The following is a 144179-nucleotide window of genomic DNA, read 5'->3' as shown; positions in this document are numbered from 1 at the left end:
GTGTTTAATTGCCGATGAATCAATTAAGGTCCATTTCCCCTCTCAATGAAACGAAGGAGATCCTCGATAAAACCGCGGCCAATCTGAGATTCAGTTACTGGAGCATTGAGCATTAAAAACCTCAAGAACCTTTTAAGGAAGAAGTGAAACAAAAACAACTTTGTGAAGCGATTATACAGACGAACCACGGAGCAAAAACTAGCTCAATATCGTATTCTTAACATGATTAAATATCAGAATCTGTTTAAAGATTATTGGGGATTCAAAGTGAATCCAATTTAAGGTTGAAAGAGAAATTACAAACACAGATTTAGATTATTTAACTGCATTACTGGATTTCACATTTAAATATCAATACCCTCATTTTCTCATCATGTGGAGGAAGGTTGAGTTCTGCTTCATTAAACATCTGCTGTGATGCAAATATTCCCTTTTTATTAAGGAACTCTTCCTCTTAAAACGGACTAGAACGTCGAATTCAGGGTGAATTAACTGGTAAATGTAAATCAATACAAACACAGGTTGGTTCGTTGAGTTAGACGATTACAGCCTGGTCATGTCTTTTCAATATGTCCAGTTCTAATGGATATGAGGATATTTACATGTGTTGGCTTTCTGCATGGTTACAACAGCTCACTTCTACCTGTTGAGATTTTAAAATGTAAATTTAAATTCATTTTTGATTTAATTATTTATAGCTTGAAATTATGATGCTGCTCATGAATTATTTATCCATGTGTAATCAACTCAGAGAATTTATGTAACAGCATTTACCATAATATTTACACTTCTGTTTTAATTTGTGTTTCATCATCTAAAACTAAGAATTACAGTTTTTCATATTTATGTTTATATAGGGGGGGTCCTCTACAACCCACTGTGATGTCACCCATTGGTTTTCAAGCCTCGAGTTTACCTTTTTTTTTTTTTTTTAAACCAGAAGTAACCATATTTGGATAAGCAGTAGGTGGAGCCTGAGCTTGAGGACACTGCACGCCAACCTGCTCCCATTGGACGGAACTAGCTGTCAATCACATGGTATCCTAGTCTATTCGACTCTAAATAGGACCATAACTAGCTAAATGAACATCATGCTGTGTTGAAGAGGACTTTAAACCTTCTAATCAGGAAAATGTTTACTGACGTTTATAAATCGAGAGAAAGGTTACGACATTTTGTTCACACTTCTATAGAAACTGACTTTTTTTGCAACGTGTGGAGTCGCCCTCTGCTGGTAATTTGAGAGAATACAGCTATCAGGCACGTGAGTAGTGGCTTCACTTTCCGAACCCAGAGTTTACGTCCAGTTTCACATTCATGGTCCCTTTCCATGGAGCCCATTGTGTTTCTACAGTCGCACTGAGTGGACTAACAAAAGCTGGCTCCAGAGGGGGTTGTATTGATACCACATGAAAGTCATTGTACGTTCTCCTGCCTGTTTGGAGAGGGAGAGGTGAGGGAAGGTTGAAGCCACTAAATCTCACCCATTGGTCCTTTAAGAGCACGCCCTTGTATTTTGGTGTTGCTGTATCTATAGGACCCGAATGCACACTTCAGAAAACAGCGAGTATGGGCCTGGAATTGATTCCTTTCTCCACTGCTGTGTACAAAAAAAAAACAGGGCCGTTACATCACACAGCTGTGAGCTTAACATAGCTGATGCATTGTGGGAAATATCCCCAGTTTCTGATACACCTTGGACCTGTGAGATAGGGGTGTCACTTACCGGCAGGCGCACCGCCACCCGTCCCCGGAGGACCAATTATTCTCTGTTTGCCCCAAAGTCTCAGCATGAAACACACGGCGTTTGAATAAAATATCAGGTGAGACAGAAAATATGGTTCTCACCATTGATGGCCGCGCAGTTGCGTCAGCCTGAAGGCCTATTGATTGTGCAACAGCATTGTTTGTTTCTAACACATATACACTGAGGGGAAAATGTGTTTGTAGCTGGTAAACAGATGAAATACAGTCGGTGTAACGGATGAAGCTGATGGTGTTATTTGTTTTTCTTACAGTCAAGAAATCCCACAAAAAGATTTGAATCTTACGATGCAGGAGTCTGTCTCTCAATACTGGGACGTACATTCAGACGATATGAGCCTCGGAAACCACGGGAATCAAAGTACCTTCAGTTTCATAGTGTCGACATAACAAAAGAGTGAAACCAACCTCCGGGTTCTTGGCCCATAAATGCTGAATACATTGTGTTTACTCCACATGGACGAACTCCTAATTTCCTTCAAGCAGGTGTGCACTTGCTCGGGGGGGGTGAAATGCCGTGGAAATCCTCTGGAGTCGAAGCTGTCTGGCACCTGGCAACCTCGCAGGCTTGAAGGTCAGGCCCCTCAAAGGCATCTGATACCCCTGACTGCAGCTCTTTTTGCTCATCATCAATTTTGGCAAATGGCAAAGACCGGGCTGATCAATCAAGTGCCGTCAAAAGGCCAAATGGGGTATAAAAAAAAAAGAGAAAGAAAGAAGGCTAAACCGACGCCCTGATCCTGTGTATCGACTGCTTGGATCATGGAGGATCACCCTCGAGGCTGTGTGTGTGTGTGTGATTTGGCCATAACTCCAATATGATGATACGTGTTAACTCCAGAAATCAAAACACCGTCAGTTCTTTCGCTCTCTGCCAAACTGTCACGTGATCGATAGGATTTCTGCATCTGTTCTGCATTGTATTTGCAGAGAATACTGATGTACACCAGACGTCAATAGGAGAGTGGTCTCAGACTTATATATACTGTATTTTTCAATGATTTCCTCTGGCTCACAGATCCACAGCAGGGGCACATCATGCATTCGATACCGGCCCATCTCCTAGAGCTACAATTTCAAATCAAATCGTGTGCATGTGTCTGTTCGTCCATCGACCCTGTGGAGGCACGAGGATATTGATGCAGTAAACACACCATGTGATTTTCTGATCACAGGATGATGATGAAGCTCAATGAGTCAGTGGCAGCATGGGAATGAAGTGCATTTACTCAAGTTCTGTACTTTTACAGTTATAAAACATTTCTCTCTTACTTTATAAGGTAATTTTAAGGTATTTTTGCTGCACTATATTTATTTCACAGCTTTAGTACACTTACAAATAAACTGGAATTTAGCCTGGGTTGAGACGACGAGGTTCACGTGCTCAGCATTTTATTGGAGCTGAATCCAGTTGTGCATCTTCTCATTGATCTGAATCTCAATAGTATAATTAAGATGATGAGGTAGAAATATTGATATGATATAGATGAGTTCCACCTCTACAGAGAAGTGACCTTCTATTGGTCTTGTGTTTTTTCTGGTTATTCACATTATTTCTGGTTTGCATGAGCACAGTTTCTGGATAATAACAATTTTTGCCGTTACTGAATAAATGTCAACAGCTTATATTATTTGCTGCTGGTCCTGTTTTTCCTTTTCCCATTTTTTTTCCTCTTTGCTAATGAAGAAAAAAGTGAGGAAAGTTAAAAAGTTTGTTAGCATCGGAGGTCACTAGCAGAACCCAAATCCCATTATGTGAGAGCATGTGGGTGATGCACAAAATACACTCATTTCCATTGTAGAGTCCAATAATGCAAATGTGGAGTTCACACAGGCCACAAAACATGAAGAGAAGCTCAGTTTAATACTTTTCCACACAAAAAAAATACTAATATGACAAATAAAGCAGGGAAAGCAAATGATTTGAGGAAAGAAAATGCATTCACTGATCTTAAGGCCTTCGAGGATCAATATAATCCACAGGGAATCTTTAACGCTCCATTTCATCACCATTCCATTATCTATAGTATCATCTAGATAGATAGATAGATACTTTATTGATCCTGAGGGAAATTTAGGACGATAAACAAAGGCTCATATAGATGTGAAGTGGAAATTCACAGCTACGAGAATAGTTACAAGTGCTTTTGATAATCTGGTTATCAAAATAGTTGGAGACGAGTGCAAACAGGATTCCTGCAGCAGTTCCCCCCCCTGTACTCGCACATTTTGCAAATCTCCGAGATCAAACGTGGTGCTGACTCTTCGGAGTGCCAGTCTCCTCTGGACCTTTCAGCCGTGTCGTGTAAGAGCTTTGTGATCAATACAGTCAAGAATTCTCCTTGAAACAGAAAATTCTGTTTTTAGTGAATAGATGTTTCACCAAATTACATCATGGATCAGACGACACACAGAGAGAAACACGTCAAATGTTCTCAGAAAAGTTGCGGCGTTCGTTCTGAAGCCGCTTAATGCAGCTGGTGGATTTTTCCAATTACACCTCAGTGTCAGGCCGCTGAATTGAAAATGCATATAGTTCACCGTCATCCATTTTGTTTCTCCAAGGTTTAATGAAGTAATGAATCAACATAGGACTTCATTATTTCTCTGCCTACAGTAATTCCAGAAAGCAGCACATACTCTGAGCTTTTGGCACGTGCAGGTTTAAATTACTGGAGCTCAGACGCCGTAACTGTTCCTCTGAGGGATGTGACATAAATGAAAACAAATAAATAAAAACGACAAACGCATTTACAGACAGTGGTTTGCGACACGTCAAATAAAAAGTGTTAATGTGCACAGCAACTAGTTAGAAAAGGACATTTAACTAAATAAGAGTAGCTGACAATATTTATATCATGTTTAATGTGTGCAGCTCTTTCTGTTCTGGTATGAGGTGGGTTGCCTTGTCAGCGCCTGGTGACTTCGACTTTCAGTCTCTTTGGGTAACTTAAGCCATGCATGAAATATTGAGTGTTGTACCCAGATATGTACAGTACAAGAAATGCCTAAATGTGCTTCCGCACATGCATGTATTGATGGGAAACATAAAAGCTACATATATAATATGCATGATGCCAAAAAGGCAGTTGCTATAAACATGGTGAGCATGTGTCAAGCCTGTGCTAGTTCTCACATATAGACGTGCATTTCACTAAAAAGTCTGAATCTATCTCTACTCAGCCTATTTTTGAAATATCCCACATTTTGTAAATACATACACACAATTAGATTTGAGCACAAGCCTTGACTCATATGAAAAAGTTAGAGTGCGTCATTATTAATCCAAGTTTAGCCTCGGTGCTTGGATATTTCCTGAGAATGATTCTGTGTTGAAATATCGATCCAAATGTTGGATAACAACTAGAAATTTGTGTAATGAAAAACTCCGTAGTGCCGTAATCACAACTCCATCGGCTGACGTGCCATTTCCCTCCATCACCTGAACAGTGCTCAAACGCACCGACACACTAACCCCCTGCGCAGCTCGGAGAATTCTTGGCATTTGCCGAGCTGCCGCCCCGGCCTCGTCTCAACAAATGCACAATCAATTTCCTCTCCGTGTCTCCTCTTTCTAATCCTCCCCTACTAGCTCAGTTCCTCTGCCTGATACAGTTTGGGTTCGGTACGCTCGCGCTGCTCGATGGGTTCTGCCCTATCAGGTGCTGCGAGGGATCGAATGTCGGCGCTGTCAGGCAGCTCGTCTCACCGCCCGGCGATGAACACCAGACAGTTCCTCCTCCCCCCCCCGTCTCTTATTAGCCCTTCTTTTGTCTCACATGTGGCGATCGCAGTCTTACCTTTAATCTACACTCTGAAATCATGGTTATTACACAAATCTCTTTCCAAAGACTCAATCACGGATAAAAAAAGCCCCTATTACATTAGTTTTTACTTATTATCAGATGAATACAATGGGATATTAGAGGCTTTAGCCCTTTTCATGACTGATCAAAAGCACTTAAGGCTGAACGCTTTACATCTGATACCTTTGAACAAATGTGTCCAATTTCACACAGATTAAAGTTATTAATTTTGATGGCTGCAGAGGAATATCTTACTTAGTTGCTGCTTAGGATTCTGCCACAGTGCCTATTGTCTGCTTTAGCATAGGCTGCGATAAGCTATGATAAAGGGGCCTTTCACAGTGGGGAGTCAGGCTGTGTGGAAGTCATACGCTGCAGTCTGAATAAATAAAGCTTCGTCAATCATCGGCAAGATGACACGTTGTAAAATGCCTCATTAATGGCTTAATGAATCACAAAAGGTGTTGCCACCTCTACCGCCCGGCTATAGCTATATATGTGCATGTCACTTTTATTGATCCGGCCTGCACGTGTTGATATATCGTCTCAATTTAATTGCACTCAGCGAGGGGTTTTTATGGGTGTTTGCCAGGAAGGACATTTATATAGGGTTGCTTGAGCTCACCTCCCGTCATGTGATTTCCGTCATCGGGATTTCCTGGGACAGAGCTGGACGTCTCCCTCACCAGTGATTAAAAATAATCAGTGGTTAGGGAGAAAGTTGGGGAAAAAAATGAAAAGGGCAGTGAATGTTTTATTAATAAATCCTGCAACAATCACTCCACGGCTGCAATAGGTAACGGGGAGTCCACCTGCAGAGCCGGAATACAGATGAGACCATTCAGGAGTATGGGCCGACAAGTCTCAGACGAAAATCACTATGATTAGGAGCATGATAAAAAATCTGTCCTGCTGAAAAAGGCTAATTTGTATTTTTTTTTTTGTTTACCCCGTGAGTTTGGTGTAATGTAGAAGGATCAATACTTCATTCCGCGGGGAGAATAGCAAGAAATTGATGAAACAATGAAAGTGCATGTGGAACAGTCGTCCAGAGCAAACAAGGATGAAAAATAGCATCTGAATAGTGCCGTCGCCAAACGTTACCCTCACAAGGTCGTCCACAGATTCACAGGAAACGTGATATTTGTGGGCTAAATGACGGGAAAGGCTAATTTCTGTACAGCCATCACTCCTCTGTCTGTCAGAATTATAACTGATAACAGCTGTTGAACTACAAGCAACACATGTATTCAATTATTCTTCGGATTACGAGCTACTCATTACGTTCGGTCATCAATAATCTAAAAAACAACGTACGTGTGTGAGACTGTTGAAGCACCGAGATTAGCCCGTAAAACATTATGAACAATTTACCAACTTTCATTGCTTTGTAATTAGTGCAGAGGAGATTCATTTTTTTATGTGTCAGATTTAAAATGATGACAGTCGGGTTTATGTTCATCTTTACTCCACTGGGAGCAAAATAAAAGCTTGACGGATGCAGTAAATTGATTTTGTTATGGAGATTTAACTCTCAGGATTTCATTGTAAAACCAACTAAGCAGGAGTTTCTATAGGTTCAGCATCAGGGGTTTGTTTCCAATTTTCTTTGTATAAAGTTTTCAGGTGGGCACAGATTTTGCATTGAAATTTGGACATGCAGTTTTTCTGAAATGACAAAATCGGAAGATTAAATGTGAAATATCCCAAATTAAAGTTAAGTAACTAAGTTTTACGCTTTAATAAAATAATAATCAAATTATCAAAGGTTTAAGTGCAAAACAGTTATTCTTATTGACACAGTATTGTAATAATCTTCTGAATGTTGCCTCTTTTAGTGATGTCATTGACAGTGAAATACTGAACAACATTGACCGAAGTCTCGCAGCCGGTGATGTTTGATTGATGTTCATGTGAAGAACGATCCATACGACATCTTGGCTTCTCAATTTCAAATGTCTTCTTAAAGAGATTATGTGTTATTCCTTTAATACATTTACTTTTCGGTCTGTCCAAGACTTCAGAACATCTCACCATCTTTACAACATGGAGTTCTTCTTTGTTCTGGCCCTATAAAGAAAAAAGAAGACTCCCACTCAACTCTCGAGTGTTTCAGTGCAGACGTTCGACGTGATGACATGAACATGCAACCGGGTTTCCAAGAATTAGATCCACAAGCGTGTGGGCGTGGATTTTGATTGACAACTTGGCAGGAAGTCATAACGATTGCCAGTCGGCTGTTGTGAGTGATGAGCGGAGAAAGACAACCCAGTGGATTATCAGAGCAGAAACACGGTAACAAATAAACGTATCAATAACTTTATCAAATCAAATGAGACAATACATCTCTGCTTTCTTCAATTCACGTGCATTTTCATCATCTCCGTAACCTGGAAGCATTTTCATCTTTTCCATATTTTTCTGTTATTTTATTTACCCTTGAGGCTACTTCCCATAAAAAAAGGTTGTATATACGACATCAAAGAACATAGAACACGGAAGATGCACACTAGAGACGTACTTTATTTGGGATCGTATCCCTTTCAGAACGTTTTGAATCCTGCTTTGAACTTTACTGTGTTTTTGGAGACATGAATCCAAAATGACAAATCCAACACTGGATGTGTTCTGTGATTATTTACCCATTTCTCTGTGTTTTAGAAAAAAAAGTTACTGTTGTTTTTAGCATGGTGGTTAGCTGCCAACCGGCAATCCCACAATGCCTTGGGTTGAGGCTGTCAACCAATCAGAGGCTGTGTTTCTGACCTGACATGTGTGTGTGTGTGGTTTATTTCAAACACATACTGCTGATTGAATAACATAAGATTGAACCCATCCTCTATGGATTAGTACTACTAGTAGTAGTAGTAGTACTAGTAGTCGTAGTAGTGTGATGTGGAATCATTTTGGAATCATATGTGTTGGTTAGAATGTTAAATATTTTTTCTCCTGATTACCAAGACCTACCAAGGACAGTTTTTTCAAAAAGCCAAAAACCTTGTTCATTATTGTTCTGTGTTGTTTGAGTGAATCTGAATGAGATTAAATGTTCAGTTTTCACTTTTCTTCTGTCCTTATGGTCATATAACTATATATTCATGGGACATCACTGCAGTATACATGTTCTGACAGCCCTGGCTGTCCAAGCTGATTGTGTATTACAAGGTTGAGGTCACACAAGGAGACCAGGCGAAACCAAAAATAGTTAAACGATAAACGGCAGCTTTGTGTTGTGAAGGTTGAATGATGAATGTAAAGACGTAAAGAAAATGATGAAACGTGGTTCTGTTTTTCATTATATCACAACAGGTTGAATCAAATCTGCTTTAAATTAGTCAAATCACTTGAGGATTCACTCAATTTTTCATTTCACATCCATTTTTATAATCAGTTATTTCCAACTCCCTCATATGTGACCAGACAGATCACAATACAGAAAATAACAGTCACTTCATTATAAAACAAAAGGAACCATCTCTCACCTGAGACCAACACTGTGTCTGAGACTCACATTAGTACAGTTACTTGCGGTTTCCCATCTTCTCACTGGTGCCAGTCAACAGGGAGATACTGGCTCTGGTCACATGGAGCTTTGGTTGCTGCCAACCAAAATATCTATCGGCCATTTCACTGACTTGACCTAAAAAAAAAATCAACTTTTTACTAATTTGTGTGCTTTCCCCTCCGTCATGTGGCCAAGATGAAACCGCTGAAGCTGTAGCGATAATTGCATGAATTCACTTATGCACTCAAAGTAGCATGAGTCAGACTTGAACAATGCAAACTGAGACACAGCACGAGATTTAAAAGTGCAGACATTAATATGTAAGTGTGGTTTAAGTGAACTGCTTTTTTTACTTTTATATATATGCATACCCATTATTAGTGTTGAGACTTTACAGAATAATGCCACTTCACTTTTATAAACCCTTTTGCAAACCCGTGCACCATTTGTCAGGCCTGCCTCTGAACCGTCACGCTGAACTAATGTACATTTTAATTGCAGGCAGCTCATCCACTGTTTAACTTCGTGCAGCGGCGTTCAGCTGTGCATGTGTTTGGTTGGCAGCCAAATCACCCAACCACTAACTCCTTCAGTAATCAGGCCTCACTCAAGAAGCGAGGAGGAGATCGCACCATAAGTGGGTTTCTTCCGGTGCTGTACATTCAATCCCTGGTAGCCGATGCACATACGGGACACTTTAAATAGATCACAACATTATATCCAGTTTCAAGCATCCTCTCCTCGTGCCTCGGCCCATCTCCGCTTCCTCCAGGGATGAGTAGGAGGCCGCCTCTGCCCGACACTGAGCCAACACATAAAGCACTCTCCTTAATGTTGGTCCAACATTTCATAACATGTTGTGGAAGTAGATGCTGACAAATACTGACCGGCGATAGGAAAAACAGGCACGAGCTCTGACTCATGCGGCTTCCATCGTACGAGGAAGTGACAACTTTGGCTCCGTGTAGCTGTTTAAATACAACATCCCCTCCTGTGTCGTTGGGTATTAGTGAGTAAACAAAGCCACACTGTTGTATAATTGCACATGAATGGTGGGATACAGTGAGCTTCATTAAAAATGTCCCCGAGCTGTCACTGGTTTAACTGCCGTATCAAAGCAAAAGATCTGTGGCCAACTCCAAAAGTTGTAAACAAATATCGGCAGCTGAATAATGAGCATCTCTTTCCAGCTGTAGAGTGTAAATTAAGATGGACGACATGACAGCTCCCCAAAAGTGAAGCCAGAGTGTATTGATTGCCCCCTGGTGGTTGGCTGCAATATAGGTCATGAATCCATGTTAGTGGAAGAGACCAAACTTAACAAGTCAACATATCTATCTGTCATTTTAGGTTGTTATCACACTAATATATGTGCGTTTGTTTTTTCTGGTAACTTTGATGCCAAGACGGCAGCGTTTGTATCTGGGATATTCTGGGCTTGATTTCTGGATAGTGGGAGGAAGTGTTGACTCGTCATCAGTATAAATATGTACAGTCTCTGCTTCCAACACACAACCAACAAAAGGTTTGTCTGTAGATTGATTTAAACATCTTCATCTAAATCTACAAATATGACTTCATTTATAAAAAATGTATTTAAGCCATATGACTTGTCTTGATACATTGAAGGTAATTACAGGTATTACAGCATTAGTCCAGATGAAGACTAACCTCTAACCGTGTGACTCAAGATGACGCACATGCTAATATCCCTCGTCACCACTGTATCTAAGTGTCTAAGGGCGTTTCACAGCCTTTTTACAACATACATTCATCAGTCTTTGGCAGTAAAAGACTAAAGGTGAGGAGGCTTTTTGCCATCAAGGCTCCTCAGCTTTAAATTCACTGTCCAAGGATCTAATATATATATTTTTTTACCTACACATGTTTGTTTTATCATTTTAACGTTTTATTTCAGTATTATTTTATTCCCTGATCTTATTTCCCTTAGTCCTGAGATGTTTTAACCCAGTTTCAACCATGTTAAACATAACGCAACTATGTTTGGAAAAGTGCTGTAAAAATAAAGTGCATTATCATGTATTATGTATAAGGAGAATTGTTGTTGTGGTTTTTTCTGTCCACAAAGTTCAACTGGTCGACTTTTGAAAAGAATATTAATCTCAGGGAAGGACGAGAGGATTTTCCAGGCCTAACATTTTAAACCTGCTTCATAAATGGAACATGAATCATAAGTTACTGTTTGTTATTACAAACACTTTCTATTGTAAACACATTGCAGCAGTTTTGTTTCAGTGGCTCACAATGGGATCCCATCCCAGCTCTTTTATAACATATGTTTTACGGTAATTCTCTCTCCAGCCTATAAAATATGAAGACTTTTCAAAGGCTCATAAATTGCATGGGACGCACGTAACATCTTGGAGTTGTGTCAAAGATGAGGTCGGCACTCATTGTGCACAAACATAAACATGCCTCACTAATTATATGGCATATGCTTTGTGATTAGAACAGCTGCTTGGCTACAGTCGCAGGTCTGGCATCTACCTTCCCCACTAATTTGATGAAAATTCAATTTTAAAAAAGACGCAGGAGGAGAGGATCCACAGCGGCAGAAACCGGATTCCAGTTCAGCCTCGATTCAATCAGCTTCCAATCAGTGACACTCAAGGTCGTAAATGTTGTAAAAGTGTGCACGTGCGGCCCTGAAATGCTAACAAGGTGCCGGAGCTGTTATTTCTGTCACTGAAATATGCACATGTTGACATTTGATGCACTGAAAGTCAGGTGCGACTTTGCTTTGCATCGTCCAATTAATTTACACAAGAAAACAAAAGGTTCTCCAGTGACACAGGGTTTTAATATCCTCCTGCTTGTGTTCAGGGGTCTGCTCATCAATCACTGCTTTTCAAATAGAGCTATTAGGAAGCACAAGCCCCCCCATCTTAGTTTGAATAGTCTGACAAAACTTTCAAAATAAGTCCCGAACGTGTTCATGCCGAGCTAAATAAAACAGTGCACTTTTCAGAATACTTTTGTCACATCTCTCGAGCGTGTCGGGGGAATGATGTGTGACTCGGGTTGTCACATGTTTTTCAGACTTTATAAGGAGCGCCGACAATGTGACAACACAACTCAATCCCTTGGAGCATATTGAAGACACCCCAAAGTTGAACCTTTAAAATAGAACAAAAGGCGAATGGCACATAGCCTCACAATGAACTGGGAGACGAGTCGCACTTTGCATGATGATGAAGCCAGAGAAGTCGGCCTGGTATCAACGAAATAAAACAGAGGGTCACAATGTTACAGATCAATTAATTGCACTCTTCACTCTTTACTGTGACACATGTGCATCATAATTTGAATGGAGGCCACCTGTGTGCAAGCAGGGAATTGCCTGGGGCCTCGAGCTGAGAGGGGGGGGGCCCTTTCCCAAGAATGTCTAGTTTGTGTTAGTTCATAGCGATGATAATTAAATAAAATGATGTGATGGACTATGCACAGGACACTGCAACAACGCCATGGTTGGACCCCACCAATGAGGCCCCACTGCTGAAGACTAGAACGTCTACGTGTGTGTGTGTATGATGTTTCTTGGGTGGTGAGGGTTTGCACTTAAGCTTTACTACTTTACTTTTATTTTGTGCATGCACATTATCTATAATTTCAATGTGAAAATAATCACAGTGGTGTGGGCCCTTATGCATGGGGCCCCCCAAAAGTCCCGTGCAATGCTCTTGCCTGTAACACCTGCATATGAGAGGTCCAAGTGCTGACTGGTCAATTTCCTGAGATAGAATGAAGGAACTTTCCAGAAAATCCAGTGATAAGGTCGCCAGCAAGTGTTTTTCATAGAACACATTGACACAATCTGAAAATGAAAGATGACTCAACGATTCTCTAGTTTAAAAGGCAGTTTTTTGTCATTTTGGATGCTGCATCCCAACTAGAGAAGAGAGAGAAAGCTCCCCCTTAAATCGCCCTCTGCGTAATCACTTATTATTGTACGAAACAATTAGGTCATGTAGGTAATATTGAAAAACGATGAACAGAATAGCTTTTGCATTATGAAGGTCGATGATGAATACTCGGATATTGTATTTGCTTAAATACCCAAAAGCAAAGTTTATTGAATTTCCTCCAAGTTTCACAAAATTACCATGATGTTATTTTGTGATATTATAAAATAAGATCACCCAAACTACCAACTGGTATATAATTCCAAGTCTGACATATTGCATGATAGACTCCAATCAACACAACGCTGTGGGGAAACTTTTCTGTCGAGGCACCAAGAAGACGGATGAAAAATGACTGCAGCAAACTACAGAACATTCCTGGAGAACAATCTGTTGCTGTCAGCAGGAGGAGTGAGGCTCGGGAGAAGTTTTATTATCCAGCCAGCCAACAACCAGAAACATAACATCAGTGCTTCAAAAAAACAGTGACAGTAATCCAGAAATGTTGGCAGAAGACTTTTTCCACCCATGGCCTCTGGACAACTCAATTGAGAAAATATGATGGGGAGAGAAAAAACCCAGACGATCCAAGTTGCCAAAAGTTCTTGCTGTGAAAATATACTTGAAGAGTGGATACTGAAGGAATCATTTTATACTTGCTATTATGCCTCCTCACTCTCAATTTCAATTTATTTCACTTTGGCATAAACATTATCTTTATCTTTTATCAGTGTGAAAAGCTCCTGATGGAACCTGCTGTGAAATCCATGTTGTTAAAGAATAAACCAGCGGGTCCAGCAGAGATGAGGATTATTTACAGGCACCGCGGACCAATAAACAGAAGCATCACAGTTTTATATGGCGTGTTGAATTTATATGGGATGTAGAATCTGAAGAGTTGTCTTAAGAATGATCGGCTACTGACAGTATGTTGCACATCTGGGTCCATATATTGTTATTTTACGGTGTATTTTTACTGTGGCTAACTGGCCAAGATACAATAATACAATGTTAATGAAGTTTCCCCCCCCCCAAAAAATCAAGACCACTAATATAAATTGCTTCAGTCCCTTTGCAGCCGAGATGTTTCCTGGAAAAACAAACCCAGCCAACACCAACAACAGTTTAAAAACAGATTTTAATCGACTTGGACCTGAAACACTCATTTTATTACTTAGCCACGGAGTTGCAACACATTTGTTTAGATGAAACTGAACAAGAGAACATTCATAAAAACAAGAGATATCAGCAACAGTGAGAAAATAAAAAAAAGTTAGATAATGTGTTATGTGAGACCCCACAAGTCTGTGAAGTTACTGAGATAAAATCATGATTAAAAGTATCAGCTGGAGGACAGACTCCTCCGAGGCCTATCAGGAGGATCTGGGAGCTTCAGACATATTATCCAGGATGAACCTCTCACAGCTCCTCTGGTCCATCTCAAGTTAAATCCAACCTCAGCTAACGACTCATGTGACGTCTACGTGGGATTGAACATTTAGACAGAATAACTTTTGTGTACATGCACGCAATCATGTGAGGACAGGGACTTAAAGAGATTCTTCAGGTGATAGAATAAACTACACAAAGAACAAAGTCTAAATAGCAACCACTTCACGGTCTGAGAGCATTGTCAGGCTCCACTTACAGACCATGTGACTTTAGAGGCTTTAAAAGGCGACTCACAATCAGCATTGACCAATCAGAGGAAAGGAAGTGAGGAGCACATGTGTCTCCAATGAACTCATCAACTACAGGTGAGATAAAAAGGCCCTGAACGACATCTTAGGCTCTTTCACTTTGCACATTAATTAAACACAAGGAGAGTGTTGAGGTTCTTCAAGTCAAAAATGATTTTTAAACTGTACTTGTGCAGTTGTTGTGAGTTTGCAAATGTTGTGTCTCTTTGTGTGAGGGGTGCGAAAACAAACCTTTGAGCTGATTTAACACATGTCTGCAGTTGTGCCTCTGTTCTACGAGACTGATCTTGAATCAGTGTGTGACCAATCTGAAGATGCAGGAAATGACAGGGATCTCTGCCTCTACGTGAAGTCGCCCTTTTGACTTTATTTCTCTAAAATGTGACCACAGGTTTATTAGAACATCAAATAAAAAACCTTTCCAATTTGTTGAACACAGCCCATTTCAAGTCATATTAAATTGGGGAAATTATTCATGGGCATGAAGATGGTGAGCCACAATCTGACAGGGGCAGAGATTGCACATAATTACTATAATGACGCCTCAAGCTGAAGACCATATCATCCTCAATAGATCCACCACTTTAGAGCGAGGACCTGCATGAAGTCCCAATCCACACTGTGCTGTGTAAAACATTGCATTACTAACTGGAAGAATTAAAGTTTCATATACAGAGTACTGTAGTAAAAACACACCCCAAAATAACTTGTTTTATTCATGAAAGTTAAATGTAGCTGAGGAAAAGCCTAAATTGTTTCTTTCTGTTTTTGTACTTTTGGCCTGTTAGTCACCGTGTCTGCTGTCTGGTTCTCATCATGAAGTCTAAAGTGGGTTCATCAAAGGTTTTAGCTTAACAACGCTGGCTGCTGGTTTTATGAAAGAAGAGTTTGGAGGCTTGGAAACCTGAAATGAAAAGATAAAATGAGATCTGCATGTTACTTCCTGTCATTTGAGCCATTTTTAACACAAATATAGTGATTATGCAAGATTGTCAGTATAGGGACTAGGATTCAAAATATAGATTTATGGTCTTAACTTGTTTAAATAAATGGAGACATGTGTTAGGCAAGGTATTGATACAGTACTGATTATGTCAAAATCCTATTAAAAGTCAAAGTTCAGTCAATGTCTGTTTGCAGCTGTGTTTTTGCACTAAACTCCGAATCAATCAATCAATCATCAATCAAATTTTATTTGTATAGCCCATATTCACAAATCACAGTTTGTCTCATAGGGCTTTAACAGGGTGTGACATCCTCTGTTCGTAACCCTCAACAAGAGTAAGGAAAAACTACTTAAAAACCCTTTTAACAGGGTAAAAACGTAGAAACCTCAGAGAGCCACATGTGAGGATCCCTCTCCCAGGACGGACAGAAGTGCAATAGATGTCAAGTGTAAAGGAGAACATCAAGATAAAGGTTTTAGCAGCATTGATAAGGGTTAACATTTTGAAGCATAACTGAAGGTCAGTGAATTGGTGGATTAATGTCATTAATGGTCGAGTATCTGAGGAGAAATACTATATATCAGGCAGTCCTGCTGCAATCATAGTCTATGGTCAGCAGCCACCACGATCAAGAGAACAGAGCAAATGACTCCTCAGTGATGAGCCGGACACAAAACACAGGAGTCAACAGAAAATAATTCCAGGGGCCAGAATGTATATTTACACAACGTCTCAAAAGGAGGAAACAATAGAGTTCAAAAAGAGCATTGAAAACTTCTTCCATCAAAGACCGGTCGAATTCCTCTTCTATAGGATGAAGCGTTTTTCAAAGGCACATAAAAATAGATTGAATAGATAACTTGTAAACTTCTCACGGCCCCCTGACACCATCAACAGTTGCGTGTTGTGGCATAAGAGACTCGACTGTATCGTAAATGAAAGCACTTTGTAATGCTTATCTCTGTTAATTTACAATGACAAAAGGACCTAATTTGCATTAGAAAGGAATTTCAATAACGTGCACTCACTCTCCGGGTGCAGGACAATTTGCTGTGTAGGTATTTATACAGTGTATCTTGCAACAACCTCATTCTGTCACAGGAAACCAATTGGCTGGCTTAAATTTCTTTGCCTCCATCCTCTCTGCTGTGACACTTATTTTTTTTAATTTTTTATGCTGTGCTCCTCATTGCACTTTCCCTCCTTGTAACACGTTGGATTAAAGGCTGCTTTTTCAAATCCTGTGAAACCGCCACTAATATAATGTCAAATTGATCCGTCAGCCAGAGGTCCCCCCCCCCGAATCTGAGACACTTCTCTCAACCCAAAGGCAGGATTAATAATAATAACGCCATCTGTGTAGCACTTTTCAATACAAGTAACATTATTTACAACAAACCTTATGAAAGTAAGAGTAAAAAATATTAAAGATGCAGATAATAAAAGTCAGACATCATGCGATAAAAGCTTTTTTGAATGGAGATAAAACAGAAAACTGATTCTGCTCGTCTAATCTCTTCTGGCGGATTGTTCAACCGAGATTTTGGATTGGCCAGCAACACCTTACCAGAGGACTCGGGCTGGTCCTGGCTCATGGGGGGGGGATAAAGGGTCTGAAATACAGGGAGGGGCCAGCTCATGCCTTAATCTTTAAAGGTTAAGTGTGTAGAATTTAGTGACATCTAGTGGTGAAGTTGCATGTTGAGAACCAGCGAAAACCTTCAGTTGTCATAAAAACTCATAAGGTGTTTAGTTTGTCCAGTTTGGGCTACTGTAAAAAACATGGCGGCCTCCGTAGAGAGGACCCACATCCGATGTAAATAAAAAGTATTTAAATACAAAAGGCCCATTCTAGGATAAAGAAAACAACAATTTGTACAATTTAGATGAAACAAACTAGTGAAAACATCACTAGGATTCATTTATATTCAGCTTCTGCCAATAGATCCCTTTCAGCTAAATCTTACACACTGAACCTTTTTAAACTGGTGGTTTATTAAAAAGAAAATATATATATATATAGATATATATTAAGGTTTTTCTGGCCAACGCTGATCACTGTTCTCAGGCTGTTGTTCTCAACAATCCAACCCCACAGCTGCTTTGGACCCTGAACTCAATGTGACCCTGCTCATCTGGAAACCAGCAGATGAGCTGTAAACCTCCTCCATACTTTTCAGAGTAAGTGCCACCATGCCTTTTTTAAAATGTGTAACTCTGGCAACATCAATGGATTTTAAATCTTTCTTCCCCTGGCTGTAACTGCACAACGTTTATCTTGTGTGAAGTTACCCACAGATGAAGCGTGTTTATCATTTTGATGCGGTTACTTGACAGAGAGAGGTATTGTGGTCTAAAGCGCGTGGCAGGAATCTGACACGCATCCCCCCCGCAAGCACCTGATATGACTGTCAGAGGTAACATAACAATGTTTGTAGGCTCGACAAAGACGTGAATCAACCAGCGCTCTTTGAGTGTATCCCACGAGCTCTCTCATACCCTGTGATGCCAGGTATCTCTCCCCCGTACAAAGGCCAGAGGAAGAGGGAGCGCCACAGAGTTGAGGGGTGATGGATTCGAAAGCATGTCTTGGCACATTTATTCACACGGGGAGAGTCGGCTAATGATCTGTGGCATATGGACAACTTCTCTTACAGCATTGATCATTTCCTAATCAGAATAATGCCCCTTGAGGCTGCCACGCTGGATGGCATTCAACTGCTCGCGGAGATGTCAAGGGTAAGCAGCCCTCATCTGCGAAAAAAAACTCAAGACCGATATGTGAATATGAGTTCTCCAACTCTTCCTCACTTTCTTTTTTGTTGCAGTTTTTATTGACCAATAATTGTCAATGAAAGCCAATTATACTGGAAATGAATGCATGTCTAATTCTAAATTGCACTTGGACCTTCATAATCTCGCCGAGGACAATTTACACTCGGCTATCTGCACGCATCAGCGGTTCCCTTTTACACAAAGCACATGAACACACCTTCCTGTGACATTTCTTGCTGACATTCACATTATATACTGTGTGCACTCAAAGAACTATGGGTAAAAAATGATCAATTAAAAAGGGACAAAACCATCATTTACCTCAATTATTGCAGAACTTTGTCAGTTTTCCTTCAAGGCAAAACACTGTTGCATCATAAATCACAGATACAAAAGATTCCCTTATTCTCACGGGAGAGTTGCACTCTGAGAACAGAAAATGGCTCTTCGGTGATATAAAGACGTGCCTGCGGCAGAGAGTGCACACAGCTACTGTACACCTCTCGTGAAGAAGAAAATGAAAGTTAGATTTTTAGTGATAATATATTTAAGAGCCCCATGTCACTGGAGTGGATTATTTATCAACAAAGAGAGCTCTGCATATTGCTAATGGTACAAATCAGACAATCGTATCAGATGGTCCATAAGACTGGACACTTAGACAATAAGAAATGTATGATACACCCTTTTATTGAAAATGCTCTAATCCCCCTGAGGCTATGGTTGGTTTTAAAGTCCCATTTGTCTCCTAAATGTACGGCCTAATGTTAGCAAGGTAGCCAAGATGCTAAATAAACCATTTCACTGGAGCACAGGTGTTGTACTGAATAACTTATTATATTCATTGAAAAAGAAAATACTGCTGTGAATTACTTTTGTAACTAAACCAAATTAGTTTGTTGTTAAAAGCAGGTTGAAGCCATTAACTGACCATGTGCAGCTAGCTCAATGTTAGCCAGCTAACTGCTTTCCAGGGATCTGCGAAGTTGAGGGGTTCACACATCGTCTGAATAAACAAGGTAACGCCTTATTTGTTCTCAAGTAGTGGAGGATAACCATCTGCAAACCTGCAACACTCAGGTGTGGTGATCGTCCTCTAACCAGGACGGCAGTTAGATCCCAGCCTTCCCCATCTGCATGCCGTAGTGTCCTTGGGCAAGATACTTAGCCCCAAATTGCCCCCCATAGAAAAGGTGCTGCTGTATGAATATGTGTGTAAAGCACCCATTTAAAGACCATTTACTTGCAACAAGCTAGTACAACCTAGCTTGGTGTAAGAGTAGTTAAAAACATTTAAAAACAAAGTGGAACAGCAAACATTTACCGTAACACATACACTCCAACTTTTTTCTAAAATCCCACCAAACTGCAGTTATCAGTTAATAAGGTTATATAATCATCTGAAATCTCATCTTACTTGTCATTGTGGAGCAAAGTATTTCAAATGAAAGTATAAGGAAGTGATATTATCTACAACGATTGTCTCTCACACCCGCACATGTAACGATGACGACGAGATAAACTAAATAAACCACTTTCTGCTTCGTCTTGGCCGGGGGTGACTCCTCTCTTTGGCTAAATCACTTCATTAGCTGGATAGTAAATAAAAGAGAAATCTTACATCCGGTTGCGCTCGGCTCTGTTGCAGATAAAGTAAGCAGCTTATCTGCCTCGGAATTACAGGGATTTAGTTTTTTTTTTGGGCTGCGTCATTAAAAAGAGTTGATTTGCAACTTTGCTGTGCCACTGGAGGAATGATGAACAGACATTTGAAAGTCCTACTGTTGTGGTTGCAAAACAGAAATGACTTTATTAGCGAGACGGCCGTTGTGGTGGTGGTGATAATGGGATCTGATTTCCAAAGGTCTCTTTCGAGTACTTAAGTGGTTTGAATCAACCCGTCTACCGGCTCCCAAACCTCCGTCCCTGCCCTGAATCAATATTAGTCTCATTCAACACGTTAAAGCCCCTGTTAAAGGATTTAGAGTGTCATGAAACAGGTAAGTCCTGGCAGCTCCTTGTGTGTTGGCCTGCGCTATAATGAATCCTGGGAATACAGCAGAAGGGCAAGGTATTTACCCTGGCTGCAAGGCAACGGCCGTCCATCCTGCAAACGGCTTTGCTGCCACACTGAAGCCCCGGTAATGAGCTGACAGGTGCAATGTTTACACGTCGATTGCCACTCAAATGTGAGGGGCTGACGCTCGGTTTACTCTCTCGACGTTAATGATGCCGGCCACAATGGCTCACCTTTCTATAGATTGTCACCGATTCTTGGAAGGAACCTTGCGCTTGTGGACGCTTCTCTGCGCGTTGTGTTTTGATTCTGACAGAAAGAGCATCCCAAATGATGCTTTGTCCTCTGGTTGCGTTTGTATAGAACAAACACATCTGTCCTGTTTGTGTTAATCTCAATGTGTCTGCAACAAACTGAGACTCAGATCTTGTGGGTGTGGAACCATTTATTCTTCTGTGAAGTGGAGAACGATTCTTAAACCTGAATGTTTCAGGGTCTGCTCTTGCCCCACCTCTTTATTCTTTAATCATAAAGTGTTACTTGTACATGCAGTATAAGATCCCTGCCTATAAAAGTAAAAACAACATTTATCAATGATTTCTCTGCTGATGAATGTGGCCAAACGCTTGGTTTTGTCATTGAATACTTTTCTTACATCTAACATTATTTTCAAAAATAGGGGGGTTTTTTTTACGAAGAGAAAAAGACCTTCAGTGGATATTCACATACAGTCAACAGCCACTTAGCAATTTCCACCATGGAGGAGGGAGCCAAACACTTACCTTGAACAGAGTAGACATTAGGCCGAGGAAGATAACTGCCTCCACAAAACCCGTCATTATCCATTTTGTTGCCTGCTCTGAGGTTGGCTCAGCCTATGGTTAACCCACAGGAAGGAAATCACCCGAAAAAGCTGCCTTTCCCCGGCGCTCCTCACCCGCCAGCCACTGCTTGTTTGTGTGCCACAAAATGGTTCTGGGCCTCTCTGTGGCTGGTGAGAGGGCTAATGCTCCTCATTAGCAAGGTGACCTTTCCGGAAATTGCCGTGGTGCACTCCGCCCTCTGATTACCTCCGTTACTGTGGCTAAAATCAAATACCCCGGTCATTCTCACAAGTCAGGGAAACACATTTCGTCAATGCCTTCTCCTGAAAGGATAACTGGAAGGAACAGGGGGACTTGGGAATGGTCTGGGCGCTGTGATTGTGCTTGTGTGTTTTGAAATAAACCCTGGTGATAGTTGGATAGTGTGGGCAGGAGAATAAAGGCCAGTTTGCCAGTATCTCAGGTTTATTCTGACTGTGACAGAAAATAATATCCTGTGTCCTTTTCTCTGCATTTTACAGGTTGTTTACCACCTTGGAAAAAAATTCCGTTCATGATTTGGCACAATATTCAAACAACTTGAAGAATTGACATCAAAGAAATGAATTAATGGAATTTTTGTTTTTGCCACACGAGTCAAAATCATTAACATTTCTGAATATCATTAACATTTCAACTATTTTAACTTCACTCACGAAGTATCCGAAGACTTTCTTTTTATATTTTGATCTGGATCCAGATGAAATTTATTCTCCAAAATTGTGCAGTTATTTAAAAAACATGATTGTGAAACCTTGGTAGAAGTATATCCTCGGTGGTCCTCGGTAAACCTAGGGTTATTTTCATAGTTATTTTTTAATAGGTTCATATCTATGTTTTTAATATGACACATGTGCACCTCACTAAGTCTCTTTCTCTGTACATTTCAATGTGATGAAACTTGCCCGTCCACGGAGGATTCGAATCTATAACGAGGAATCTTCATCGAGTCTTCACCTGCAGCGAATCCGCCTCTTTTCAAACAGCAGACACACACGGACATGACAAATGAGACGTCACTAACATCCACGTTCGGTGTCGTCCTTACAGGAATGTCTAAACTCTCGTGGATTCACTTATCAGTGGCCGGAGCTTCCATCTGGATTGAGATCTTAACTGAGTCTTTGACTGCAGAGAGTAACTGAGGTGAAATGAACTCACGTTATCATTGGCTGGGCGGAAAATGCTCAGGAGCGCAGAGCTGCTGGATTTTCACTGTGTGGCTTTTGAAGACGAGACACTACAGGCGAAGACATTATTCTTTCATGGGCGAGTCAACTTTGAGATTTTGTTGTATCTTGCTTGCATAACATGTCTTGTTTCAGACGGGTGCCTGAAATACACAGATTTTATTTCTTTGACTATTATAAATTTCAATATATATCTTCAAGGCAGTTATCTAATGTTTTTTCAATGAGCCAAATGGCCTCACTTCAGTAGCAAACTTTCCATTTTTATTCATATCTATATTCTGAAGTGTGTTTACAGGATATGTTCATAAGTCATTCATGGTCTAATAACATGGTGGAAACTGACTTCAACGGAATTTCTGACTTTATAATTATTATAAAAGAATAATCGTCTCAACTGGGGAAGTTTACGGATGTGCAGTGTCCAGGAATTTTGGCTTAAAGACGAGGTAACAAGTTTATTCTGCTTCCTCCAACCTTCAGTTGTTTTGAAATTGTCTCTGCTTCACAGATTTGTTCTGTACAGTACTGCTGAATTTCCACTTGACACAGGGGTAGTAGTAGTGATGTTAATGGTATCCTCTCAACTGTGTGATGAATAATATCAAAACATGGATTTGGCTTTAATGTGGTAATCTATCTTTTAAAATGTGGCCAGTGCACTACTTGATTTCCTTATTCATGATTTCAGTGAAAACATTTTATTCCTTGAAAATTAAAAATGTAACTTCATGCATTCTGATTATACAGGATAAAGTAATAACATTTATTCTCTCAACATTACATATGAGCTGCGACATTTCCATTTCCTGATCATACCTAGAGCTGTAAATCGTGGAAAAGTTTCAGCCGTGAACCAGTGAGCTAAAGGAGATGCTGCTGCAGAACAGGATGGAGACACTCCTTTTGAAGCAGCATAAAATAAGGTTTCATAACAATATGCTGAGGGAGATGCTTGCTGCAGTACCTGGCAGCTTCTCACGACTGTTTCCATAATCACACAAGCCTCCCTGTTCCAGGTGGCATTTCTGGCAACTCGCTGTGCATCCCTGGATGAGCCAAAGCAAAATGAGTTTAAGCACAATGTTAATCTTCACATTCTGTACTGAGAACGCTTTTCACCACACAAAACAGTCACAACAGTGCGCGCGTGTAGCATAAAGAAGCGTGAAGCTTTTGTCCCGGAGTAATTTTCCAATGTGATAGCTACCTAATGGCTTTTAACTGCATCGAGGCACAATGAGATATCAGTATTCTGCTTGTCATCACTGGGAGTTTACAGGAGGCGGCGGTCATCAGGTTTTCTTCAAGACGCCATTCGGTGCCATCGGAAAACGCTGCCTGTTATCGTTGTGCATATGACAATACACTCTTGAGTCTTGAGTCTCCACACAACAGAAATCAGGATTCAGATGCTAAATGATTGCAAAGATGGGAGACGTGTGACACGGCGGTTTAAAAGCAGCAGAGATGATGTGATGATGAAACCACATTACGCTGCCACTTTTTTCCATTAAGACGTTGAATCATTTTTATGGAGAAACGTGACATAATTGTTAAATCTTCTGCCGTAAGATTTGTGTTTTGGGATATTTTATAGTCTATCTACTCCTGCAATGTTTTCACCTCTATTAAAGCCATTTGGTGCCTTTCAGCTCCTCATTTTTTTTACATGTTACATGGTTATTGAAGAAAAAAGCTGAATCAATTTAATAATCAATTAATCACCTTTTAATGAAAGAGCGAAATTGAAAATAAACACAAAAACATCAAGGTGAATGTCTCCAATGTCAGATGAGACTGACTCTCGCGCCCCTCAGCTGCTGAAATGATCAGCGTTCTAGATAATGGATGAAAATGAAGGTGAATGTGTTTTCATTTCTAAATATGCTTGTTTGGATGCCAGCACCGTTTGTCCTCTCAGCCTTATGTTCAGAATATTATACTCACTAACAGACTATAGCTGACGTCTAGTGACAAAAAGTAGATTGAGGGTTTTAGGCTGTTGTACTTGTGGTAGTTACAGTAAATCTGGATTTCCTCCCTGGTGTATTTCATTTAAGGAGGTGTGAACGCAGTAATTGTACTTGGGTGCAGACCAAAACTACTGCATCGAGACCTGTAGAGGAGGTGCATGGTCTTGGTTTGTTCCTAAAAGTACTCTGGAGCAGTTGGTCCATGATGGGAACACGATCCGGCCCCACTACCAGTACTATACCAGTATTCTCGACCCTGCACAGCATGGCGGCTGTAGTAGTAGTGGTATTAGTGGAAGTAGCAGTATAGTGGACGGATTCTCTCTGACTATATGAGAAATGAAGCTCCTTCTTCCTCTTGCTCCTGCCCCAGATACTTCGGAAACAAAAGTGCATGTTCGTCATGATGCATTTGAAGTCACTTGGATTTTTATTTTAATGTGAAAAGAACCAAAACCCCAAGTTTACAAACTCATCAGCTGATTCAGGTCAGAGCAGACAAACCAAATGGGAAAACATCCTTATTTGTTAAGATTTCTTTTGTCTCCGTTGGGTCAAACTGTGTCTACATTTGTGCTGACATAAGGGGATTTTTCAGCTTCCAGCTGAAACAGCGAATCTCCTCCCCTGAGTGGCAACTCATCGCTCTTTAATGTGTTCTATACCAGGAAAGGTTCTTAAGGTGAATGCCTCCACGAATGACCTTCCAAGGCTGATGAATTCCTCCTGAAAACCCCCTGTGGTGTTGTGACAGTGCTTGAAGCAATAATATCAAAAACTCATGTTCTGCCAGGTGCAAGTTAAGCTATCATCCATTTGGTTTTCATAAAAAACGCCTCTCTGTCCTCAGTTTAATGGGAACCCGGAGCAATAACACGATGCTTTCTGTCTGAAGTACTGTATTTCCTTCCTGTTCAGTATGAGTGGCATATAAGGGGCCACAGTCATTTAAACTGTGTCAATCATATGCAGTGAGACACAACAAAGGAACAACTTTAACCCAAACTTTACATGAAACTTATGAGATGCAGCAAACACATCAGCTCATCAGGGATATATTTTTTGCACGGATGCAGATGAAAAGGAATTTTCCAGAGTGTGATATAAACACTGTTGGAGGCGTTTGCAGGTAAAGATGCTGCAGCAAGTAATTCACGAGGAAAACTTATCTCATATGGCATGCATGGTGTTGATGCTTTGCATGGATCCACATGGTTTGTTTCCATCAGTGTACTGAGGTGGTAGATGTAGCTTGGCAAAGTGTAATGGAAGTCCCACTGTGCCCCTCATCCCAGGGGTTGAGATCTGTCTGATGCTATTAATAATGACATTTTGTTCTGAAGCCGATTAATCAGCAGCTGCAGAAAATAGATGTACTTCAGTGAAGCAAAGGGAGGAGGAGAGGAATTGCTTGTGTTGCACAACGCACTCATAGATTCGATATAGAACTGGCAGAGGAACTGAATAGAAGAAGAGTCCCACACAACTATTGTAGGAAGTTACAGCCGGAATAAGAAATTGTCTAAGGATAGGAAATGCTCATAAGGTTTGTAGGTGTTATACAGTATTTGACTATTAATACAGAAGCGCAGCAAGTGAGTGATAACGATTCTGTGCTGATTAGCAGCATTCATCAACTCTCTCATACATCCATCACCTTCCTATTGTTTTTTTACTTCTTAATTGCATTTCTCTTTGCCAAAAAAGTCCTAGCATAAGCAGTCATCGTGATTTTACCATGAACAACAGTGTCCCTCGGCCCACTAGCACTATGGATGAGTCGTTTGATAAACGGCCACATGTTGATGTACTCACATTATCCTGTGGATGAGGCAATACAACATCCTCTCAATACTTTTCAGAATATTCCACTGATCTGGTGAACGCACAGCAATGTGCTGGCAGAGGCAGGGAACCAGAGGACAAGCAGACATGGATGAAAACGATGCATTTTTCAAACTAAATCTAAAAGACGTGACACATCATAATCATCATCATAGATCCACACGTTTACTGAGTGACACTGAATCTTTCTTTGTTTTAAAGGTCAAGTGTGTATGATAGATAATCCTATAATATTCATAATGTTTGTATCTCTGTATAATTAATTACCTGGAAGTAAAATCACAGTATTTGTTTTTCCTAAGAATTAGACCTTATACATCGGGTCCTCAGAATCTTCCATGTTGCACAGCCATGTGTCTACAGTAGCCCAGAACAGACAAACCAAACACTTTGCATTTTTGCGGGACACTTAAATCGGCCACTACAGCATCTCCTACTTGGAAGAGGAGGGTGAGGGGAAGGGTCTGTAACTCTGCTTGATGCCACTATATCCTCTTCAGTAGTTTTTTTAAGTAATGCTTCCACAGTTTAGGGACAACTCACGTCACCTCTTTGGAGATCTCATCGTGTAGTGATAAGATTTCTCAACCCACTCATTCCTCTATGGCTGAAACATACTACTGATTTGCATTAGGCAACATAAAACCCACCATTTATGTAGCAGAGTTGGTCACAATGATTAGGTCGCGTCAGACAGTCACGTTTAGGTCTCGATTAAACTCTGCAGCTACTGAAGTTAAAACTTTACGGTTTATAAGTCACAGAATTTCAAATTAATTTACCATCTGCTCACATGTAAAGATGGCTTTCGTTTACATTATCTTTTACCGTGATGCAAAAATAAATTAATATAATCAAAAGTAAAAACAAGATTATTGAGTTGCTCGCCTGCAGCAGCTGTGGCTGCAGCTGTTTCTATGGTTACCACAAGTGGAGCTCTGTGGTTATCTTTTCATGCGATGCAGTGAAAACACTCCTTGGTCAGAATCACAGATGCACAAAGTTTGCTGTAACCACTTTGCAATTTGCTAAGAGATGCACACCTCGCTCAATATCCAAGTTGGGTGATAAGAGAAAGTTCAACTTCTCAAAGTCTTTACTTTTATTTATGGCCCCGACTCTAGATCTTTATTTTGGAACCAAATTAAAAAATTACAACAAACGCGCAATATCAATACGATTTATCTCCTCCCACACACGTCTCTGACAGGGCATCCACCGACCCGGCAAATTATCCACAGTCGTCAGTAATTGCAACAGTGTATTAAAAAAATGTGTGTGTGTGTGTGTGAAAGTATTGGAGTGCAGCAAAATCCCACAGCACGTTTTTATTCCTAATTTTGAAGTCGTTGATATTGATCAACAAACCCATTAACGGAGTCTCCTTCAACATACAGTTAGAGACATATAGCTTTTAAAAAACCTCACTGAGATGATGTTTTTGTTAAAATGAAGACCTCAGATGCAGGTCCAGTCTCAGTGTAAAGTCTGTGTTATAACTAGGACCCTTGTATGTATGTGAACTACCTTAGACGTGTGTGTGTGTGTAGAAAATGTTGTGAACTTTCTGGGTCCACGTCTTCCACACGCTATAATTAAATATGCTTTTTTCCCCCCCTCTGTGAACTTTGAGGTCACAGAGACGAGGACGTCTGTGATATTTTAAACATATTCTTAACATTTTTGAGGATTTCAGTCACATTCTGCTGTCGGCTCATGTCAATAATGTTCATGATGACAGGAAACAAGACAGCCCCTGACAAACTATTCGATCATGCATATTGTTAGACCAGGACTCGAGTATTAACATCATATTTGACATGTTTCTAGTCTTTTTTTTTTCATTCGAAGCAATGTCTCCCAATGCCTACTTCCCTTGCATAAAGAAATCCATTGATCTAACCCTGTTTTCTTTTTTTCCTGCAAAATCCCTCTGATATGAGTCGGGCTTATAGCACCATGGCTGTCTGTGTGTAATAGCTTGGGCTAAAGTAGGGGAAATATATGCATGCCTCTGAAACAATCAGTCTTGTTTATCCAGAGCCCTTGAACCTCCAGGATCAGAAAGTTTTCGCAATGAATTCTGATTTCGCTAAATCCCTGTCCAATAAATTGCCTCGACTCTGCACAAACATCAAAACAAACTCTCTCTCTCTCTCTCCCTTTTTGTGCCACCAGCTGTTAGATCTGGGGCGAGAATAACAGAAGGAACGGTTTGGATGATAGAGACGTGGAGGATTCACAATTTGTTTATTAATGTCTCTTTCCTTCTTCCCCCTGTCTCTGCCTCGCCCACCCTTCGTTTCCCCTCCCCTGGAAAAAGCCCCTCAGCGTCTGCACCCCCAGTGTTTGCTAACTGCGAGGAAACGGTGGAATCTTGATGGAGACCTTGCAGGTGGAAAGTTTTCCTTCCTGCCACACTCGAGTTATATTTTTGGTATTAGTGAAAATCGGTCTTCTATGAAGTTGTTATGAGGGCAAACTATAAGGACACGTTTTTATTTTTAATCTCAGGTGTTTATTGAGGTCCACTCGCTTGGCTGGAGTCACAGCTTTTACACCCGAAGTGTAAAAAATGGCAGTTTATGGTGCATCTGTCTTTTTTAAAGCCCCGATGACAGTGGATGGAAAATGGAATTAAACGAGTCAGATTTAGTGCTCGGGAAATGATTAATTGCTCAAAGCCACAGTTGCTGCTTGGACATCTGCCTACTTGTCATTGTGTCTAATTAAAATGATAAACAATTAGTGATGCAAATCAACTTCCCTTTGGTCTTTTACAGGCAATGAAAAAATATTTTGCTGGACATGGAGCCTGGAGAGTGATCTGCATATAATGTAACCGGAAAAAAAAAAGTATTCCACACACTGGAAATGTTTGTTTGACTCGTTGGAAGAAAAGAAACTTGGGGCTCCATCTAACATCTGGCAGAAAGTTTCTTTGCTAGTTTCAGATGGCGACGGTTTCCATCATGCATCCTGTGTAATTCAATAGCAAATACACTTGTGGCCTATTATCTGGATTGACTGTGCATTTTACTGTTATTTTAAGGGTTTGTTATCAAGATGGTAATATGCAGGTGCACGACATGTTGAGCTTTTTACACAGTGATACTGCATGTGCTCGTGAGTGACGGCGTGAAAGCCTTTTCTCTTGCTATCTGGTAAATCCGCCATTAAATTAGCAATCCACTTGCTCTTTGCAGATGACACAGTGATTGCTCTATTGCAAATTCTGAACCAAACTTCACCCAGGATAGTTAAATAACAGCCTTTTGGCACACAGACCTTTTTTCCCTCACTGTTAAACTGTCACAAATGGATCACCCTCAATGCACTTGGGCCATGAGCATGACACTATGCACTTAACTCGTTGCAGCGCTTACATGATCAGAATAAATCGTCCACTGATACCAAGCAGATGTAGTTGTTTTTTACCACAATCGCCATCTTAATTGAAAGTGTTGGGATGCTAACATTTACTAACTAGCACTACACACAAAGTCAAGCTGACACTGATGCAAATGTCATTACCAGATATTGAATCTTTCCACAGATTCTCTTGCATGTTTGGAAGGGGAGGGTGAGGGGTATTCGGCTACAACATGCAACTTCACCACTAGATGTCAGTCAATTCTATACAGTGTACCTTTAAGGCCTATGGTGGGCTGAGGCAGGCGAGAGTTAAACACCAGGGAGAGCCGTCCAGTGAAGCAAACAAATCCAAAGGGGAGCAGGCAGAAACCCAAACTCCAGAGAGTGCTGTCTGAAAGTCCAAACACAGGTAAGCAAGCAGAGCACAGAGCGTTTAGACAAGAAGCACACAGCAACAAACACAATATTCTGGCAAATAAAAACAGGACAGGCAAAACTACAGATACACAATGGACTAATTGACACAACAACCTGGCTGGAAAACACACAAAGACGCACAGGAACAGAAATAAAACTAGAAACTCACCAAAATTGCCAGCCCTTCAGTCATGTCCCCAGCACGGCTAAAAACAAAACTGAGTGTCCAGTCTTAGGGGGAAGTATTGAAATAAAAATGATAATATTTTGCACACAAGCTGTGATGTAAACTCTATTAATGGTCTCTTTAACTTCCAATAATAGCCCCATCCCAAGAACTGTGTAAAAAACCTTTGGTGTCGGCTTTGATCTTTTGCCAGAACCCCGTGTGTCGGAGGCGTTGGACGGGATTCAACAGCTGTTTGATCTGAAGACGGTATTGGCTCCGTATAGACTGGAAACTTCAAGATTTGCATACAAGTCTCCCTCTCATCACTAATTAATTGTTCTATTTTACCATCCTGAGGCAATTTTGGATCGTTTTCTTTTTCTTTTTCACTTATGCCGTCCAGATACAGCATTTGACACCCGAGAAGATTAAATAGCCCCGAAAAAAAACTGCAGCTCAGAGGAGAATCTCTCGCTGTGAAGTGATACACTTCATATCGGTCTATAAACAAACCTCTCGGATTGCGCTTTTTAATCACATATCCACACCAGCACGGCATTAAAGTGGTGGATCTCATTGCAATGACGAAGCATTAGGACGTCAGTCGTGTGAGATATTCCATCAGTAAATTTTCCCCGTTGCCGTACAGGAGACCTCTTTGGTTTGCCGAGTTTATCGTAACAGCTTGAGAGTAGATGACCCGCCAGATGTTTGTAATCTCACACTGCGAGGCTTGTGACTGGGGTCGCAATCAGATAAGGGAACATGGGAAGGGATTATAAATGGTGACAGTGGGGAAAAGGCTATAGATTCCACCATAATCGCTGATAGATGGCAAATGTCCTCTTTTGGCAAATGTCCCCCCGCCCCTGTCACAGGGCAGTCAGTTTATACACCGACGCAATATCTGATAAATATGCAAGTCTATTTGAAATAAACACCCTGATGTGTTGCTGTAACCGAGTTAGCTCATTCCTTCTTGCTAGTTTGCAAGGCCCCATTGAGAGTGTATGGTTGTGTGGGCAGGTTAATGACATCAGCTGTAGAGTAGTTTTTGATCAGGAACAGACTAATGAGATGAGGTTGAGCTGGAGTTACTCCAGAAAACAACCGGAATGATAAGTTGCTCACTTCCTCCCTCGATTTTTCTATTTTCTCTATTTTTCTTTCTGCTTTCTTCTGTCCAAACCAAAGAATGGAGAGATTTAGGAGAAACCGGAAGAATGAGTGCACAATGGTGCAGATTAAAAGGAATCAGTCATATTTACAGGATTGAACAGCAGGACAGATTCACCCCGTTGCGAGGCGCTGGGAGATTATTGGTAGCGGAGGAGCAAAATTGAAAGCTAGTTCTGTTGATAAATAGAACAAATGAAATACAATTATAAAACATGTCCTGGCTCGTTTTTGACGGACAGAGGTCCTTTTGTTTACGTAGAAAATAAACCAATGCTCGTGATGACGTTAACCGGATTTCACAGAGCAAAAATAAAGTAAATCTGTTCTTTTTAAAAAAGAACATTGTCATTTATTCATAGAATTATTCATCGTTAATCAACAGAAGAAAAATCCATGGATATTTGGACTGTTTTGCTATTCCACAGCCGTGCAGCGCTGCAGGAAATGGAAGCCCCCCCCCCCCCCCCGCTTTTTTTCAACTCCTTAGTACTGAAGCATGTTTCACTCCATTAGAGAGTGAAAATTGGAGCCATGGAAGTGTAAAGAATTGGACATCACTACTCCACAGCCCCTGAGGTACATCAAGAAATGTTGGCGAGCTCTCTCCCCGGTAAAGAGCATGTTCTGCCCGAGAAGATGTCTCCGCTGCAGAGAGTACATTAACATGTTCGCCCTTGCCAACCGAGTCATGTGGTTATACTTCATCCAGTAACTTACAGATTTGAATGATGGCTGGTTTTACTGAAAAGACTCCCCTTTCCAATCCAGCGCTCCTATTTGAAGTGATAATGCGTGACATTTTCAGAGAAGTAACACGTTTCCCTCGCTTTTGGTAGCTGAGATAATGCTCAGTCATACTCAACCAGTCTGCCCTTTATGAATACTGATGCTTGATGGTCAGAAATGCTGATTTTAACGATAAATTGCAACACCATAAATTAATAGAAGTAGATTTTTGGTATAGGCCAACTTCTGAATGAACATGTTAGTCCATTGTCTTTCCACTTGGCCACCCTTAATGCAAAATATACATGGCCCCAATTCTAATCTTTTGACAGTAGCTGAAAAAGGGGTCAAAAAAATCAAATCTAATAGTGGTTCTTAACTGAATAGTTGGAGGACTCCAGCTCTTCTATGGTTTGCTTTTATAATAAATACATTTATTTTCAGTGTAAAAGAGCTGACACAAAATGTCTTTGTGCACACAGCCTTGACCAAATGACTCAAGAGGTCAGGGGACTATAGAGATGGTTTTAAGGAAAATGAACCAATCATTGTGATGAACACTTCACTTTAAAGTTTGATGTGCAATGGAAACACTCAAATATCTTTTATCTTAAGCTTTAAAGTCTTGGGTTCAATCATGAAGTAATAACCTCGATTTTGGGGTCCCAAACCTTTTGAAAACTCTCAAAGGCTTCAAACACATATTTGTAAAGTGTCTTTTTAACATCTTGCTTGAAGTTTGGGTATTATAGCCTCTCTGAACTTTGAAGTCCAGTGTAATTGAATTCTATTTTATTATATAACAGCATGAAATACAAAATGCTGTTCCCAGCAGTTCCCGAAAGGAGCTTGGCCACAGCGGAGATGTTCAAATTCCCCTTTTTAATAGAGACGTCCAGCAGAACTAGACTATCTGCCTTGTGTCCTGTTGGGTTGAAAGGAGAGAACCCAAATAATCAGATGTTCTAAGAAATATACAGCTCGGAGGTGTCCGACAGTAATGGCTCAGGATGTCAGAGGACTCGTTGTGAGGTTGTGGGTAATTTGATCCTCTGTGAATTGAATTGAAGATTTAATGACTCTAAGAAAAGGAGTTTGAGGGTCTCCAGCCAATTGTGTTAGAGGGCTGCTCGGAAATTTCTGACGACGTGGGTTCAATTCTTATGAGGCTCAGAGAATTCTGAAGGACGACACCCATAGTGAATATTGAAAAACGCTCAGAGACGTCTACATTGTGGTCGATAGCATGGAGGGTTTGTTTGTGAAGGCTCCAAGGGTGCAGGTTTCCAGCCTGGGGTATCTGAACCAATCCTACTTAGGCAGAGGTCCCATTCTTGATAAGTGGGGAACTGACAAGTCCTCTCTTGACAGCATTTATGGGAAAATTACAGATGTAGTTTTGCACTTACATTAGGAAATCAGACCTTTTTTGTAGAGCCTTTTATGACTAGTGGTGTACACTCAGTTCAACAGTCCAATGTTGGATCAGTGGGAATCTGTGTGTGTGTGAGAGAGAGAGAGAGGGACACGTGTATATGGATTGCTTTATTCTTTTTAATCATATTAAGTTGGATCATTAGATGGACCCATTTGCACGGCGAGGTGTACGCGACCAAATCCTATTGGATATCGGCCTAATCTACAGCAAAAGCTCTGCAGCTTCCAGTTGCGGCTTTAGTGGGAACTGCGTGTCCCTCTGTGCCGGCCTGGCCGCGGACATACGTGTGGCATTAATTTGGCTGAATTAGGATTGAGAACAAATTGCCACTCTGCATTCCCAAATCCAGGGGTGATTCAGAAATAATGAGCGGCTCAGCTCACATAAATGGTTCACGAGATTATCCCCATCTGAATTAAACAGCTCACCTCTTGGCCAGGACGCGCAGTAGTTTCATAACAAACTTATCGTGGACAAAGCCAGAGTGAGATAGGGGCCGTCCTCATCAGGCAAAGGACGTCACAATGATGTCACCCTAACCCAAAATAAGTCTTGTGGTAGTTTGAGAATGTTTTCCACTTCGATATCCTGCGCATCACACACACTGTAATAACCCTGAAACCTTCCTCATGTCATGAAAAGCCTTTTTTTTTTTTCAGTCCACTTCCATCTAAAATGCTTCAAGATTATCCCTTAGCGGCGTTTCATGCTATGATAGCACTAATGGCAAAAATAGAATCATGATCCTCATCGTTTAAAAGCGGATCAGGCAGGAAGGTCTTGCTGAAATGACCTCTGGATTGGGCTCCAGGGACTAAAACAAATACGGTCACAATTCTTGCGCCAGCTCAGGAGGCCACTGGTATCGATGGAAGTCGTCGAGCCAAATGGGGCAGCAGGCACAGCACCAGGACCTTGAGCAGCTGAAAGGGAAAATTCAGTCAACATCACTTTCTCATTTATACCTGCTTTTTATTTACAGTGACTAGTTTAGCAAAATCCATCAAATCCAATTTTAGAAACGGTTTGATGGCCAAGGTCAATGGAAAGATTCAAATAAAAGATGGAAATTAATTAGTGTTTGCAAACTGTTGAGCGAATAACACTTTATATATGAAACCATTTAAAATGACTTGATAAACAAATTCTAATAATAAAAAGACGAAGTGCATCAAACTTTGACTTTACATGAGATACTCAAAGTTGTATGTGTATAATATATCTCACAAGGTAACGGGACGATTGTGTCACATCCCCTTTACCCCTGGTTGTGCCCGTCTCTGCTATAACTTCCTTGCAAATGATGTATGACGAAGCAAAAACACACCGATAGCCAGTTAGCCGGGTGTTTTTTCCTGATACTGTTTATATGGGTCACTCGTAATGGATGTTTTTGGGCCAACAACCACTCCCATGATCCCACGCTGCTCCACAATGTCCTCAATCTAGGTCTTTTGTTATTGCAAACATTTAGAAACTAAATTTTGAGATTTAATTGTATGTCATAATTATTTGTATAGCCCATATTCACAAATCACAACAAGGGCTTCATTGCACTTTTAAAAGTTTTTTTTTGTTTTTGTCTCCTTGCAATATTTACCAAAGATGTAGATGTTCCACGGTCTGAAAACACATCAAACACTTATTCGAACGGCTGATCCTTTTATTCAAAGAGATTTTCCGAGCGTGAATCATGAATGTGTCGGTGGCAGAAGGTGAGTAAGATGGGGGCCAAGCAGAGATTGACAGAAATAAATACAGAAAGATTGACAGCAGGAGGGGGAGGTGGGGGGGGGGGACTAAAGTGAGATTTGATAGAGAAAGAGTGTGATAGCATTGGAGCGTTTAGTATGCAGAACGTAAGGCAAACACTTTTAGCCCCTCTGTCGAAGTCTGGGACTCCTCTGCAGCGAGCGGTCTAAACTTTCTCTTATAAGCCTTCGCCTCGAGCCATGAACTCAAATATTTTAGTCACATTCGCTGAAGCTAAAAAAAAAAAGGGTGCCTCATTACTTATGATCAAAGGTTGGTGTTTTCTGGAGGAGACACGGAGCGTCTGCTAGAATTTGCATTAAGAGTTGAAGGCGGGTCATTTTTCTATGGAGACACATCCAGAAACGGGCGGAGACTCGTTGTCTGTTTTCCTGCTTTTAAGCTCACTTCCTTTTGAAGAAAGTTTACACGGGTAAACAGAGCTACGTTAAAATCTGAATATCACTGATAAAAGATGATGAGTTAAATGGCTCTCGCACTGTAAAGTCACGTCGCCCAGTAAAAACAAAGTTGACCTTTATTTCATCATGTTTACTGGAAATTCTTAGAAATACAGCGCTCGCGGTGACGTGTCCGACTGCTGCCCTCTGTGCTCGGTCTTTTGCAAGTGTTTCCCTCCAAAAGCATCCAAGCAAATACGAGATGTGTCCTAAATATTTGAGTTTGTTATTTCTGTGACATTTCGGCATTGTCACCAACCTCCACACCCCCACCCCCCCCCCGCCCTGTCAGCAGCCATCAGCAAGTTCACGGTAATAAGAGAAAGGCACATCACTGTCTGTTTGGCTTTCTTGTTTTAATGAAACAATGAATAAATAACATTTCAACTGAGTTTTAATCTTTTATTGAGTCGTTTCGTAATGTATTCATCAATTTATGAATCTATTTCTTTATTAAAATGATTGTTTCATAATGTTTTACGCTTTTAATATTTTATATATTTTGAAATTTCAGCAGCCAGGCTTTTCACACATGGGAAGCAAATTACAGTAGTGAGTGTACAACTTCTCACATACCCTTGACTTTTTTCGTTTTGTATTTCTACTTCGGTAGTGGCAGCTAGTAACACCTGCCTCACCCCTTTCTTAAAAACAGCTTTGGATTTCTATTATTCATAGAAATCTCTCACGGCGAGAGCTGCACCGTGTCTTCAGGTCCATTATTCTTTCCAAACCAATTACAACAATTGCAGTGATGGATGAAAACAAATTTGGTGAGAACTTGAAAATTAGAAACCCACAGATATAAAACTATTCAGAGCTAACCCTGACACCACTGAAGTGCAATGAATCGCAAAAAAAATACAGAACACCAGTGAAATGAAACATGTTTTCATCCTGAATATTTCCTTTTGACCAGAGTTTCTTCCATTTCCTGAGGCCACAAGGCTAATCCATGTTGCCTCCGGACCCTCACTGCAGATGGAGTGTCGATAATTAGCTTAATTTCTCCGCTTCAGTCCAAAAAGAGGTGAAAAATGTGAGACCACCAACAAATACACTGAGTGCCACAGAGTGGTGGGTTTCAGTTGTTGCTCCATCTGAGGGGAAAGTTGTTTGACGTCCAGCGGGGGCCCTCAGGCTCGGGTCATCATGTTTTCTGGGCACTGCTAAATGGAGCCGTGGCCCCTGCATGGCTCTGCTGTCAGACCTCGCAGCCTTGGTCTCTAACTTAAAGGGCTTGTAAAGAGGCCAGGGCTGATGGGTTTCCAGTCTCCTTGGGCGGCGAGCCTGGAGGAAATTGGAATGATCCTGTGCTGTGTTGTGTGTTTCTGTGTGCATGGGGACTATACGTGGTTTAAAAGTATTTGTGAAAGCAAGACACACTCACCGACTCTGAAGGTCAGGAAATAAAGACGTGTTTATACCTCTGATAACTCCTTCTGGTTTATTTGAGCGATCCGGCTAACGACGTGTTAACCGGTGGCTCCAGATGGTCGGTTGAGGGGAGAGAGATCTGGGCTAGAATAGTAGAAACCTCCTTTTTCAGTTAGTGTTGGTAGATGCTCCAGGTTATGGGGAGAAGATGAAATACAATTTACGGAGTCCGATTTAAGTTACAATTTTCAGTTTACAGGTTTACAACACAGAACATCTGTGGTGATTGAATAGTTATCAAAGCCCAAATCATTGTATCCTCCATCTTGTCAAGTAAACTGTAAAATAACCTTGTCATGGCAAGACAGTATTCTCAGTGTTAAGTCTGAAAACAACCTTACTGATAGTTTATGGCTAACAGGTCCACTGTGGAAACCTGCTCCTGATAGGTCTTTACAGGGATCAGATACAACTTTTGAAAGGATATTCAGGTTTGGGTCGGGTCGTCGTTTGTCTGTTGTCCACGAAAACAAGCAATAACCATTTAACACAAGCTCCGTGCAGCTTATATTAACTGCGGATCGGGTCAGGGTCGTCCATAAAAAGAGAGAACGGCTGTCTGGTTCGGGGTCGTGCTCGGATGGGTTCAGACAGACAAATGTGGCCCAAGCTGTCCACGCGTATCACGGTCATCTACAAACCTGACGGGCTGCGTATCCTCCAAAAGGGGACACGAACAGAGACAATGAATCTGCATGTTTCACTCACACAGCATCTGGTGTCTGCGTAGGCGGACGTGTTCACACACATTTGTCAACGGTTTGAGGAAATTTCAAACGACTGAGTGGGTTGAGTTAATAAGGGAGTTTAGTAGAGTTGGCAGGGGTGAGGAGTAAAAGGGGGACTCACCATCCGGTTTAAGTAGAAAAGAGGAAAACAGGAGATCAGTTTTATCGGAACAATGCACAACAATGACTCCTTTTGAAATTCAAAATGTCAATTAACGTTATGTCTTAATTTGAGGGCATCCCGAGCGCTAAAATATCTATTATCTCTATGCCTGTTAGTATCTACTTCTGTATATTTGGGACATACACATTCATACATGTACATATATTACCCACAGCCATGATTTGCACATTTGATTCAGACCTCGACCTCACAAAGCCACGTTTCTGGGGTATTACCAAAAATATAAAGTACTGTTAAAAGCAATCACACAGGAATATCCGCAGAGAGCTGCCCCTTGAAAACCAGGAATCTGCCGAGAGTAAAGAGATAAGAGGACACTGGAGAGGGACCATGAAATCAAATTATCATGTGCGAATGTAGCGGGAAAGTATGTACTCCAACGTGTGAATGAGTTGTGATGTACTCGTGAAGGTGGATCCCTGTTTCTTTGCCAAATGCTCCAACTTGTATTTATGCTAGGAGGAACTGCAGCTTCCTCTCAGCGTGCAGTCTCTTCTTCAAAGTCTCAGCTCCGCCGGCCTTGTGTTTTGCCACCGTGGAAGTGCTAAATATGATCAAGCTAATTTAAAAGTGTGCTCCTCGTGAAGTCAAGACACTTCATAATATTTTCATCGGGGGAGATGCCTTTTAAGTAGAAATCCAGGATAACGACTTTTATCACACAGCAAAATGGTGAATCCTTCCCGTGCACTCGATTGGGTTTTATGTTTTTTGCAGCAGCTATAAACTGTGATTTCCATTCAAACACAGCCGCAGTGATTCCTTCAAAATAAAGAGAAACGTACATGGCAAGGAAACATGACACATGGCACGACAAAATGTGTGCGTTGTTGTCCGAGGCCACAACCTTCCACCGATACATATTTTTATATTTAGAGCTGACCTGGGAAACAAAGCAAACTGAACTCTAAAGCAGCAATTATGACCACAACCATTATTTTCCTACATTCCCCTATTAATACAATTTTAATAAAGCTGCATGTCTTGAGAATAAAAGGCTCACTCAAGGTTCCATTACAAGCCTTTTTTGGTGTTTTAACTTTTAAAGGCATAATGGATATCTCATGTGGGACATTTCAGTCCCGCTTTCATTTATTGTTTTATAATTTATGGCTTTTTATCATTTACAATTGTTTTATTTATTATCATATATTATTATTCATATTATGGATTTATTATATTATCTTATTATTTAGTATGTCTTGTTTTACTTTTTAATTACATACTTTGTAATATATTATAACGTATTAGTGCATTTGTTTCTGAACGCTGATTGATAAAAAAAATGGGGTCAAGGAGTAGCATGGTAATAGAAAACTAACTAAATAAAAACGTGTGATGGTAGTAATGATTGTAATCTTTCTGCAACTCTGTATAAATAAATGTGTATTAAATAAAAATGATTAACGGATTTGTAATAAAGCTATTTTTATCTAAATTTAAACAGATGTGCTGGATTCTCTTACACATCACAGGCCCTTATCCACATTGTTTTAACATCTGCATGGGACTGTGCTATCTCATGATGCCAAGGTGGTTCTACTGAAGAGGCTTTTCTGAATCAAACACGTTCACTGGCTTCCTCTCAGCTCGCAGTGGCTTGTGGTAACAGGACTCGGTTGTGTGTGTGTGTGTGTGTGTGTGGGGGGGGGGGGTTGTTGATTCCTAACCAAGATCGATATCTCCTCAGGTCCCTTTTTGTCCTCTTACTTTCCAGGGTTAATCGATGACGATGCAAAGCTCCGAGGATTTGGAGACCCCGACTTCTAATCCTTTCACTTTGTGCAAGATAAACTGAGCGGCTGCTGACAAGATCTTGACTTAATTTGCCGCAGAATATTATTATTATCCCGGCCCGTGGACACGGCGCTGCATGGACCTAACTCAGACATCTCTCCCCGTGACAAGGTGACATTTTGAGGCTCCAATTATTTTAAATCCAAGTGGTTTAAACTGCATTTTTCATCCGGAGAAAGCAAAACAGTGCTTAATATGATGCCTTGAGGGTCTTTTAGAGCTCTCAATGTCAAGGTTGTGATGCGAGGAGTCAGTTTTTTTAATATTCCCCCAGCATTTTCATACATTGTTTAATAATTCACTCAAATATTATGAGGGCGTGTGGCAGTGTTTGTAATATACATAACTAGGCCTAATGGTATGCTGAATGTTGTGAAGCTGCCTGGGGCATTTCATTCAACGTCATTGTGCCGCCTGCGCAACAGTCGCTTAAGTATGAAAAAATAAATATAAACTGCCTGGCTGGGTGTTGATATTGACCTTGTTTTAAATTGCATATTATCACATACTCATTGATTTTGTTTGATCCTTCACAAAGCCTGAGGAGGTTGTACAGAGAAAAGAGGCTGTAACTGCTGAAGATAAAACAGAGGCCCGGTTAATTTAATTCCCACGTGAGTTCTACTTAAACCCGACGGTTTCCCGACCAATTTAACATCAAAGTCAGAACAGGTGGCGGCAACTGTTGAAAAGTCGGAGGTGAGAAGTTTAAAAATGTGTATCGATGAAAGGTTAATTTTCTTTCTGCTCTTTCTTTCACTCCCTCTGAGCTCACGCAGGTTTTCTCTGCAGCGTCTCGAGCTTTGCGATGCCAACGTCCTGAAGAGGCTGCGGAGAAAACAAACGAAACCTGAAAGCCTGAGGTTTGGACGGAGGCCAGATTTGACAAAACAGTCGGTCATCCCTCTCCCAACAATCCCGAAAAAAACAATGAGCACGCCACAGTGGGTCCACCATCTGCTTAGGAGGAGGAATGTTATTTGGCTCTTTATGTGGTGAGAGGGACACAACATAATTAAATTCAGGTGCATGTTGGTAATTATTTAGAGCAATTTCGCAGTTTTAAAATTAAAAGTCTCCCTGAAATGCAGTTTTTCCTCACCTCATTAAAAACAGTACACGAGCAAAGGATGGATCCTGATGAGCTGCAAATATTAGTAGAACTAACTCAAAGGTGTAGTTTTCTTAATGTTCTTAGGCAGCAACAAATTATTATTGTCATTAATCAGTAATGTGATAGTAACTGATATTAGTAAGTCAGTAAAAAGTCGGAAAAAAGTAATACAATATATGATACATTGTACTTCAGGTTTTTAATTCTAATTTGTGTTATTACTGAAAAAGCTTTACATGCTGTCCCTTGCTGCTGCTCCTCTTTTCAGCCTCTGTCTGAAACACTTGGTTCTAGCCCCCCCTTCCGATAAAACACTGTCAACTTGGGGCTTTTTAACGTTGCAGTCGTTTTGCATTCCCAAAAGAAACCTCTTACTCACAAGAGGAAAGAAAAACTGAAAAAGCGATATCCTTTAAAACCCCAACCGTTAAATCTGCTGCAAAATTTCCCGACTGAGAAGCTGTGAAGTCCACGTGTTCTATCAAAATACCACACAAAATCCACAAGATCTACGAAATAAGAACTTTTATTCATAATATATTCATACTTGTACACAAGTAAAATAAAATGCATATCTATGGTTCCTTTGCAATCTCCATAAACAAACCAACAGCATTTAATTCAGTAAATGCTCCCCATATACCCTTTCTGTCATGAAAATAGAACTGAAACTGGGGGGAGGTAAAACATTTGTTTTTATAAACATAAAAAACATAACATTACCCAACAAATGCATCACTTTGAATAAATAATGGGGGGGGGAGATCGTTTATGTTCATTAAACCGACCCAACATTCTTTGTGTGCGCTCTGTTTTCCTATATCTGTATTTTTTTTTTGTTTCGTTTTTGTCTTTATTTTTTTTTCCTCTTTTCGTCGTCCGGTGTTCTGTCTAAGCAGCAAAAGCTTTTGGGAGGGAGAAAGGGAGGAGTCTCCGAAAAAGTGTAGCTTAGACACAGTACAGTAAAGTACATAGAGAACAAACAATTTTGGGCACCAATTCATTATATACATTGGATCTGTAAGTGTTCTGTAAAGGCATCCATTTTGTTAAATGTACTCTAGCGTCTTCGTTATTTGTTTGTCCTCACCCGCGACGGGGCCATCGAGACTCCTTGCTTTTCAGTCACTGCCTGTTGTAGATGTCACTGCATCTTTTGTATCATTGTCATGAGCATCAACAATCTTGAGTCCTGTATTCAGAGTGAGATCGGGAGTCCTAAGACATGGCTAGAGATATCCAGATCGCGGGAATGAAGAGAAAGTGAAGAACTTGTAAAGTGGCGCCCCGGCCTTTGATGCAGTGGGTGTCTGACTTTGGCTTTTTGGAACACTTCTTTTTCTTTTTATTTGACGCTGTGGATGATTCCGTATTGTCTATGAGGTCTGGGCTTAGATTTTCCAAGGACTCGTCCAGGGTGTTGGACAAGGTTCCCAGCGGACCATCATTCTGCTTGTTCTGGGTCTCATTTTTTGTTCGTTCTGGGTCTTTATATTTAGTCTTGGACATGTTCTCCTTTTCCTTCAGGGGGTTGTTAGTGATTTGGCGGCTCTTGCCAGACAGGATAGAGGACTTGTCGTTATCTCCGAGACAACACCTGGGAATGGTTTCTCCCAGAGGATTTTCAGTGGAGGGGAATTTCCCAGACTGTGCCTTGGAGCTGAAGAGACTGGTCTGGATTTGAGGCATTTCCACACACCCCTCCAAGTCCTCACTTTTCAGACGTTTCAAGTCTTTTCCTGCCAGGAATTCGGGAACGTTGCACTCCAACTCAGAGCTGGAACCTTTGAAACGCTTGAACCAGTCCCACAAGGTCCTCGCCCGGCAGTCGCAGATCCACTGGTTCCCATTTAAACGCAAATACTGGAGGGACACCAGCGGGTCCATGGTCTCCCCTGACAGGATGGTAAGATTGTTAAAAAACAAGAACAGGGATTTCAGCTTACCCAGATCAGTAAAAGCCCTGGGTTGTACAAAGATAACCCGATTCTCATGTAGCAGTAGCCTATCCAGATTGATTAAGCCTCGTAACATGTTGTCCGTTACGATCTTGATCTTGTTATTGTGCAGGTAGAGATAAGTGAGGTTGGCAAGGTCCAGAAAAGTGTCATCATGCAGGGTAAGAATGTTATTATCCTGCAGGTAAAGGTACTGTAGGGAGAACATTCCTCGGAAAACCCCAATAGGGAGCTCTGACAGGCCACACCTGTGCAGGTGGAGGGTGTGCAGCTTAGTTAAGCCCCGAAAGGCCGTAGGGCTGATGATGCGGAGGTTGCTGTTGTCTCCTATGTCCAGTTCCTCCAGTCTTTCCAGGCCAAAGAAGGCCCCTGCCTCAATGTAGCTGATGTTGTTGGAGTACATCCAGAGGACAGTGAGATTGTGGCAAGAGCTGAAGCTGGTGGACCGCACCACCGTTAGCTTGTTGGTCTGGAGGAATATCCGCTGGCTCCGCACGGGGATCTCAGTGGGGATGGAAAACAGTCCTTGTTGCTGGCAGGCCACTGTGGGCCTGGGCTCACTGTAGCAAACACACTTGGCAGGGCAGCTGTCAGTTTGAGGCACAAGGTGCAGCCACATCACCAGAAACAGTAGTCTCCCCCCTGAAGAGACAGAAAACAAGAGAAGTTGGTAAGTTGGTGAATGCTGAGTCACAATTTTAATACTTTTTACACACAAACGTGTAATAATAGGTAAAAACACAATAGTTAGCCTGATATAAAGCATGTGGGTACAGCTATCCAAAATGACACTGCACATATGCTAACATTCCCTTACATCAAGTGTAAATTTAAGAGCATTACGAAATAATATCTTCACAGTGATTCAGCATGTATTTTAACAGAGATGTTTTTTTGGGGGGGATTTGGGGATGTATCTCCTCCCGCTGCTTTCTCTGCTGACAGGAAGTCCCAAACAGCCAAAGAGAGCCCTGTAGAAGCAGACTCATTTAAAATTGGGTGGGTGGCTTTTATGTGGAATTAGCTTGCACTAATAGGGCGAACATAACTAATGGTGTTTCAGCGTTCCTGAGGTTGACATTTAGCCTGGCGCTGGGAGATAAGCTTTCATGCCAGGCTAAGAGATTGATGCCTGGGGCCGGGGTGGAAAGAGGGCTACGGAGGCCCTGCTAGAGTTTCCACTGCTCAGCCAAGACTGAAGCGTTTTTTTTCCTAAGTGCAGCATGAAGACGAGATATACAAGAGGTGTGGTAGCACTCAGAGAGAGGCTTGTAGGATTCTTGCCCTCAAGGCGTCCATGTTTAAAATAAGGCCTATTCCGCATTTGCTCGCATTAATTATTTCTCCCTGTCCTCTGCTCGTGGTTCATATCAGCTTTCTGCACCACATCACAAGTGAAATGGGCTGGATCGCTACATGTGAATTATCACTTCTGACATTACACTGCTGTGGGTGCAGCGGAATGAAGAGCATCTACCGGGGCTCATTCCTTCACATAGAGAAGTGTCAGTGTCACAGGAATGTCTGTTATCAGCATAAAACTGCAGGTACACCTCCAAATCTCCAAATCCTCTGCAGTTCTTGTCCTTACTGAGGATTTCCAATCTCTGCTCTCATGCACATGTGAGGAATCCCAGACTCGTGGGCATGACAGGTACAGTGAGTGTCTGGAAAGATGCATGAGCCTCACTCAGCCCGTCCTCCATCCCCACTCTCCCTCCTCTCATTCCCCTGCAATATGTTTCGGTGCAGCTCATCTCTGGACCTTGTTAAACGGAGCACTGGTGTGGCCTGACAGCAGCCCTCTGCTGCACTTTCCCTCCAATCTCCCTGCTCAGCCGTCAGACTGCCACCGGAAAGCTGTCAAGACTTTCCCCTCTTTCTGCATCGTAGCACTTTTCCCTCAGCACTGCCTAACAATAGCAATATTTTATCGCACAGCACGCTTCGCGTATCTCCTCTGCCGTCTTCATTCCCCCTTCCTCTGCTGTCTATTCATTAATGGGCTATTTCCATCCACGCGTTGCATGTCAAAGCCCGGTTTCCTCAGCTCTCGGCATAATGGGTCTTGTCTTTGTTAGCATCTGCTGAATGACACCACGAGACCCACAATGTCATCAACTCTATCCCAATTATTTTTTGCTCTCTAACAGCAGCCTTCACATCTGCACCGCGCTGATTGCATTACCATACAGTGCGTTGCAAACATCAATCTGGAATCTGTCTCTACGATTCCACTCTGTCATTATCACATTTCTGAGTAACCTCTGCTTGGCTCCACAGTGAGACCTCTCACCTTCCACTCTGGAGACTTGTCCTGTATCTACAGTGTATACAGCTGACGTGAGAATTGTGTTCACGCTATCGATTTGGCAGCCAACAATGCTGGTCCGTGCACTTTTATTTTCAGCGCTACTTTGTTGTCTTTGCTTCAGATCTAAATCATATAGCGAAGATTACACCAAAAGCAACTCATGTTTGGCCGTTTGTCCTAATGGCTGTTGACAGAAACTTTAATATCTTAAAATACAACAAGGTTGTGAGGCGGGAGAAAAAAAAAAGAAATCCGTTCCTTATCGTCTTCTGCCAGCTTTGGTTTCAACACTTAATCTTCCGCTATCTGCTGTGTCAAAACATGGCTCCGAGCACTGCCTTCCTGTGTCAGACCCTGCCAGTGGCCTCTCCTTTGAGAGCTATATTATTGTACAATAGCAATCATCGCTCTGTTTAAGAGCAGACAAGCCTCTTTGTTTCCTCCTGACTGACACTGTGGCCCCTTCAGCTTTGAGTACAGCACATCATTTAACCCCCTCCCTCTCCTCCAAGACAAGCCCTTCTATTTACATTGAGAGGCTGACAAAATGCAATACTGCAGCTTGGAGAATTGCATACGACCAATATTCTTTGGTGATGTAGCGTCCTTGCTTGTGTAATTAAATTGGCTGTCAAAACAAATCCTCCGAACCCATATGATATAGCTGCGGACAGTCTGGTTAGGGCATTAAATTGGGCGTTATATTGGTACTCAACCAAAAATTGGATATTGGCCTCTTGGTGTCCCTTGCTGGTGCCATGAAGGTGAGGATATGATTTTATTCATCCAGCTTCAGGCTTGACAATCTGCGAGACCTGCTGTGAAACCTGTTTAACAACCTACCGAAAGGAATTTCATTACAAAGGGATTTCAGGAAAGTTTTTTCCCGTGGTCAAAAAAGGAAAATTAAAAAATCGAGAGAAACCTGTTTGGGCCTGAAAGCGGTCGGTGCTGAAGATAACTGATATCAGCCAACTGCAGCTTATGTCCAGAAATATTGGTATCGGTGCGTTTTGTAATAGCTGCAGGACACAGATGCACAAACTAAGAGAGTTTTATGAGTGGGTGGACATCGCTTTGTTCCGTTTAATGTTTCAGCTCATCACTAGACCAGACTCTGTGCTTGTTTGGACCTCAAAACAAACTTTTGTGAAAACTCAACGTGCATTTCAACCCCCTCCTTGCTCCCTGAAAGCCACAGTGAACACAGAGGGCAAGTTGGGACAGCACATTCGGAGGACCTCCGATTCATCACGGTGGCTTTACTTTGAAGGGCTGGGGATCGGGCAGGGACGGCTAACATGACAGTCTCATCCCCTCGGCCCAGAGTGGAAGTGATGTCTCTGTCACAGATGAATCACGGTGGTTCTCCAGAGGGACCTCCTGGCCCCTTTCTGAAATCATGCATTATTGTGCTGCTCAGAGGCGGGCCTGCATTTAATGTAGTCATGATCCCTTCTCTGTAAGGTCGTGTCCCTGCTGTGAATCCACCCATGCATACGTAAATTGTTTTTATATCATGTTGAAATGAATAACTTAGATAAACTTTCCAGGACGTGACAGTGGTATGAATCCTAAATTTCAGCTTATGCAGTTTTAAATGGCGTTGCATGCTGGGAGCAATTGTGGGCAATTAGTCCATTTTCACAATAACGTGGTAGTTGCTGTGTACCTTTGCTGGACAGGCTGGTGAGGGCATTATATTGCCGTTTTTTTGTCCATGTTGAATTTGTTTATTTGTTTATTTGCTTTCTCTCTCAAGCCTATCATCAATTCCCGACTATTCTGCTTCCGTCTGCTCTCCCATCTGGTGCACATCACCATTTCCCACTAAAAACAAATATGACATGTGGTCAATCTGGCTACCGAGCTACCGGCTACCAATGAAATGCTTAAAAAGGCAGGTAGTGGCTCAGTTAAACGCTCCTCAATCACACTCAACCAGAAGAGTTTCGCTCAGGCCCCAGGTTGGTGATTAGAGTTGACAAACTAGAACGGCACGAAGTGGATGCACAACAGTCCTCTTTTGAAACCACATTATAATTAACTACATTTGGATTTTTATTTGGATCTGCACTACATTGAAAATGTTCAAAAAATCCCTATGTCACAATGTTGAAGAAAGAAAGAAATACAATTTCCTGGATGTTCTCCCAGACCCGGATCCGCACCAAAACGGATCCACTGTGGTAATTAGTCCTGTAGATTTTGCGTAATCCTGCAAACTACCAAACAAACGCTGATGAAATCATAATCCTGACTATTTCTTTACCAAAGCCTTTCTCCCATAACAACATATTACAAATGTCTCCTGAGACTTTATCAATTGAAACTAACAGAGACAGTCAAGAGCCACAAAGTTTAAACAAAAGGGAAAATGGACATTAAGTTGATATTCTCAAATCCCGAGTGATTCATCGAGCCTTCACTTTTGGCTTTAATGTATTTTAATGCCTCACTCTCCTGGATGTAAGCAACTAATTACATCTACTCGTGTTACTCTTGATGAATCCCTTTCCCTGTGCTCTAACTTTTTGGAGTACTTCCTAAAATCAGTACTTCTACTTTCACTTGTGTCGAGTGTATGAGAACCGCGGAGTATCGGTTACCTCGTCGTGGCCGACCGGGAGAATATTCCATTTAAGTTTACTTTGAACCTCTTTCCCCTTCTGAGCCTGGGGAGAAAGTTTTATTGTGGAGAGGAAATGGTCTTCACTTTCAAGAGCAGTCATTGAATTGCAGATGGAATTGGTCGGTGGGGAATATTCACACGGGAAAGGTTGTGATCAAAAAGCCACAGTGGCCCTTTTATAGAAACATTATTTACCCTGACACAAAGAGCAAAGTGTTGAAAAGAGGTACTTTCCTTCCTTTACTTGGTTTTCAGCGCAAATATTCTTACTTCTGGGTCAAGTAAGTTTATTCACTGGTTCATTCAAATACTTTTCCAACCTTGATGTAATTTCCTATTAGTGTCTCAGCTATAAGATGTGTTTCTGGTTGTAATGAATAAATACTACTCTACCATTGATTTAAATAATAAGTGGATTTAAGGTTTATTATTGGAAATATATTTCTGTGCCATATTTTCAACCCACTTCCAAGAACGCCAAGAATGAGGCTCACACACACACAAGCAAACCAAACACACACACACACACACACACAGACGAGCGGGAGAAGGCAGAATCTTGCTCGTCCTTACAACATTGATGAACCAGATGCTATGGTCTTAAATAAAGATGCACACATCAGATCAAACAGGATATTTAGGACATGATGGACCAGCGAGTCAAGCTGGAATCCCTCGGCTTTAACCACGGAGAGTTGCAGGGGCGTCGGCTTCAGCGTGTAGACGAAGACACGATTAGAAGACGAACAGGGGGACAGATGAGGTTGTGTTACACACGCATCTGACACAGCACCAGCCCAAGCAGATGGCTCATGAATAACTGTCGGGACCAGCAGTCGACTGGCAGAAGGAAAAACACAGGCTGTGTGGGAAAGGACCATGTACAGAGGCCTTAATGCACGGAAGTCTCTCTTTGTCCCAGAGAGAAATGTGATCAATACCTGTAAATACACCTGACTCGGCGTAGCAGCGGTAGGCAGATAGGCTGCCACGTTGCGCTACGGAGAAGTGACAGCGGTAACAATAGGCCAAGAGGTGGCAATACCCTGACAGTGAGGGAATGAGCTCGCAATCAGAGGGCTGTCGGATCGAATCCCCGCTCAACTGGCCAACGATTGGAGGAGAAAGTGGAAGTGAAGAGTTTCTCCTTTGCAACAACTGCCATCAAATTACCATCGACCCTTGACCGACGCCCTGAACTCCCGAACGCTTCGATCCGTGTTGTGCTCGTCAACGTCTTTGCTGCTTTTAGCGGTGAAAAGCAACTTGGCAAAGTAGATTAACTCCAATAAGTACAATTTCTGAAGAACTCACAGTAATTTCATGCAACTTCACATTCAATTCTTTATTCTCCACTTTTACAGCTACTTATACCTCCAAACTCGATCATTAGCTTATACAACATAATAGATTGTGAGATATTTAAATAATCTAATAGCAGAGATTAACGCTAATAGTTCAAATGAATCTTTAATGGCTGCAACATGCTGTTTCCCCATTAAGTTTCCAGTAATGATTTCACATAACACTGACGTTTTGCCAGTAAAATGGAAACTGCACTTTTGAAACTGAGTGTTATTAATACTTTATAAGTGGGAATCATGTGGACTCGCACTTAAAATGACAATGACATGTTTTACATTGAGAGCGGCCAGAGTCGATAATCTGACTGGTCCCACGTTCCACATACAAATGATGCTGCTCCTCCAAATCAATAATATCAATATCAGGACCCTATCAGTCGCGTGAGTGCCCGTATCTTTCAAACCCGGTGCCAGTTTGTGCTACAGGTTTCCCGTTACAGATTTGTCGACTAAAAGCCAAGGTTGCGATTTTGTCAGATGTGACAAAGCTCCTCCACAGCCTCCGGAAATATTATCTAACTGTTCAGGACTCCTCACGACTTTAAAATCCCCTCTGACGTAAACAACCCTTTAAGTAAAGGATGGATGCTTCTAACACTGGTGACTGTGTATATGGGCAGGATTTCTGTGACCATCTATCAACCCCGGTTGTAAAAAATGACGATGCTTTTTTCTCGTAAATTGAATTTAAAGATGGCTGAAATAGAGTTAGGTGTGCTTAAATGCCAGCGCAGTGGATTAATCGTGGTGCGGTGGCATAACGCCAGTGGATTAGAGGGCAGAAATGGCACATTCGTCACAATTCTATTGCGTAGTTGGCATCGGACCAAGCCGCCCTCAGTGCTGCTCAGCTCACTGTGAAGTGTCCCACGGACGGCGTCGGGAGTCATGTCTACCCATGAGGGTTTTGCAGGATGCCTGAAGTCCAGCTTTGTTCCCGCCTCCACGTGTCACAGACATGGGCAATTTCCACATGTGAAACCACGTATAATGTTTAATTCAAGTAGCCACCAGGCACAAGTGTGTGTGTGGGGGGGGGGGGGGGTTGTCCAGATGTTTTCCTTAAGCCACAGAGGAGCGAAAATCTGGAATGCCCTACTTTGGCTTTTGTGCCGTGCGGGGCTGCCAGCGGTGCAGCCGGGCGTTTTTTTTTTGAGTGTATAAGTTTATATCTTATCTGCTCGTGGCTGGAGAGCAAATAAATGAAGGTAGCCGCTGCAAGTACACGCCTCATGTGTCAGAGTGTGAGCTCAGCTCCCAGGCAGACTTTAGCAAGGGCGCTAACAGCGTTTTTAGAAGGCATCCTTTTTTATTATAAATAGCATCGTTCTCTTCAGAGGATTGTGTGGAAATTTATGCAGCAAAGAAAGATATCAGATATCAAATATCAGTACTTACTGGTTTAAGTAAGTTATAAACAGTTTTCTCCCTTTTTAATTACACAGGCTTACAGTGTCGTCACATGTCTTATGGTAAATACAGGACAGGTTTGTGAAAGGTAAAACTGATGTTTTTAATAATTTCAAATTAGTTGGATTGTTATCTGTGTCTATCTAATGAATTTTATATGAATGAATAGAGGTTCAGAGTCCCAGGGAATAGAACAATATGAATGTAATCAGCGAATAAATTGAGTTATAAGTTGATTTTGAGTGACTGTCTCCCAGAAATGATGTGTTAGATGTTAATTATGAAGTTGGTATCACTGGAAAAAGAAGAGGATTTTGTGTATCATGTGTGCACCTCCCTATTTGAATATGTTCACCGAAGGCCCAGCGTGTTGTGTATTTTGAATTAAATTCTTCTATTTCAGGTGTTAAAAAAATGAAAAAACATGATTCACCACTCCCAAAATTGAGTCATGGTATCTCATGCAGTTCCGGGGCTCTCACATCAACAATGTGAAATTGCACTGGCATGAAGGCAAATGAGGCATAATGAATCACGGCGGTATTATCTAAAAAGGATGACAGCCCCAGTGAATATTGGATGATAGCTTCAGATAATGCTAACACCTCCTCGTGTGAAGTGTCAGCTGGAGAGGGAGAGAGCGGCGACGGCGCCCACAGGCAGCCCTCGTATATCTGGGCACGTGGAGATGAGAAAACACGGCGAGGTGGCCGGAGCAGAGAGAACAAGCTGTAATGGCTGGTTTCACAGTTTGTTGCTGGTTTGATGTCACTGCAGACTGTCGCTCCTGTAGAGCTTAGTTGAGCTCACACAGAATAGGCTATTCTGTTTTTCTACACCTGGAAGCAAGAGTTGATACAAACATTATCCACTCTGATAACTTCATTATGGGAAAATTCACATGTGCAGCAGCGGCCTCTCTCAGACTGGCCCTCGTAGAGCAGCTGTAGCTCTGGATGAGGTGTGATTGTGTGAGCTGTGAGAGAAATAACGTCAAATTTGACTCATCCTGTGCGTAATTCATTTAGTTGGATTAGAGAAAATTAGATTGCAAATTGAGAAAACAAATTCATCAGTTTGCCGACGCATGCAAATACAGGAACGCGCTGCAAACTGCAAAACACAACAACGGAAATGTTTCCAGGGGACCCAGAAAAGTGCTGAACCTGCTGTAGTTCAATGGCTTGTAAAGTAATTGAAGTCTGCTTCTTGTCAGTTGTGATGGAACCTCACAAAGCGTTGAACCTTCTTAACTTGCGCCGGTTGAGCTCCGTCGAGTTGTGTGTGTGTAGGAAAGAGTAGCTGTGGCAGGGGAAACCAAAAAGAATTTCTACGCCGCCCGCACCTCTGCTGCTTTGTTCTTGACATGGACGCTCGACTTAACCTTGCAAGGCCTTTGTGCCCGGGATAGAAGCAACTGCGAGCGCACACATTAGTCATTCCAAGGTTATGCTTAGGTGAGTGCACTGTACAGCACAGCCCGGTTATTTAGAGTGGGCAGTTGTTCTCATTCATGTGAAAATGCAGTGAACGATACAGGTAGATCCGCAGCCTGAGGGCGAGATGAGCCTGAGAATACTTCACACAAGACAAACGATTCTTGACGCCCTTTTTTTTACAGCACTGACTGGCTGCAATCACCTTTAAAAACCAGGAGACCAGAGTGAGACCGGGCAAGAATATAAAAGACAAACATCACTGATCTCGTCCTTACTGAAGTGGATGCCGTGCATACTAAGCCCATATGTTGAGGCATGAGAACACACGTATGCAGATGGGTCTCCTACCCCAGCGTTCACATGTGCAAGTGGCCATGCATAATTAATGCAGTGTTACCTTGAACAGGGAAACCAGATCTATTCTGCACTTTATTAAAAAAAATAATGGTTTTGTATGTTTTTCTTACACATTAAGAAGGTTTTTATTATTTAGTTAGATTTTAAATCCTCTTTTTTTTGTGTGTTAGAAACAAAACAACGCTTGAGGCGAGACACTACATGCAAAAGCATTTTTGTCTTTTTCTATGCCCATGCATTTTGAGATTTGGGCCGGTTATAATGTCTTCTAATGGAAAGAAAATATATATATACACATTAAAGGGTTTATTACCTCCTCCACCAAGGAGGTTATGTTTGTATCTGCATTCCTTTGTCTATTAGTAAGAAGCATTACACAAAAACAAACTGGACGGATTTTCTTTCTACATTTTCATACATTTCCCAGAGAATATTTAATTGATCCTTGAAGAAATAAATCTGGCATATTTAGGGGACTGATATCTATGTGTGAAATTTGGTGCAGCTGATTGAATTACAGAGGGCTGTTGTGCACCATTCTAGTTTAAATCTATCAATCAAAGCAAATGAGCATAACAATAATAACAAATTGCCTCTTTTGCACATTTAAACATAATATTTCAGAAAACTTGAAATGCAAAATGAATTGCTTTAATGTAAATAACCTGTAAGTCACCGGAAGCGCCTTGAACAAATAGGACACTTCTGTTTATATAAGTCGGTCTTGCAGTTTTATGGCATGGTATAAATCCACACACACACACACACACACAAAGGATGATGGAGCTCATGAGATGACATGTCATGCAACACGGTGCTCAGCAAGCTGTTATCTGTGCTGCTCGCCGCAGAGCGTTTCAGCTGCAGCGTGACATATGGCACAATACTCATTTGGAGGAGATGAAAAAGAGGAATCACGTGGGACGTGCGGCCCTGAAAGAGCCGGGCATTTTAATGACATGTGAGTGACAGGGAGCCACTGGATCGCTGTCTGCGACACGGAAGAACACGGGATCTCAAGTGGAGGAAGATGAACGGTGGAGATAAACTGGGAAAGAGGAGGCGGCGCCCAGTTTGCAGTTTGCAGTGAGTGACTGGCTCGCTGTGGTGTGGTTGTTATTTACATGGCCTGTCTCATCAAATCAGCACGGCGGTGTGTTTAATCTCTCAACTCATATTTACGGCGGATTCAATTACCTCATCTCGCTCAACTCATATGCTGCAAAGTGCCATCTCACAAGGTGGCCATTACTTATCCATTATATCAAACAATGACAATGCGTAGTTTTCTTTTTCGGTCCCTGTGCATGACTCACCAAGACACACGGTGGAGGACGGAGACTAAATGTGCCTACAAGGATGGGAAAGAAAGTCGCCAGAGGAAGGAGGAAAAGACGGAAAGAAGGACATCCTGAGACTGGCAGAAAATGAAAAGAATAAAATAAATAATTAAGTCGGGCGGCTCATTGTGCAAGCGTTAACTACTTCTGGCCAGCTTTCTTGTAGATCCATCTATTTTGGATGTGTAGGCAGCCCTGGAGGCATGTTGACCTGAAAAAGACAAACCTCTCCCTCCCTTTCATCTTTTGAGTCAGTCCCTGCAAGCAAATGAATTAGAGCCAATAACACGAGGCCTACTTCTGCTGTTCTGCCCTGTAACAAGAGTTGTGTTCTCAGCACGTTGGAGAGATATATATATTTTATAAGAGGCCTCTTTCCTTAATAGTGTTGTCAGAGGGAGACGTTGGGATTTGTTGTGCAATGAAAACCCGGTAAATATTTGTGGGGGCATGCAGCAGTACTCTCCGAGAGCACATGTAGGTGGATTTCTGACATCAGTAAGGTATAGGATCTCATATCTTCCACCCGCCTCCGCACACATCTGATTCATTCTCTACCCTAGACCTTCCACTTACACCCAAACCATGCGAGAACCGCAGCTCTGAAACTGAATTTAGCCAGCGCCTGTTGACTCAAACCGTATTTACTGCATATTCTAAAGCACAGAGGAGAATAGAGACCTTCAAGCCCACTACAAGGTCTCTATTCTCCGCCGTGCTTTAAAGAGAAATGACAGCCTTGCAGCAGTTTGACTGAAAATGAAACAGCGCTGCAAAAATAGTTGCAGAATTGGGTAAAAAACGGGAGGTAAATAAGAAAAGACCTTTTTCTTACAAATGGAAATACTGGACCAGAAGTCAAATAAGTAAAAGAATAAATAAAGTAAAATAAAAGATGAGAGTCGGAGGAAGGTAGAAAATGACTAAAGCGCAACTTCCAACTTGGATTCCATCAACCTTGAATCCTGTCCAAAGCTAAAATGACCATTTACTCCCCTTATTATTATATTTTCTGTTGTAAAATATCATAAAACTTTCAAGGTAAAAAACGTTGTTTGAGAATCCACAAGGCAAGTCAGCCATCTTATCTTTCAGCAAGGGATCAGACATGACCTGACTGCATTATCTCTGCAGCGCAGGATCTCCGCACTACAGCAGAGGCACACTTAGTGGTGTTGGGAGTTCAGTGTTCGTCTTTCACTTTCATGGGTGAGGGTTAGATGCAATGGAGTAATGGACCCTTGCGGCAGACAGTTTTGTTTTGTAGGGACATCCTCACTTTCTTTTCTTGGCACCCCGAAAAAAAAAAAAAGGGAAAGAAAGATCTGCGGCCTGGTTGTTTAATAAGCTCACTTTAGAAGAGGATCTTATAGCGAGCACTCCCTCCTTTGGAAGAATGAAAGGAGAATGACTTGTGCATTATTTACCACCCGCCTCAGTACTGCCGCACCCTGAGCAGACAAAGTGGGCTACTGCAGGAAAATGGATTTTCTGCAGAGCAGCTCCGATAAGAAGGATGGAAGGTGGAAAGGACAGAAAACAGAAAATGAGGCGATGAATACAGAGAGATATTAGTAACGTCGCCATCCAGCCGAGCCCAGAATCAGTTAAATTTCTTTGCAGCAGCCTGTCTGCTATCTGCTGCTCTCCCTCCCCGTTGGCCGGATAAGGGCACTTCTTTACATCAGAGGCCTCCACGGATCAGTCACCTTTTTCACTGGAAAGGTCGAGCGCTGGCCCAGAGCTCACTTCGTGCTGGGAAGTCATCATTCCTGCTCTTTATCTCCCAGGTGAGGCATGATCCGAGGCTGAGTGCCATGCCAGGCTGCCCCCAATATGCCCTCTCACCCCCTTAAACATCTCCCTCGCACCACCTTGGGTTGCATCCAGAGAGATAGAGAGCCGGTGACGTACGAGCGCCGGTTTCATGGCAAAGCAGCCATCAGATAAGCCTGGAGTAAAGATCCAGTAGTGGCAAGTTGTCACGGTGGCACACGGCAGTATCTGAGCAAGGAGTTGGTCCGGCTATCTCCCAACCACCTTTACTTCTGAACAAGTGAGCCACAAGATGAGAGGAAGGGATAAACATGTCAGCAGATGGCAGCCACCTGAGACTTTCCCCTTTACGTCGCAGAAACTAAAAGGGGAAAATAAAAAGCATGCCCCTGGAATCCAACGCAGGTGTGCGTGTGTATGCAAAGCCGTGTACAAATGTATGTGTGTATCGCTGTTGTGCTCCCTAGTCCCAAAACGACCGTGGCGCTCTAAGTGATGCGCTAGCGCAATTTGCGTGTCACTATACTGTGGGACGACCCAACTGACAAGACTTCCTGCTTTGCTGCCTGGGTAATGAGTCATTCCAGCCCTGGAGAAAAACAATCTGGTATTTTTAAACTGCATCCTTCAGCTGTTCCTTTCTCCCCGGAGCTCCGGCTCGTAAGCTCGTGCTGGATTGTAATATGAATGCCATTTCTAGTGCTTGTGCTAATGGGCCTGATATGTCTGAATAATACAAAAGCATTACAGGGCTTTTAACGGTACTCCTGGTCCACCCATGCCCGGCTGATTAAGACTTAATGCTCGGCACCACGCATCAAAAAACACAAAATCTGCGCTTGTTAAGAAACTAACCAGGAGTTTTAACACCGAGAGTCATCAAGAAAGGGGAAAAGAATTAGTTTTACTGAAGTGTGAGAAACCATCTGCCCCATCAAGGTTTCTGATCCCAGGAGCGAATGAGACTTGGACAAGAATGTACTGATGCATATTACAATCAAGAAGCAGGTAAGTGAAAAAGGAGATTAGCTGGAAGACGTGCTCAAGTAGCAGAAGCACATTGTTAAGATCCTGGTGTTAACGTCCATGTCTTAAATCCTGTAGGTGATAGTACTGATGAGCTGATTTACTTTAAGTCTCCTGATTTGTCTTGTTTTCTTTGTAACATGTGAATTTGCATGTATCCCAAAAAATATCTGCTGATCTTTTATTCCTTCAGCAATAAAAAGTTTAAACTGTTTTTATACGTTGTCACTTATTACGTTATTAATGGCATAGTGACGGGGTGAAATGGAGAAGATCCACAGCAAAGGGCCGGGTCAGAACCGCAGTTGAAACCGTTTTTGAACCAATTTATTTAAATGTGCATCTCACATTTGTCTTACTTGTGTCAAAAACCTAAAAACTTTGTGCTTTTGTGGGGAAATCACAGACTTTTTATTATATAATAAACAATTATTAGAGTGTTATTACAGTCCATTTATTGTGTAAGCAGCATATTCCTGATGGGGTTAAAGTGGAGCTACTAGTAACTAACTGCAACTCTCTGAAGGAGTCTTTCTAAAATGTAAAGGAAAATAAGATGTAAATGAGAAATGGAAAAAAGCCCTTTATGTATAATAATGTATTAAATGTACTTATCTGCTTTCACCCAGCGAAGAATGATATCATTAACTGCCTGAATAGAAGATAGTGATGCTTAAGTGAATGGGAGGAGAAATATTTCCTCTCTTTGTTCTGGTTCCTTTATCAACTTCCTCTTTGTTAAGGCTTCTCGGTCACTGTTATCTCAATCACCCTCAAATTCCAGTCAGTGCTAATAACATATTGCTGACTTGGCATGTATGCAAAAGTCTTTCAAATTAATCTTCTTTTCTGTGTCACATCCTTTTGATTTAGTTGTGTTCATATATACGACAGGATGTTCCACTCCCCTCTTGGTTTGCACATGTGCCTTTTTTCACATTGCGCGTACAGGGTTTATTTTATGCTGCGTGCGACACGCGGCCCTGACGAGAAACAAGAAAGAAAAACGGACAGCACAGAACCAAATCCCCCTTGATCCCCTCGCGTATGAAAACATCTGAAGTCCTCCGCATTCTGCTTACACAGACGCCAGCATTGTGCCGCATCACCTGAGCAGCCATCACCTGACGGCAGGGATTTCAATCACTCTGCTGAGCTTGTAACCCTCGTCTCCACCACCTCCTCCCAGCGCAGCCACCCACCACCGTCATGCTAATTTACTGGTGCACACTGACGCTCACACTTTAGAGCTCAGAACCCATCATGGGCTGGCAATTAAAGTAACGCGTGATATGAAGCCGGAGAACGACAGACAATAACTTTTGCTGCTCTCCAGGGGGGAATACCCGTTCATTCGCAGGTCATGAGGCAACATGGGCTCGGTTATACACACACATGTTTTCCAAAGAGGAAAATAGCTCAGAGGCAGATAACACAAAGAGCAGGGAGAGTCACTGTAGCTTCACAGGTACACCCGTGCATTTCTACAGGGCATCTGGAAATAGCAGCTGTGCAGCAACAACAGTGGTTAACAATAGATTATGTGTGCTCTCCCACTTTTGTTGGCTGCATCTATGGTGAAGCGCCTCTGGTAAAGTAGAGTAAACAAGAAAATAGCAGGTCTGTGTCGGCTGAAAGCAACAAAACCACGCTCCCGCAGATTATCATTAGTCTCACCATGCAGCCAGCAGAAAATAAGACAAGAGGCTTGTGCCGTAATGAATTGAACACAGATTTGGAAAGAAAAGCAATAAATCAGCGTGTGTCTGCATTACCTTTGTCCACGTTAACTAACAGAAGCCTCTAATAGGCTAATCTTAAAACTGTATCTACAAAGCTTTGGAAAAACAAAGCTCTGTGCCGCAGCATCGTGCTTACGGAGCCGGCACACTTCCTCATGAACATGACATGACATTTATGATTAATGGCATTACCGGCTGGCCCGAGATAAGGGCTCAATTAGCTGCGTGAGCAAGGACCTTGACTTTATCTCCAATGACTAATCCCATGGCTTTTGTCATGATCAGCAAGAGCGGAGTTTTAATCCCGGCTTCTGAGCGCCTGGCGTTGGCCCAAACACAACTGATTCATTAGCAGTTAAAGATCCTGCTGCACAATTCATCGCAGCGTTATGGTGGCTGCAATGTTTATGTCAAACCGATCTTTGCCATAAACGTGCTTCCGCAATATCAGCAACAACCGTCATTGGCTCATAAATTGAATTAAGTCTTTTAAGTGAAATGAATTCATCCACCTTGTTAATATTTTAGAAAGAGGGGCCTCTTGAGAGTTATCATCCATAACAAGCCCACTCATCCTCCCCGGGGACCGTGCTGCCTACATGCTTGCGCTGATGCTGGTTTCCTACAAATACATTTCTTGCTACGGCAGCATTGCCCAGGGAGTTTTGCTGAACCTCGTAATCTCTACAGAACTGTCAAACAACTGTGGATCTCAGGCAACTGTAGTACAAAGTGTCCCCTAACAAGGCTTTTAATATTTCACCAGTTTATCCATTGGAAACAGTCAAGGACAATCCTTTCAGTCTTGCCGCTTTAATTTGGTGCAAAAACTTTTAGCGAGGCATCGCTAAGGGTCCTTGATTAAATATTTAAAAAAAGGAGTGCAAGGAGAAATCTTTTAGAGAACAGGGAAGGCTACAGTATGCAGGGAGGTATAGAGTCGGTATAAAGCAGCGTGGAGCATGATATAGTGGCATTTATATGCGCTGATAAGACTCACACAGCGGAGGGGATCTACTGTGGTAGTCGGTTCTGCAGTAAAACCCATCCTGCATGATGCGGCACTTTGTAGCACTCACCCTCTGCAGGGAGAAGCGTAGCACACCATCTGTTCCCTGATCCCCAGCAACAACAACAGACAGACAAACGCAGCAGACAGACCAGCAGACACAGGCGAGTACCACTCCCGCACCAGCAAAGCATTGTGGGAAAAACAGGGAGGCAGTTACACGGATGCAAGGCAGCTAAATGCGGGATGAAAGCAGTCATCAGCTGCTAGGATTTGATCAGGAGGCCTGAGCTGACACCACGCTCCCAGGAATGATGCAAATTGAGGCAGACACTGCAAAGGAGCCGCCGCGCAATAAGAGAGAGTCGATGGCAAAGCGAGCGGGATAAAGGGAGATGATGGGCTGGGGCGAGAGAGAGAGAGAGAGAGAGAGAGAGAGAGAGAGAGAGAGAGAGAGAGAGAGAGAGAGAGAGAGAGAGAGAGAGAGAGAGAGAGAGAACGTGGCCACCACACACTGAGGGGGCCACAACATGCAGGATACAGGCGAGGGGGAATATGGGGTGAGAGAGAGCGGGCGTATCGAAAGAGACAGCGTGCACCATCAGAGACTTGACAGGGTGTGCAGGGGGCACGGGGAGCGGGAGGGGAAAGAAAGAGCGTGAAAGATTTGGGGATGCAATCCATTTTTAATCCGAGATGCCAGACGTCTGCACCACTCGCCTCAATCAGAATGCTAAGTAGCCCCGATGAATGTTATTTTTGGATTAAGATTAATGTGGGTGGCTCACCACATGCAAGCCCACACCAAAACAAATATGAGCAACGTGCGAGTGCAGGCGTGTGCCACTGCAGAGCAAACACGTACACACAGTCTAAAGTGGAGGATGGAAGAGGGGAGAGATCTAATTGTCCAAATATGCTATGGACATGAGAGGAAGGCTTAAGCTTGCCCCCTAGTGTTCATCCCGGTCCCTGATGGCAGAGGAGCAGCCGAGTGCAGAGACGTCTCCATCTTAACGAGGCATTAAGTCTGTTATTACATCGTAAACTCAGATTTTCATAACACAAGCACAGGAAAGTCCACAAATAGGGGGATATGAGTATGTGACCTGTTTTCAGCATGTGCTCTTGAAATATTGATGTCTCAGTGCAGGTATCTGCCTTTTCTACTCTCGTTTCTAGATAGTGATGCACAAAAAGAGAGCTGCATTGAAATCCATCAATGTCACTATTAAGATTAATATATTAATGGTTTCACTATACTTCAATGTATATTATACATGATAATAATTGTAATATACTATGTTATAATTTCTGGTAAAGGGTACTTACAGGAGATAGATGGATAGATGCTTGAATCCATATCTACATGATTAATATGTAACAAGTATGTTGATGAATAATTAATGTCCTGCTACAAAGGCCATGAAAAAAACGATGTCCTACAGTGAGAAAAAAAATAGGTCGACATCTTCATGGCTAATGGTTAATGTGCCTGTGGATCAACATCAAAGTCAGCACCACATTAATAGAAAGATTAATTATTTGAAAGATAAAAAAGGATGCGATCTATTAACGAAAACCTTTTTCCACTTGGGCTCTGGAAATTCTCCATTTTGTATTGCCAGCAGCAGATTTGATTAAATAATGTGCGGTGATTCAACAAAGAAAAACGCCAGAGCCAGGGAAGCAAAGGGAAGAAAACACACAAGAGACGTTTACGTCCAACGTGCTTGAACCGAGGAAAGGACATGAAGCTGTTTGTGAAGTTAGGCCTCCATGATTCAACTAACATGATTAATCAGTTCAGGAAAACAAGCTGGACAGTAAATTGAAAGTTACAAGAGTTTAAACGAACAAAATGAATATCATAGCACCAGAACCATCATCTTCTACTAAACCTGAGCAAGAAGTTGTTGTGCCTAAACCCCCGACCCTTTCACCGTACGTCAATCATCGTTACCATGACTACAAAGTTGTTGTACGCCCACTGCCGTATATCTGGGAGGACCAATGTGGTCGAGTTGTCATTTCCACCGAGCAAAACCCTGCAGAGAAATGTCCGCAGTGCTCTTCGTCTCCATGCAGTTCATTTATGTTTTGTTAACATTTTCCAGCTGCACACGCAGGCAATAACTGCCTGTGTGTGTCTGTCCGTGTGTGTGTGTGTGTGTGTGGCATATTCATGAGAAACGTTATCCCTGTGTCCGCGCAGTATTCACCAGAGAGACGCTCTTAACAGTTTTTGTCTCTTGCATCACTTTGTTTTGAGATAAGCTTTAGCGTCTGACAGCTCAAATCCCTCTAGTCGATGGTAGAAAAGGCAAATCATGGCAAAGTGACAGAAGCAGCTTAGCTATCGGCTTAACATGGTTATCACTGGTGTTTTAGTTTTTTGTAGATATTAGTGAATGCTGTCAATAGTCCTAATTAAGGTAGATTCCAATAATCAAAACGTTGTCACGACAGGATTTATCCTCTGGTGAGGTGATTGTTTTAGCCGACAAGAGGAACTAAACCCTGATCGATAATCCATCTGTAAACAAAATGGTGACCTGAAACAGTAGCACAGCTATGATAAGATACCATGCATTTTATTTGTGGAAGGAAATGGATCGAAATGGACCAAAGTGCATGAACTCTTTCATTAATCTTTGCACTTCATAAATCACATCCTCCAAGATGTCAAAAAGTTACGTTCAGTTCATGTCTGAAAATGTCCAAAAACAAAAACATAAAGAAATCTACTTTATTTACTGATTTGAGTGTAAGAATCACACCTGATTGATAGAGGGAACCTGCATGTTTGGTAAAGTGATAAACAAGTCATATGACAAAACAAATTTTAGCTCTCTTATGTTTTATTATATCAAATATTATTCTACATTAACACACATGGAACATTATGACCACGGCCCTAAACACAAACTGCCACAGATCCCTCCTGACACATGCAAATAGTGCACACGCCCCGGGGCAGCCTGCACCCACACAGCATATATCACTTATTATATGTGTTTGATATGTTAAGTTATTGCCATCTAAGGTCTTTTATCGACGTAATGTACAGCAGAAATATGTAGCTCTGTGGCACATTAAAATATGCCACAGAGCCATATTACTGCAGTGAAAAATATCCTACGCCTTCTTAACCTCATCTTTCTTCTGACCTTTCAGGCAAAGTCCTTCATCCCGTCGAACTAGCGCAGGATTTCTGATGCAGCGGCCATGAGCGTGTTCTGTCGTCGCTGCGTCATCTGGTGTTTAGTTCATTCCGTCCTGGACGTCTGCGAGAAGGACACCCTCCATCATGGATGCTACAGTCCTCATGTAATATAGATGCGGCTGTGCATTGTGTCGGCCGTGCTATAACGTTGCATGATTCATCAGCTCATTTATAAATCATAAAAAATAATCGTGCAACATTTTTCAAAATCACATTGACTCCAATGTATTAATAAGAAAAGTACTGAATAAATCTTAACACCACTCTGCCCATGCTCCTGTTTGTCATTGTGGACATATGCATTCGGGGCCTGGATGGTGCAGTGTTATCGCTGTGTTACTCTCTGCTGTTTTTATTTGTTCTTTCCCACGATTTGCAGTCTGGGAACCGAAACACTGGAAACCCTGAGAGTCGACCTCTCTGGCTCCCAGTCAGCGGTTTGTGTCCCATGAGCACGGTAAAGCAGAGCAGCCTTGGTCTCACAGGAAGTGTTGGAGAAAACCATCTTTCCCATCAGAAGTCCTGGAACCATTTCTATCTCACTCTTTTAGCTGTTTTGTCTCCGGTCTCCTCTTCTCGTTATGATTTAACACCCCCCCGACAACCCGCTGATATTTGGACCAGTTATCTGAGCATTTCATCTTCCCTCGGTGGGAGAAAGTGGTTGTTTTACACACGGCTCCTTTACACAGGATACAGAAGGTGAAAGGGTCACGCATGTTTCTCACAAAGGAACGAGTCTCATATTCAATGAATTTCCTCGGGTTCCTCACCCGAGAGCTTGTTCCCACACTCGAGTCGGTCGGTCACTGCACATCTGGACACGGAGGTTACGACCTAATGTCTCCGCTCTGGATCAGTATGACCAGAGGATCCTATATGTACAAGATAAGCACCTGCCCTTTATTACTTAAGCAGCCTATTAACTGGGTGTTGTACAATCTCCTTTTTGTGAAGGCTGCCCTCTGATACCGCCGGCAGAGCTCAGGAGTGAAAACGCAAAGCCATCACTTTATTGCACGGAAAGACAGACTTTATGGATTATAGTTTTTTTTTCTTCTTCTATATTTCTCCTAAAATGAATATCACAGGACAAAGCGGGGATAAGCAAACAACAGCAGGGAATCCGCTCGGACTTTTAAATGTCTTATCCGTCCTGTTTGCGTTTGAAATATTATTTTTTGGGGGCATTTCCACGTGTGTTCATAGTCAAAGGGATTTATTTACGCGAGAAGGATTGATGTTCGCTGCAACCTGACCAGCTCCACGTTATTGGCAGCAGAAGGGAGCCAATAGTCCGAGTGCATGGGGAAAAAAAAGACTTAACATGAAGAGCAAACATCAATGCTTAATGTTGTCACCTTCGCTAATTCCATTATTCAAACTCCAGTATTTCCTGCCCTGCCAATAGGATCTGGCACCGGCTGCCGACAGTGTGCCGCTCTTCAAGACTAATAACCACCAGCAGAACTTATCTGATGGGACCTTACACTTGAATCGACAGTTTGAAGATCAGGGCTCAGGTCGCCGCTTAGAGTCTATTCCCCCAAAAGAGCTTATACTTCCCTGCGAGCAGCGAGACAAGACACACTCCCCCAAAACGCAGTCAATAAAGTATCTGCTCATCAGGAGAGCGTGACAGCCGGAGAGATGAGACCCCATCAATCATGTGGACTCCGATAGCCACTCCGCAGCTCGGATAAAATAGGGAGCGCAGAGTGGCAGCTCTTTAAAAAGGCAACGAGAAGCCAACTGGAGACCTTCTCCATCCTTCTTATTTGGAGACGGGTCAAGAGGTCATTATCCCTCAAGAACTTTTCAGGTTTTTCACTTCTGTGCCGAATGAGAACCACACGCTGTCTGAATTCCAAAATGAGCCTGCCGTCTTTTTTCGACTTCGTTTCATGAAGTCAAGCTGAATTTTTTCTGAGGCAATTTCTCTTTGCCCGTATACCTTCAGAAAAAGAAGAAAATCAAATGCTGTGTCGGTTTCTGACTTTAGAAAAAGGAAGAGATTAAAAGAGCCCTTTTAAAGACACCTCCTCGCCCCCTCATCCCGAGGTGACTTCCACTTCCCCTCCCGCCTTTTCATTGTCACGTCCCATTTCTGCCATAACAAACTTTGCTGAAATGCAAAACGAGGTGTGTGATGAGCCCAAACCCGTTCTGGCACCGGGGCTCCCCAGGGCGGCTTCCGAACAGGCGAGGAACAGCAGCAGCAGCTGTTGTGTTCCGGCGACTGTTTACTGTGGATGTCACCCGAAATACGAACACGTGTCCGTGAGCCACGCTGCCTTTATGTTACTGGGGAATCGTGGAACTTGTTTTGAGGCACTTTGTTGGTGGTGTGAATGTGTTTAGACAGAAGTCCCACGCTGACTTCTGACCCACTTTCCCTCTCGGAGCCGTGTTTTGACATTGGCTGTCCAACATGGAACCCTGCAGTTACACGCTGCCATTTGGCATTTTGCGGCGGTCAAGTCCAATCTTTTCACATTACACATTCACATTAAAATATCATCGTTTTGTGCCGCGTTGTCTCCGGTTTAAAATACGCCAGAGGGTTTTCAGAGAAGGACAAAAGCTCACTAAATGTGAAATCTGGTGTTCACTCAGTGTGACTTCTTCTCGTCAGTCAAAAGTAAACTTTTCTCACCTGTGCTGCTCTTATTAATTAGTAAGTGAGTAAGTGAGTTATATGCCACCATGATAATATTCAGTCTGTGTGAAAACGGTGAAATAATGAATAATCTGTGGCTCTGAAGGAAAAATAAATCTGGTGTCGTCATGGTTGCATCATCAGGGTTCATTTATCTACTAATGTGACTTGTATATCTCAAAAACTGTTCATCTCATCAGCTCCACGCGTGGCAGGTGTATTGTTAAAGGTCGGAGGAAGTTCAGAGTCAAACATTGAATAAACAGGTGACCAGCGCTATGCAGCGGTGGGTGGGACTCATCAAAGTAAGTGACATTGTCCATCGTGAAAACAGCGAGGAAAACTGATTCTGCAGTTCAGGGTTCTGCGTACAGCTTCACTGAACTTTGAACTGACACAGGTGAGCAGCTTCAGGGTCCTGTAGCCTGAGTCCTGCAGCAGGTCTTCACTCGCTGACGCTCAATTACTGCAGGTCGCTTTTACAGTTTCAGACAGAAAAGATTCAACCAGCGTCACCACAGACCAAACAAACAGGTTTAGAACGGGCACTGCAACAGTCATCAGCAACAAAAACAAACAGGATGATTCTAGCTTCACTTTTACAAGCATTTTCTCCTTTTCTTAGTATTATATTATTCTATATTTTTGACTGATGGGCTGAAGCTTTTGCAGGAAATTGTGATGATTTGAAGAACAAACTAATCTATTAAGAAGAAGAGAAAATAATTGCTAATATCCTTTCACCAAGACAAAAAATGAAGCAATTCATTCATTGGCTCAGTCGGACAAAGTTGCAAACTGGAAATGTCCATAATGATAATCCCTCAATGCACAGAAGAGTAACGTGTGCATGCAAACCACGGTTTCAGCAGCAGGTCGAGGTTGAACCAGCTGGGCCACAGAAACGATGGATTTCTGACTGTCTGACTTCTTTTTCCAAGAACTCAGGACTTAACTTGGCGAGAGCCGCATTATTAAAAAAGACAAGATTGACGGCCTGAGCTGCGTGAAATGAAAATTTTTCGTCTTTGCAGCGTATCTCAACACATCACCAAGGCTGCGTCCAGCTGTGTGGGTCAGTGGAAACCCACCCACTTATCCATCTCTCCTCCCCCTCACGCTGAGAGCCTGTCGGCATCAGTCACTTTCATCTGTTTTCATCACCTTTTGCCAGACAGATCACCCGTCTCGCCACCTCCTCGGGTGTTCACCGCCACAATGTGCAGTTAGTGACACAGACTTCCCATTTATCTTCATAATTCCCTCGTTTCTAAGTCAATCAGCCCGGTCGATATGCTGTCGGTTATCACCCTCACTGTGCCGTCAATACTTCCATGCATTCCACATACGTCCATCAGGTTAACATGGAGGTGAATGGAGTCGGACAGGAGTCATGGATTAACGGCACAGAATCAGTGTGTTGACTGACGAGCGCTCCCCCTCACAGGGAAACAGGCATATTGTGTAGGAGGCGTTGTTACATGGAGATTGAGGATTCTAAAGTCGGGATAAAGACCCTTATGTAAAGTAGCGAGAGGGAGACAAGAACGCAGAGGACAGCATTAGTATGCACGCTTCCCCTCGCCTCCTCAGTCGTTAACAGATCCTGGAGTTCTCCGCTGCAGTGTGATCTTCTGTTCCATCACCAGCCCTGCAACTTCATCCTCCAAGATCCTTTATTCCCCCGCTTTATCTTAAACACGCAACCACGACGATGGCGGCGGCTGAAATCTGCTCTCGAGAAGCTAAGGAAGATGTTGTGACACTCAATCTCTAACAATCTCTTATGTTGTGTGTAGGCAGTCAATCCAAAGTCTCTGCATTTCTCTGCTGATCTAAAAAAAAGCCTAAAAGAAGCCAGCCCTGACTTATATGGGCTTTATTTAAACACTCTATTGGTATTCAGAACAAGCTGCACTTGGATTCTCTGAGTTTTAATTTCCACGTCGCATTTGGGAGCCGGCATCGACTCATCAGAGGATCATTTTTTATTTTTAAAAGAAAACAAACGGAGTTGGGGGAACAGCTGCAAGTCGTGAGTTTTTTGTTGACGACGTGGAAAACATTCATTAAAGCGGTTACTCCGAGTGTTTGCGTACCGGTGAATTTGCATTGGCCACCTGGGAATCCTGCAAATTCACAAACCAGCTCTCTCCTGGTAAATATTGAGATTTAGTGTTATTAGTGTTATTAGGTTTTTTCTACCTGCTGTTACCAACGAACATTCAAATAATAATTTCTCTCAACAAGCAGGAAAATAACAATACGGCTCAACGGGTTCCATTTCACGCTAATCTTATTCTAGCTGAACGTTAACAAACCTGACAGGACCATGATTGTATCGTTAAACCTGTAACTAATCTTTTATTTTATCTACAACCAGTTATAATTTACATGAGTCTATTAGAATTTGGGTTTTATTGAGGTATCACATGATTTGGATTGATCTAATAAAACGTGGCGAGTACCAGAATAGAAAAGCAGGTGCAGGGGATGAGAGAGATGTTGTTTTTCAAGCCGATCAGTGTCTTCCTCTTTTTTTTTTTTATTCTCCTTCCATTGTGTTTCTGATATTTTAGGTTCACCTCAGTTGCGTCGCGTTTTAATTTGGGCTGGCATCCTTGAAATTAAAGCGAGATAAAAGGGAAACTGCCGCTATGTTAATATCTCTTTGAAGATGGAGTCAATCTGGCAACAGAATGCCTGGCCTCTTGTTTTCCTTTCCCTTCCTCCGTTATCCAGCCCGGTGGATAAGAGACGATATCTGCAGACTCAGCTCAGCAGCCGCTTACCTGAGGTGGAGCAGCTCTTAAAACCTTCTGCTTTCATCTTGCTCCTTGTGACAGAAACTAGGTTTTGTTTAGTCTGTATTTTTAAATCTACACCTGGACACTATGAATATTTATCCATGTAATTTCTGCTTATTCCCGTGTATGTCCCTGCAGAGGGAGACGCACTGCACCTGGCTGGACTTCACCACCACAGTGTATATGATATGAATGTGTGTGTTTATCAACGACAGGGGAAGAGAAACACGTTCTGCTCTCCTGGCTGTGGTCATCCACTGTTTCTGAAATAATGGCTGCACAGTAATAACGGCTACGTGTGCGCAGTCGCAGCCATTATGGAAGTCCTTCATGCATTTAACCTGCTTAATCCTCCATTAGAATTTCAGATAATGAAAATGTTATTAAGTACAAAACAACCTGGTACATTGCTGGCGCAAAACTCAGTTAATTGCCAGACACTTTTATGTAAATTCTGATGATGTAACCTATAATTTTTCCCCAGAGTTACCCTTGAGAGAAGCTCCAATGCGAGGCAGCGTTTCACCAAACAGTGTGATACAAATGAGTCTCCAGCTGCATCTTCATCTGCCAAACAGCCTTTCTCTTGACTTCTGCTAATGCATTAGAGTTTTTCAACCTTTCTCCGAGTTCTGCACTTATATCCAAACGTTTCCTTATCACCCAGGGTCTGTAAACAAAGTAAAAGTTATTAGAATTTGCATTCATGCAGGTGCTTAGAAGTCGATTCAGCACTTAAGTTAAACAATGGAGCTCTTCTCATGTAATATTAACACCAGCACATCTCCTGCACCTCTTGTTTCATTGCTGATATTATTTATCTTTTACTCAAAGAGAGTTCTTGATCACACCCGTCTCGGCGCGCCGCACCCTAGCCTCCATTTTGTCTCAGAACTGGCGAACGCGTCACGCTGCGACTTTAATACCAAGTTAATTACTATCATCTTGACCTGCCGGTAAAATGAGACCGGCTGCCGCTGCCGCACGTGCTTCTGTTATCTGTGCAAAAATGCATTAGCGTGTGCCCCCTGTAATGGCTTTAATTAGTCGTAAACGGAGCTGATTCTCCTGTTAAGTGGATGAGGATTCAATACTGTAATACAGTCCCAATATGCACGGCTATCTCATTGAGAAGGAGGTGCAGTGAGGGATGGTTTGCACAGCGGAGGCAGAGGGAGGGCTGCACACTCCCATTCAGTAATAAAGAAGGTATCACATATTCCAGAGCCACATCAGGCAGCACTCGCTCACCGCTCTGATATGAAAAGAACATAATTAGAGAGCTGCTGTACCGACGCAGGAATCTTTCCAGACGAGTTGTTTCAATGTCAGTTACGTAACGTTCAAGGAAAGTTTCCACTGGAGCGGATGAGACGTCAACAGGGTCTATTGTCTGCGGATGGAGGGGGAGTCGTCTTCCTGTCATAATAAAGTAAACATGTCCTTGGGATGAGTGGAAAGAAATATGGCTCCAGCAAAATTGGGGTTAAAAAAATAACAAAAGCGAAAAAACTACGCCTGTTTTCTGCAACCTCACGAGAATAAAAGAGGATTCCCACACAAACACATTATTGCTGTTATTTCAGCTTTCGATGACAATGTTTGCCCAATAAACGCTTTTCCAATAATGATAATAAAAACCTTGCAGATTCAGTAAATGAGGCTGCTTTGAGGAAGGCCCATAAAGTCAATGTCAGTAAACCATATCTGCTTCCGTCCGCTCATCTGCAATAAAGTTTCCAGTCTCCAGTCGCTCCATTTGCTGAGTAATGCCGGGGCCGGGGCCGGCGGTGAGGTGCAGTGCTCTCACACTGGAGGCTGTTTATGGTTTCTAATGCACCATGCTATGGCTTTTTAAATAACAGGCCTCTGGATTACGATGTTGTCTGTAGATCGACTCCGTTGACGGGAAATACTGGGATACCGCAAGTGACCTCCTTGACTTTCCGAATGTTTACGTCTTAAGGGTTCCTAATGGAGCCGAGCTTGTACATTAAGTCCGGCTGCGCAGAAGATTTGCTCACGGATCGAAGTGAATTCTTTGAGAAGCAACAAACAGGAATCCCGATCAGTTTATCCTCTTCCCCCCCGAAGCTCCCAAATCAACCATCAGAACAGGAACTAAGAGGTTCTATAAAAACTGCTGAGTGATATAACAGGGACTACTTGAAAACACAGATTACAAACTCCATCCATTCATTATCAGGACCACTTATTCTTCAATGGTCGGCTGGAGGGGGGGCGGGAGCCAATCCCAGCTGACGAGAGGTAAACCCTGGACAGGTCTCCAGCCCACTGTCACACCCACGGCCTCGACCTGATTGTCTGTGGACTGAGGCTACGTCCATTCAACGTTTTGTAGATGCCCAAAACAACAGGCATCAGCCTCGGCTAGAACAAAACACGGATAACCCATCACAACTGACCCTGTTGTCTTAGCTAACAGCTGTTTTTGCAGTTAAAATCTGCAACTTACAAATGTTACGACTGATTTCACGTGTAGGAAATTAACTATTATCTGAGGAATCTGTGACAATTCCCACATAGCAGGACATCCATGGACAAATTCGTTTTCAAGCATGTTGATGTCGTCTGAGAGACCCAGGGAAGAGCCACACTGACACACGGGGAGAACATGCAAACTCCACCCAGGCTGAACTGGGATTTGAACCAGGAACCTTCACGCTGTGAGGCCACAGAGCTATTTACAGATTACAAGCTCTGCAGAGAAAAATCTAAAACCAAATTCACAACTTTTTCAAGGACAAAGATAAATATAGGAATAATTCTGTTGAGAATACTTGAGAATACTTGGAATACCTGACTTTTTTAATGTTGAACCTTGAGAATAAGAGAAAAGCTGAATGAAAAACGTGAGGTCTTTGGATCACGCTTGGTAACCTGAGTAACAAGGACATTTAAAAAAAAAATGTTTCTGGAAGGACACGTTTCTTTTCAGCTACAAGTGCTGGATTCTTTGAGCGCTGAGAATAAAATTCCCTTCACCTCTTTGTTTTTGTGAAGGACAAAGAACATCTCAGCAGCAAGAGATTCCAACCTTGACTCTTCGGTTTGAATGCAAACGTCCAAATATTACCTGCACTGTAACTTTCATACAGATTTTTCTATTTATCTAAAGCAAGGACTTATATTCATACATTTGACATTGGGTTCGCGATCTCGATTGTGATCCCTCCTTGAATTCTCGTATTATTTTCTGAAATGTATTCATCCGTGTTTTTATATTTAACAATCTTTGTGTTGTGATTCTATCTGCCGGTTCCCAAAATAGCCGTAATGTTGACATATGGATGTTTGAGGTCTTTTTCCCGAGCTCTTTACTCTCTATTTTTATATGTTTGATTGCTCTGTGGTGTAATTGATTTTAAAAGCAGCCACTGTGGAATATACACAGCAGCGTCTCTGATGAAGTAGTGTAATGTGGAAGATGACGATATTTGCAGAAAGACATTTGATCACTGGAGCTGAATTTCCTTTCCTTCCTTCTGGTGTTAATTTATATGTGAGTGAAAACCCTGAAATGTAAGGTTGTTCCTGCATCAACTCACAGAGGGAAAACGTTTCTGTGTTCCCAGTGGTCAGATTCTTTAGGTGTGAAGAGTTTCTTGCTCTAATTTCTCCATCAGTCCAGAGCAGTCAACAACACACGAGAGAGAAACCACGGGAGGGTCGACGTCTTTAACTCGGAGGGGAAAGGTTTATCTCTCTCCTGAGTTAACAAAGGGAGACGGGAATGAAACATGTACTCGCCCCGACTGGAAATCAAGTCCACGTCTTAAACATTGTGCGAGTGGGCGAGCAGTGGGGGGTCCTATCAGCCAGTGTGTGTGTGTTTATGCTCATGTGTCGAGCTCAGACAAAAAAAATACCCTGCTCTCTCTCTCTCTCTCTCTCTCTCTCTCTCTCTCTCTCTCTCTCTCCCCCCCCCCCCCGCTCATATTTCACCGCCGTGTAATGTGCCGCCTATTCATGCGATGCCTTTTAAAGGCATGGTGGGAATCACTTCACAGTCGGGCACGAAACTCAATATGCTAACGCCCTCCAAGGGAGCGACGGAGGGGGAGAAAACATAACCTGTCAATTACCTGCGGCAAAACCCACTGAAAGATTTATTGAAAAATTGCGAGAAATTTCCACTTGACAAAAGGGCTTAAAGATGCGATACATCAAAACACAGGCCGCCATTTGTTTGACTGATTACAAAATGATGTCGGTAGAATTAACCTCCTCAGACTCGATGGCATCAAGTGGAATTACACTGAGAAGCACATGAGGCTGTAGATTCTCTAATTACTTCCTGAGAGTCCCGGGTGGACTTTGACTAAATCCATACGTTTTAGTTTTGAAACAGCATTTTTTAAATTGAGAATTTCATTGGGATTCAGAATTCCCTTGTATTATCTAATACTTTTTATTTTCATTTTCAAAACTAAATGAACCTCCGTCCACACAAACGTTTTAGTCAAGTCCTCAAGTCGTAACTGATAAGACGGAAGCAAACGTGTGAGATTGCGTCATTGTTTCCAAACGTCGCAGTTTTTGCTCGTCCGTACGACAACAGACCAAAAAATGGACGTAGACTTCAGATCTGGAAAGTGAAGCCAACGCAGATGTGCCTGAAGGCTGTATTCTCTTCAATGACCAGGAGAGGGCGACTCCAGTGGTTGTGTAAAGATGTAAGTTTCCTTAGAAGTTTATGTGAAGATGATCCTTAATTTATAACGTCAGTAAACATGATTAGAGTTTATTGTCTCAATCTCTAGTTTCAAGTCTTTTCAATATAGCATGATGTTCATTTTCTCAATTTCTCTCGTTTAGGGTCAAATAGACGTTAAAGCAGAGTATGCATTGCGGGTGCTGATGCCATATGATTGACAGCTTTGATTGACATCCAATGGCTGCAGGTGTAGGTGGGCAGTTCTCCAAATATGGCTACTTGTGGTTTTAAAAAAACAAGATGGCGCTAGACAAACTCAAGGCCTCAAAACAGCAGCTCACAAATCAATGGGTGCCACTTGAACACCAGAGTTTGAAAATGAAATGGGCTCAGCATCTCTTTTAAGTGCTTGGAAACTCGTGTGGTCGGCAGGCGTAAACATAGCAGAAAAGAGGTTTGCAACTAAATTTAGCAGCGTGGATGTAGCCTTTGATTCAAAGGCTTGATCTGTCAACACTCATTTTCCCCAAATACTCGAGGGAGGGGTCTGCACTGTTGGTTGAGAGATGCAAAATGAGTAACTACGGCTTTAAAAAAATCAAAAATCAACACGGATACACTCTGCATCACACCTGGAAGGGACCACCGCCGCAGCCAGCTTCGTCCCGGTGGCGCCACACCTCCTCCCCCGTGGGTATCTGCCGGCTGAGACGCTAAACGCAGCACAGCGGGACCATCGGGATTGGGATCAGACTGTTTCATTTCTCACACAGACATCATGGAGACCCCTCAGCGTAATTTGTTTACAGCTCAGAGATGGAGTGTTGGCAGCGCTCGTCTCCCTCGCTGGAATAATTGCTGTGATGATGGGCTTTGGTGGGAACACGTACAGGCATGTGAAAACAAGCACCGTTTCTGATCAGAGGTTGTGGAAACGGAGCCAAGTCGATGTGTCTGTGCGACGGCGACGTATCCAGAGTACGATCTTCACGCTCATCAGATGAGTTTGCGTTTTTTTTTTTTTTTTACACACGTCTTCCATCTACTCTAATGCGCTTAGAGCTGCACTGCAGGGTCTGAATTATCTTGCTTCGATCCTGCACAGTTCCCTCAAACAACCATGGGCGATATTTATCAAATGGATAAATTTCCATTCTGAGACTCTGTTGTTGTAACAAATCAGAAGAGGGGGAAAGAATGGCATCTATATTTTCTGCTTTTAACTGTAGAATTCGTACAGGAAGTGATTCGAGCAGCATTGATGGGAATAAAAAAAACAGGAGGTTGTTTTTTTACGACTGAGTATTAGGCTCATTTCAAGATACAAATATTCATAGATTTCCAGATAGAAGTCATAATATTACAAGAATAAAGACACAATTTGATGAGAAAAAAAGTCATGACATCAGAAGAAAAAAGTCATTATTAGGAAGAAAGTCATAATATTTAGAGAATAAAGTTGTAATTTAATGAGAAATAATTCATTATATTGAGGAAGATGCTGATCCTCTGATAGTCCCACTTCAACATTGCCTAAAATTATTAGGCTATGTTATTACGACTTTACTCTATTCTAAAACATTTTTTCTGACAGTATCCCAACTTCTTCTAGATTACAACATTACTTTTGTGATATAAAGACTTGTTTCCCCTGTGGGTGGCCCCTCAACGATTATTATACACTACGCACTGGAACTGACACTTCCAAAATCAAAATACAAAAATGAAGACGTCAAACCACCATAACTTTTAGTCTGAAATCTTAATCTTTGTATTTTTATTTCAAATTCAGCACAAAAAACAACAACAACACACTGTACATTTTGTATAACCTACAAAGGTTCATGACCTGCTCTGGGTACGATTACGACCTCGGATGGTTTTCTGGTTCGTGGGATTTAAATCCACGGGCGACATATGGTCCAGCTGTCCATGTGAACCTCATCAGAGGAGGAAAATCCACGTCCGCTTGTCTCCCGCTGGCCACGACGAATCACCCTCCATCATCATCCCTGTATCCACCACCAACCCCCCCCCTCTCCTCACCGCTTCCCCTGAGCCAGCAGATTACAGATATCATTATAATGGACGTCCTGGCAGGCTAGCTGCGGTCACATTTAATTTGCCGTGGTCTGATATCTACACAAGATAATCAGCATTTACACCTGAGAGTGAAGACAGAGAGATGAGCGACAGTTTGTGTGTCTGTGTGTGTGTGTGTGTGTGAGTGAGAGAGAGAGACAGTAACAGAATTAGTGGCCGACACAATGCAAGGGGATCGAGAGAAAGTAAAAAGTGAAAGGAAGGATTGTAAAGAATCAGAGGGAATGTGCACGAACAAAAGAAGAGAAGCAGCGAAACACACTTGACAGATTTGCATTTTAATAAGAATAACCTACTTTGGGGCCCCTGAGATGACGGAGGCCTGATTCACACGGACGTTAACAACATCACGGAGAGAGAGAGAGAGAGAGCGCTGCCTTCTCCATCATACTGTATTTTTGCCCTGTTCAGTTACATGCAGATAAACAATAGTGTTGCTCTTTCAAAGTGCAGGTTGTAGGCCGCTCGTATTGCTGCAGACAAGTGGGATCGCCCATTGATTCCACTTTTTATGCTCGCGAGCGTCTGCAGAAAGTCTCACTTTGCTCCTGCAGCGGTGGCAGGATTACGCGTTTCCCCCGCTCGACAAATCGTTTTACTCCCGCCCGCAATCGAGGACATTGATTTGTGTATGAAAGGAAGTTATATCTGCCACCTGAAATTTGTGCGATTCTTGTATAAAAGCCAGCGGAAACGGTTTAGGTGTTATATATGTTTAGCACCTATGGAACGAGCCTTTCACATCTACAAGGGATCAATTTCCCACTGAGCCGGCGAGTGACGGCCGGTTTCCCTTTGAAGGAGCCCCCCCTCCCCTCCTGTACATATCTCAGCTGAACTGGCGCCTGTGCACTGAGAGAGAGACATACAGCTGTTGTGGATGTACTGCAACTTGTCTGAGAGGCTCAGTTCCTCCATCTTTAATGGGAGTATGGCACAATGTAAAATTCAGGATTCTGTCTGTCTGCACTAATGAATACTTCTGATACGCTGCAGAAAACATCCATCTAATGACTAATATTGACTCAGATCCCACTTATTTTGCAGCCGTCACCTCCCGCCAAAGAAATCAGATAATTCCACTTGATGTTTTACATATTTAAAAAAAACTAAAACTCTGCTCGGAATAATATTTTGTCTGAGATGTTTCTTTTTCCTCAACAAATCTCCAATTATCTCATTAGATATTCTTAAAAATCACATCTGTTCCTGCTGGATAATAGATAGATTCCCACTTTGATGAGAAGGTCTGTTCTCGGTGGACGTACGCCGGAGCTTTCAAGTTTCCACATCACGCTCGTGTAAGATCGTGATCGTCCTCCAAAAACCGTGAGTCACAACTTTACTGTGTGTGCGGAGACGACTCGAACAGATAAACGTCCCATCGCGCTGCACATCGAAGGTCGAAAATCCAAATGAACGAGGAAAAACTCCGACGACGTGATTTGTGTTGGGGACAATCCGTCAAATAAAACCTCCCTATATGGACTTTTATGTTTCTTTTTATTTCTTTTAACTACTTTATTGTTTAAGTAGATTTGAGGATGTGATACTGAAGAGTCCCCGTGCCGGAGAGATGGATAGATACAATAGCAATTCAGCTTTCTATCCATCTAATTTATGGTTTGTCTAGCCTCTCGTTCTGAGTGAGCCGCCCTCCCTGTCATTAAACGGGATCCTTACTCCATCATCTCAAGGTGCCTCTTTTCCTTTCACCCCCGCACTGTGGAGCTCTCCTTTGAAAGCTCGCTGAAATATGCACTGTGTGACTTCAGCCCACTGTATTTGTCCTTCACATGAAGAAAAAAACAACAATATAAGCAGCTATTTATGCAAGTCACAGAGTCCCTGTGAAGTGGTTCTTTAGAATGTGGCCATTAGTGGAAATAAATAATGAGAAGAGTATAGCATCCAACAATTCATACGGTATAGAAAGGTGCCCCCACCACCACCCAACCCCCCCCCCCCCCCCCCCCCCCCCCTAGTGGCTTAAGAGCCTCCGTGATGTGTTGCCAGGGTTTTGACGCAGCATCAAAAACACCGACTCCCATCTGTCGAGTTTGCAAACTAATCAGGCAGACTCACACAGGATGATCAGAAGAATTGGTGGGGAGTCCATTTTGCATCACTAACGCTAATGAGATCAACATGGCTAAAAATACCAGAGAATATTTATCCATCCATGGGGGGAAGCAAAACAAAATAAATAAAAAATCTGAGCTTCCTCCTCAGGATATCCCCCCTCCTAAAAAAAAAAAAAACTCAGATGAACATTTCACAGGCCTGCAGTTAGAAGCAGATGAGTGTATCTATCTATCTATTTATCGGTTATCTGCAAACTCCTGGTAACAACGTGATCGATGACGCGTCCGTGCTCACGTCTCGGATCGGTCGGTCACTTTATCCACCTGAGTGGCCCTGCAGCCGGCAGAGGAGAGGAGCGGCGAGCGGGGGGCCCTGACTTATAAGGACGACAACGACTCCATCCATGCGTCTAATTTAAGAGCGGCTTCTGCTCTGTCTAATTAATAATTTACTGGGCCATCAGTCAACCTCCCCATTGTGGTATAATCAGCGTCTTCATCGCTCAGGCACAACCGGCGCACACACTCTCACGTCTGCGGTGGGATTAGAGCGAGCATGCAACTTTCATGGGCGCACGGCCGGAGGAGAGGGGGCGCACGGCGAGTTTCCGGATTGAGAGGCGACACTGTGGTGGAGTGAGATGAGCCATGTTTTTGTTTTTTTTGGGGACAAATTAGCCGGCTCTGTTTGTGCATGCAGCCGTATAATGTTATTGCCGTGTCACAGGAATCAACAGATGAATATTCACCTCCCCTGGGGGGGGGGCATCCGGGCTGGCTCAGCCGGTCGGTGTGTGTGTGTCACGACTCTGGTGTGAACGCAGCCCCGATGGAAGGGGTTGGGCATCCGCTTGCTCTGCTGTGGCATGTGTGGGCATCAAGATTATGATACGGTGACAGGGGATTTGGGTAAAAAAAAGACATGAATAAATCCCCCCCCCAATAAAGACTCCACCCACTTCACTGCCCGAATGTTGCGTAACGCCAATTCATCCGGCCCCGCCTCCTCTCCCACGCCCTCCTTAAGAACCAACTGTTACTGACATCTTATGTCCTTCTTTAAGAGGACAGGGGGGCAGGGAGGGCGGTGGTTCTCGTCTTCAGTGTGATTCTGCTCGTTGTCCCTCCAAAATATTCTGACAGTACAATAATAACCCACAAAGAGGATTAAAGACTGGTAATCTGGGGGAATGGTGTATTCCATTTTTGCTTCTTTCTCTATTTTTCTTTCTCCCCCCCTTAGCTTCCTCTGTATAAATAAATAGAATTTTACCCGTTTATCCACTTAGTCCCTCTGTCTTGCTGATTAGCAGCGAAGGGCTGGGAGACTGGGATAACCTACAGCGGATGGTTCCAAGGATATCTGAGGCCAGCATGCCTCTGTGGGTATCAGTGGGGATCGCTCTGTGTGTGTGTGTGTGTGTGTGTGTGTGTGTGTGTGTGTGTGTGTGTGTGTGTGTGTGTGTGTGTGTGTGTGTGTGTGTGTGTGGGCACGGATGTCTTTGCATGCACCGTATAAACAAATGCAGTTGCTGCTTGAGGGGCGCGGCCAATTAAAAGAAGCCCCCGAAGGAGCGCGCTCATCAGGATGCAGAGAACACAGCAGATCCACTCTCAGATAGCCTGCTGCAGTCTGTCACTGTAACTAAGGCATTAACACCAGCTCAGCTCTGTGCCATAAAGTACTGACATCTTCATGCTTTAGACTTTGAGCAGTCAATCAGCTCGCAGCAGAACACGACATGACACACACACACACACACACACACTATCTATCTGATCCACTGTAACAAACACTTATTCCAAGCAGCATTACAGAATAACATTCCATTCAAATTACAAACCAAAGTCCATAAAATGGCTCATAAAACTGTAATAAAATGTAAACCACTGTGTTATTTTGCATTGATAATGTACAGTGTAACTAAGCTGCCATGCACAAACCCAATAAGTATCAGTCCTCCAGTTGTGCACAACACTGTGGATCCATTTCCGAGGATTGAAAGTCTCTTTTTGCTAAGTTTTAAACACTGTTATCGAAGAGTTACTATCTGTTGCTAAGAAGCTTTGATTATCAATCTGAGCGTACACGTAAACGTGTAATTGGATGGGGGATGTCATTGACTTGCGAGATAAACAAACAGATTCTGCTGTTAGGGAACAGGAAATTCAGTGTCGTGCAGATAACACAGAGACAAGTGGAGCCGAGGCTGAGAGGCTGAAGTGCACCGAGCCACCGACAGTGTTTACCCACAAGGATGATGCTGATGTGCAGCAGTTCACAGCTGAGTGTGTTCACCTCCATGTGACGTGTTCTCAGGTCGCATTCAAACCGTGTAGAAGACAAACCACAACTTCATCACAGCTGGGAAATAACCCCCAATCACCCTGTGACCCTCATCGACCTCTAGTGGCAGAGGTGAGACATGTCACAAGCAGGTAAATGCTCTGTATTTATATATAGTTTGTTTTTAGTCTTGATGACTACTCAAGGTTTTGCCATTTACCCATTCACACACACATTCATACACTGCTGTCACAGCCGTCAGGGTCAATGGGGGATCCAGTATCTTGCCCAAGGACACTAAGGCATGCGGACTGAAGGAGACGGGGATCGAACCGTCAGCTTAGAGGTCGACCTGCTCTATCTCCTGAGCCACAGCCTCCTCCAAGTCTTACGTCGAAACCTTCAAGTTAAGGTCGTGAGTGAGGATCAAGCAGGGAAGTTATTCAATATGCTGATGATTGACACCTGTTCATGAATAAATGAGGATTTTCAACATGTTTTCAAACTTTTTCACACATTATTGATGTCAAATTTTGTGGTAAACATTAAGCAGCCAATGTGTTTGTGAGACAAATAGTCACAATGTTCACGATTACTATTATGATCATTATTTTGATTATTATTAGGCCATTCCATAGCATATATCTTATACTGTTATTAATCACTACCTCTAGCATTGCTGCTGTTTTCACAAGAGACTCTCTGTTCTTACTAATCCCACAGTTGCTTGCATGCTATTCAGATCTGCTAGTTACTTAAGCTTAGCAGCTTTGCTCTCTCACTCTCTCTCCCTGTCACTCTCCTCTGCTAACTCGCCCTCCTTTAGCAATAATTCTAGCCTACGTGTAAAAGATGTAACATTGGAGGCAGGGCTCAGTGAATTAGAGGCTCGACTCTGCACTATTGGAAACTATGTGCAGCCAATAGCTTTGTCAAAAAGACACATTCACACTGAGGTGTCATGTCCCTGGAGGCTGGGGACATGTCCCCACCACTTCTAGAAATGGACGGTTTAGTCTTCATATCTTTTTTAAATTCAGTGAATATTGCAAATTTACAATAACAAATGCCGGGTTCAGTTGAATTCATTAACAGTCCATTTTGAGTACGGTGGCCTTGTGGGGGACCTGCGTGGGTTTAGTTAATTCAGTCCTTGTCGAGTGTGTGAGCAAACAGCACCTGCTTGTTACTGCTGCTACCCAGAGTTACACACATGCTACAGGTATGTTAGTCCGTGTGTAAGTGTCCAGATGAGCTCAGGTTGCAGTATTGTGTTAGAAAGCTGTGTCCTGTGATTCCTCCTTCTGATATAAAAGCCAATACTGCATCTCTGCTACTCAAAAGCAGAACAAAACGTGACTTCTCAATATCTAGAAACACACGATGCCTCACGTCAAGCAGAAAGTCGTGAATACCAAGTTAAAGTCAACTCGAGTATTTCATCAACTTTAGTCACAGAACTCTAAAGTCCTTCAATTTGAGACTTGAGCCAAACGACTTGACTCGAGTCCCCAGCCTCTGTGCTGGTGACCAGAAGGAATGGCGAGAACATTAGCGGGATTTATTACGTCCTCTCCTTGGAGCGCCAAAGGTAATGAGGCTTATTAGTCTTCATAGTTGAAAGGTCTTGCTCATACATCCTCGATTGTTAAAGACTTGAATAAATGAGACCAGAGGGACTGGGAGGGTCTTGGAATTCAGGCCGAGAACCAGAAATCTGTTTGCCTGCTGAAGTGATTAGTGAGTATTGATCGAGAATGTTCCCAGCTACAGATGATAGTCATTTAAATAAAAGGGGGAATTTAGACATTTTACATTCAAGTTGTGCTTCTTATTCAAATCACCATCTTTAGCCAATTAAGATGAAACGAACCTCAACTGGAGATCACAAGAATGAAAACTAATTTCCTCACTGGCTGAATTTCAGGAGCTGCTAATTCTTTTTTCTCCACATCTCCGGAGCTCCCATGCAGTTTCCATGCTGGCGAGATGAAAGACGCTGAGGGGAAGATGCGTGGTGGCGAGTCAGATGCATGGCAGGCGCGAAAAGTTGCATAACCTTCGCACTCCTGAATTTTACATGCGATCTTTCTTCCTTTCTCAACGTCTCCCTTTTCCCTTCACTGCCTCTCCTTTCCCCAGACCTCCACATACACACTCACAGAACCACCACACGCACGTTATCCCTCACACACGCTGTGCACCCATACAAACACACAGATGGATCAATTTCACCACGATGCATCAGTAATTCTGCCATTGTTATCATCTAACTGCATGCCAACTTTATATTCATGGCTTTACATGCTCTGAACACTTATCTCACGTCTTCAGATGCTGCATCTTGTGCCCTATTTTTGGAAAATGGGGCAGAGTTCTTTGGCAAAACAATGACCAAGTTAACTAATTGACGAAAAAAGAAAACCCTCCCTCATTATGTAGTGGTTTAAAACAGCCGAGGAGAAAGCTTTCAGTTCCACCATAATGGTTTTATCCATTCATTTGGGCTTTATTGGCTTTGCTTGGCAGCAGACGGGGAGCAACAGCCCCCCTGAGCAACAGCCTTCCCACAGAGGCATTTGATCATATGCTGACTGGCTGAAAAACAGTGTAAATTAAAGTCCCACCTCTCTCTGACACTTTAAACACAAGACACGACAGGCCATATTTTCTCCCGCCAAATCAGGAGCCTGAGATATGGATACCAATTATAATTGCAACAGGAAAAAAAAAAAAAGAATCAGACATACTGTAGGTGTAAGTCAGGGGCTCGGTGCTAAATCACACCAGCAGTCGGATGATGAAAACCTTCCTGTAGGGTCTGTGGGACCCAGAGCCTTTCCGTGCCAATGGAGGGGTGTGCACTTGGATTTGCATCACCACCTGACATATCAAAGAGAATTCACAAGTGGATGTGCCTCTTCGCATTTCACAACTAGGCAAACTCAAAGTTACTCTGCAGGCCCGTAATCTGGAGCTGGTTGACCATAATCCCACGGTTTTAGCCGAGTAATGAACAATGTGAGGAAGAGGGAGTGTGCACAGCGTGTTGCGTAAGGAATGTGTGTGTGTGTGTGTGTGTGTGTGTGTGTGTGTGTGTGTGTGTGTGTGTGTGTGTGTGTGTGTGTGTGTGTGTGTGTGTGTGTGTGTGTGTGTGTGTGTGTGTGTGTGTGTGTGTGTGTGTGCGCATTTTGTTGGCTCTTAGGGACCTTTTCCAGTGAAGGCGCTGACCTTGTCTGGAGCAATAGTCCTCATAGGGACTAATGAGGCAAAGCGTCATTTGTGAGACGGACACTGGTTAAGGTCAGGGGTTGAGTTAAGAATTGAACTGTCCACTGGAAGACATTGTCCTAACAAGGATAGCTGTGCAAATGTGTGTGTGTGTGTGTGTTGTGTTGCAGGGGTGGGGCTGGAGGGTGGAGATGAAGGTTTTCCACCAACTCGTGATGGAACAAATTGGATGCTGCGCACATGCACTTATCTCATCACGGTGCATGGGTTTTTCCAAACAACACACGCCACATATCACTGTTCTCTGCCCCCCCCCCCCCGCACTGCATTAGACACGGTAACACAACCAGGCCTGCAGGAACACACGCACTGACACGCCAGGTACTTCTTCCTCCCCTGCCCTCGCATGCGCACACAGCCTGAAGCAGCCACTGCTGCCAAGAAATGAAGTTCTTAGCCATTTCCGGCGGGGGATGAAGACGAGCCTGTGATTATGAGAGAATCAGGTCCGGTCGGTGGAAGCTGGAGAGGCCCGGCTTCCTCTCACGCACCCTGAGTGGGACGATGCCACAAACAACAACAATTATGAGCCAAGAAGCTGGTTGGTTATTACTGAGCCGCCAAGCGCACCATCTGCAGACTTCTTCAAAAAAAGCTCAGGCTGCAGCTTCCACGGGGGCTGGAGCGGATACCCCGGGTTAAGTTGCTATATCACGCACAGCATATTGACCACCACTGTCGCGCACGGGCACGCGCATGGCACAAGAGGAGGGAGGAGGAGGGAGGAGGGAGGAGGAGGAGGAGGGAATAAAGGGACGCGCACAAAATCTGCCCTGAATTATGACTCAATTAAGAGCCACTGAGTCAAGGTCGTTTACAGCCGCAACATCCATAACTGGCATCGACTGAGCTTGTTAGTCCGCAGCAAAAAAACACAAGGTTCACTTGTTACTGTGCAGATTAGGTGTGTGTGTGTTTTTTTCATATTGCGCACATTCTCAGTGATGCACCAGTTCAGCCAAACCCTGGAGGAGCAGGAGAGTAACTCCAATTAGGACATGTGATTTATCTCCTGCTGCCCGATGTGGGCTTCATCAGTGCGCATTAACCCAGCGGATTTATCCTGTCTGCTTCAAACTTTACAGAAAGGTGAACCTATTGTCCAATGTGCAGCGGTACTCACCATCAATGATAACGGTCTTCATGATTTAGATGGGGGTGAAAATCCAGAAGCTGTAAAATCCAAGGCGACTGAATCCCAGCGTGTGCGCAGAGACAGAAAGGGTATCCGACGTTTATTGCAATGTTGTGGGTGATTGCAAATCCAGTGCACGGTGGGAGACGGACAGGCTCAAGCACCCCGGCACCCTTCAAACTTTACCCGTAGGTCTTCCCGAGTGGGGAGACGCGGCTCCGGCTGCACCCGAGCTCAGTCATTTGGGCAAGGGGTTCAGGAACAGGATAGTCAGCAATAAACATCCAATTTGGGATCGCACCAGTCGACACCTCCCCAAAAAAAATATAGGACGCGCAAACAGCTCCCGGAGAAGAAGAGCTCGAAGTGTGGAGAGCAGGAGAAGTGGAGAATCAGCGGCGCAGGCGAAGACGCACAATTTGATCCATCTTTTCAAGTCGCAGCAGCAAATCCAGTCCGATCACTTGCCCCGTTGTATATTTCCCAAGTACACAGAGAAAAGTGTTCGGTGGATGCGCACTGGTGCGCGTTAGTGTGCGTTTACCACAGGGAGGTGGGAAAGGGAGGGCGGGGCAGCGAGGTGAGAGAGGGGGAGAGAGAGAGAGGGGGAGAGAGAGGGAGGGAGAGAGAGAGAGGGAGAGAGAGAGGGAGAGACAGAGATAGAGAGAGAATTCAAAGATGAATGTTTTATTGATCTGTATCACGCTGCAAAAAATATTTCTTTTAACTCTCAAAGTGGAATTTGAAATCGTCCCAGTCGAAGCAGATGTGATTAATTGATTTGCTCTGCCTGGTTTCAGATACCTGCTGTTGTTTCCAGACGATCCCTGACGCGGGTGAACACACACACATCTTGGAAGATGCGCAGTTTTTACATAACTGATGGACTTTCGGGATTTGGAGGGATGGAGCAGAGACTGGGTGATTCATCCACTCAGACATTTCTTGCAGCGCAGGGGCTGCACTCCAATGAATGTTTTATGTGCACGGGGTGGTGGGTTGATGGTGGTGGTGATGGTGGGTGGGTGGGAAGGTGACGTGAGGCGAATCTATTTGGATCGGACACGGCCAGGCACGCACATGCATACGAAAACACCCCCCCCCCCCCTCCAAAAAAAAAAGAAAGGCGAGCAGCCAGGCCTGCTGGTGGGATCCGCGCTTCCTCCCGGGGAGTGGACGATTTGGCTGCTCCGATGTGCAAGGAGGAGTTGTTAAAAACCGACAGAGAGAAAACAAACAACACACACACACACACACACACACACACACACACACACACACACACACACACACACACACACACACACGCACACACGCCTCTGCTTGGTTATTAAACTGACAGAATAACCTGGGACCTGAGACTGTTACTAAAAGATTCTCATGGTGTCAGCTGGTAAAATATTTTCTAATTTCCTCACTATAAATTATTGGGATTATCTTAAAATAACTTTTTTATATTATTTATGTTATTGATGTATTTTGTCCACATGAGAAATCAAAGTGCCTGCGAGCACAGCGTGTTCTCCAACATAACACATTCTTTTTAAAATGCATTTGACAGTGTTAACAGTTGCTGATCGGACCACTGAGCAGTAAGAACACACTGTGGTGATGTGGGCATCGAACCCACCGCAGATGTGCTGGTTCTGCTGAAGCTGACTGGGTTCACAGCAGCGTGGTTTTATCTTTAGGTACCACACGCCCCCTACCGGTGAACACGGACGCCATTCAGCACCATGGACAGAGACGCCTCGTGTATAAGATGATTCCCTGAGAGACAAGAAGAAATCACACTGTGTGTTTCTGCTGGAGATAAATCTTTGACTTTATTACACCCCCTATAAGGAGACCTGGTATATTTCCATCTGCTGGCCTGCACATCCATAATGAAATGTGGGAAAGTTTCCAGATCACACAGTAAATCTTTCACAATAGGAATAGAAGCAGCTTCCTCTTCCAGCTTGTGTATTGGGGGGCCCACTGGCACAGGATCAAATGCGTGCGTTAATTACATTACAGTACATTCACTGACGACAGAAGGGAACAAGAAGACAAGAGATTATCACCGGGAGCAGGTGAATGTATAAACCACAGCCAGGTGGGTGGTGTAGCTGAGTGCAGTGGAGGTATGTGCAGCAGGCTAATCCCGAGCTTACAACTACCACCAGTACAGAATCACATAATCAGAATATGTCGGTGAGCCACTCGGCTTTTATACGCGCACGGTGGAGACCGGCCGGCGGGGCCAGATGGCCGGTGGAGGCACGGTCCAAAGCCGCCGCAGCAACCCGCCGAGAACGAGGTCACCCCGGGAGAAAAGGAAATGCTGTCACCTTTCGCAATACAGTCTCTGTCTGTCGTGTTTTATCTGACCGTATCACACATGTGTTGATCCTGTGGTTGGCTTTCTGTGGTGTTTTGAACGTGTGTGACCTGGAGTGCACTGAAACGGGCAAAGCAACGTTCTACTAGTGCTGTATTCTGGTCCTTTCAACAGTTATCACCTCTATTAACAAGGGTGGATGGCAACAGACAGCACATACATGTACATGTATGAACTGTCATAGAGAATTATACACTAAAGAAAATATAAAAGTAAGTAACCTAGTTCTGCAGAGAACGTCTCCCCCTAAAACAGACAAGAACATTAGTTGCATGTATAAAATGATCTTGTTTAAGTGACAACCACACATTTCCCACTGTATAACCCGCTCTAAATTTATCTCCAGCTCGAAAAGCACTAATTTGGCTCAGTGGTTTGGACGTCTTCTTGTGCCAGGGACTGAAGGGTGCTCTGTAGCTTATTGCTCCCTCCCCCACCTCATTATACAACATGCCTACTCACTCCTGAGTCCTCCGCTCTTTCCATTATTGTATATCACAATGATATGCGCCAGCGAGTGAAAAGGACACAGGTAAATTGTCGTGGGAGCTTTGAGGCTGGCGGCCTAGCACAATGAGCAACTGTAAATTAACCGAGAGCAGATCATTGCTATGCGAACGGTGGGGGGAAAGAAAAAGAAACGAGGAGATCGGGGGATCTTTAATTCATGACAGTAATGAAATGAGTCAAGCTGTTGAGTCTCAAAGGAGCCGGATCCCTGGGCTGAGGCTCGACTCTTCTTTTCATCCCGAGACGAGACGAGAATGAGGGCACAAATGACTTCCTTTGGTAATGGGGAAGTTAGGTGTCCCACCACCGCCGGAGCTGCAGCAGGACCAGCGTTAATCAGAGAATATGCATGAACGCTACTGAGGAATGTAATGTGGGGGGGATTCACGTTATGTAATACGTGTTTTAAAAGGTCAGGGGGGTTCCTTTGGGCCACTCGTCCAAAGGGAGTCCGTCACGTCAGGAACGAATCTGGAAATCCCACATAGCAAAACTGTCTTAGCCTAGATGTGGCCCACACTGTCACACATCTTATTTCCGGCCTACATAGCGCGTGGAATGATTTTCCTGGGTGGTCTGCTCCTGTTTGCCATATATGGGCTTCATTTGATATTTAGCAAGTGGCAACTGCCGGCTCACATCCATTTTGCTCAGGCCCCAAGGAGCCAGAACTGCTGCATCATTCCCTGAAGTGGCCCACACCTGTAGGATATCAATTTGTCCTCCTGAGAAGTCATTGTCATCTGTATTTATAGTTCATTACTGAGCCGGAGTAGCACATTTGTCATATGGACAATTTGCCAATATTGCAGTATTGGGTGGTTAGGATAAACATAAATGAATGAATAAACAAATAGTGTAATGGAAAAGAGAGAGGAAATGTAAATCCTCCTCAGGAAGTGGATCCCTGCTGAGTGATATCCACGTAAAACCAGTTTTTTACACTAATCGCTGGAATAAGAGTCGGTTTATTGGTTTTGTAACTGCAAAAAAGGAACTGGTGAATTGTTCCTATAGGTCACATTAAACACACACAAAAAATAATAAAATGCATCATAAAAAAAACAACAAAACAAAACACATTGATAGAAAAAGCTTTGTGAGGAGTGAGCTCTTGTGATCTGTTCACTTTCCTCTCGTCCTGCAGAAACATGCAGCTCCCTCACTTTTTCCTCTTCCTCTCATTTTGTCCTTGTTAGAACCTAATTGCAGCGAAATAGTCGAGTGATTATCGTTTTGTTTTGGCACAAACTGGCCTGTTATAGACGGATGAAGGTGACCAAAATGATAAAAGAGATCTCCGCACTCTTGGATCTGTGCGATGTTTTCGCTCAGTGAACAGTGAAAACACTGCACGGATCTAAGTGGGTGGAGACCTTTTATCATTCTTGGACTCATTGATGCTTCCAGCTCTGCTCCACCGGCCGGATGGAGCGGCCTTCATGCAGTATTTAATGAAGGTGACACATTTTTATTCAGGCTATGCACGAACATTTCTCCATATATATATTTTGTTTTAGCTAAGAGGTGAAAATATGTCCAGTATGTTATCTCATATAATGACATTACATATCTGTGGGGGGGTCAGTTAGATCCTAGAGAGTTGTAATTTTCTTTTATAACTGATAATAAAAAATAAAATAAAGATCTCCCATCGCGCTGCGTAAAAACTACTGTCAACAAACCACAGGTACACAGGTAAATAATTACGATTAATAAAACATAATCATTTCTGCATCTGGCTTGTCAAACATGTAGCGAGTTTAATAAGAACAACAAAACAACTATGTAGAGTAAAGAGAAAACCGAGGTTAAGACACATTGAAAACCAGCGATGTTTGTAGTCTCCTGCCTGATAAAAATAAAGTGGTTGCATAAATATATACAGTATACATGTGGAGGAGACGCGTGTGTACATACATATTTACAGATATATGTATACACTACCAGCTGCTCTATGCACTCAGCAGCTGTCTAATGACACCACTTAAAAAGCCATATGCAATGCAACATGTGAGTACACAACGTTTTTCCATTGCTTCCCATCCATCCACAGCTATGATACACGCACATACCAGCATGAGAAAATGAGGTTAGGAGATACAGTACATCACACCCTGGCTGTAGGACAGCAGGTGTAGGTGCTGGGGACCTTCAGCTTTATTACTACGACTCCCTGATTATGTCTTTGTGTATAATTTCGCAGCGTTCAGTAAAAGAAAGAACGACCGTCACGCTGATACGTCGACTTTCAATCCAAATCGCCCTTGAGGAGCAGAAAGCCGTCAGAGAGATGTATTCCCCCGCAAGAGCCACAACTCTCTGCACCATCCGATTCTTCCCTTTATTCCATTTATTTATCAAGGCTGTATTTCTTTTCTCTCTTTTGTTTGCTTTCCGCTTTCTTTTCCGAAAAAAAAGAAACTTGCAGGATAAAGGAGGCTCCGCTCTACTCGCCCAGCTCCTCCTCATTAGGCCTCGGAGTCAGATATTAATTCTGGCCCGGGTGAAAACCCTGTTGCCATTAAGATCTGGTGACAGCTCATTTTCCTTGGTGGCCTGTGGCAGACAATAGCAGTGATGGAATTGCCCCCCCCCCCCCCCCCCCCCCCCCAGTCTGTAACCTCATTAACTCATTGGAATAAAGACACTGTTGTTTGCATTAAGATGTAATTACGCTGATTCACTCACTCTTCCCTCTCTGTCCATTTGCTGTTTTAATTAGATTCTCCTCTTTCCTAAACGCTGACGACGTGGACTGGGTTTTGACTCATGAATACAGACTCAGCATATCCATCACTTCCTGTATGGATATGAGTATCATGTGTGAGAGGGAGAGCAGGGGGGGGGAGGAAGGTTGATGGTGATGGAGCTCCACATGCAAACACGCCATACGTCTTCACTAGACATGTATTACCTGTCTTGACAAGGGTACATTCCCTCAGACTGTCGGGTTGAGGGGGGGTGGGTCATAGAGGACACACTGCATGTGGAAATTTACTCTGCAACTTTATGTGCTTGACCTGACCTTGATTTTCTTTCTCTCCTCTTTTCTTTTCAAGTAAGAGGCAGAGAGGGAAAACATGAGAGAGAGAGACAGAGAGAGAGAGAGAGAGAGAGAGAGAGAGAGACGCTCGGATGAACACAGGCTTTGTGCATCCGTCTCATGTGCGTTTCATTTGATCGTATTTACTGTGCGGTGGGGGGGCACGTGTCAGCCGAGCCTTTTCAGTCCAAATCAGTGTAATTATACATAATTTACCCTCATGAGATTATTATAATTATCGAAAATGACACAAGTGGAAACACCCAGTTCATGAGCATGTGATCATATTGTTTGAGGGAAATTATCTCACCCTCACATGATACGACAACTCATGACCCAAAGCAAAAATATCACAATTTTATCCCAAGGTTGCTTTTCTGTTTACCACCAACAATAATCAAATCAATGGATAAAAACACACAAACAATTTTGGACACATTTGGACATTTAATCACATTTCTTAATCCCATACATCTGGTAGACAATCTTTTGAATCCAAATATAGCATAGCTACATGTTGAGAAAATAACAGGAAACCAATTTTTTATTTTAAATCAAATCTCCAATAAAACAGCTCAGGAGTTAAATGTCACTCTCTAGACCACAAACGTGATTTAGCCACATAAATCACACAGATAAAAGTGAAGGCCGTGGATTTGTCCCTGGACAAATAGTGAAAATGTCCCCACAAATTGCATAATTCAAAGAAAGTGATAAAAAACATTCTTGATTCGCCCCTTTGTCTCCCTCCACTATATTCTGATGTGTTTCTGTCTCTAGTGTGGCTTTAACATTTTAATAAGTACTATAAATAAGGACTATTTGTGTTCCTGAATATAACTTTTTTGGTATTCATGTGAACTTGTTGCTGAGTAAACCCACACCGTCACATTTTTTATTAGATTAAAAACAGCAGCTCCCAGAGGATGCATTATTCTTTACAGCCCACGTGAAAGCACTGGGAGGTCGGAGCAACACCCTCGTAATTTTTGCAATTCTTACTTGCTTTGCCCTGGAGCTAAATAAATGGTATTTTTCTGGAGGTTTCCAGCGGAGGGGGAGGCCATTTGGGGTTCATTAAGACCCCAGAGTTTGTTCCCTCGGGAGCAGGGACGTGCTCGGTAAGTTGCATGACAAGATATTGGATGTGTAATTGAACAAGACTAATGGTGTGTCCTGAATGCGAGCTGCATGACAAACTGAGTTCTAACTACGTCTCGAGTGTGTTCACACTGGAAAAGTGACAGAATGAAGAGTACTCAGAATAAACTGTATGAATTCTAATGATGATAGCTTTTTTTTTGTATCTGTTGTATGTGCAGTATGCTCCCACAATGCATTGCACAAAAGAAACGGGAGAGCTGCTCAAAACTGGGAAAAGCTTTTAATAAATTCCAGACGAATCAGAGGAACTTAAACATAAAAGTAGGCTACTGAATCTCACTGTATTTACTTTTTTACATAACATCTGCTTAAAGAATGTACTGTGATTATTAGCATGTACTATATGCTGTATTATTAATACGTAGCGTGAATCTGGGACAAGCCATACGAGTCAATAGCCAATCGAGGAGCTCTGTGAGGCTGTAATTAGCTACAGCAGTGTCTACAGTATGCTATCATGCTAACATGCTAATGATGTGTAGCTAAAATAATGTTTAATGTGTTAATCATCTTTGTTTAGCATTAACATTTGCTAATTGGCTCTTAACACTAAAGTATGGCTGAGACCAACGGAATGCAGAACGTTACATGGTCAGGATTTCATTGGATACATTTAAATTGCATGATAGCTGAAAAGTCAGGGATGGAGGTGCGTCTGGGCGGATCGTGCTTTGTGACCACATTGAACACGAGTGTGAATCCAGTTACGTTGTAAATCCACACATGGAAAACTGACATGACTGTTCTGAACCAGCGAGGTCACAGCAGCCTTTGGTAAGTAAACAAACAAAACATTCCTGTCCTCAGTTCTCACGTTATTCAAGACACATGTGGATGTCCCCATCAACATCTGGTCTTCTTCTTCTACCATAATTCTGTTGTTTGTTGTTTCTCATTGACTTTATACATGAGGGAGATGTTATTTATTCATCAAGGACAAAGATTTATTGTTTTTTATTTAGGGGTATGCGGTCATTGAATTTTTAAAAGAGGCAACTCACCCCCTCGTCTTCCACATGGAGTACTTTGCGGTAATGTGCGAGAGCCATACATCAGGACAAATTGTCCTAACTTGCCCTTAACAAAGTAACTACTCAGGACAATGGAGTCTTACATAAAGAGGCCATATTGGGCTCGCTCTGAATCCAGGTCGATGCAGGTCGAAGCGCCATCTGAGACGCCGCTCTCCTGGTTCCTTATTTCTTAAGTCCCTCTCATTCCAGATTATTTAGGAGTCTAATACCATCGCCGCAGTAGATAAAGCCGATTACACACCGTCTCTAAATGGAATTAGGTAATTTGCCTCACTTCATTCAGTGTAATCTCCACCACCAACCTCACTTCAACTGCTGTCTCACTTGACTTGATCTGTTTCTCCTGGTTTTCAACCTGACACCTGACAGTTTGGGGAAATGCTGCATGTGTGAGCAGCTTCTCTCTTTAAAGAAGTCACTATAAATGCAAAAATGTTTGAAACACAACCCTTTGTCTGAGCTCCTCCCATCGAATTGTTCAGGGTAAACTCAGCTTTACCAGCAGAATCCAGGCTGTTTTGGGGACTTCTGTTGTTCACAAGCTGAGTGAAGGCAGATCTCATTGTCGTTTTAAATCAGATTGGATTATGGGCTTAGTCTATTTTTTTCCCATTGTATTATTCTTGCGAAAAGCATCATAAGCAGTGAAATGATGCGATGCCTGTTTCCAGATTTGTTGTATCCTCATGATAATTATCATTTAAAGTCATTTCTTTACAGCGAATGTTGCCGGCGACGCCACAAACTTATTTCAGAGCCGTATCACTTGATGATCTTTCAATCCGCTGGAGTTCAATATTAAAATTCAAATGCAAACCCTGGCCGTAGTGACTGAGTTTATGATGTGAAATCATATAATGAGATCTTCGTCCTCCCTCCACATATAGATGATATCATACTGCGACATCAATAATGTGTGGGACACAAAGCGACGGACCAAGATTGATACGGTCTGATGACGCAGCCATGTTCAAATTTAAACATGGTCTGCTGTTAAATCTTTCAGAATGAACATGGTCTCCTGTTAGATATTGCGATTGTGCGAACGTATTATCAATCTTACATACAATCTAAATCTTTTTCCTCTAAGCTCACAAAAGACGATAAGACGCCAGCATCAAGATTGCAGCCCCATGGCCCCTAAAAGAATGACCCTCGCACCACGATTAACAACGAAAAAAGAACACGATATATTTCTCAGATTGTCGTAATCTGCCAGTCCCGCTTGCACAACTACTCATTTCCTTTGGAAATATCCCCTGCCTGCCGAAAAACCCCAAAGCTCGCTTTGTGGAACACATAAATATACATATCCTTCCTAGAAAAACGGTGTAAATATTCCAAATCTGTTTCACAGGTACTCTGCCCAAACAAGGCAGTCCTTTTGATTCAGAGAACTTGTCCGTGTGAAAAGGGGCTTGGAAGTGGCCCTGAGCAGGAGGAGGAAAGAGGATGCTGCGGCGCCCTGAGCCTGGCAGAGTGCATCTGCTTACTCTGCCTATGAAATTGATGGAAAATCACAAGGGGCTTAGCCAAAGGATTCTCTACTTAGATATCCAAGAAACAGCATGATGGCAAATCCACGGTCTTTCTTTTTTTTTTTTTTTAGATTTTCAGTTTAAAGTAGGAGCTTACTAATGTTGGTGACTTTAGTTTGCATCTCACAACAGGCGACGTTAATGTCTTTCCCAGTGGCTGTAAGCATCTGTCTTCAAACTCGTATCGCTGGGACGTTAAAAACTGTGAAGCTACTCGGGGGTCCACAGGCCCAGCTGCAGAGCCCCCCCCTGTTGGGAATGTATAGGATGGATGTCACCTAATTAATCATCGGTGGTTTTGAGGTTGCTGAGTAGCAATTAGTTTTAAAAAAACAGGTTGTAATTAATGTTTCAGCCATTTAGACTAATATGTAACACTATGTACACATTATACTCACTGGTGTAGTGTGTGAATCACAGCAGGGGAGGACTGTGCCGTCAAACGTGGGACTTTCACCCACATCTGCTTTCTGCTCACCTGACGTTCTTTTGTAAGCCCGTTCCTCTGCAGCCATTTTCATTAATTTGAAAATGTGTCAGAGGTCCCTTCCATAAATCCGTAGCCAAGATGGAATGTCCATCGTTTTACACTCAACATTTGTTTGGTGCATCATGCAGATACTGAGAGGGGATCTGCATGCTGCCATACACTTAACAGTGTGAACACACTCTAAAAAAAGCAAGTGTGGGTTATAGAAGTACGCAAATGAGCTGTGACGTTTCCTTTACATGCAGCAGCTGATGCTTCAGTATTCATGTTTGAAAACATCAAAGGCTTCCACTCGAGCCATGAAGTTCAATCATTCTCTTCAGAATTACAAGATTCTCACCTGTTGGTTTTATATGTCGGGTTTGTTGCAGCTGTTTGATCCAGCGCCTCATTTCTCTTCAAAATAAAGAGTGTATGTAGGTGTTTGCCCTTTGGGACGTTGACTGGTTCTCTGACCTGGACCAGCTTGACCAGCCCAACCAGAGAGAAGACACAAAAGCCAGTTTAGCTTTGTGTTTCTCAGCTGACTCCCTCCTGACTCCGGTCCGGCTGCGGTGCAGGTTGTGCTGTTCTGTCTGATCCTCGGTTGCAGCTCAAAAGCAAAATCAGCAAAGTCATATTTTATGAGAAACTCGAGGTCCCCATCTGCCTCCATTTTAATAACTCGCTAACTGCCAGCTGGCTGGCTGCTGCTGCGTGTCATTGGCTCGCTGGTTGGAGATCAGTGCAGGCGGTTTTCCTCATGATCGTGATTTGATTAGTGAGAAGCCAGAATCCAACAGCCCTCACTTGGTTTTTATTTTTAGTGATGAATTGACCATTCAATGTTGAGCTCGGTCAAGCTTGGCCTCAATACGATTGGCTGGAAGTCCTTTTTTCTTCTCCAGGGGAAGCCAAGCCAAGATGGCCTCCTGTGACCGGTGGTTGTATTTTACTGAACCAAACAGATCAGCTACACATTCTAATGCCCCGTGCAAACAGTGACAGAGGGGAACTGCTTCGCTCGCTACACCAACTTAAAAAGAAGAACATGATGGTGGAATGTTTTGATAAGAAGGGAAATGACAACACTCAGTAAAGACCACAGCTGTAGGAGTCACACATTTAGTTTTCCTTATCAGAACATCTTTATTATGAGGCCAGGCTTCATTGACCTCAGAGAGAAATCGCCGCCGAACGATTCTTACTTTGTCCCCCTGCACGTGTTTGGCCCCGGGCTACCGGCTATCTCCCTGCAAAAGGTCAGCCCGAGCCCTATAGTCTCATAAAGACAGGCCAATTAACGCGTCCACACTCGGAAACCTGCATTATTTATTCAAGATTTCTCCCCAGGACGGGAACGGGAATGAGGGCAGAGGCAGGGAGGATGTAGGAAGAGATGAGGGAGATCAATGGAAATGTGGAGTTTAATTAACGTCAGCAGGCCGTCTTCACAGGACTAAATCCTTGGCAGAGGCGGGTGGAAACCGGCAACACCCGGAGCGAGCGGGAGCAATTGTGTTTCTGACAAGTTTCACTATTCACAGTGGTGTTGTGTTTAACAGAACTTAGATCAGGGCGAGAGCAGTCCTGCTTGACAAGGCCGACACGCTTTATGATGAATAATGAAAGAAGTGTTTTCATCAAAAGCCCTTAATTAGCTTAAAGGAGAAAAGCATTTTGAAAAACCTCCCTTCTTGTCAGGACGTAATTGAACGTCCTCTGCAGATAACTTTCCAGTCATGATGCACTTATAGCATCGCTAAACACAAATGTGCTCGCCTGGCTCAAGGATAAACACTTAGCTTCACACCAAGTGAAGGAAATGTGATTAAGTCCCTATATCTACACATCAGGCGATAAACATCATTAGATGGAAACCGCCCCGTCTAATTTGTTGTGATGTGTCTGTGATGTCATGATTGGATGTGCTCCTCTAAATGAGAGAGAGAGAGAGAGAGAGAGAGAGAGAGAGAGAGAGAGAGAGAGAGAGAGAGAGAGAGAGAGAGAGAGAGATGCAATTCCAGCCGGTTCGGAAAAACACTTTGATTAATCATGCTATGCTGTTGACTGCAATTAAGCTGTGAACGGGTTATTTCAGCCGTGATTCACTCCGGCTTAACAAAAGAAATATACGACTTAGATGTGCCCACACTTAAAATGACATAACATCGATGCTTGTGTGGAAAGCACCGAAACAGACTCACATGGCAACTACTCACCGCACGTCACGGTCGCCCTTTCATCTTCCTGATGTTTTGGTGCATTTCGGATGTCACACGGGAGAGACGGTAACTGCCTACATCTTTTATGGTGTTTACTTGATATTCATGTAAGCAATACTATGTAAACTGGCTTCTCACACCACCTTTGAACACATGGAGGAAGCAGATTTCCGTGTTGTTATGGCTAGTCAACGGCAGGCTTTGCTTTGTTATCTATTTGCATTAAACCGGAGAAGAAAGCATGTTAACACACGCTGAGATGAACACAGGTGGCCTACAGGACGTCAAGAGCATCTCTAATGTCTGCACACAGGAAATAACATGCATTGAGAATCACACGCCTGTGATAGCGTTTCATTTGTGCGATATAAGTCAACAGAGAATTCCCTTCACCATTGTGGTTTCACCCCTTTGTTTGTCTGCAGGATTACACAAAAACTACACAACTGATTTCCACAAAACTTGGTAGGATGAGACCAGAAAGAACCCGTTACATTTTGGTGTGGTTCCAGACAAAGGGGCATATCCAGGATTTTCACGTCTTGTCATGTTTCATGTTGATATTTTCACTAATTTCCACACGGAACAGGAATGAATCTGGCATATTAAAACTAGGGGTTGGTAAGATCGGGCTACATCGTACTACCGATACATCCAACGCCCTCCCACACCTCATTTAAGTCTTGAAATAGAGGTTTGTATCTTGTAGTTAATCAATCGTAGTAGTAATGAATGCACATTTGTTTAATTAGTTTTAATTGGAACGCTTGTCTCAGCCTCAAAAGACACAGCAGATGGATAATGTTACTTTTCTCATTGATTAACCTTTTACAAAATACTGTTGTACTGAAACATTTAGATTCAAAATTAAAGAATAAATTGGTTGAATCTGTTTCCAGTCGTATGTTGGATTCCAACTGGTTTTTGCCATTTAACACCGGGTCAGATGAGTAAATGCGTCTGTTCTCTCGCCCTCACATTTAAGTGCATCGCTGGGTCACAGCTTAACGTGACCGAACCACCTGCTCACCTGGAACACGTCTCACTCCACGAGGAAACTCACTCCACTTCCCTCCGTACCTCTGCTGGTGATGGACGGACTCACCTCTGACCCCGAGAGACTGAGGATGTAGGCAGGAGGGCAGGCTGCCTCGCCCTTTTGACCACCACCCACGGTGTATTGACCGCTCACAACGCAGGCAGTGGTCAATACACTCAGACCCAATTAAAGGCTCCTTCCTGAACACAGTCAGCAGGGGTTACAACATGGTATTAGGGCCATTGTAGGTACGAAACAATAAATCCAAATGAATACAGAGCCGGAGGGAGGGGGGGGTGATATATCCATAAAAAGCTCAGAATTTCCGACATTAAAGTTTTATATTTTGTAAGAATAATGTGGTAAATTAAAAAAGAAAAAAGGAATATTCTCTGAAATTATTAAATCGTAAATTGTAGTGAAAAAAAAACTCTTTGGCCTCAGGAGCTACGATGGAATGAAGTGATGTAGTTTCTGACATCTATAAGTAATTTAAATGGGATTTCTGCTAGAAATATGACAAAATACATCATCTCATTTAATTCACTGTTATTAATGGGGACAATTCACAGAAACGTCTCGTCAAATTATGGATGCTAATGACGATATTGATATACTCTCGTTTATTCCTCGTGTTTCTGATGTTTGTTTGTTACTTTTAGGAGATTTTTTAGGCTCTTTGGCCTTTATTTACAGAATGTAAGTGTAAAAAAGGGGGAGAGAGAGCGTGGAAGACGTGCAAAAAAGGGCGAGTCTGAGCCGAACCTGGTATCAGGAGTTTTAAGGTGCTTCATTCCCGACTTTCCCCATAGGCAGTTACCTATTAAAAATATTTTTGCTCTAACCTTGGAAACCTTTTCAAAAAGCATCAGAAACCTTGGTTAGTTTCCACTGAAGAGAATCTGCAGCGCTGCTCACGATAAATCCAATTAACAAAATATTCACGAGTGCTATCGATTCTTATATCTTCAGAGTTGCGGGGCTGATGTTAAACATTTGAATTCATGAGCCACATAGCAAACTTTTTTTATATTTGAATAATGTGGTCCCAGTTTCTCAGGGCAGCTACTGTGCTCTTTAAATGTTTTCTCATCTTTTTTTTTTGTTTCATGAAAAGCAAGTCGAGGGAATAGAGACGATTTTCCACACACTTTGTAGAGGCTTCTTCTTTAAAACATGTATTTATTCAGAGCAGCCTCGCTGGCAGCTGGGCTTTGTTCCGCAGAAACGTCTTGATCCCAATTAGTTTCTCATGTTCACATCTGGACACAACACAACAGTGCACTAAAGACCCAGTCTGAGCTACTGGTCTGTGCACAGTGCTACAGTGGAGTAGTCAGAGGTCGAGGGTCAGGATCCAGTGGACCTTGGTGGTGGTAATGACAAAATGAATGGAGGGTAGATTTGCTTAATCACGAGGACTGACTGGTCCAGGATTCAAACCAAGCCTCTGAAAGAAAACACTAACACTGATGGTCTTTTTTTAAACTGATGGTCTGAGTTATTTCTTGGAGGATGGAGGAGGTTCTTCTCCGTGAGGAATGTTGACTCCAGACACAGGAAACAATGAATCTCAGCTGAGACACTTGTTATTGTCAGTGTGAATTCCAGAAGAAATACACACAGACATAGAAATGCTCAGAGTTTATTGATCTCCATCGATGTGATTCCACAAAGACTCATAAACTCTTGAGGCAACACTTTGTTTCTTCCCTTACATGGACAAAGAATGCATGAGAAGTATTAAGGTTCTGCAGGAGGAGACATCCTGAGGTTTAAATGTCCAATGACTTTGTCTTTTGTTAATTCTTCTCCCATGAGACAGATCATGTCAGTAATGATTTATGTGGAACACGTGGCCATGACCACATCCTGTTCAGCAAAATCCCAATAAACAATCCAATGAAAACTACCCATATGGAAGTTATAAGAGTTATTTTCACTTTGTATTATTAAAAACTAGAAATAATGTGCGTTTTAAACACTGTGGCTCAGATGGAGCCGGTCAGATTATATCATTCAACGAGGTCAGGGGTTCGATCCCTGGCTTCGGGCAGTGTACATGTTGAAGGGTCCACTTGGCAATGAACACTGGAGCGCTCCCAGTGCTCTGGTCAAAAACACCGGCCAAATAAAATCAATGTAACGGTAAAAAAACAGGAGTGAGTGGTTAGCTCCCAGTTAACAACCAGCTCCTGCACCTGTTTGACCAAAAAATGTAATTTCCCACTCTGGTTTTGTATGTTTTGTTTTTTTTTGCTTTTCAATTGATGCCTGTATTTTATATAAAAAGACTTTCTGGCTCAAGTGCCCTCTGGATTATTTCCCAGTGCGGATGCCTGTCATACATTCCCAGCGCACTACATTGCAATGTGCATTAGTGCACCTTATTCACTGAGCTGAAGTGGCTACTGTGTTCTTTAGACCAAGCGTGTGGGTGTTATTCATTAGTCACTGCTGGGGTGGCTGTTGATTTTCTCTCTGTGTGGGTCGGGGATGTATATTATGAGATTACTGAGCCGCTCCTCACAGTTAATTTAATACAGGAGAGCAGGTTTGCTGATTTTCAGTCCATTAAATCTCTCTAATGTACAAGATTCTCTATCATGTTGATTTTTTGATTAGCCTCCTGAAGGTTTGTAATTGGCTGTCTTAAAAGAAATATAGTGGACCTCAATGTCTAATGTGGTGTAACAGAAGCTATGCTCTGGTCCGGGCGGCATCAATCTCAGGGAACAACTTGCTTCTTGGCACAATGGCGAGTGTTTTGGTTTCTCAATGTACACAGAGGACGTCCGGGCCAAGACTCCATCTTCTGTTCGACACTGTTTACAGACCGACTAATAACGCTGTGATTCGAGAATGGAGTTAGAGTTGACCGGGCAACAAATGAGATGGAGGAAACCAGAATCTCCAAAATCTTCACTTAAAGATTCTTATAATTCCCTATGCAATATTGTTCAACATCTTATTCTGTGAGTTACCAACCCTCTTGACTTGTGACCCTACAAACAACACCACGTCTGACTCGTGATCCCTCACCGCAGACCCGTATCGTATTAAAACTGCAGTTGCTTTTTTTTTACTGTGTGAGCACAGGACCCTGTTTTATAAAATCTACCGAGATCAAGAAACGTCCAAATGTTATCAGGTTTTCTTAGAAACCACCCCTGAGCCCAGACTCCGGAGCTACAGCTGCCGCTTGGTTATAACTTTCACAATGGCTCTCACCTTTTATTACTTTTCCTCAGCTTCAGCCCTGCCTGGTGAGTGCGGTCTCAAAACAAACAATACACATAAATTTCACAGGAGAGCTCCGCATGAGAGAGCTGAAAATGCAACAGACTCACATCCTGTTCAGGGTGACCTTGTCCATCAAAGTGACACGTGTGCCACGCCATCATAAAACTGCTTAATGGTCTGAGAAACATTCCAGTCATGCTGCTCCACTGCCTCGACTTTGATGATTTTTCAAACTTGAGCCATACAGGCATTTCACTCCCTCGCTGTAGTTTTATTTATCATCATATTTATTTTATTTTTTTTACTTGTGGGTGTATTTGTTTATTTTGAGGTGTAGAATTTTTATAACTCCCCTCAGGTTGTTTTTTTATCTTCTCTGCATAATGTGTACTTTTTTATTTTCTATTTTACCTTGTTTTTGTGCACATGAATAAAAAGTTCAATACTCCACATAGCTGGAGATCTGGGTAAAGAAGCTCATTTGGAACCCAGTTGACCGGGATGGCGACGAACCAGTCACGATTTCTTCGGGGAGAACTCGACAGTCATTTCACTCGGTGTCTCAGCTCCAATGGGACAAACTCTGGAAGTTGGAGAATAAGTTTCCGTCCTCTGAACAGCAGATACTATAGTCAAAGGAAATTTCATATTTTGGACAGAATATAATTTCAATACATATATATATATATATATATACGAACCTGGCCCTTCCTGCTGATGGGCCCGGGTCAGGAATCCACACTCTGATATTGAGCCCTCATCTCTACTGCTCAGTACGGATGGTTATACAATTCCTGAAAGTAAACTTAAACCAGTTACTGTGCTCGAGAGAACTGCACGGACCACTACACACCTATAATGAATTGATGATGTTGCATGATGGGAAGAGGAAAGTATTTCGAGGTAACGCAGACATAAAGATATTGCAAGAGAATTGAAAACATGAGGAAATTCATAAGTAATCCCCCAAAAAATATATTGCTTTGATAAAACATCCAGAAAAGATGTTGGTTTATATTTTATGTAATTCAAGTTCATGTATTTGTTTGCGTTAGAGTTTTCAACTTGATAATTATCTATTATTAGGTTTATAGTTAAGCTGTAAAATATCAAGCCTCGGTTTCATTTCTTTCATCAGGGTTTGATCCTGGTTCTTTGAGTTAGATGCCTACAACAGCGTAACTACAGTGTTATTAACGTCATCTGCATCGTGCTGAGTGACAGTAGAAGATGTATTTTGACAGCACCAGTCAAAAAGTGTAAATAACAGACAAAAAAAGCAAATACACACTCAATGTGCTGCTAATTTAAAAGGTACAGTAAAGTCTCTATGATTGACATGTGATATGAGCTGGGATGCAAACAACAACAAATAGCGTTGGATTGTTATTTGATTTTCACAGAGAGAAAAGTTCTCTGTTCTCGATTAAATGTTGATGAGTGAAAGACGAGCATCAAAGGCAATTTCCCTGCTCGCTAATATTTACTCTGTGGTGAATCAAAGCTGAATCCACAAGCAGACAGAAGCAGGCGGGGTGAGTTCTTTATCACAGCACAGTCGGGGATGACGAGGCGGTGGCTGGACGTGACGAGGAGGAAACCAGGGGGAGGCTAAGCAGGGGGGAGGGGGGGTCCTGGGAATGGGAGCTGGTTGGCGGGCTTGGCAAAGACTGGCGATCTCGGAAACAAGGAGAACTGGTGTAAGGCAAAGCCGGCAGGCGGGCGGGCAAACAAACTACCAGACGGAAAAGCCCGGTAGATTTACTGGTGTATGAGCTGGAAGCACATCGACAAACCGCGGTGAGCTCAACCATCCGGCGGGGACGTGCTGTCACTGCAGAACTCTGGTTGGGAGGCGCGGTGATGGCTCGATGACAGGCAGGTGATTCCTGATGATGGGCAGGTGTACAGAGAGAGAGAGAGAGAGAGAGAGACAGAGGGCAAAGAGGGAAGAGAAACAAGCAGACACACAAAACACAACCTCACACAAACAGACAACAGAAAATAATAAAAAATACACTTGCAACAAGCAGGAGGAGGAGGACGGGTCGTGGACTCACCAGATGTCGGCTGTGGATATAAATCTGCTGTCGGTCGTGTGTCTCACGTCGTTTCCTCCTTCCTCTTCCACTTCCTGCCTGTTACAGTTTCCTGAATTCCCTTCACTACTGGAAACAACACGTCGCCCACATGCTAAAAAACACAGACTGAACAAGATGGACGACATGGTGGCTTCCCAATAGCGAAGCCAGAGCATCTAAATCACTATAGGTCATAATTCCCGTGTCCTCCGACAAAATATACGTCAAATTTTATGGAAACATCATGATTGACAGCTAAGTCCTTGGAGAGATGCAGACAATGAGACACATGCATTTTCTTTGAAATCTCTTTCTTTAGCGTTGCATTATTTTTTACATTTTCACCAGTTTCCCAGGATATGATTCATGGATCTTGATAAAAAACAATCTGGCATATTTCGGGTACTGGTATCTATATGTGTAATTTGGTGCAGCTTGATTGGTTTTAAGGGGATTCTCACTGAATGCAACTCTAGTTTGATTAATGTATAACACAGTCAACATCTTCTACTATGTACGTGGCATTTCCCTTACAGGGAACACTATTAAACCATTGACATCATTCTGCAGGGACCACTGTCTCTGCATCCTGGACTTTGTGCCACCCGGGAAGATTGTGATTTGTTTAAAGGAACACAAACCATCCAGAGTGCGTTTCCCCCCTATAGCAGAATGATAATGAGCACAGCCAGACTGTTCCTCGTCCATTCTCCACCACTGTGCAGATAAGTCTGGTTATGCAAGACCACCGGGTTCGTGACATAGAGCAAAATACGGCATCTGATGAAATGACAAATCAATAGTGAGAAGTAGCACCGACGTCACCAAAACACAACACATTAGTGCTTTTTAATATTCCTTTTGGAAACATACGAGGCATAACAACATGCTTACAGTGATGATGTATCCATCCCCAGCTGTCTGTACTCTCATCCATCCCCTCTAGCTGCTGTATTCTAATATCTAATTTGTCCACTGCTCCTGTCTGTGCCGCTGCCGTCTTGTCAGGGAAAGGTCACTCTGGCCCTCAAAGCAGAGTGCACACTTTCTCCAGGGAAATTAATGGAGCCTTCACTTGCTACCCGCTCTCTTTCTTTGTAATTTGCCGGCATTGACTCGGAGGATGCCTTGAAAAGGTAAACGTACACTTAGCCATGTACGGAGACTGGAAACAGATGGATTGTGCGCTAATGAATTCAGAAATCGGAGGAGGCTTCTCGGTTTCTGTCTTCTTTTTTTTTTCGGAAACGAGCAGGTGGAAAGGAGCAGATTTTGTGTGTGTAAACATTGTCGTTCTACAATCGAGTGTGTGTGTGTGTGTGGGTGTGTGTGATAGACAGAGAGAGACTGTGCATCAGCATCAAGGCAAAGTTATTCCTTTTGATTCGATTTAATTTTACTGCATCCAGCGGAGGTGTCAGTGGGAGGCTCGTGTAGCCGTTGCGACAGCCACCCACCCACCCACCCGCTTTCTAACGTTACGTTATTGATGATGTTCTCATCCTCCCAGACAATCACCGGGGATACACGGACAGACGAGGGAAATATGTCTTCATTCTCCTGTCAGGAAGGTTTATGGGCAGTTGATGTTCAAACGCCCAGCACTGCCTCCGGAATGGATGATCAGTGGAGGAGTGCAGAGTTGTGGGAGTTTGTGGTTAAGGCAGCTCCGACGGTCACTCAGGCTTAAATCTGGAGCATTATGTTCATTAGGATGTGATAGATTGGGGCACAAAATATCAAGGTGACACTTAAACCTAAAAACCTTGTTCACGCAACAATTACACCTGTGTAACTATCTATTATTGACCGGTAGATGAGAAGAGTTGTACATCCTGCAGCACAGCGTATAAACAACTTGACATAAATAAGCTATTTCTCTTGAAGGACACTGTCTTCTTCTTTAGCATTTTAATCTGTGGGTGTTCAGCAGGTTCCTGACTGCTGTTATCCATTATATCTGAGCTAAATGCGGCCTCGACTGTCCAGTTGTTACAGCGGAAGTCTGGACGAGCTCGATAAATCACACATGCAGATACTAATGGAGGTCTGCGAACCATTTATAAAAAAGTCCTCTGTTCGGGAGGAGAGGATGGGGTCTGTTCGGGAAAACTTGTTTTCAGACCCCGCAAAAAGAGACTTTAATTCAATTGAGAGCAAACTGGTCGACTTGGCATCGCTCAGGGAGAACTGGGATTCTGCCAAGAGCAAAGTTTAAAAACAGGAAGGATTCAGTCTCGATAAGGCTCTTTGTTTTCCTGCAGTGCAGAGAGAGAGTGGTGTCATTGTCGGAGGCTTGTAAGAGATAAATGAGTGGATGCAATTCTGTGGAGTTCCAGCAAATCTGCCTTCAACATCTCACACGGAGAATAATTCAATGGTTTGTTCATATATGAGGTTGTATCGTGTAAATCTGTAATTTAAAAAAATACATATTTGAGTTTGGTTATGGTTTATTAATTCATGAACTTGGATACAACCTAAAAAACACATGTATGGCTTCATAAAACGTTCTAGTCAATGTGTTAAATGTCACCTAATGTTGACGGTAGCCTACATGTTTTATTTATTACTGCTAAGATTCTTCCCTTAGAAGTTTCAGCCGTATCAATTCCCATAATTGATAAATGCTCCTTCATATTTGCCATGTGGCCAAACAACGATTTCTTCTGAAGTGGTGTCACGTCGTCCTTTTTGTCCCCACGGTGAAGCATGTGACGGCAACCCGAGAAGCACTGGGCTTCATCGGCCCCTTGAAAGGATCGATACTTGTGATGTGTGTTAGTGTGCAGCGAATCCAACTGGACGGAGGGAGCCTCTCTCTTCATAGCTGCAGGCGAGGTATGATGGATTGGAGGCCAAACCGCAGGCCCTCTCAGGTCTCTGCTGGGTGCCTGGGGCATCCACAGTTCAAAGTCCACGGTGCGAAGACATTTGAAGAAGACACAACGCTGGGATGAGTGAGAGCCTATCTAGTGTTTGTGAAAGAATCTACAGGGATGGGGGGGGGGGGTGTTGTGTGGTGGCGAGGAGGGATGGAAGGCGTGAAATAACGATGGAGTAAGAGATACGGGAGAAAGAACAGACAGGATCCTGAGGACTCAGGACGCAGGAACAAAAACGTGTTTCATCTTTTCATGAAGGTGTCCTCAAGAAACGGATTGTTACAAAACCTTCCAAAGTGCAGATTTGCAAAAACGTTTGTGTATGAAGCAGAAACCACAACAACAATGGCAGCTAAGTGCTGGTTTCTCTATATTTGACTAGTGCTGCTTGCTCAAGTGTAGCATCACAGACATTCACAGGCGTCTGTGTTCTTCTGTGTTTGTACGAGAGATCGTATGTGTGTTTGTGTTCTTGTCTGGACATATTTAGCAATAGGAAGGTCGTGTGGATGGAGATTTTCTTTGAAACAAAGGGGATAATATCTATTCAAAAGAATATCTGCAGTAGTGTAGACAAGGCCTGAGTATACGCAGATATTCACCATATACCCACTAAGAAAGGTATTTTTCCATCCACTTAAAATGAGTTCGTTTGTCACAGAACTAGTAGAGAAAAATGAAATATGTTTTGCAGAGGAAGCCATTTCCCAGCCTGTGGTGGTTCTTATGGAAGTGTACACCCAGTGTAGCAGTGGCCAACCAGGACAAATGTGGACCACCGCATCATTGGCCGAGTGGACTGTTAAAGGAATCGATATTGCACCGGCCCTGCGTGTCTCTTTACTGGCCTCTCTGTGTGTGCCTGTCAGTCAGGGGGCACATGAGAACACGCTGCATACGTGTCCAGGGACTGTGTTGTACACAGAGTACATGTGTAATCAACCAACAGCCCGAGCCACCCCCCCCCCCCCCCCCCCCCCCCCCCCCCCCCCCCTCCCCGCTCCTCACACTCATCCTCAGATAAGTCTGAGCACACCCTCTGCAAGACTGCTGGGCAAACATTGTTCTTACACAACATGTACTGTACATTTGAGAGAACATGGGCCCTGTGGGATTATGCTTTGCTCTGCTGTGATTATATGGCGGAGAATTCCTGCTAAAGTGTCCCACTTCTGGGCTGTGTGTGTGTGTGGGGGGGGGGGGGGGGGGGGGGATTAGGGATTTGTAAATGGGGAAAATGTGAGTGAAGCCTGCTGGTCAGATGTGAAACAGTGGGAGAGCCGTGTACCTCGCTGCTCTGCCCCCGGTGTTGATCTGCTCCTACGGGGATTTAATACATCAACCTTGCCATTCCATCCTTGTTGCTTTGCACACGCCAACACACGCACGCACGCACGCACACGCCACCGCGCAGAGTTAATGCAGAGGTTGTGTGTCACGTCCCACGAGGTTTTAACCCCTTTCCTGGTAAACGGTGCTTTGCGGTAATCTCACTTTCCCTAATCTGCCTCTTTGCAGGTTTTGGAAGCCGCAGCCAGCTATTACCAATATGTTCCCACAATCCCTTTTTGCTTTCTGCAATTAGAAAGCTATAATGTGATTGATATTGCCTTAATGTGCCGCTCTGTGACACTGACGTTTTTCCTCTTCTTCTCTGTATACCGGTGCCGTGTACACAACAGTTCTCTCCCACCCATGCCAACCTGTAGCGCTCTGCCTGTATCATGTCAGTATTCCTATCATTCCCTGACTGAGAGGCACTAAGCTCATAATCTAACTTGCAGCCTGCAAATCCTATTGTTTTCATACCAATGAGAGGGACACGAGTGAACCGGCAGTGACAAGTGACCTCTGTGCGCAGTGTTTTGGTCGTCACGCGGGCATCAGTGATCAATAGCGGGCTAATCGTGAGCGCCCTGCCTGTCTTTGTTATTGACTGTCTACTGGAAATAAAAAAAAATAAAAATAGCTGCTCTTGACCTCATTTTTGCTGCACTGCAGTACATTTTGATAGCTGACGTGAAAATTGAAAATGTATATTTAGACGCAGAATGTTGTGGAAAAGTCTTCCCGCGGCGGCGCCGGCGGCTGCATGCACCTCACCCCCCGAAACGTTCACCAGTCGATGCCTGTATCAGCATGTTCCACTCTGTATATTGTTTAGCACAAGGGAGCAGCATGCAGCATTTGTCACTGAGGTGTCACCGGTGTATAACAAGCCGTGCTCGCTAGAAAATCCCCCCCCCCGACCCCCGTTTCGAAGTCTATCTGGGTTAAAACGTGTCCCGCACTTGTCATCCTCGAAACAACAACTCTAATCTCATTCAATAGCATTGCTTGACGTGTCTCATGGAGGGTACATGGGGGGGGGGGGGGAGAAAGGAAAGTCTGTGCTTTTGTGAGACTTTTGCTGAGGCAGGCAAAAGTGTGTGGACCATTCGGAGGGTGCAGACATTTGTTATTCTTTTTTTTCATAATATAATTTAGTTGAAAAGAGAGGGTGCACCGCCGATCAATAGCAGGTCAGCCAATGATGGATGGCGGCGCGATTACTAATTTCACTGTGAGACAAATAACTCCGCGCTGAGCCCTCACAGCTGAGAAATGGAAGGGGGGTGGGGGGGGTGGCAGACGGAGCTACAAGGGGGGAGCCTCTGCGCCCCAATCCACTTCCCTATTCACACCACCATTCATCTCCATTGCTTCTGCACTGCCAGCTTTCACTCTCGCTCTCCCAGGCATCATAATGATGCTCGGGTAATCACATGTGGGAACCTGTGCGCCGCTAACTTTGGTGTCTGTGGGAAATCAGGTCATGGGGAGTATAGCGTTCGATCTCCACTGTTCTATGCGTGTTATTGATGCCCGGTAATAGGAATGGTTAACAATGAGGCTACCTGCGATGTGCGGCAGCCTTAACTATCGATCTCGGATTGGGAACCAATAATCCATTCCAGGTTGTTGCACTGTTTATCATTTCAAATGTTTCTGTTTAGCTCGGGCGATTCAAAATACACCAAAAGAGGAAAAAAACGACAAACAAAAGATGATTTTCATTTGCCTTCCAATCCGATGGATGGATGAAGAGGAGCAGGAGAGGTCACGGACAGAGAGAGAGAGAGAGGATGATGGGACGTGTCCAACTTTCTGTGTCTCTCAACGCTCAGATGAACTCATTAGAAGTTAATTAATCACAGGAATCGATCTGTTGTCACTCTTCCCCCACACAAGGCTCCACTGGATTCCGGGTCTCGGGTTCTGCTCAGCGGGTTGAAATACTGAGCTCTGTCTCTCTCTCTCTGTCTCTCTCTGTCTCATCTCCCGGCCCCGTCCACCGGGCTGTGGCGTCCGTCCTGGCGCCACTGTGTGTGTCAGCGTGTAGCATGAGATGGCAGATCCATGTCTGGGATGTGGGACGACCAATAGGACAGAGGTTGCTGAGAATGATGAGACTTTAATTGAGTGTTAATGCAGTATAGATTTTCATACTGTATCAAATTATCTCACACCAAGCAAGAATCAGTGAATTTCAATAAACAAACACATTTTTTATTCATTATCAGAACTGATAATTTTGTCTGAGAAACTGTTGCATTTTACAGCTTTGACCTCTTGTACCTCTTCTGTTCCTAATTAAATACAAACCAGTGTCCAGTGTGATTTAGGATGATCCATCAGCAGAAGTCGGATATAATATTATTTATATTATATATTATTATCATACTTTGGATGAAAAAATATGAATCGCCCTCTTCCACGGAGTCGGCCATGTTGTATTTCTACAGTAGCCCAGAATGGACAAATGAAACTCTCGCTCTAAAGAGGGCCATTCGCTTTTGTTACTGATTATAACCCATAATATTATACAACCTCACTGCTCGATGACAGTCGATCCTACAAACTGAACCTTTAAACTTAAAATGACATCCATCAACACTGTCATCGCTCCAATGAACCTTTTAAAGACAGAACCGTGTGGTTGAGTCTGGAAAAGTCCCTCGACTCCATGAAAGCTTCAGAGTTGAGTGAAACCGTGTGAGTCTAAACTGAACCGAGTCAACGGCACATAATTCACAACATTATTCAGATAAATGAATCATCGGCTCAACTCTCAAGTTGACCGAAGATCCAGCTGCTGCTTAAAATAAAAGGGCAGGAACTGCATGAATAATCGAGTGCTTACGAGAGAGATGATGCAAAATAATAAAGAGGTCCAGTGAGTGGCAGCTCTGAGGAGGGAATCACCTTGTTGTTGAAGAATGGGGGGGGGGACCAGAATCTCAAAGTAATAATTTCAACATCATCTTATAAAGTGCTTGGTGAGGTGATTCCTTTCCACACGTGCACTGCAGCCCTTATGCAGAGGTCAAGGTCACTGTGACCTCACCAAGCACGTTTTTGGTCTCGTGAACACAACATCTCCAGTAGCACTTTGAGGGACTTTCTTCAAATTTGGTACAAACCTTAACTTGAATTCAAAGTAAAACTGATTAGATGCTGGTGGTCAAAGGTCAAAGGTCACATGTTTTCGGCCTCTTGGACGTGATATCTCAAGTCTGCGTTCAAGGAATTTCCTCAAATTGTGACCAGTCATCACTTGGACTCAGAGATGAAGTGGTTAGTGCAGTGGAAACGTAGAGAGTGAAACTGCACCGTTTGGCAGAACCATACAACCTCAGGGCTGTGATTCATTAATTCCATGTCAACCGCTTCCTTTTAGAATTTCAATACAGTCTGAGTCATCTTGTGGCTTCACAGACTAGAGAACTATCACATCGCTAAACTGCTCTGGATTTTGTGACTACTTCAACTTATTGAAAGTTTAAAAAAAATAAATCCTTGGCACTTTTCTTGTAAAGCATTTAAAAAACTATTTTGATAAATACCAGGAAAGACTGGTAATGTCACAGGGCAACACAAACACATGAATACATGTGCTTACAATGGGGGGGGGGGCAGGGGAATTTGATTGTTGAAGCACCGAGTTGTTTTTCGTGTGTGTGTGTGTGTAAGTGCGTCTGTGAACGGGAAATTGCTTTTGTCGGCGGTCTGACCTCTCCTTGGTTCAATTTGCCTGAAAGATTTGTCATCTCCAGTACAGACTGCAAATAGTTTTGGGGGGGGGGTTTGAGCTAAACCCCATCGTACGGACACACGCACACACTCACGCTCTGGAAGCATGAATCCATCGGACACTGTGATTAATCATTCAGCGCTGTGTAATCTCTTGTCCTGGGAGGCTGCAGTGGGCAGGTAAAGGGTCTTTGTTCCAAATGCAAACAAACAGAATATCCCTGTATTTCTTTGCCACTTCATTTGCTTTGCCCCCCCTCACCCCACCACCATCCCCCCCACTCCTCTGACATTCTGTTGCACCAGGATAAAACTTAGTCTACATCTCAAGAGGGAGCAGAGTGCATGTGGCTGGAAATAGAACTGTCTGTGTGCTCGCTGCCCTCAGTGCAAGAACTCACAGTGCTGACTGCTGACATCTTTTTTTTTTTTCTGTATGCCACAGTGGGGGGGGGGGGGGGGGGGGGGGGGGGCGGGGGAACTACCTCTGATATTTGGAGTCAGGGGGATGAATAATTAATCCATTATTTGGTCTGGTTTTATTTGGTTATGCAACATAAAAGGGACTCGGGCGTCCAACAGATGTTTGGAATCAGGGGCCGTATTTGCAAAACTTAAACATCCCTCGTTTAATTCCATTATATATATTTAATATTAAACTGATGCATTAAGGGGGGGGAATTAAAACACGCTGTTTGCCTCTTTTATCAAACGTAGCTGCCATCATTGGCCTGTGATAGTTTTCGACACTTTGTTTGTTTGCCACCGCAGCGAGATAATTCATAATTCACACGGCCACCGAGCGTCCTATTTTAGATGACCTACCTTTAATTTCAGCTGCTGACTGATACACACGCTGTTGGCTACACACGGTTGTCGTTTGTGACTCTCTGACTGCGTGTTGTAACCACGGCCCCACACACACACAATCTACTGTACCCTGTGATCTATTTTAAGGTGTTTTCATGTCCACAGCTCTACTTATACTGAGCGACTCCCGGGAGTGAACAATTTTTTCCGAGTGTGAGAAAAGAAGTGGTGGGAAAGAAAAGCTCATGTGTGACGCATCGCCCTTCCGTGGATACGAGAGGGGGAAGAGAACCGAATCAATAGCTACGTTCACACACTAGATCCAATTTTTTGGGAATGTAGCTGTTCACATTATCTTTTAAAATGTGGCCAGAATGTGCAGAAGAACAAGAAGATGCAGCACGTTGTGTACGGAGGTAAACAAGGAGAAGTCTGTAAGAAATGGAGGCCACAGATATGAGTGTTTAAGGTTTAATTTTACTCTTTCAAACACAGATCGGTTACGATACAACTTCTCAAGTTCTGCTTATACAGACGTGTCCAAGTACTTATGAGGTCTTAACCTCACTCTCCCTCCACTGACTAACTCCATCGCAGCTTTCCTCCATCTTTGTCGGGTGAAAACATTTCCCCCATTTTTGAACGATGTCGATCTAGAGTGACATAAACGTTGCATCGGATTCGGATACAGGTCACATGGCTGTTCAGAATCAAAAGTCTGATCTGTACCTGATTCAGAACCACGTATGAAAGTGGCCCAACCATCAGATTCCATGTGATTTGTGCTGTTCTCTTCAGATCTGTACAACAGAGGAGGGAAAAAATCAGATGTGAACGTTTCTTCAGCCTCGGCCTGATCTTGTATCACTACTTTCATTAAGTGAAGATCATCTCTTCTGTGTGTTCTGCCTCATGTCGGCTCATGTAAACTGTAGAGCTTGTACTAGTATTGACAGTGGGCTTCCAGCACCATGTTCCACACCTGTGAATCCTGAATGTAACAGCTTTAACATGTTTCACACCTAATATAAGAATTTCAGTCCGATAACTCGTGTTTGTAAAGTTTCTTACAGCAGGAGAACATAGTCAAAGATCTCCACAGGATGGTGATACTGAAGCAGGGCAGCAGAGGTAGTGAATAGCAAAGGGAGAGATGGGAAATATTGCAGAATAAATAGACCTCTGAATTATGATGGTGCAGATTGTGGAGAGTAACACACGGCATGGTGTAGTGCAGCTCGCAAGCATCACTCCATTTGTGCGAGAACAGATTTACTTTTTTATTTCTACGGCAATTAGCTTAAACAAGATTACATCGTGCTTTACAAAATGCATGAGAAGAAACACAGATCAAAACAAAAGTAATGAAGGTTACATAAAATAAATTATTTAGACACAAACATCAGTTAGTTCGGGCATTTGGTTACAAATGAGGAGCTATACATTTTTTTATTTAAAAACAAAAAGTAAAATGAGACGTGTTATTGTCTTAATATATAAAAAATGTGAATGTTACATGTCAATAAGTGAAGCATATCATAAACAGGAGTTGAGTCAAAGTGCTTTACAATCATGAGAAATTGATGGATGAGGAGAATGCATTAAAAGACAATAGATAACATTTTAAAAAGTATTAATAATTGAGATTCTCAGAATCAGAAGATTAAGAAGATAGGACTTTAAACTGGATTTAAAACAGAAAAAGCATCTGTTCCATCCACAGTTAAGATGAGTCGGAACTGAAAGGAGTTTTGTTGTGAGGATGACGCGAGTGACGTGGGGCAAAATACGGAATCAGGAGATCAATGACGTAAAGAGGGTCCAGACCGTGAAGAGTGTAGAAGCTGCATTTTGGATCACTTGTTTCTGGGAAGGTGGAGTATTTCTCCACTATTGGACTTTGTCTTTTGTTTTAGTGTAAGTCCTTTTTACTCTAAAACTGTACGTCCAAATTCAGCCTTAAACTCTCTGAACTCAATCATATTTGCCGTGGATTTGGGGGATTTAAGAGAGAGAAAGACGGTTCAGTGTCGTCATGCAAACCTTCTGAAGTGGCCCCTTCGCATTCTTAGAGTTGAACACGTCTCTCAGAACAAACTAAAGAGCCACGGCAACATAACATTCACTTACTGAATAATCTTTTCTTTAACACAGCAAAGACGTATGAGAAACCGAGCTTGATTCCATCTTAAAGAACCGTGTGCTGCTCATTTCAACTGAGCTGAATCCGTCTGCCGCTGCTTCTCCTCTTGTCGGATAGAGTGACCCGTAATCCTCGGCACGGAGCAGGAAGTGATTACATCACATGCGGCTCTCTGTCAAAACCGATGTTAATATTATGGTATTTCACGTTGCCCTTGAAAAGCTCAAACTATTGTCAAATATTAACAAAGGGGAAAATAGGTTCTGCCAACAATTTAATTTCACTGGGATAAGGGACTATTTCCTTTTTGACAATAGTGGACATGGAAACCACTGTGCAGGCGTAATTAGGTTCAGTTTCATGTTATTAGTCTTGACAGTCATTGGGTTACGTTAGAACTGGGAAGAAGAAGAGAATCATCCCTCCCACCAACCCTCCAGTGCTCCAGCTACAAACTAGTTTTAAATCCCATCTAATCCAGTCCTCATGGACGATGCTTCTTGCTCATGTAACATGCATTTACCATGTTATTTGGTTTTAAACACGCTAGTTTTCTGAACACACCAGGCCCCATTAACCCTTTGTGCCATTTTTCACGAGTCATTAGGTTTGCGCTCGTACCTTTTGAAAGACGGCGCCACGAGTCTTTAAACCCATTAACTCGTCGTCGGCTCGCACTTGACTGATTAATCCTCCCGCTCGTGAAAAAGCCTGGTTGCTCGTTCCCAGGTATCCAGGGGTGACTGGCCTTGAGGCGCTGCCATTTCCCTGGGTCTAAATAGCCAATTAGCTGAGACCTTGGTAACCACAGTAAGGCAACCGTTAGTAATTAGCCATTGACATTTTGGCTGCAGTAGCAATGTAATAGCGGCCTGATGTTCAGACTGAACGGCCGTTTCATTGAATCGCTGGTGATTCAGAGGTCTGGAACCAGGCTGATACAATAGTTGAGGTGTGGCCAGTGGGATGGATCAGTGCTTTTTTACATCAATAATTTTAAATCTTCATCTTCCAGTGACGCCTTCTTGGGAGGATTTCACTCCACATAACTCAAGCAATAGAATTTAATCAGTTTCTACATAGTGGGAGATTAAAATCATATATCGCTCATGCTGCGTTTTTGACAACCAAGGGTCTTAATTTTTCCTTTTCTTTTTCAAATCATCTTTGTGATCCAGTCTCATGCATGACAGAGGACATTAAGCGTTACACAATGTAAGTGTGGGTCAATGTTCACCAATTCTCTTGGAATACATTTTATGCAGTGAAGCACAATAAGCATTAAATAGTAATACTCAAATTAAAATGTTTTAAACATGATTCAATATTTCAAGATTTGTATTTTGACATCATCTTCTCAATTTTTAATAAAATTGTGGAAACCTTAGTAAGTCTTATTCTTGTGAGCTACAAATCTAGTGTATAATTATCGACACAATCTGTATCTGTATCTGGCTGCCCAGTGTGAAACCAGTTTGAAACCAGTGGGTTTACACGCCACACTGTCAATCAGCGCTAAGCTCTCACCAGCAGGTACCTGCCAAGTCTCGTCATTTTATATATTATATATATATCTGAATGAATTTGTTTGGAATATACTTTCACTATATATATTCATTTATTTATGTGTGTTTATTTATAATACGTGACGAGGTGGGGTATATACTCTAAATTGCAGCCAGCCACCAGGGGGCGATTGAGATATTTTGGCTTCACTTTGAAGGAGGTGTCATGTCAACCATCTTTATATACACTCAGTTTTTTCACTTCCCATTTGGTCAAGACAGTTTCATTGTCTTTCCTGTGTCACAGCTTTAAAGATGTGAAATACGAGGAAGGAAATTAAAAAAAACATGAGACAACTTGAAGCCTGAAAAAGATTTGAGATGCTACTTTTCTCATTAACACTGTTTAATTAAGTAAAGGCTTATATTGGTTACTTTGAATAACACCTTGTTTGCACTGACTGCAGAAGTAGCAACATAATCATGTACTTCTATTAGCACTGAAAAAATAGAGTCCAATAGAGAAGTGAGTAAATATCTGTTCCATTGATTAAAGGGATGAAAAGTTCAGGTTGATGAGCATCACTGGAAACTTTCTGTGATCAGAGTGGGCCGCTTGTGTTTGTGCAAAGTGACGGTGCATGGGTGCGAAATGAATATGAGCAAAAAGGATTCAGCTCATTAGTTTTATTGTTGTAATAATGTAATAAGCTCACCTGTGTTTGCTCCTCCGGGGACGAAGCAGCCGGCAGAATAAAGAGGAGGAATGAAACATCGGGCTTTTCCCTCTGGGGCTGGGTGTGAACTCCTCGTCCAGCCGGTGAGTCGGGAGCTGTGACAGGCCGGGCGGCGGCGTAAATCTACCTCTCAGCAGACTGTCAACAGCCTCTTCCTGACCTACATTCTCACACACGGACAATAGCGGCAGAGAGAATATTGTGGCATTAAGAGCAAGCAGGGCAATTTCATCAGGAGTCCCGAGCTGTGGGCACACGCTCGCTGCTCCTCCCAAATCTCCCGGGACAATCACTCATAATACCGGAGGCCGGGCGAGATTTTTATCAAGCATTTCCTGTCTCAATAATACATCTTTTGTTATTTTTACTCACCAACAAGCAGAGTAGAAAATATTTCAAGGCTTTTAAAATAAATTTTTCATGAGCTTCGTGGCCTTCTGGGAGGAAAAATGCTATCGTGGCCGTGTTCATTTTAGCAGTACACAAATGTTCAAAATATTTTTGGAAGCCTCGGGGTGAAACCTAAATTGCTTGTGAAGGAAGAAGGGAATGATGGCTAATAAAGTCAGTGCGGCGTTGTCGTCGCCGAATCTGAGAGTGGATGTTGTAGCTGCTCCCAGGAAAAAAGAAAATCCAAGAACCTCAGAGTTTCATTTGAAGGAACGAGGTGCAGTCGCATGGAGAATGTTTGTATTTTCTATAAATCCTTTGCAGTTTGATGATTTCAAAAAGGAATTCAGCTAATATTTGTAATAATAGTCCGGCCAACAATGATCAAAACCAAATTACTCTCATACGACTCAATAGGGTTTTTCCTTGTTCCCAGATTGTGATGGGTGTTGAGAGACAGAACCACAGCAGAGGACTCATTATAGCTACGTGGCTTTAGCATGACATGCACGTGTTTTTATTGTTAGCTATATAGATTGGTAGTATATTATGGGTATAAGCCTGCTGCTAAGAGCTGCGTGCGGGGGAACAGAGCAGTATTCCTGAGGATGAAGTGTCATTTCAGTGAGCTGCACCTCCGCATGTTATTTTTCTCTTTGCCTCACCCGCTCCCGTTTCAAAACATCACTTATTGGTATTTCTGAGGGTACGGCACATTTAGATAATGTCAGATGTTGCTCTCTCAGCGAAGCCTGAGCGAGAGGAGACATGGCGCAGAGAATAAGTAACCGAGGAGGATTAGGTGTAGGAGGTGCATTCAAAATGCCAACAGCTACAGTCTCATCTGTAAAACACCCGGCTGACATTTACCTGACAGCAGGGCAGTGGACGAGTGTAGAGCCGCCTCCTCCCTTCGAATCTCCATCGCTCGTGTTCCTCTCCTCCTCCTCCTTGTCCTCTTTGTCTTTCCTTTCCTGTCTGCACTAATTGCCCCCCACCTTCATCCTCTCCTGCCTCCTCTAAACTCCTCCCCGCCCGTCCGCCACTACTACTGATCAGCCGAGACCTGTGCCTGATAAATGAAGCTCCAGACTTCTGCTTCCGAGGGGGCCCTGGAGCACATGTGAGGCTAAATCACCGCCATTGATTGTGCGGCTTCAAGTCACTGACAAAAGGCCGCGATCACTCATCTTGTTAAAAGCGGATTATCTGTATCTTGTTACACCCATAAAGATTTTTCTTCCTTCCTTCTCTCTCCCATTTTAACACATTAGCTGTTTTTATTTGGCCTAATTTGCCGAACGGGTAATCCTCCACGTTGTTTTTTTTGTCTCCGGTGGAACTATGGATTTTAATGCTGTTTGGTCTTGTCGGCTACTGAAGCGACTCATGGCGCGGTGATTCATTTCGTGGCTGCTTTGATTTTCTGGCTGGTAAATACGATGGGCGTGGTGAATGTGTTGTTCAGCGCTCGGCCTCGTCTGCTTTTTGTTGTTGTATTCTGACCCCGGTGGCTTTTACACAAGAGTCCTTTGTTGGGTCCATGAGATGAATTACTCAAATCCTCCTCAGCCCGTTGTTTTGGGCGTAGTGGTGCCTGGGATCCCCCTTTAAACACCTGATGGCTTTAGACTGACCTTAACTGCGATGATTAACATATCCTGTAAATATATTCATAAAGTAATACATCGCCATTTATATGAAAACGAGACACGATGGCGCGTCGTCCTTCGGTGCAGGGTTGTGTCATCTGTGTTATGATTCATGAGAAAATTAGACGCATGCTGTTCTGTCTCTGTCATCTGCGTTTCCAAGACGGGATGAAAACACACGGGTGAACGTGTTTGCATATTGAGGAGGAGGAGCGCTGTAATGACAAATCACTGCCAAGTCCTATTTACCCCATTGGGCTCTTTGTCCAAGCTGATTGCTCAACGCAGGCAAATGACAAATGAATCGTGGAGAAAATGGGAACAGCAGCGCGTCAAACCTGCTGGTAAATAAATCCATTTTACAGAGGTGTAGGTCGCTGCTCCATATAATTGCAGCCTGTGCAGGTTAATCTATCCTTTCACTTAAAAGTCCCCCCCGGCTCTTAACCCTGACGTCAAAAGAACTAATACATAGTGTACTAAAGGCCATATACATTACACACCATGAGAGTGGACCGTGGCCAGAATGGCTTCACTGCAGAAAGAGTAAATGCAATAAAAAAGTTTAAAGAAGAGGAGAAAGGAGAAGAAAAGCAAAAATGTCACCGGCCTGAGTAGTGAATGTAGTCAATGGTGCTACAAATCTATAAAGTTGAAGGGGTCTTTCAAAACCAGATTAAAAGGATAAAAAGGATTAAAGAACTGTTGCTTATAACGTGCATGTACACGCACGCACAGTTAAATGAAAAGGCTGAACGGACATAAAATCAATAACCCCTTCAAATCTGCAAGGCGGGGAAAACACAGTAAGATGAATAAATATCCTGTAGTGATGGGGAATGATGATTTAATTCTTCTCCCTACACAGCGGCCACATCTCTCATGATTGTCTGACTTTAATCAATATCATGTCCTTTTGTTGTCGGTTTGATAAGAGTCCAGTGAGAAGCCAGCCTCTGATTTATTATAAGGCAGCTGATGTCGTTGGCCATGTACAGCAGATGAAACTGTTCAGTGCATATATGAACATGGGAGGATTCAAAGAAAGTGCGTACACTAGTGAAACTGAAAATGTGTTGTACCCACTGGTCAAGATGCTGCGGGATAATCCCATCAAGTCCAGCCCGGTTCCAGATGAAGTCTGCATCTCCACTTCTATGTGGAACAAACAGCTCTGGTGTTCTCACTCTTTCGTGAAAATATGTTTCTCTCTTAAACTATGGAAAAGAACTCGGAGGGAAGAACGGAGGCGTTTAGGTTCCTGACAGTTCTCCCACCGAGATAAGCCTGAGAACAAGTGACAAGAAAATCCAATGAAAGGGAACAATACGGACACGCAGCCTTTATATAGATCATCACTTTTAAGTCAGATTACACTGGTGCTTTTTCATCTGCCATGAACTTTTGAATTGAAGTAATTAAAACATCATTTACAAATCTGTGTGTGTGAAGTGACGGGGGGCGGGGGGGGGGATTCTGTTCAGTGGCGCAGATTCATCATTTGTATCATTGCTGTCTTTGTCAAGAAGGGTTGAAAGTGTGTGTGTGTGTGTGTGTGCCTGCGTTTGTGTGTGTGTGTTTCTGTCGAAGACCAGTTAATTAGGGCCATCGTGTCCAATCAGGGACAAAAGCTGTGTCCCCAAGTGGGTCAGTGGATCAAGTTGGGTTTAGGGTAAGCTTAGGGGTTGGCATGTAGTGGTCAGGGTCTCCTGTAAGTGAATGCCTAGGGATAGTGTGTGTGTGTGTGTGTGTGTCTGTGTGTGTGTGTGTGCGTGTGTTAATTTCACACAAAGACCAGTTAATTGAGGACAGTGTGTCCAATTGGGGAAAAATGCAGTGTCCCTAATTGGTTCAGAGGGTAAGGTTGGGTTAAGGGTAGTTTACAAGGAGAGGTGAAGGTAAGTTTGGACAGGGTTAGTGTGTGTGAGTGGTTCTGTCAATTCCAGACTAAAAAGTGGGTTATTGGGGACCGTGTATCCAATCGGGGACACCCCAATGGTCAAGGTTAAAGATAAGGAATGCTTGCGGTGACGGGGTTGTGCAAGTAGTGGGTTAGGTGCTCTGGTCTTGTGTGCATGTGTTTAGTGTAGTGGGGAGTAGAGGTGTAACGGCGAATTAGTGCCAAATCCTAAACACCCTGGCACGAAGCCTGTTTCCCTCTTTGAATTCCAAGGTAAGTGCTCAACACAGACAAATGAAGGGAAAATGGAGACCCAGCGTGTTCCAGCCATTGGTACATAAATCCATTGCAGTGGAGTGGAAGTGTCTGCTTCATCTAATTACAACCAATGGAGGTTAATCCCTGCTTTGGAGAGAAATAGGAACTCACCGGTGTTCTCCCTCTGTACCTTTAGTGCATCTATCACGTCTGGAAAAATATACGCCAACACAGAGGATACCCAGCCCACCCTTTTTACCCACAAGCCCTCGTTCTGCTGCTTCAGGCCTCAGCTTCTGTGTCAAAACAAGTCACTTTCTGCTAATTGCAATCAAAGGAAAACCACGTTTCACGAATTCATCATTGAATTTATATATAAATTACTATTTCAAATGTGTGAAATATATCATCACATCGCAGAATAGTCAGTTTGCGTTTGTTTTACTTGATCCTCTTATATTGTCTTTAAAAAGCCCTTGAGTTCTGCTTGAATTTTTCCACACTCCACTACATTCAAATTACACTAATATTCTAATTATGCCCAGATTTGTATTATAAGTGTCTGGGTGTAACAGTGACGGCATTTAGACTCCTGAATTAGTGCCATCTCCAAGTTTGCAAATTGCCCGAGGACGCCAGCGGAGACCAAGTCATAATCGTCTCGCAGGGGAGCTTTTAAGTTAGTGTGTCCGTGAACAATACGGCAAATCAAGCCACGGCAGCTCAGCAGGATCGTATGATTGATGATGTGTTGTCCTTACAGTGTCTTGGGAGACGAAGCCCTCTGTGGAGGAAAATATTTGAATGAATGACTCTGAATTGCGAATGGAAAATTGAGTCCCATGTGCCAAGAATTACAAGAGCCAACGAGACACCTCCTCTGATTTATTTTCACAGATGCAGATGCCGCCCTGGTGTCTGAACGTGATCCTGTGAGAAGGTTAAATTTGCACTTTTTCACAATACTCTCCAGCTGATAACATAAATGTAATGGCCCTCTGGAGTTAGTTTTAGTCTCGGGAATGGAAAACGTGAGTATACATTTGCAAAAGGTTGCAGGAGAGAACTAATCTCCCTCTAACGCATAATGATGCAGAACCAGAGATTGCTGTAAACACAGACACAGTCAACACAGAGGCTTCAATCACATCGGGAGGATTTGAGGCAGTCGTGGGAAGAGGTAGTGTTAGTATAAGACATTATCAGCGTGGAGAAGTAGCTGACACAGAATTGACATCGTGTTCATGTTCGGCTTTGTTCCACTCGCTTCCATAACTCGATGCAATCTCTTCTTGTGAGTTTCTCATCTGTCTTTCTGCAAAGTTGTTGAATCAAGTTACAGGGATTTCTTCCACATTTTAAGATGAATCGACATCCGACACAGCAGCGGTAGTTAAACATTGAAACTTTTGAGATTTTAACAAAGTTAAACAATAGGAAAGCTGTTACATCGGGAGCGAACAGACCACACTTCCCACGACAAGCAGAATTTATCAGCAGAATGGTGCAGCCACTTATGTTATTGTTGTGTGGTTGTCTCCATATCCGTAAAATTCACCAATTCACCAAACCTTTTAGCTAAAACTTATATCTGCTCTTCTCATTCCTGTGGTTTTTATGGACATGCCTGAGCTGTGTCCCAGTTCAGGGTGTAGGGTCTTTCGAAGGAGCTCGGTCTGTAGGTCGATGGCCGGACTAAGATAATATGTTCTGGACTACTGAGGATTTCGTAGTTGTGTCATCAAATTGTCCAGTAGCTACTTCAAGCCGCTGCTTCTTACCGCAGCTTGGCCGCCTGCAGAGCTATAGTTCGTTAGCTTTCGTAACTGTGACACGTGGAAACCTAGGATGAATCTTTTGCTGCACAGGAATGGAAAGTGTCCTTTGTCAGCTGTGTTTAAAGGAGCCTTTGGTATAGAATTGCCTTGTTGCTCTGCTGTAACACAATCAAGTGTAGCCGCCTCTTTATTGAGACATGGCTTTAGACTTGCGGTTCCTAGGGCTCATGGGAGGCAGTGTTTGTATACGGCTACTGAAAAGGATATTTGGTAAACATGACACCTTTTTTAAATGAATGTGCTCATCCAGATGCGTGGAAATACATTTAGCTCAATGAAGTTGTGCAGTTTGTATTACAAACGTCAACGGGATTTTCAGGGTATGAGATCACAGGTACACAGCCCAGAAGCAGAGTTCGTATGCTTCACCGCTAAAACACTCGGGCAAGGTGAAGAATGCTTCGCAAAAATCCTGATGACACTTTAGATTATTCACATCGACGGTGAGCTCGAGGAGTCGGAGGTGTGTCATCTTCCCAACAGATTAGCGCTGAGCCCCGAAGTAGCAAGCTAACAGCTCCAAATTATTCTGACAGCGTAGACGAGTGGATGTCGTTTGTATTTACACATCTCTCTTAACACCGTGCACACAGACGGATGTGTGCAAACACACAGACGCACACGTAGCATAATTCAAACGAAGTGAAAGCAGGTTTTTTTTTTTCTTTGTGTGCTAAAACAGCAGGTGACAGATTTGTAGTGTGAGGGCGTCAGACGGAAATGACAACAGTGCAGAAGCAGGAGAGGAGGCTTGACTTTGGCTCGTTGCAGTGGAAGTTATCGCTGCTGAAAAAGACAAGACACTGATGCAGACGATTCCAGTGGGGCGGTGGTGTGCAGAGCAGAGCAGGGGCCTGTCTGATTTATCCAGAAGAGCATATGTGAGGGAGATTAAAGCACCAAACCACCAGATTAAAAGACTGCCAAGGTCTAATGAAGAAAACGTGACAGCCTCTCTTTTTAAAAGGAGCGAGTAATTTGTTTCAGCCCCCTTGACTTGCCATCAGATATGTATGATACAAAATTAATGGTTTGGGGGAAGATTATTGGGGACCGGGGATTGTAGCAGTAGGAGGCTTAAAGTGGTTAAATTAATTTTTGGCAACCTCCACCCCCCTCCAACCACCACCAGTGTCTGTGGAACCGGGATTAACTAAAATGGTTTCCTTGAGGGAGTGACACTGGGAGAGCTCGGGGTTGTTTGCTGCTTTTCGCTAAGCCCATGAAGTGTTCACAGCGGTTGTCAGTGTTGAACACTCACAGGGGTTTTGCAAATCACTTCCTGTTGTGCTTAAGATGCGGCGAGACATATTGAATATGGCTCGAGAACCTGAGTGAATTAAGGCGCGGTGTCGTTTAGAGGGTCTCGCAAAAAAAGCCGTGACAGTCTTCTGTGCCCGTGGATGAGCGCTGAACCTGAGCCAAGTGGCGGAAATCACCATTTAAATGTGCCTGCAAATTAGAACAGGAAAAACTAAAAGAAACACTTGAATGTAAATGCATTGCCGGAATAAAAGTGAGGGAAACGCCTCCTGAATGTTAAATGGGGCAAGAGCTGAGGAAAGCTGCAGAAAAAATAAAAAGGTCCGTACCTTGTCCGTATATAATCAAAGAAATGGATGCGTTACAATTAAAATGATGAATATATGTATTGATATTAAGATCAACTACATTGTGATGTCTATATCTCTGCGTTGATATATATCAAAGCATCTTTCACAAAGCAATACCTCCCATCTGAGCTGCTGTGAAGATGCACCACCTGCCCTGTCCTCCCTGATACCATCACACTGAGCTGCTGCCTTTTTTCTTTTTTTCTCACCAGCTGTCATGTTCCTCTCGACTCTGTTTCCTGTGACTCCTGAACCGTAGCTTCGACCGCGGCCTACAGTAAGTGTAGCATATAACAGGTCACTGGAACCACAGCATGGGAGCCACACTGTGTCACGGCTGAAACCTGCCGCACGGCACATAGAGTCACATACATCCCACCTACAGGGATATTGTTGTTTCTCTGTTCCACTCTTACAACACTGCTAATGCCTTTTTCCCAAATCTTTGAAGTTTTAATCTAGATGCAGGGCCACGCACCGCAATTTCTGAGTGACTACTTCAGACTAACCAGAACCCTCAGTTATCACAAAACGACTTCAGAATAATACAAACATGGAGGTCGACTGCCAAGCGTCGCCAGCTGGTTGCGCTTGTCTGTGAAATGTTTTGCACAAACGACAGGACACGTTTAAAAAAGCGCCCTAACCACTACCTGCCAAACCCCGAACAGAAGTCTTATGCTGTGTCAAGACAGATTAAATTTGTGTTCCTTTGCTGCAGAATCATTTGTCCGTCTCCCCTTCTTCAGATTTGTGTCCCTGAAACCTCCCTTTTCCTCCTTTTAAACACATTAACATGAACTGTTGACTGTAAATTAGAAAATCGCTTGATTCATAGTTAACTGCAACCAACAGCTTGAATCAAGTAGCACGTATATATTTTCAGAAGACTATCTAGTAACTAGATAGTCAAACTTCCTAGTATCTGGATCAAATAGTTAATTGCAAATGACATGAAATTCACATCTTTTCACGTCTTTGCATCAAATTTGTATGTAAAACATTTGTCTTCATGTCTGAATGCCTCATTTTCAATGCTGTAGACACATGAATCCTAAATATCAAACATTTTTGAATCACCAAGGTTCAAGGGAGGATTGAATCTGACCTGAAATCACACCAATAATCCTCCAGTGTGCAGCCGGAATGAGATGTTAATGTCTGGTCACTTGTTACACCCCTAAGGAGTCGGATGAGATGTAACTAATAAATGGCAATAAAACAGCTGCTTTTTATTTAGCGTGGCTAATGTCGGAGCCCGGGCGTTGTTTCTATCAAACCACTAGCATGGTTTACTGACTCGCCTGGAACAAGGCCAGCGTTAACAACATTAGTTACACCTGTGCTCTGCCCTCTAGGTCTTCTGAGCCCGACTCAGAGGAAATTGAAACTTAAATATCAGAGCCGGTTGATTCCCTGGGCAGTCAGAAAAACATTCCCCACTACAAGCAGCTATTACTCCTGTCTACAGGCCGACTCCTGTCTACAGGCCGACTCGTGTCCTCAGCGAGAGGAACAATGGCCAAACACAGTCCTGTGAGTGGCAAGATGAATGGGTGAGTTGAGGCGTCTTGCAAAGCAGCTACGGCTCTAATTCTGTACGGCTCGGTGAAACAAAGAACGATCCATCTTGCAGAGAAGTTGTGGCTCTAATTGTACAAAGCTTGGAGGGAGAATATTTAGTTCGGTAACTAGCTGACGTAAGAAGTTTAGCACCTCTTACTTTCAGTTAGTTACAGAGACGGAACAGACGTCCATAAATATGAATACAAGATTAATTCTTTACCCCGGTAGTTAATTGTTTAATGAGCATTTCCAGGGCATATTTGGTCCTCCCTGAAATTACAGCTTTGCAATTATCAAAATAAGTCCAGAATACAGAAAACGTCCATAAGACACAGTAACAAAATGCTATTATATACTATGGAGGCTGATTTGTGGCAATATAGATATTATATTTACATCAGGAGTGGGTCCTCTCTACCGAGGCCACCATGTTTTTTACAGTAGCCCAAACTGGACAAACTAAACACCTTTTGAGTTTTTATCACAACTAAAGGCTACCACAGGTTCTCTCTCATGTTTGGAGGGGGAGGGTGAGATGTGGGGTATTCAGCTGCAACATCCAACTTCACCATTAGATGTCACTAAATTCTACACACTGAACCTTTAACTTTATTTGTTATACTATGTTAGTGCCTCACACGGACACTCCACCCTACACAACATAATAGAGTGGTGACAACCCCTGTGTCAACTTTCTTCTTTACCTTTGTCACCAACATCTATCAGCTAATGAGACCCGGTCTTTCCAGAGATTCATCTGACGGCATATGACTGAAAGTTAAATGTGGTGTGGATTGAATAATACATGTATTGCCGTGCATTCTTGGATTTTGAGGCTGTACTGTCCTTGGAGAAATCCTGGATTCTGATGCTTCTGAGTTGCATTTCTTCCTGTGATAGTCAAACATCAGAACAAAGTTATGACAGTAGCGAGACTCTTTGATACTGTAGCAGTGACACATAAAGCCTGACATTTGCTATTGGTGTCACAGACAACAGGAAATACTTGTCTATTATTGATACACTCCAAAATGTTTGATATTACATTCCTTTTTGTGTTTTAGGTTATATATGGTGATAAGAAAAAACACAGGAAAAGAAAAGTGTGATATAAGCTTCATTTCAGAGGCACAGCTGAAAAGCAGCCTTTATACAGCCGGGGTTCCACCGGGGTTCCGCGTTTGTATCCTGGATATTTTGGCTTCATTTCTGGATAGTGGGAGGAAGTGGAGATGCATCTTCATCTACAGTCTATGGGACTGTGTGTGTGCAGAGGGGGGGGGGGGGGGGGGGGGGCTTTTGGGTCATCCACAATGAATGGAGGTCAATGAAATGCAAAAGAATCAGTTGTCAGGACGTATAGTGAAGTTCTCCAGGAATCAATGTGAGTCAATGTAATGTCTTATTATGTCAAGACCCGAGTGTGTGTGTGTGTGTGTGTGTGTGTAGGTGTGTGTGTGTGTGTGTCTTGGCTGGCAGGAGCAGTTGCATAACACCAACACAAGCAGGTGGCGGTGCCCAGCCGCGAGCACATAAGGATTAGGAGCAACTCACCCTACAGAGATGTGGGTTAATTAAAACTGTTTTGGTGAGCTCGCTGACCCACACGGCGCGATGCAACGAGACGCCCGCTCCGTCTGTTCAAGCAACGATAAAACTGCAGCCCAGTCCCGGCTCAATGCACCGACGTACACCGAATACAGGCCGGGTTGTAGCGGTTTGCATAGGTTTTACATCCTGCAGCGAAGATACTGCCCATGTAGAGTGGGATCAGCATGACACAGTGTTTCTATGCACCGGTGTGTTTACATACAGAACTGCAGATATAAATGAAATTGTTTACATTTTTATTTTATTATGTATTCAATTATTGCTGAACTTGTGACATGTGCAGAGCAGATTATCATTGGTGAGAAATAACTTAAGTACATTTGTTTGCTGTATCTCAAAATTGTACTTAAGCAAAAATCTATTTTTATGCTTCTTTAATCTTCTAACTCGTCGTGTTTTGGAGGAAATATTGTAGTTTACAATTCAGATTAAGATTCTACACATAAAAACAAAATTATTTTAACATTTATAAAATGCTTAGTTCAGTGTTTCAAACCGTTTTGTCTAGTGACCTAAAATAAAAACAGCATCTGGTGGAAACATTTTGTCACGCCTCTAAGCTTCTGGTTTTATTTAAGTAACAAAACAATTACATAAAAAAATGTTAAATAAAAAATATGTGAAAGGCCAAAACATATCCATAGTTGTTTGCTGTGTTTTTGCACAAACTGCATAATGTGAAATAGCTGCATGTCACCCAGCTACCACAGTGGTTTACTTTTTATACACTGATGCATCAGTCTTAATAATTTATTAATGTAAAATATAATAATATGCTAGTCAATGCTCTGCACTGCCAGTCAGTTGTCCATTCACTTATAATACTTTTACCTCTGTGATTTTTAAGTGCAAGACGTCTACTTGCATTCGAGTATTTTTGCATTGTGGCGTCAGTACTTTTACTTAAGCAAAGGAACTACTGAATAACCTTAATGTACTAATCCATGGAAACATAATATGCCCATGAATAAATTAGACTAGGATCCAGTTACAATGCGTGGCAGCGTATTCATATGAGACATAAACCTACAGTACATGTGCCTCTACCTTTTAAGTCTGCTATTTGATATCTCGTGCACACTTGAGTGAATGCAACAAGCTTCTTTCAGAAGGATAATTGAGTGATACTTGAGTAAAACAAAGCGTTAAGAGCAATGAGTTAACGATTGTTGAGTATTTGGGATAGAATTGTGGTGGAAATTTTCTCCAGGATGGAAAATATGTTTATTTATCTAAATCTTTCAAGGTTGTCGACCATCATCAGTAGAACTATGATGCATCTTGTCTTGTACGTCCACCCTGGATGAAGTGCAGCTGTAGAAGTCGTCATACGCTGATACCTGCTGGATGATTTTCATCATATTTTCTCATCCTTCTCCTCACGTCCTGCATGTCGACCTGCTTCTCTCTACACAGCTCTGCTGTTTCACTTCCTCTCCCACATGCAGACGTGCTGTCTGTCTGTTGGCCGCCCTCCTCAGTGCTCACACACATTCTCCGTGTCTGTCTCTTTCTGCTGCTCTCTCTGATCTCCATCCTCCCGAGCACGTCTTGGAGGCGGCTCGACCGCTGCCAGCCAGGCAGCTGTGTGCTGTTGGTCTTGCGCCACCATTCACACACTTGGGCTAACCTGCAATCTATTTGTTCAGAGGAATTACAGGATGCTCTCTCTCTCCACGGACCCCCTGGCCTCTGCATCGCCAGAGGGGGCCAATATATATGAAATTGCACTGGATAAACACACACATACTCACTTCGAAGTAGATAGAGTCAGAGGAAAACCTGATAATCCATCACTGATCTGTGGAATGAGGATCTCATCTGATTCCCCATCACTGACCACTGCATTGTGTCATGTGGGATACAAATGTGTGCCTTTGAGCTGGTTCTCATGGGGGCCATTGTACTCACTACTTGGCTGATTTCATGTTTTCTCTGAATGTGCTCGTGGGGAACCGGAGGAATGATTCAATATCCATTCTGCCACACACTGTGCACTGCACATTAATGCAATCCATTTTCTATTTTCTCCAAATGCTTTTAGTTACGGTGCAGTGGGGAAATTGGTTTCCCTTACAGCTGAATCACAGACTGTATATATGCATATGTATAACATGGCGCGACGTAAATATGATTTGTTCAAACTTAAGTGGGTGAAAAAAGTAGTTCTGTGCCATATCTGTGGCTAAATGAGAAAAATGAAAGTGGCACTCAGATGCCTAATGTGCTTTGACGAGGCCGTTGGCTTCCAAATTGCCTCGCTGCCTTTTCCCCAGCTTAACTTAGATGGCTGTTTTGAAGCAGCGCGATGTTTGTTTGTCATTTTCAGCGTATGGAACCCAGCTTTCTGCATCCGTAATGAAAGGTATATGACCAGCTCAGTGGGTGGGGAGAATCTCATTTTCTGCTGTCCGTTCACCATGACAATCACAGGCAACGGGCTCAGCCTGCAAGCAAGTTATTTGCTGCTCCCACGCGGTGCGCCATGCATGCATAGCCTGCTCAGCTACTGGTGGGCCACGAGCTGAGAGGACACAGGCTGATATCTGCCAGCAGCTCTTCAGGGAATTACATGACAAAGGTGAGATTTAATTCTGACAAAAGACGAGCAGAAACAACAGCTGTGTTCTGAGGAGTTGTGCACAATTCGCCGTCCAAAAAAAACAAACAACAAAACGTGCAGGCAAGTAGCGCTGCATTTTACATACAGGGGCAGAGGGTAATGGAAAACACAACGACAACAAATTAGCTGCTATCTTGTTCAGTCCAGCAACTACACACACCATACATGATTTTGTCCCCGACACACTCTGGTTCCCAAGGCGCGAGTTGAGTTGGCTAACGTTGAACTTTCTTTTGTCCAATGGACAGTTCACTAGAAGTAATTATGTCGTATATTGGTGGGAAAAGAAACAACCATCTATATCCATAGAGCCGCAGAGAAAGGGTGAGACAGAGTGCTTGGCACTGGCTAATCATTATTGATGGAGATTCACTTTCACTTAGCAACCGGATGGCCGGCTGAGTGCTGATGCTCGGAAGGGGAGCACCGCGCGTGAACCGCCATTGGCTGGTTTTCACGGACGATTGAGCCAAATCAAGGTGACGGTGTGAGAGGCCGCTGGTTCCACCGAAACCTTTGTGGGGTTTCAGGTAAGAAAAATTTGGTCCAGTTCCACAACGCTCTCTAAGCAATGGGTTTGAGTGTCGTGTCAAGATTTGAACTCTGCGTCTTATCAGCATTAAAGCAGGAGTGAGTGACATGGCTCATGTTGAGGTTAATTCTGATTCAGTCCTATTGTGGAAGAAGTTTTACCTTCAAACATCCACTAACTTCTGGGTTCTATAAGTGTGTCTCTCCACAAACTGCCACGAGGAAGCGTGTGCATTAATCATGTGGATATACTGTGATGTATTCTCCTACTGGTGTTATGTTCACGCTTCACAGGATTCTAATGTGCAGCATACTCATGAATATTCATGTCTCATTCTATATTTGATCTTTATTAGCCTTGTTAACTGGATCTACAGAGTGCCCGCCCCCCTCCTCTCTTCATCACAAACAAGTGCACGGTCTTATTGTTCATTTACAAACACTTGACATGTTTGCATATTTTTATACATCCACATGTGCCGGATACCTTCGTGACATGACCTGTGTGTGTGTGTTTGCTTTTGTCGCCATCAGCACGGTGTTGTTGTGCGTGTGTGTGTGTGTGTGTGTGTGCAGGCCTGTGTGTTGTGCTGTGCACCAGAGCATCAAAGCATGTACTAGTCATGCTTCATTCGAAGGAACATCCCCACTGTGAGTTGTCCATTCAGGTGAGAGGCCCAGTGTGGCAGGCACAGATGACTGTAAACTGGAAACACTCATTAAGGTTGCTGCACGCTACGCACTGTACAGAACGGAGGCGAGCACGCCGCGTGCAGTTCGGCAGAATCCTTTCCACGCAATGTAACATTCAACCGAAAGTCAGCACATTTAATATGTGAGACACGGAAATCATCTTTATTGAGGCATCTTTTATTTGCTGGATTTCTAATTTTCTCAAAGGCTGTTTTGGCAAATGTTCATAAATGGAAAGGCTGTTATTAAACTGTGATCTGATTGCACATTATACAGTCTACACATATTGAAATGTTCATGTTATGATCCTCATTTTTCTTTTCATTTTACTGTTTTCCTGCAGCCATACCTGTTGTGTGAGTTGGGGTTTCTAGATCTTTATTGCCCAGGAAATATAGTGTATATAGTGTGTGGAGTCATATTTTCTGCATATCCGCTGCAGCAAATGAATTTCTCTTGACTCATTTCCCTCCTAACCCTTCTAACCAGGTGGCAACCATAGCTGCCACATGTGGGAGGAGGGATCATTAGTCACAGATTATGTGACTCCCTTGAGACATGGCAAATGCATTAACACAAAAACCCCAGGGTTGCTGGGAGTGATACTCCACCCCCTCGATCTTTCTGAGCAAAGACAGATCTGCACTCGCTTCCCGGAGCCGAGAAATGTGCACGCTAAAAGTTTGCATTTTTGACCCTTTTCAAAGGAACTGCAGCTGTGGTCATCTTGATTTATGTTGTTTACTGTACAGTGGAATACAACGGTGACAGGTTGGTACCTCAGGGGAAAGTATCCAAGCATCCACAGAAACTTCAGAAACTTCTCAGACCACAGCAGCACGATCCACTTCTCTCGTTCATCAGCGTCTTCCACAAACTTCCTCAGCAGAACCCTTGTGTATTTAGTTATATCTGAGCAACATGACAACTGGAAGACACCAAGAAGAGGAGAAGTGAGTCATAGAGGTCGAGTTACTTCACACCTACATTTCACACCTTCAAATATCTTTAATTATGGACGGCCAGTCAACAAGCGTCTCCCTCAATGCTGCTGTGTCTCAGCCCACCACCTGCTGCCTTTCCCCAACACCGGAAGCCCGACCTGCTACCACCACCTCTGAGTCACAGGTACCGACTGTCTCAATTTACCTCGCCGCTCCTGGCGGGGCTAGCTGTTTTCAGCGCGTTGCCAAATTAAGGACCTGGGAATTACTCTTGGCGTGGAATAATGATGAGGCCCCTACCAGGACGAGGAAGCGTGTTTATAATGAGATCGTAAACATATGCTTGTGCCAGCGCAGCAGCTACCCATCAGCTTAATTGGCTCGTTGTGGAATCTTAGCTCTCGTTGGTCCTCACCAGAGGAGGAGGGGTATGTGGCGGAGGAGAGTGCGGAGGTGTGTTGTGACATGAGTGTGAAGTTAGGCTGCAGAGCAGTGGTTAAGGAATGGAAACACAAATGCAGGTGTGAAGGCTTGAACGTGAAGATTACCCCTAAGATCTAAATGTGTAAATACTGAGATTTTAAGACAACACCACCCACTGCACCTGCCAGAGGAAGTATTAAGACCACTTGGCACACTGGCGCCTGCACAGACACTATTGAGGGTGTGCGGACCCATTGTGCATTGTACTCGCCTTTGAGAATCAATATCCTCTGAGCCACACGGGCTGTAGATTATAATGAATTGGCCCAACAATTGACAAAGTATGATTTATGCATGTTTCTTTGCGTAATCAGTCTTCACCGCGGCTGGATTTGGTCCAGAGGGGAAAAGAATAAGCGGAGGTTAAATTGCACTAACCTCTGTCTGCTTAGGAGCTAGTGGGAACAATTTGGCGGCCTGGAATAATATAAACGCCATAAATCATCACTCTGCTCATCGCACACACGCGGAGACACACATGAACGCTGGCGCTCAGTCACGCAATCGCTATCCGTCCATCTATCTATTTAGCAACACGCATAAATAGCCACGAATGAAACCAAAGGCGGAGGCGAAAACACATTTCCGCACTGATAACACACTCGTTATCACCCGCCGCCGCATCCAATGCTGACATGTGTTAGGCTGGAGATGTATGATATGAACGTCAGATCAAGACGTGTTACACATCTGGAGAGCCGCTGTCCGAGAAATTAATGAGGATCACGGTGCCAAACGCTGGGAAGGGAAATTAGAAGTTAACTTTTCAGCCTGACGGATTAAAAAGTTCCAATTTATGCTCCCAGCAGATGGACCCTTCGCGTCTTCATTGTTCATCACTGGCAAGCTGTCCACTCTCTTGCCGTGTTCAGGCACCCGTGCAGCACCCGTTCTCCGCCGCACCCGTACAGCCTAAGTGATCACACGTGGGGATGTCATACAGTATGTACAGTGGGGAGATTATGCATGTTGCCGTGTCATAGTTCCCCTGCGATGGCACTTAAAGAGACGCTAGCTCGGCTGCACAGTACTAATATGGTAATCGCTTCCAGCCATCCGCATAAAAAGAACGCTCAGGCCGATTCCCACCACCTGCTGTTATTGACAGAGATGTGATGAGCCTGCCAGCGTGTGAAGTGTCGACTGCAAATGTGCCACAATGTTTTTTTTACTCCCATGCATGTGGTTACAGTCTGACGTTGCCTCCTTTAAATAAACTGTACTGGAATAATATTCAATTTGGGCAGATGTGTTTATCAATTACAATTAGTGGATAATTATTCATCAAAAGGGAAAAAAATAGGTTTTTGAGAGGATTTGCTTTTCCAGAAGAGGAAAAAAACATCCAAAACAATTTTTTTTTTAAAGTCTGTATAATTAGTGTATCATTGATTTTCTCCACTCTTCAATATAGAAGCATTAAATTGCTAAATGAGCCCCTGAAATAGTTGATGGGTTTAGGCACGGGAGCCGTACATTCAATACGGCAGTAATGTGCTGTGCTATAGATGCAACCGACCGTGAAGAGGTGCTCCTCTTGCTTGTGAGATACAGATGTTACTATTTTCATAATGTTTTATATCATTGTACGTAATGTGAACATGTAATTTAAAGCCCAAACTACCATGAGTCACAGCTCACGATCTAATGTTAATTTACTTTAGCTTTTATTGGATTTGTGTACATTTTACTTACATTCCTTCCTAAAGTCGGGGTAAACGTTTTAAATCCAATACACTTTTTGTCAAATTGTGCTGACAGATGTGCATTCAGCATTCAGCACCTTTTTTTAAAACACTGCCTCTGAATTTGGGAAACAAATAAAGCTGGACGTCTCAAACAGCACAACACTGTACAACCAGCCAATCAGTACCAAGGGTATACAAGGTGCAGAGGTGAATCAGGGCAGTGGAAGCAAGACGCAGCTCTCTGGACCTGAAACAGGGATTTCTCTTTTGGAACGGCCATGAATAGTAAATGCCAGTGGTATGGGAATCCTCTTTCTTGGAGCAATTTTAGATAAAACATGTTTAGACATCACCTGCTACATCTCAAACAAGATAATGTTATCGTTCCTCTGCCTTCTACTGTCGGGCGGATGGGAAGAGGACGTCACAACTACTGTTAGCCACTGGAAATGCCTTTCTGCTACTGCTGCTATCTAACAGGATGTTATTCTCATAATCAACTGCTGTCGCGCTCCAAGAAGGAAAAAGCGAAAAGGGCAAAGACCTGCATGAACAATGGAGAAACCACCAAGGGAGGAAAGGGAGGAAGACGTTACTCTGTTTCTGCCTGACAAGTCATAATAAACATTATCTCAAGGCACTTAGGGTCAAGACCTTAAACATTTTAGAGAAAACCCAACAGTTCCCACAATGAGCAAGAGCCTTGGCGACTGTGGAGAGAAAGAACTCCCTCAATAAATAATAAACCTCCAGTAGAACCAGACTCAGTGTGGGCGGTCGTCTACCTCGACCAGTTTGGGTGAGCAGAGAAAAATGGGGAAGAGAGGAGAGATGGGTGGAAAAGAGGAGAGAGAGAGAGAGAGACCGGGAACAGCATCAGGTTTCAGCTCCGACTAGTTATCGTTACATTATGGATGTAAAGATGTTATTAATGATAGCATTAATAACATATTACTGATCTAACCACTGATCTTGGCCGTGCTCCTGCATGTGGAGGCCTGAGCTTCTGAAGGAGCAGTGAAGGGATATGAAGTGAAGTGTGTTTGTTTTGGTCTAGAGTTCGAATATCAGCAGTCATTCCTCAGAATCACTTACCCGACCTTTCACAAGGTGTAAATAGGCTACAATGTACAATCAATAAAACTTTCATACGTTTTTTTCCCCCCCATCACATATAACCCTCCGTCACTTGTAGCTCTCCCACAGGTTCACGCTTTGCAATAATCCAGCCCTGCTTTGATATCAAATAAAAACAGCGTGTTCCCAAAATGACTTTTTATTGCGACTTTAAAGGTCGAGGGGAACGCCGAACATACGAGACGTTACCGCCACAAGAGACACTGTGACTGTAGAGTTTATGACAGACGATAAAAGCGTGATTGAATGGCTGTGTAATGAATAGGTAAATGAGCGAGGGTGCCGGAGCTGACTCGGAGGCAGAAGAGGAAATTATCACATTTTCTGACGCCGCATAATCGCAGCAGATGCACCCGTCTTTGACGTAAAACTTTTTTTTACAACATGCTAAACTTATTGCTTCTGCTCCAGCCCGAGGAATCCATCTGTTTGATGGTGTAATACATTTAACTTGTACGCAGTGATTACCGTGCTGTTAATGGTTTCCACAAAGACCTGATGACTAATCCGATGTGGTCACGTCCGGATGTTGACGACGAGCTGCAGCTAACAAGCTAAAGAAACAGAGATTGATTCGATGCGTCAGCAGTGAAATGAAGAGCTTCAGGTCAGAACAGAGCACAGTAATGAAGCGTGTACTGGGATCAGTTGAGAAAGAGCCAAGTCATATGTTTGCTAACACAACCAGCTGTTCACATCTGTTGTTGCACGAGAGCTGGGAGCCAATGACTGCCAGAAGGTGCGTCCCATTACCTGATTGGTTGATTTACAGTTGCCATAGAAGCTCTCACAATCAAATATGGAGGAAACTGAATAAACCTTTGCTTGAATGTGTTAGTACCTGCTGCAGACCCGACAGTGATGTACAGAGGCAGAAAGAACCCAGTGACAAAGACTTATTTATTAAAAGTATCCTCAAAGCATGAAGAGGCACTTTGCTGTCGATGCTCTTAGTGGTTCCTGTGTTGACAAAGGGACAAAGGCACAGAGAGTGGAACATACATAAAGACTGGAGCTTTTTGCTTTAAAATCAATATAAAATAGCTTGATGGCATCATAGAGGGTTCTTCATTTTAATTGTACCTATTTATATTAATGCAAATGCAAACTTCGCATCATGTTTTTGGAGAAACCCGTCCTGCGTGTCTCCTGTTGTCCCTGGAGGATTTGATAGTGATGGGTAAAACCTGCATCAATTCATCAATTGATTTTCTTTTGCTCCTGACTTTTTTGTGGTGCAAAGCTGTAAAAACAACACCGACATATCATCAATCTTCTAATTCCCAGAAATCTCTGTCTGTCTGTGAACGGTTCATTTTATCGGCTTCACTCTTCTTCAGAAAGGAACCAGCATCACCACAACCCGGCAACATTAGCATCCATTTAAAGCCACATCTCTGGTCACCTGACGACTGTAAATCCAATACTTGCTCTGCTTTTAGCTCAGTTTTGGTCGACACCGATTCTAAAGGGAAGAATCCTGCTCGCTAACTGCTAAATGCAATGTGAGGCCATTGAGAGTGGGAAGAGGGAACCAAACGAAAGAGGCTGAAGTGATTTGCAGGACTGAGATGAACTCGGCTCATAATTTCCTTTGAGTCTCTCTGAGGAGATTCCGCTCGAACAATGGTTCAAATTGACTGTGTATGATGTATAAATATTGATTTAGTGCAGCTTTGAGCAACAGTGTGAGGGATGCAAGATGTGCTTTATGCTTATATGTGCCCACTCAACCACTCAGGCTTCCTCTCTGTAATACCTTCACAATATGAGGATGTCACACTTCCTCGACCGCTTTACTGCTAAATGTATTTGGCAAGGTAAATCAGCAGCATATGAAGAAGAAGAAGAAAGAGTTTTCTGAGAAATACATTCTGGGAACTGTGAGATAAAACATAATTATCGGTAAATGAGTAAAAACTGGTCGAGGAACATCTTTGCCACAACAATTTGATATGAAACACACACAAAAAAATCGGTGTCTCTGGCCTTTCAGAGGCTTCATGGCCACAGATTGACCATTTCATTTGTAAGTCGTATATTTCATCGTCTGGCCACCGGTGTCGACTCGGAGGGGAACCGTGCGTTAATCCAAACCGAGTGAGTTGCTGCCACTGTCCCCTGGAACATTTGAGTCATTCCGCCTGGTTGTACTCATTCTCATTAGACACCAAGGGGGGGGGGGAGTGTGTTTGAGAAAGGAACGAGCAAAAAGGGAAGGACGTGGAATTACACCCCAATCAGCCGCAACATTAAAACCAGTCACTGGTTATAATGTTGCGGCTGATCAGTGTGTGCTGAGTGTTTTCCGGGGGGGGAAGGGAGGGGAAGCTATAAAGATGAGAGAGGCGAAAATATACCGAAAGCAAATTGAGGAAGGAGGATCATAATGAGACCACGATGATGAAGGGAAGGAAAGCGAGGAATGACCACAGGGCGAGGTTCTGATGGAGCGGGGGAATATGGCAGCAGTGGCCACACGTAATCCGACACACTAATGCATATCAGATGGTGGTAAAGTGCAATTTTGTGGCTTAATCAGTTTGGTTATTATGTTGTAATGTGGCCGTAATACAGATGGATTTAATCACATTTCACCGGACCAATTAAAGAGTGAGAGTTTTCTCCATAGCAAAGGAAATGAGCTACTTGTGTGCAGTAGATTTCTGATGATCTCGGCTTCTTTTTATGAAACCTGAAGAATATTTAACATTTTTAGCTTTGAAAGCTCAAGATTTAGAAAACTTTGTCGAATAGGGACAGAAAACTGTCTTGGTTTGGGGCTCACAAACAAAACTATCCCCCAAATAAGTGTAATAACTGTTCCGTGAATAAATTAGTGCAGGTGTGCAAAGCTGCATAAAAGCGTAGCGACCATGTTGAATATGAATAATAGTGCAGGAATGAAAGAGCTGTTATAAATTCTCTTTTTGGCCAGATGTGCCTTGAAGCCTCAGCCCGATGGGAGTCTTTGAAAGCAGGTGGAGAGGGTGTGAAGGCCTCTCGCTGATGGAGTCGGTCTTTTCTCTTTCAAGGTGTGGGAGTTGGGTTGAAGTGGTGTCCGTGATGTTGGTTGCATGTTTTTTTTTAGAGTTTTCCCTCTGTGAGGAAGTTGGATAAAAGTGGGAGCTGATTTGATGAGTTGCTGTTAAAATGAAAATCTGCAACCACTGCACTGCCGGGCCTTTTTATAGACCCCCTGCCCATATGTGGTGTGAAGGGTAGGTGTTGGCCAGCGGGATTGGGGGTGTCAGTAAACAGTATGAGCTGTATCTGGACTGTAGACTGTATAAAAAGATGCTTTGGCTTCACTTTTGGGGAGCAGCCATATCGTATACTGCAGCCAGCCACCAGGGGGCAATCCAGATGTTTCAGCTTCACTTTTTGGTGTTGTTGTTTTTATATACAGTCCATGATCTGGACCGAGTTCTGCTCATCGTGGTGTTAAGACCCTATGGACTGCGGTATAGGTCATGAAGCCTGTCTCCTCCGTGTTAGTGGATGGCACATGGGCCTTTCTTTAATTTTCTTTAAAGGGTGAAACATCCTGATTGACAGCCGAGACTGACTCCTGATTGGTCAAGCATGCGTATCGGCGGCTCAGCTCCATGATCAATCGTGCACAGACTCTGGCTCCAAACGACGTCAATAGCCTTCGCCCCCGGTATCCAGGATGTTTTATCTTCATTTGTGGACAACAGGAGGAAGTGGAGACGTGTTGTCAATCTTTATTTACAGTCCAAAACCTGATCCACCTCTCTCAGATTCCTTTTAATGTCATTGATGCATTCTGTATTAACACCATTCAGTCGAGGTAACGAGTGTTTCCTCTCCCCGGTGACCCCGGACTGAGACTCTGAATGGACGCCGCCCGTCATCGAGTTGGTTCAGGTCGACCTCACTTTCTCTGGAACAATATCTCCCAGTTCAAAAACTCAAAAACACCCCCTCCAAGTTTCCGCAGATGTATAATTCCGAAACCTGAATGCTTTATGAATGGATGTTTTTCTAATTCATGTCTGTATCTTAGCAACAGTAATATTTACAATTTGATCAAGCAAACCACGGAGTCCAGCGTCCCCGTCCAATCGTGTTGGAGATGTGATGTAAGGCTGCAGCTGTTGAAGTAGCATCGTGACACTGTGACCATTGAAATCCCCCCCCACGCAGGAAGTGACAGGCTCTGGAGACAGGGTTGTTGTAGCTGTCGGTGCAGCGTTCAGCAGAGAGCGTGTTGTCAGAGAAACCTCTCTTGTGGTTTTATTAAAAAGAACAACTCCACCTAGCAGCTGCACCGCCTTTAACTCCAGTCAAAACTCCAAGCTGTTCCCCCTTGTATGGTTTTTGGGGAACATTTGTACTAACGGGTACTGTTTGGATATGAGAAGATATCTTTCCCGTGCACGTGCAACACAGTCTTTTGTGAATCACTTTAGTTTGTGTTGTGTAGGTAGAAGTGGAGCCAGGAGAGAGACACCAGCTTAACTGGAGACTCATTCAGGGTTTAATTAAAATAAATCAATACATGAATGAATTTAAAAGCAGATTAAATGTTCATACAAATAATGCATCACAAACTTCAAGTATAGGAGTAGAGTAATACAAGGTTAATTACATTTGCCGATTGATTATTCAATTTCCTGATGCTGTCTTAAAAAGATGAAATCCCTTTTAAACGTAGCCTTTTTATTGAATTAATTAAAATTCATTATTTGTACCATTTACTTAATTAAGAGAAACCCTATGAGGTTTTTGTGAAAATGTTTGTTTACAGAGTCATTTTTACCCACCCACCAATTCTGTATTCTTGAGTCTTCGACAAAACTGTGAAATTAATTTCCTTCATTATAAGAAAATTGCAAAACAAAAGACATAAAGTACGTCTATTATTTCAAGCCCACATCCTTCTTTATACTGTTCATTGTATTAGTGTGAAACGGTGTCAGCAGGTCAACTGTATCCTTGTGAGCTCATGTGTACTCTGCTCTACTCGATACAAACAGGAGTATCAAATTATAACAGCTTTTATTAATCTCCCCTTCATTAAATAACAAGTTCTGCTTCAGTTCCTGTTGGTCAAAGGTTAAATGAACCAAACACCAACCTGAAAGAATCTAACGGAAGAAGCTAATCGTTTTCAGGCACCGTTTCGAGTTGAGCTCGAGTTCTACGAGATTTCTTTTCTGTTGCAGCTGATTACAGACACACACTGAACATGTCACCCGTGTGTCAAGAGCAGGCCACAGCACAATACTCTAAGAACACGGAGGTAATGATGAAAATGAGCCTCAGGCCACCCTGTCGGCGGGAGCATCAGAACCCAGCATCTCCACCGTTTCTCCCTTCTCTATTGAGATGAGAAAAGGGCAGAGTGGTGTCTGGGGGCGGGGGGGAGCAGTTAGAGGCTCCTGTTGGATCAACAGTGATTGACTGACTCATGTGTGGTTGATTGCTGGGATGGTTAATTCATGGGGAAATTGAATAATTGATTTGTGGAGTAATTGGTTTATGCATTTATTAATGATGTGGGAGGGGGGGGGGGGGGTTCTACCACCACGACGGAATTAACCAAAACGACACAGGAAAAGCATTTCTGGTGTGTTTACACGTACACGGAGGAACGAGCTCTTCTGTATGTGATGACAAAATGAAAGCAGGGTTGGCGAGCTGTTAGCAGCTTCGCACCTCGGCACTCGCACCTCTTTTAGAAATAGCTACAATCTGACAAACCCTTCTTTCTACACCCTACATCTGACCCCTCCGCTGTGCGATGAGCGGTGCAACACGATGACGCATCACTTTCGACACGGTGCACAATTTAAAGCCCTCGACTTGCACCGAGCGAAGCCACAACACGTGGCCCCGGTGGTGGTGGTGGGCCGGTTGTACTGTACACAGACAGCGTAGCCCGAGGCGGGTAATGAGTTTGTGTGCAGTGGAATCCTCAATGGAGAGCAAGGATGGAGAAGAATCCCTGGACCTCGGCGCGGCTGCTGGATAAAACCTGGCCTTGCTGGAACTGAGAACACCCACACACATCTGCACCATCTGCTTTGTGGCTCAACCCCCACCCCCACCACCGCCGCCAGCCCTCACACGCATCACACACAAACCCCCCCGCCTCTTCAAGCCCTCTCTCGCCCACGCTTGTACGCCCACCCACTCCTGACACTCACATACCTCCGCTGGTGTCAAGCGCTTAAATGCCAGAGCGTCTTCCACCTTCCCGGCTGCATCCCGGCACAGAGTCAGTGAGAGGAATACAGATTATTAAACGCACGTACACCACACGGACACACGTACACCACACGGACACACACACACACACACACACACACACACACACACACAGTCTCCTGCTCAGAGGGTTAATCCCCTTCTCTGCTTGTTCTGCCTCAGACTGTTTCCACTCCAGTGAAGTCCAGGAAATAGATGACCTTTTAATCCGTGTAATTTTTTTGTCAGGGGATTTCTTCACGCCACAGCTCGGTTATTCATTTTTAAACCAACTCGCCAAACATGGATTTCATGAATGGTCCAGGAAGTGCTTTTTCTTTTCTTTGTATTTGCCAGGACTCTGATTTTTAATTAGTGAGGAACATCATTAGGGCGTTTAACTTCCTGTTTATCAATGACTAGAGAATTAGGTGTTTCCTCTCCTTTTGCTAAAAATCATAGTGACTAATTTAATTCTTTAATGTTCTTTATCCCCTCAGTAATTTGCATTAAAACTGTCTAGTTTCTATGTTTGTATATATTCTATTACTTTTATTTATTTTATCAATTTATTTTGTCATTACTTTTAAATGATGATGTATTATATCATTTGCTGTGTTTGACTTTAAATGACATTGTTTTATTTGCTTCTTGTCTCGGATGTTTTCCTTTTTTTTTTGTAATGCCAAAGTTTGAAATGTGCTATTTAAATATAGTTATTATTAATATAATGTCTAAGAAAAATGAGCGTTCTCCTCTTGAAAGAATGAGGAACAAAATGCACGGCTGACACTGGGAGATAAATGAAGCATAAACATTCTGGAAATACACAGAAACTGAGTAGAATGTATTTGATACAAACATCATGCAAAAATCAATATCCCTTTATGCAATGTACTGTGAATGACTTATAATCGGCATGAAAGTATCAAGTGATCGAAAGTGTGAATTGAAAGCACGTGTGTGGGATTTCTAAAATGGAATACTCCAACAAAAAGTAAAGGTCAAACTGCAATTTAATTCAATACATCTTCATATCAGATATAAAAAGATATGTATTATAGTATTAGTATAGTAGTATTATAGCAGTTACACACAAGAATTCTGACATCAACATATATTTATTTATATCATTTATAAACCATGAGTCCAACACTGATGTATTTTGACTTCCCTGCACACAAGGTTTCAGTCTCTGGAGAGGCTGAGCTCATTTCTTTGTCTGTTGCTTCTGTAAACAGCAAAAAGGATCAAATCAATGTCACACATTCTTCTTCCCCTTGACAGCCTGTCACCTACATCACCCACAATGCAACTCAGCTGAGCTTGGTGTGTTGTGCAAGTAGCAAGTGATGTCGCCCAAGCTGCTGGCCTCAAACTAAGATGAGGAGTGGACTGCAGAGATTGAATAAGTTTACATCTTTCTAACTCATCAGGTCCAGATTAGAAATGTGCAGCTTTCAGACCCAACTGATGCCGAATCAAGTGACATCATCTGAGGCTTCGCTCGTCTGCCTTTGGAGCCCCAAAAGGTTTTTTACTTACTTATATACTTTGTATTTATAAGTTGTTTCCCTTCATATCATAGACTACATATAAAGATGGATGACACATCTCCATTTCCCTCTGTTAGATCCCAGTAGTGACCTTAATGCAGAGCCATGGTATCAAGGTTCAATACAAACGATCGACCAATTCTCAGTTTTCAATAATGACATTTCACCTATTTTTAATAGCATCAAATAACTTTAGATAAGAAGTGCCCAGAATTACAAACACCATCTTTGTGTTTTAACTTTTTACTTTATCCATGTCCAATCCATTAACATGGCAGAGACACATACATAGCAAATCAGCTTTGATACCAGTTTGTTGTAGTGGCCAGAGGTGGTACTACAACAAAAAACAAGGAAAATAACCACCTCTTTGTATTATGACATTTTAAACCTAATTTCCCTTATGAACCAAAAGGCTGAGTCAGATATTATCTAAATGCTGGAGTAGCCAGTGGGCTCAGAGACACTGGTTCACATGCACGATGGGGCGAACAACACAAACCCAAGAGAGAAACACTTTTTTCTGGCATGTGCACCCTGGGTTAGCAGCTTCCATTGGAAAGAACACGACCCGTCTTGGAGGGCATCCAGTTCCCCTGATAGACCCACAAGAAGCCAAGGCCTATTTCAAAAGCAGCTTTTATTGAGTTATGTGAATCAATCTTTCTGGCTAAAAACCAGAAAACATTGTTGTGGATCAGTTCATGTTTCCGGATTTGAGTGGGTTCCAGGTTTTATTGAGCAAACTCAGGAGACGTTTTTTTTTTTTTTTAACGCAGGCCACAGGTGTGCGTGCGGAGCTAGAAAATATAAAAAGCTCTCCTGAGCGTGAACTTCCTTAAAACTGGGAAGTGGCTTCGATGTTGTGGCTGATTTCCCCGAAGAGAAAGAAAACGTTAATTTATAATGAAAACAAACATGTATCTGGAAACGGCAGGGAGGGACTCATTTCCGCTAGGTGTTGAATGATGATGAGATTAGTGGGATGTGTGTGTGTGTGTGTGTGTGTGTGTGTGTGTGTGTGTGTGTGTGTGTGTGTGTGTGTGTGTGTGTGTGTGTGTGTGTGTGTGTGTGACGGAGGGAGGGAGCGACGGCGTCAGGATTAGAGATGACACTGTACTCCTTCAGGTGAGAGAGTTAAGAGAGGGAAATTGAAAAACAAGTGTGTGTTACATCAGTAGGTGAAAGAGAGAGAGAGAGAGAGAGAGAGAGAGAGAGAGAGAGAGAGAGAGAGAGTGAAATCCTCGCTGAGCCAGACAGGCAGACGGCTTTCTGTATCTCCCTCTGACACCAGCTCAAGGTCAGCTGAGGTTGGTGCTGCCGAGACTGAAATCTGCGGGGCCAGCCAATGTCTGCCCCGCTTTCTGTTTTGTGTTGTTTTTTTTGGGCTATCTGCGTCCCACAATCCTTGGCAGTGATTAAACAACTGAAAGGGAGCGTGAATTGGGATGATGGGATAGAGAATCAGATGAATTTCTGTGTGAGCGTGCGTGTCGGTGAATATTTTGGGGAGAGAGAGAGAGAGAGAGAAAAACAAAGAAGAGACACAGGCAGATCTGCAGACGGATGCGATTCAATGCTGGTGAAAGCCCGTGTTTGCATTTAGAAAAATATTCTCGTGTACCTGCATCGGGAGAGATTAGTAGCACGGGTTCTTTCTCAAGCAGAACAAAAGAAAAGAAAGAAAATGGCAGAAAATTGCGTAGACAGGTTCCATCCTTGTGTCTCTGTCTGCCAACGTTAAATAAACTGGGATAATGACCATTGTTGCTGCCGCCTCTGCCCTTTGGATTCTTTTCATACTCTTAAATTCTATATTCCGCATTTGCATTTGAAGACTTTGTTTTTGCAGCGTTTAAAAAAGGATCAG

General features: G+C 43.0%; 1 protein-coding gene across 1 annotated transcript; it reads right to left on the bottom strand.

The window, feature by feature from the left end:
* Nucleotides 1-41598: 41598 nt before the first annotated feature.
* On the bottom strand, nucleotides 41599-84309 carry rtn4r (reticulon 4 receptor). The gene is made up of 2 exons (XM_034596326.1): nucleotides 83714-84309; nucleotides 41599-43688 (listed from the first exon to the last, which is right to left on the bottom strand). Exons 1-2 carry the CDS (start codon nucleotides 83733-83735, stop codon nucleotides 42307-42309), a joined length of 1404 nt encoding a protein of 467 aa, XP_034452217.1. The 5' UTR covers nucleotides 83736-84309; the 3' UTR covers nucleotides 41599-42306.
* Between the last annotated feature and the right edge of the window lie 59870 nt (nucleotides 84310-144179).

Source organism: Hippoglossus hippoglossus, chromosome 9 (assembly GCF_009819705.1).
Source record: "Hippoglossus hippoglossus isolate fHipHip1 chromosome 9, fHipHip1.pri, whole genome shotgun sequence".
Taxonomy (NCBI): Eukaryota; Metazoa; Chordata; class Actinopteri; order Pleuronectiformes; family Pleuronectidae; genus Hippoglossus; species Hippoglossus hippoglossus.
This window is presented reverse-complemented; position numbering and strand designations above follow the sequence as displayed.

Excerpts from the sequence above, each read along its gene's own strand:
- rtn4r (XM_034596326.1), bottom strand. The coding sequence starts at position 83,735 with ATGAAGACCGTTATCATTGATG. Across the intron at positions 43,689-83,713 it reads GAAGACCGTTATCATTGATG|GGGGGAGACTACTGTTTCTG; the intron begins GTGAGTACCGCT and ends CTGTCTCTTCAG.